At 37.9% G+C, this 105,586-nt stretch overlaps 1 protein-coding gene across 9 annotated transcripts; it reads right to left on the minus strand.

The window, feature by feature from the left end:
* Positions 1-16,589: 16,589 nt before the first annotated feature.
* On the minus strand, positions 16,590-103,971 carry NUBPL (nucleotide binding protein like). Of its 9 annotated transcripts, XM_030043998.2 has the most exons (11): positions 103,843-103,971; positions 102,663-102,810; positions 97,617-97,651; positions 86,056-86,146; positions 72,291-72,330; positions 72,110-72,200; positions 49,629-49,722; positions 37,077-37,162; positions 31,142-31,262; positions 27,127-27,209; positions 16,590-17,517 (listed from the first exon to the last, which is right to left on the minus strand). In XM_030043998.2, exons 1-11 carry the CDS (start codon positions 103,969-103,971, stop codon positions 17,455-17,457), a joined length of 981 nt encoding a protein of 326 aa, XP_029899858.1. In that variant the 3' UTR covers positions 16,590-17,454. The 9 variants fall into 9 exon arrangements, with proteins under 9 accessions (XP_029899858.1, XP_029899866.1, XP_029851733.1 ...); XM_030044006.2 differs by lacking the exon at positions 27,127-27,209; XM_029995873.2 differs by lacking the exons at positions 97,617-97,651; positions 103,843-103,971.
* Positions 103,972-105,586: the final 1,615 nt, after the last annotated feature.

A 105,586-nucleotide genomic window follows, 5' to 3' on the forward strand; every position in this document is an offset into this window, starting at 1 on the left:
TTAAAGGACACAGTGAAGACATGATTCCCTCCATCACTGCTTCTCTTTCCACCACCATTGGGAGCATCACGACCCAGTCTCACAACACCCACTTGAGCCCCAAAGTGGTTAACAGCAGTGCCTTCTTTCTCCTCGCTCCGCGCAGCTCTGGGTCACTGCTTTTAGCAGTCTGAAAACACCGCAGGCCTATTATCCCAGATGCAACCTGGGAGGGAGCTGAGGAGGGGAGCAGCACTGCTCCTCAGAGGCATGGAGCAAGTGGTGCTTTGAGCTCCCCAAACAACTTTTACTCACTGATCTGATCAGTATTTCAAATAGCCATTATCTCACAATTTATTAAATAGTTACAAAATCTCCAGAAACCCTGGGGATACCATGACTGAGGAGTACCCAGGGATTGGTGACACATAACAAGTATGGTCAAAACTAGGTGTACCAAAGCCTAATGGAAATGGAAACCGGCTAGACGTTTTAAAAACTAGTGCTTTTCTAGTCTGTGTGAACAGTCAGTCACCCCGGGCTCTGAGGGTGGAAGGGACATGTGACATACGTATGAACAGTACGGGAAGCCGGTGCTGAGCTCTAAGAACTGTCACTAGCCACAAGCAGCAATTTTCAGCCATACCTCTAAATTTATATAGAAAACACACTGACTCACTTGGCAACTGCCATCAAAGCATTTTACTTGGCCAGAAACACCAACCTTTACATGTTTAGTAGACACCAGTTATTAATGCTCATGCTGTGAATATGCTTCCTTGTGTGGCCTTCTTTTCATCTCTCTCTCTATCCTGGATGGAAACATCTCACCTCTTTGCCCTTCACCACACACAAAGGCTGTTGTTACTGAGGAGCTCTTTGTGCTGGCGCTCTTTCATCAGACCAAGGAAAAAGAAAGCAAGAGGAAGTACAAATAGGAAAGCATTACGTATGAAGAAAAACCCTGAACAAAAACTCAAAAAAGTAAATTCATATGGATCAGTCACCCCTTCACCTCTCCAGTTGCTTGTGCATATTTGAGACAATGCCTGAATCTGAGGGCAGTAGGAGCACTGTCAAGATGAAGGATTCCAAGAGAAGGTAAAAAGCTCAGAATTTAATAATATATAATCAAATTTAATTTTTTTAAATTTAAAATATTTAGAAGCCCAGCAGAAGCAGGGCCCAGGACTGGAGAAACAAAGGCAGAGAGCCTGTTTGTAGATATTTTCAATTAGAACAAAAAAAGTTTAATTACATGGACAAAAAAGGTAGACATAGAGGTTGTGTGTAAGCCACATAAAGTCACTCCTAGGTCTCAGGGTAGGTTTTCCTTCCTGGGTCTCTGAACACCTGATGTCAGTGTAGCAAGAAGCAAAACTTGGACTAAGAGATGCTATAGGCACAGGAAGACTGCAGTACTGGTAACGGGAGGAACAAAAGGGATAAGAGGGTAGGAAGGAGGGGAGGATAGGAGCTGGAGAGAGAGAAGGAAGAGAAATGGAAATTAACATGTGAAGATTTGGTTTTATTCAGTCACCACTTACTGATGAAACACTATTTTTCCAGAAGGTTCCCAACCAGCTGACCTGGGGTCTTATGCCTCAGGGATGCAGCTTATTTCAGTCTCAATGTCATATGTAGCGATTTGCTTGGTACAAAAGAGCAGAAATCAGAGCAATTAGGTTATTGCATAGAGTCCTCACTAGCCATTTCATTCGAGGGTCGGTAGGAAGTTAGACGCAGCGCTGGGAACAGCCACCCACCCAGCATCCTGCCCCTGCCTGGTCCTCCTGCAGCACCCATGCCGGTTTGGGCCTCCTGCAAAAGTAAATACACAGCTTGCGGTAAGGGGTGGTACTCCAGGAGGGCAATTTTCTGTGTTTGTCTGATGTCAGATTGGAGGAGGATGTTTGCATGCAGCAAAGTCCCTCATTTTTTCACTCTGGTCCATCTAATTCTGGAGACAGGCGAGCTCCTTCCAAGAGTCATTCTGTCTGAGATCTTCATTCACTTAGTATTTATAGTTTGTCACATTGCAGCCACTGTCTGCTGCCGCAGGATTTCCTCTTTCACAGATTAGCCCTATTTACAACCTTACTCATCCAATGGCCAGAGCAGCTGCACTAAAATAGGGCTACAGAAAGCTATTCTCTTCTGTCAGTATCTAAGCAATAATTTAACAGCAATGGGGTTTTGCCCTGTATCTCCGCAACCTGCAATTTTACCAACTTTCACAATTTCATTAAAATACTCCTAATTTTTTTCCCCTTATATTGCAGCTCTGGGAGTTCATTATGTTGACTTCCATTAACACAAAATAGTAAGGTTCTAGTCTCCACAGTTGCAGAAACCTGTGAATACAGTGTCAAATAGAGTCTCAAAAACCGCAGGCAAGTCAAAAGGTTTTTTGGTTGGTTGATTGGCTGGCTGGTGTTTTAGTTCTCCCTAAGCAGATCATGAGTTTTATGCAGCCTGATGGTTTGCAAATTCAGTTTTGGCAGTACTGAACCTGAGATCACTCCGAGTCAATTTTAGCTCTTGACTTTCTGTTCTCACCTTCATTTTTGTTTGCCTAGAACCGGAGGTCACATCAAGGAATATAAAACGCACGTTCTAAAGTATTAACTTTTTTGAGACCTTATACTGACTTCATTTTAGCCACTCCGACCTCTTTCTCCCCTGGACGTAAAGCCAGAAAAGGCCAGCGATGACTGAATTCTCTCTTCACAGCATCAGCTGGTGCCAGCTGAAGTCTGCGAGGGCTGTTTGAAAGCTGCCACAGGAAAGGAACCTTTTGGTGTCTGAAGTCATCTGGTTTCAAGTTAGATAAAACAGTGTTTTGCACTTCCCTGCCATTTCTCATTTCTTGCTTAGCTTTAATTGTCCCAACTTGTGCAAATACACCAAGCACTCACACAGTCGGCTCCTTCATCAATCACTCAGATCCCTATTTTGATAATGCTCCCTCTACAATGCTGTTTAAAGCAGTAAGTCAGAGAAGAGACTTCAGGATTTGAAATTTTCCATTAATTCACATCCTGCAGAAAAATCAATACTCGGCAATTGTCCAGATGCCCTGACAGGCCATATACAGACTGTGTCAGCTTGATAATTATAATTTCTTTAGTAGGTATGCCATGCATATAAGGAGGTATATCATGCATAAAAGCATACTGGAAACAGAGAGGTTATACCTAGTGCATCAAAGCCCCAAGCCACAGGGAAGTAACCTTGAAACACAAATCCAAGTGGTAAAAATGTAAGCTCTAACCAACCACATCTTGGTATGGAAAAAGAAAAAAAAAATCAGTAACAGCCATCAGAAAAAATCTGGATGACTGGACTGTTGCAGGCTAAGGCCATCATTCCAATGCAAAATCATAAAGCAAAACTGAGTACCGGTTTTGCTTCCTGAAATTATTCACAGTCAACAGTGACCTTCCAGGGTTGTGTTCCCTGTTCAGCATTTCACCGTCTCACTGTATTGAAAAGATGTTTTCCTTGACCTTTGCAGTTTCCCCTTTTGTCCGCTACCTGGTATCTTGATAGAAAATATAGGTATCTACAGCAGATACGAAGAGAAAGAAAAAAAAAAAAAAAAAGAATCAAACTCCAGACTATTTTCTCACTTCTCTAAAAAGAAAAAAAAAAAAAAAATCTCAAACATAAATTCTTAATGCTTTTTACAAAAAATAATAATTTATTAAACAGCATGTGCTTATTAATAAATTACAAGGCAACCAGATGTAGAAGTCACTTTCAATGTCTTGTTGAAGGTGTTTATGCTAATGAGCATAAGCAGAAGCATTTTTAGACGTTTATTTGCATGGGGAAAATACTAGAATAAGGCCGTGCCAAGCAATTTTGAAATAGAAGGGATGGATAGTTACCTATTGTTCTTAAAGAATGTCTGGCAGTATTTGTTCATACACACTCAAGATGACCTTTCCTCTTTAGAAGTGTTTTCCACTCACCATTTTCCAAACCAATTGTTTGGCAGCCCCCTATTCTATAAAAATGCATTTCCATCCTTACATGAGTCACATCTAGACAGCTGAATCGATATAAATAATACCATTTTAATAGAAAAAGTATTTTAATTGTTCTGTGAAAGCAATATTAAATCACAAACTTTTTTCTTCTTCTACTATCTCTGGCATAACAGAAAGAGTTATGGTGGTGAGGAGAAAGAAAAGTGCTCCCATCTAAAGGAATAGGAAAATTGAATTCTTCAAAAATGTTGAGGTAGGGCCTTCATTTGGTTATTGTAGCGTAAGAGCTGAAGAAGGTATCTCTTCTATTACAGCTCTTTCGGAAGTACATTTTGGTCCCCAAAACACACTCAGGGTTACCACAGAGGAGCGCGAGGGACAGCAGGAACTTCCACGGCACGCAGGTGCAGGCAGTGACACCAGCAATGCCTAAGTGCAGGCATTTAGCACGGATGTTTACAGTCAGGCCTATATGCAAAGTAAATATGAAAGCATATAGGTTTTAGGTGGAGTATTATTAGGCACAATACATAAATAAAGGTACCAAGTATCGTGTCCTTACATAAAAGTAGCTACACAAATGCCTTACTGTTGTACGAATGCTGCAATTATAGGCACAGAGGAATCTGGACTGAAAAAGCTTCCAAATAGTTTTGGTAGCGTGGTTTGCATCCCTTCCTAGAGACGGGTTTACATCTCTTCACAGGCATTCAGTTAGTTCAGACCTGTTTGCTCCCTGGAGCTGAGATTCTTTTGTATGCCAAATTTGAGTACGTGGGTACTTTCTGTAGAAATATTATACCTTCTAGGTATGCAGGCATCAAGTATTCAAGATGCAAATGAAAATGATATCTTTGTACAAACTGTATTTAAGGTAGTTGTATCAGAGACTGCGATAATTCAATTCCTTCTGTGTATTTTTCTAACATTACAAAATTGGGCTAAAGCCCAATTTTCCTCCTGGTGACAGCTACTTAATCCAAGCTGTGATCTATGCCATCTCCTTGTATTTTATTTCAGCAATATAACAGAGCGGATTTCTCATATGACACATCTACCAAGTTTCCTTGCCTCTGCTGCTAACATTTGTGACAAATCTATTTGTTTTGTAGATCTCGGGGGAAGACTCCAGGGGCATCTGATCAAACCATTGCAAAACTAGACAAAGAAACCCAGAGGTTGCAAGGCAAAACTCTTCTTCAGTACATACTGTGGTACTTTACCAAGCCACGCCAACTGTGCTTTGAAATGGGGGTGGAGAATCGCTCCCTTTTCTTTTCTGAAATCTCAATATTAGCATAAGCTGGGTCAAAATAATGTTGTTATAAATGTAATTTGCAGCATATCCTAAAACGTAAATTGTATGCTTTTAGAAGAGAACATTACAAAAACACAGTCACAATCAATTAGTTGGATTTAGAAGCAATTATATGTGGTATATATCCTATCATTATATATTTAGCAAAAGATCTGAAGCAACTGTATACCTATTTATTTTTGTCAAAGCCTTTCAAATTCATGCACATAATAGGAACTGCAGAAATAATTTTAACAATGACCCCGTATACAACATACTAAAATTTGGAATAAAAAACCTGAGAAAATAAGCTGCAATTCATTCCAATTTGAAAACCAAAGCCTTAATATTACTTATTCTGTTTTGAAAAGGTAAAGAAAAATGTATACATATTTTAGAATAATAAATAAATGTCTTTAAAAAAGCTTCTTTTAAGATATTGTATGGGTGAGCATTAAATATGAAATTATCAAGGAACATAAGGTTCTTTCTGTCATGAAGATAAAGCCAAGAAAAAAGGGTGTTTTCTGGTGAAGAACTAAATTAATGGAACCTACCTCAAATGACTGTACTGCTTGGATTGGTGCATTCTGAAAGTCTTCACCCAAATGTTGCTGCCGGCTCCAAAGCCTCCTGCTGTTTAGGACGTATACCTAAGACCTAGCTCAATGTTCTCCACTGAATAACTTAGTCATTTAAAGAAAGCAGAAAAAGGTAGGAACCAGGGAGGTTTGGGTTTTGGGGGGACTTTAAATAATGAAAGGCAAAAGGAAAGTCAATGAAAAGAAAGTCACTGACTTTCGGAGGAGAAAATTTTTTATGAAAAAAACCTTGTTGATGGAGCACAAGGACTAGGCAACGGTAGCCATCCTACTGAAAAATTGTGCGGAGCTGCTGAAGAGTTTAGTGCTGTGACTTTACTCTGACGTTAAATAGGTGACTCTGCATGACACAACAGCTAAACGTATCTGTGATTTGTAAGCTGCTTGCAATGTACAATGAGCCTTAGGGGTAAAAAACCTGCCCCCAAGCCACTTCCTTTCTCTTAGATTAGTAAAGGCTGTTATTTCATCCCCGGACGGAATAGCGAGATTAAAGTTACGAAAGGAAACATTCCCTTGTTTTGGGAAGTTATGGCAGGAAGGGTGATTCTCACAGTCACTGTGAGAAAAAAATGTGATCTTTCTCTTTGGAAGAGAGGACGTGGGTCAAATTTCTGAATTGGATAATTATTGCATTAGTTACATGTGTGAGAGCTTCTCTATACAACCACAGCTCTACGCTTCTGCTCTCCCTCTTCCTTGCCTCCTAGTGAAAACCACACTTCCACGGGACATCTTTCTTTAAACAATGCCCGCGGTTAGTTTGCAAACACACGCAGACTTACGTGTATCTCTGTATTCCCACGCAGTCCCAGTACTCGCCTCTGCATACGGAGCTTCGTCCCTTGTTGAAAACTGTCACCGCCCTCCCCTTCCATCGGTGTGGTACCCGAGCAGATCACACCGGGCACACGCATCTCTCAGCAACCCCGAGGAACGGGCAGGCAGTGCCGGGCAGGGTGTAAAAGGGATCTGTAATGCCTGGACTTGATTTACAACCTACGGAGAATTAAAGCGTGAATTAAGGGGGCTGGTTTTCCCCCTTCCAGAGAGAATTAGTGCTTTGAGCCCCCGTAACGCGAGGACGGGGGCTGGTCCAGGGTGCATATTACAAACGCCAACACGGGCACAACGTTTTGCGGTCCGTATGAGCGCCGCTTTAGCAGGGCCTTCGGAACCACGCTGGCCCAGACTGCGATGAGCCAGCGTGCTGCTGGGGACCCACCGCAGAGCAGCGTTAGGCCGCGCTTGCTTTGCATGAAGCGGGGCGAGTCAATAGCACCGTGCAAGTGGAACGACAGCGTCGGTACCACAGCAAACAGCGCCGTTGGGCTGAAATCTGGATCGGTTTGCAGAATGGGCGTCCCCCACGAAGAGATGCTAGTCTGCAGATGATTGCTGACTGCTAGAAATGCACTTAAACTGCATCTAACCCTCTGAAAGCAGTGTGATTTCTGCTGTTGTCAGATCACTTGACATTGCTTACACCAAAACAACAGCTGAAGAAAACATAATGACAAACACTGGTAATGAGCAGTTAATACAAGCTCCAGGATGAATTAGCTTTGACAGGATTTCTGCTCTTGTGGAATCGCTGCTTCACAAGAGTATCTTCCAACGTAGCTCATTAAAAGAGCATGAATGCTCAAAACTCCCTTAGGGGAAGTAAGGCTCAAAGTGAGCCAGGCAGAGGTTTCCTGGGAGGGGCGATGAATCGGGGCAACTTCTGCAATGCGTGCCACCCCCACGCATAAGCAGAGCTGTGCACCTCAGAGTGGAGGTCAGTCGATGATTTTTGGACCACCTGGCAAATTAAAGTCTCAGATGTCTCGTGGGACAAAATCCCGGAGGTCAACATTCTGCAAGTTCAAGGGTTGAATCAAACTGTTTGTGTACAGTAACGCAAATATATTGATCTTAATCAAAATGCAATAATCCTCTTGAAGAGTGAGGCTTTCATTGCTAGGAAACTTCACTGCTGCCAGTCTCGTCAAGCTGTTAACTGGCCTCCTACAGAGAGACAGCGATCCGGTTCTCCACAACACATCACAGGAGTGAAATGAATTCTTTTTTACAACTAGGGATTAGAAGTCATAATATTTCTAATTTGCAGAGAGATCACTACTCTTAGAGCTTGGCTTTGAGATGCAGGCAACTTCTTACCTTCTCTATGCTGAAATGCAAACGACAAATCATCCCCTTTGCATTTTATGCTGACCACTTCTTCTCCATGCATGTCAGGCTCTATTATTTTATATCTTAGTGGCACTAAGCTACAGAGCAGAGGTTATAGAAAATACGCATTTCATATGTCCCATCAGAAACTATAAAACTGTATCATAAACAGTTTTTTGAGTTTTGTTTCTTAGTTGAACATATTAAACACAGCCGCTTCTTAAAAGAAAACAGTTCTTTTTAAAGTTTATGAATAACACACTTTCAAAAGAACTTGGAAAACAATAAAGCATTAGTTAGAAACGTCTTCACATTTTGCTCTAAGTATTGCTTGACAAGCACACATTAGAATAGTAAAGGTTTTTTCAAAACATACAATTACTTAAACAGAAACCAATCACGTGTATTCCTTCTCCTGTTTTTGCAGTTGAGCCCCAGTGGAAATCAGGAGGGGTATTGCATGCAATGCATGAAAGCACAATTGGGCATTTTCATTATACATATAGGGAGAAAATAATTTTTTATTTTACAAAGTGATGCAGTAAAACATAGGTACTGATGAAATGTGCACAGAAAGCCCACATACCTTTTAAGGTTACAGTAATACAAATAGTAAAAATACAGTTTATCAAAGCCATGTGACTTAAAACTGCTAATTTACAGTGCTGCAAAAGAGGGGTCTTCCTTGTGAAAAGGCCAGAAAAACAGCAGAGAGGTTCCAGCTTTCCTCCAAGTTTCCTCCCTTACTAGTTTCATGTTCAAACATAACGTGGAAGGCTATTTCCTCATACCACTTTATTGACCCTCAATTATCTCTGTGTCCCAACAGGCCCAAAGAAGTCCTTCACGGCAAAGAGAAGAGTGGACGGCTCTGCCACACTCTCCCAATGCCCACGCAGAACTCTTCCCACATAGTGAAGGTACAAGGGTAAGATGTCATTGCTAGAGGGTCATTCTCGGTGCGGGATTTTATCTTGGGAATGGAAACACTTTAGAATTGCAGGGCTACACATTGCCTACAAATAACGCAGCATTACTCAGACGGAAAGTAAATCAAAGCAACCATCATAGCCCATAACAACTGCTAGGTGCAGCAATGTAAGAATGTGGTTCCCAAGTACTACACACAGCTACTGTCCTTCTACAAACAGAATACCAGCTACCAACAAATATTGACCAGCCCCAGCAGGGATATTGTACAGTCTGATAAGCAGCACTGATACATTGCGGAGTAAACAGATCCCTGTTTTTCCGGGAAGAGTAGATCGCAATGTGAAGAATAAACATTTTGGTGAGTCACTTCCCATGTTCGGGACGTGCGAACATACAGTATAAAGGTTCAACGCTGACACGGTTTAGGGTGTGACATTTCTCAATAGCAAATCACAGCATGAGTTTGGAGCTCACCTAGGAGGTGAAAACTTCCATGGCCCTGTTTGAATGCTGCTGGCTCCTCCAGTGTCAGCGCATGCACATGCTGCATCAGAAATCTGGGTTCAACAGGTATGTTTTCATGATCCTTAACCGTGACAATTAATTCACATGCTTCTCAAACGTCCTTTGCATTTTATCTGCCACAGTTATTGATCCCATGCCAATGCAGATACGGTGAAATACAGACATTCATATACAAAAAAAACAGAGCTTCATGATGATTCCGCGTTTGTATTCTCAAGATATGATTAGCACCTGGTTAGAAGAGTCCCAATTTGACTATCCAAAATTATGACCAACTGGTATCTTATCTTATGGTGACTGTAGTTCCTGAAAACTAAACAGAAGATAAAGAACAACCCTATCATTCACCATTTTGTTTTAAAGAAAGTTACAGAATCTCACTTCAAAGCATGAAATTCCCTCTAGGAGCCCCCGTACATAAATCTTTTTATCTTTATCTGACCAACTGACAGTAGTAAATTGCTGGAAAAGGCAATGTGAAACACTTTGTAAAGAAAAAAATCACTGGAATAGGATGAAACTTCAGGTTACTGTATGTTAAGCTCTGGTACAGTAATTCAGTGAGGTACTCAAATTTACTCCTTGCTTGTTGGTATCACCCAAGTGCCAGGAAAAGTACCTTGCAGTGATTATGTATCTTTCTATTGTATTCAACTTCAGCTCCTGTGGTAAAGACAGCTAAAATGCTAAGTTTAATAAACAACCACCCTGGGATGGCACGTTACCTGATATAAAACAGACTGACCAAGAACTAAGACATCCTGTTTCTCAAGTAACTTTCTGTGGCAACTGTTTTCAACTATTCGCTTGTAAACGTATTTTTCAATAGCTTCCCTAACATGCAGAAATTGTGTCACAAATGAGGACTCCAGATAATCTGCAGAGATCTGGTGATTCTGTCCTGACACCTTTCTGAACCACCAGGATCAACACGTCCCCGGGGTGCCAGGCACCCCAGGTGACATATTCGCCAACTGTACATTTCTGGCAGAAGCGGGACAGATACGTTCCCAGTTTTATTTCTGACAGTATAAAAGTTTTATTTCCTTTCGTATGGCTGTCACATTTACAAACCAATAAGACATCCCCTGCTTTGCCCTGACCCATCTGCTTTCCCTAAAAATGTAATTCTGCTTGTATTTTTGCTATGCCAAACAAATTGCTATTGCCTCCTGGCATGAGGTCATTCTAGGCAAATACTGGTACATCATCCCTCTTCCCTCCTGTCACCTGCTACTGCAGATTCATATACAGGATCCTGTGCACAGGCACTGATGTTGAATAATACTTGTCTGAGTCACATTTGTTGTGAAAATGGCAGACCTTTTCAGCCAGTGGAAAGCAATGCATTTCAACAGCAGAGAGTTTGTCCAAATGTCTTTATTGCTCCTACTTTCTTAAAAACCATACTTAAAAAGTGTAAAAATAGGAATATCTTAAATAAATTACCTTAGCGTGTACTGTTTTCAATGTTCATGAGCTACAAGCTCTTAATAACTAAAAGGCATTTTATCAGCTGTTTCATTTTGTATTAGTGAAGATATATTTCCCATCAGGGTAACAAAACCAACAACATTCACCGAGACAGCAACTACAATTTCCTATATTAACCCAACAGGGAAGAAGGCATTCAGCATCAAACAGCCCTGTCATTTCTTTCTCTAGAGGAATAACTTTGTAGATGCATTACCAACAGTCACGGAAAACTGCTTTACAAAAAGAGTTTTATTTACACTATAGAGGAATTAAGCTGAAAGTGAAGTAGCAGTGTCTGTGTTAGTAAGAAATGCATCTGTAAAACACGCATTTATAAAAACGTGCAAACAAGCAACAAATTCACAGGCTTTCTAAAAGCTTAGGATATTAAGGCATTACAAAAGAGATGCCAGTAGTGCTGGCATTCACGAATAAATGTGGGTTTATTAGACTAAGTTTTCAAAGCCTAGATGCTTACAAGGCACATTTTCCCAGCCTTTTAACACTTGTTTTAAAAAGTAACTCTCCAAAACAGCCATTGGGTCCTATTATCCTGCAGGAGGAAGTGGGGAGTGTGAACTCAAACCCTCCCGACTCCATCTGAAATGTAATTAATTAGAGGCCTCAAGGTATCACAGACAAAAGCCCGTTTATATGGAAATTCCTCCTCTAAAAAGAGACATGTAGAAACTTCCTGATTCAGCAGATAAAACAACACGTAAACTCATCCTGGCCTGTCTGACCAGCCTACAGACAGATCTCACGCCACCCTCACAGTGCTTACTGCAGAGCAGGGAAGTGTTCAGGCTCCTGAACTTCTGTTCATTTTAACAGTTTCCCTTAATGAGATGTAAAAATATTTGAAACATTTACACACTGGAGGAACACTCCAAAATTAAATCTAGAGAATATGGGCTTGGCTTAATAAGATAGTTTCTCACCCTGTTCATTTCTCCCAGATATGCAGCCAAACTGAGCTTTAAAAATACATTATAGTATTTCTTCAAGCTTAATTTGAAAAAATAAAAAATAAAAAAAAATCCCTGAAAGTAAAAAAAGTACTCCTAAGTACCATTAGAAAGTCATTACAAGTAAGCTAACACTTTTCAGAAAAAGTAACCAGAAGTTTGTATTCTTAAAACAGACCTCACTTAGTAACAGGAAGCATACATAAAGGAGGCAAGTGTGGGGAGTCTCCTGCCTCTCTCTCATAGAAAAGACAAAACCTCTGGACCACTGGAAATAACACAACTTTTAGAAAATCCCAGTGGTGTGAGTGAAAACACTTCAAATAAATCTGTAAGCCCTCAAAACGATGTTGAAGGACAACAGATGTTCTTCCCCCCACTAGCTCATTTGAAGACTCACGTACTCCCTAGGAGAAGTCATTTATTTGCATTGATTAAAGTCAGTATTCAGATCCAGACTCATGCAAATGGAGAAACTGAGAGGAATAGGTGCATAAGGAATGACAAGCTGTGCCTGTCCTCTTGTTGCCGGGGGAAAAAAAAAAAAAGCCTCCCTGAATATGTGAAGATAATGGAAAAATACAGACCTTTGAATATACCTTTTCTTCAGATTTAATATCTGTATAATGTAAAAGAATGCACAAAAAAAAGGTAAGTCTTAAATTTAGTCTGAAAACTACTTTCAGAATGAATTTTTTCTTTTGCTGTGTTTTTGTGATATGTGGATGACATACCGGTGCCTTGGCTGATATGCTGCCAAAATAAAATATAATCATCATTATAACTGCCATTATAAATCAATTCTGAAATTAAATCAGCAATTTAGATCCATCTTATTGTCAAGCATCCTTAAGCAGGAGCCTTTCCACCTAACCATCTCTGCTAGGAAGCATTCCTGTTAAGTAAGAATGATGACAGCAATATAGGCCCAGATCCGGCCATGAGAAACTAAAATAATACACGGGTATCAAAATCCAACTGCAGAACCTCGCAGCCTTTTCTCAAGGCTGCAAGCAGCTACAATGCCAGACATTACCCTAAGAATTGATCATTTTATTCACTGACTCGTTAGGTAAAAAATCTTCAATAAAGCTGGGAGCAAGGATCAAAGTCCAGCCCACGTCAGTAGGCTAAAAAACAATTAGCTGTGATTACCACAATGTTCCTTATTTCCTCCACAAGCGATACAGTACCACAATGTTCCTTATTTCTTCCACAAGCAACACAGCTTTATCAGAAGAAGCGATGAATGCTCTTTGACGGTCCTTAGCAAAGACTAAGCCGGGGGCTGAGGACCTCTCCTAAGTTTAGGAGCTATGGATTTGAATCTTCTCAGCCAATGCCAGGCGTAGAACAAGTCTCTTGCACCTTGCGCAAATACTGCAAACTTTGTGGAAAAGTAAGCATGGAGATCCTACCCCCACCAATGACATCTGGAAGGACAGGAGCAGTGCCTGCAGCTTGGGTACTCGGGTACAGAACTCGTGTGCCAGTCTCAGGGTTGGGGATGCTCTGATAGAAGCTTTGCACAGCTGGAGTAAGTACCAAAATCCCCTTTATATTGTCACACAGCATCTTTGGTGCCTTAGCATCTGCCAATCAGTTCTGTAGCCCACAGAGCCTCTCACAGCTCTTTAATCTTTCACCTAATCGACAGAAGTGTTTTCCTTTCTTGTTGTTCTCCTGCTTTTATTCTCCCACATATATTCTTGTACCTGCAAACCCAGTACTATTACAGCAGTGTCTCTGGGAACCTGGAGATATTCCTACTGGCATGAGATTCACCCCTTCTTTGCTCCCTTTTTTCCCCTCCTTGATTGCAGCCTTTGGTTTATATTAGGGGGCCCAATAATAGCCTGAACAAAGTTTACCAACAAGCCAGCATGCAGCACCTGCCTCGGATCAAAGCCTGCTCTAATCGGCACTAACCGCACCACAAGCGGGAAAAACCCAACAGGGAGTTTGAGTAGGTCCAGGGGGAAACCATATTCTTACTAGGGGAAAGATATTATGGGGGGGGTTCATGTGCTGTGTTGGACCCAACAGGGGGGGTCTGTTAATATATTGAAGATGACCTGCTTCTGCCATTTCTTCTCTGCATTAACGTTATTTCATCACCATGATCACCAATCAGAGCAACTAAAATGGGCTGTAGCTTAAACTCAAATTGAATTGGTAGAGAAAAACTGATTTGCAAACTACTTTCCTCTCATCGCTACAAATAATTAAAAATTTTGCTGCTGCTGTGAGAAATTTAACATCTGAAGGATTGCACAAACCATAGTCTCAAAGGCTGAACAGTTCACAATGACCTGAACGTAGCAGTAAAAATTTTATAGCAAAATACTTCACTGCCACAAACAATTCTATACCCTCTTTCAGCTTCGTTTTCAACAAAACCAAAACTTGTGAAAGCCAGGAAATGCACTGTGTTAAGACACAGCCCATATGCTCCTCACCCAAGAAACAACAGGAACTACCTGCAAACCCAAGAACTGTGGTCACTATACAAAGGGCTGTATCGTGAAAGCCAAAATAACTCTTAACAGCGATGCAAGGCGATCTTGGGAATCTTGCTCTTAACCTACACAGGAGGGAACCTGGGACTGACATTTGCCTCTGTACCTGCTACTGCCTGCTTGGCTCTGTGCCTTCCCAGCCTTCCTCCTTCTCTTCCTCTGTAGGATTTTGCAGCATGTATCTGCAGCTTACACTGCTACAAACTTTAATAATTCTGTGCCGGTAACCCACGATCACAGTAATTTTGCAGTAAGTCTCCATTGCTCCTGAGCAAAGAGCATCTACCCATACAGCTCGGGAAGCCAGGTCCTATTGTTAGGATTAGCATTTTTAGAAAAAACATACTAGTACACTAGGAAATATCACAGAGATGAAAGTAAAATACTGGAGCTGAAAAGAGCAAACAACCCTGTGTGTCAAGTCTATAATCTGTATTTATAAACTATGGTTAAATGCCACTGTCTCCTGCTCAACCTCTGACTGATCCAACCACCACCACCCCCAGTCCAATAACTTTTATCAGGGATTTTATGAACTACGATTTCAAATCTAGTATGTTGACTAGAATTCATAAATATGTATTTAACAGTGTACTGTAGAATAAAAAAAAAATATGAGTATGTGTTTCTACAACATTAAGTAGCAATAACACTATGTCAGTGCCCTTCACTTCCTTTGCAGGAGAAGGGCTGGGAAGCAGATACTTTTTCACTCATGAGAATGAGGAAAGTAAAGCAACTACCTTCTCATTTTAAATTTGGCTTGACCATTGCTGTCCTTAAATGCAGAAAAGTCCTTCCTACTCTGTACAATTACATATATTTTTTTTTTTAAATGACTGACAATTTTTAATCAATAAATCAGGTGTCACCTACTACATTGCGTAATCCTTCCACAAAAATGTTAATAAAGTATGAATTTTCAGATTGGCTTAGAAACTATACTTAATCATTATAACCAGCTTCTTGATAAAGGCATTCAAAAATAGTTCTGCAGGTGAAAGATTCAACAGAGCAAAACCGCAGTACTTAATTAAAAGGAAAAAAATATGTAAAAAGGAGTAAAAATAAAAGGACATTTGAAAGCAAATTTCATCCCTCAACTAACCCAAGAAATAATGAGAAAGAAAAGGAACAGAAAACATCCAACCTTATATCTGTGTACTGACTGTTCACCCAGTCTCAACATGAACTGGGTGTCAGGTACATTCTTTTTGACAGAATGAAAATAATAAATACCAAAATTCAGAAAGCATCGCAGTCTTTTGCTAAAAAAGTCAGAAATCCCAGTTTTTCCTATGAAATTTATGATTATACTATGCCAAAATAACCACAGGATTACTTACAGACATACATATCAATGATTACAGTATGTAAAGCAGAAGTTAATAAATAATATGTGTAGAGATAAAACTCACATACTCACATAAAAAAACCATACATTATCAATACAATAAGAAAGGGCAGAACACTAAGCCAGCTTTCATTTTTGTAAAATGTATTAGACAACTGAAAGGAAGTGAATATTTGTGGCAATTCTACAGGCCTGGGATAATATGCTACTGAAAAAGCTGAACAATGATATGAGGTCTCATGGGGGAGGGTGCAGGCGAGGAGGTTTGGAGATTGACTTGAAGCAAAAAATCAACAGTTTTGGACTATATAATTTACATGTTTACAAAATCACCTAAGCTTGAAATTCAACCCATAATTTGTGTCTAGCTTTCCCATATAAATTCTGGATACATATTACTTAAATATAAAATATAAATATGCAAATATATACCAACTTTTTATGTTGTATCACTTCAATACGAAAAGCCAATAACATCCAAAATTATGAATAATTATTTGGACTACAGGGAAAATCTTGTCCCACAGAGGTCAACAGCAGAAGTCTCTGGTATGGTTAAATTCCCAATATAGTATGGTTAAGATGTACATTTAAGATAGCCATACTTGATTGTGTAAATGAAAAAGCCTAAATGTCAACTCAAACATCTAATTGTTAATGGAAACTCATTCCCTGAAGGCATATTATTCCACTTCCACACACCAACACAAAAATAAAGATCACAAAAATGTAAGGCAATGAAAAAACAAACCAGAAGGCCACGCAGTTTGAAGACCAAATTTTTCTTTACTTCAAAAATACATCTTTATATTCAAATTCCAAGTTGCTGCACTGTAATAGGAATATACAATCATAAATTTAATTTATCTTGATCATTTGCATCCCCTGGCAAACTGAGATCAGGCACACCATGTGGTTTTCAGTGAAGACCTTGGTTACCTAGTCTTCTGTCTGCGTCCATTATAATGCAAAGCAGTCAAGAAATAAGCCTCAGGGTCACGTAATCCATTCTCCATTAAACTGTGAATCGTCTCATGATCAAACATTATCCAATAATGAATGAATTTGCTCATGATCCATCACAAGAACTCTTCAGAGTATATGTGGAATTTTTTTTATTTTAAGATGAACCCACAAAAGTATTGCAGTTACATAACTGAATTTGCTTCTTAAAATTTTGCAGCACTAAGGTGAGCTTGGTAGTTAACCAAGTAAAAAGTTGAACCAAAATTGACAGAAATTAGAGTATGGCAAATGTCATTTTTTTAAGGAGGACTTATGCCTTGGCATCCCTCTCATCATTCTGCTTGGCTGGGGCAGCTGTTTATCTTGACCTTAAAACAGGACACATGCAAAAAAAAATATACTTCATCTCTTCTTGCTTGATGATGTTACAATCCAGCAGTTAAATACCGTCTGTCATCTTTTGCATACTTCAATCCATTTGGAGATGGCCAAACAATGATTTGAAAAACAGTAAATATCACAATCATAATTTAACCTCTGGTAAATTAACTCTTAAAAAAGTTCTTAGAACTAAAATATGGCATCCACATAATTAGGTAGCAGGACTCTTCTGCATTGGTCACATCAAAAAATTGCTTTTTTGGTAAGTTTCAGTGATAAACACTTCAAGCGGGAGGTACTGGCAGTCGTCTTACTATTTCCATAGCTATCTTTAGATAGGCTTTAGCCTGTAAAAACAGAAACATATATTTAGCACCTTTCATTTTCTATAAAAAGGAGTATTTCACATCTCATTAGGTATATGTTCTTTCACACACCTTCAAAGAAAAAGAAAAATGTTACAATAAATGGGTTCGATTTAGCCAGTTTTGTGTTCAGGAAAAATGATGCGTTAATACATAAAATAAGTACAAGCATTATTTAAAATATTGGGAGGAAGGACATGTAAAATTTAACTTTGGTATTATTCCAAGAATAGAACTTGACTGAACAAGCTGTCTTAAACAGCAAACAAAATCAACATTCTGGAGGAGAAGTGTTGAGAAGGAAGGAGACTCTTTAAGTCCCAAAGATACTATCAGTTATAAACTTTCCTCACCCTGAAGACTGAGATGCACTGTGTTGAGATAGAGAATCAGAGAAAACAATGACATTAAAAAAAAAATTTATTTTTTTTATAATTAATTCATTATGGACTAGACTACACTACAGAATTTCCTATACAGACATTAAAAATTAAAGAAATTCAAGTATTTTCAAAAAAAACCATCTTTCCAAAAGACTGAAGTGGGTATTGGAAAGAACTAATTCTGCAACACTAGAATCCATACAGCAAAACCTGCCTCTCACACCAACCCGTGGCATCTGGTCAGATACCGTCAACTGGAGGGCAGAAGAGCACAGAACTGTACAGACTATTGGGAGTGACCCAAATAAGCATACTTCTTCTAACATCTCCAAAAACATGACAGAGCTAGGACCGTGATCAGTCTAACATCAAGTATTCATAAATTTAATGTCAAGAGACATGTATAAAAACACTGCCTAAATCCAACACAGAAAAAAAAACACAAAATGAGACCAAATAATTCCTGTACCAAGCCCAACAATTTGTAGTCAAAATGGAACATGCCTTTTAGAAAGGTCTCCAATCTTGATATAAAGATTTTCAACTAAAAGAGTATCTTTGTGCATGTGTATATTTATATGTCTTGTATGTTGTTCCAGAGGTTAATTCCATTGTTAAAAATGTACACCTTATCTATAATTTGAATGTCATTCTTCAATTTCCAGCTGGTGCATCATGTTCTGTGTTTGTCTAGTACAAGAGAAAACTCCCCTGCTATTCAGCTTGCTTCTGCTTTTGTTTGAAGCTGCTACTTCATCTTCTCAAATAAGTCTGCATATGGAGCCGACGTTGACAACCATCCCTGTTTTACTAGAAGCAATCACCACAGTGTTCCTTCCCTATCACACCGATCTCTCCTGCCTCCTGCAGCACTCTTGGATGGCTCTAGCCTCGAGTTAGACCTTGTTTATCCTGATGAGATAGCGAAGGAACTGACAAGCGCCTGAGGCCAGAGCTTGAGGGGCAGGAAGAGAAGGTCTGTCTCTCACTTGGCCCACTTGCACAAACTGCCACTGGTCTGAACCAGGTGCCAGCCTTTTGCAGGGCCAGGCAGCCCAAACATGTCTCCTCTCTTCTAGGGTTCGCTTCTGACTTGTAGGGTTTTCTTTTCTGGCACTCCCAGCCTCAGTGCTCACATCACCTTAAAACTAATGTCACAATTTTCTGAGTTTGTAATGAACGCAGACACCAAGCTAGAATTGTGTTCTCCCACATGCGTGACACTGTGGCAAGAACTACAGAACTTATGTCACAAGCATGAAATTCAAACTTCTCCTATGGGTATAACTGCAGTGCAGTTGGGTAGCACAGCTGTGCCCGTCTGCAACGCCCACCACGCTAGCTATTAATTCCCTGGGTAGTCTAGCTACTCCCCAGCTAGCCACCTGCCTAGATGAGATAATGGACCAACTTGAATAAGGTGATTGACTTAAGTCAAGCTGCCTTTGCAGTTAAATATTTGACTAATTGCTGTAGGAGCGCTCCAGGTAGGAATTTTGGACTGTCTTGAAGAGTCCCACAGGCAGCTCCCACTTTGTGTAGATCAATTCATGTGTTTTAAGGAGTCAATTAAAAACCTGCATAGAAAATCTGGCCCCTTCTAGCGATTGCCCAGGCTGTTTCTGCTCCAGAATTGACCAAATTGTACACAGAATTTGTACACAAATACACCGTAGAAATTGTTCCTGTAGGTGCAGAAATACTAACACAGGACAGTGGTTTTGTATATAGTTAAGATGGGAGATGTTCTATACACAAATCAAGATAATCAGCAGCAAGGGATCATGCATATGCTGAAGCAGTCATATAGGACCATGGACTAGCTGCATTGTTAAAACTGAGCTATACAGCAGTTCAGGGACTCTCATTTGATCCAGCCATAGACACCACTGGCAAGGGTCCTTGGAACACAGACTTCCGTAACCATCTAGACAGCAATGAGATATCCTGCTTGGAAGACTTGACTGCTTGTGTGTTACCCTGTGTCAAAATCCCAATAAACTACATTTCCCCCCCCGCCCCAAAACACTGCTAATGAGTATCTGGGCAACAATTTTGCAATGTACACTGACTCTCATTTGCCAAGTAGCTGATCCGTCGCTTCGTAACAGGAGGTTCCTGGTGCAACTCTTTGTAACCAGCATGCTAGTAGTACCTAGCCCTAGCGTTATCAGCAATTGGTATTACCTGCTAAGCATCCTGGTTTTTGTTTTCCTAGACCACTACTTTATATGTTGAACAGACCAGTATCCCATACATGTCCTTACAGAACTCTACCAGTAACCTGTGTTTGACAAAATCAACTCTTTCGAGCCGTAGTTTCCTATCTTTGAACAAATCATTCAGCTATGAGTGAGGACCTGTCTCTCAATCAACATATGTGAAAGGTCTAAATGGAATGTCAGTGACTGTCAATACGCCTTTCATCACGTGAAAACAACCCTACATGTATTGAATGGTTTCTCCTACTCATGTCTTTTCAATGGGGCATCTGTAGACGGGAAGCACAGCTCAGTTCAGCTGTTTACTCCATCATTACTAAGCAAAAGAAAATGGATTGCAACTGAAAACGGAGAGGGTTTTTTACTTCCTTTTTGGGTGGAAAGCTAGAGGAGAAAAAGTAAAGGATGAGTTCTTCATCACTCAACCATTTTCATTTTAATAGGATAAAAGTATGCTTTACAGATCAGTATTTCCCTTTATGGTTTGGAAGCTCTAAAGGAACGGTTTATAGACAATCTTTCTGAAAGCATTTTTTTTGCAGATGGACAACTTTATATTTAACAGTAACATATCAGTTAGCTGGAAGCCAAACATTCCCCCTGTTTCGAGAGGATGAAGGAGAAGCGCACAGGAAGACAGAATGCCCTAAAACCAGACCAGGCTTGTTCATTATGAACGCTGCCTAGATGGGGTCCGAGAGCAGCACTGGGGAGGGCAGAGGTAGAGGTGGAAGGTGATGTTCAGAGTCAAAAGAGATGAATAATGGCCACACGAGAGACTGCTTACCTCTCAAACACCGGTACAAAGACTGCCAGAAGAGCACAGCATTTTTTAAATCATAAACCTCCTTAGGACTGAGAGGGCATGGTAGATGATGAAGTGACTAATGACAGCATAGATCATGGACTAGGAAATGGAGAACTTGTAATGAAGTTCATCAGGGAAAGGACTAAAAAGTCCTACTTAGCCTAAATAATCAGAACATCCTGATTCATTACTCTGTCATGGCATAATAGACATGGGGTAGATTTAAACTGCAAGTCTTTTTATTAGCTCATCTAATTAAGCCCTACAGTAATCCTAGAGAAATGTGGGCCCTTCAGTTATGGCATTTCATTCTCCCTAAAAATCTTACCCATGAGGGAAGTATGCATCACTGCTAAGATTATTGCAAACTGACCGTACAGGTCATAGCTGACTCTGCCCTGTTCTCATGGATTGGATTGGCTTGGCTTGACCTGCTAGTTTGCCTTTCACTAAAGTGCAGATCTTAGCCTGCAAACAGCTCACTGCAGTGGCTTCCACTGTCTGGTGCAATGACCACACAAATACAGAATACAATTTACCCATCAACAAAGGCAAAACAGGTATGAGCTGATACCACATTCGCCTTCACCCAAACCACTGCATACAAACAGCTTCAGAACAGCAACTCAGAAAAAGTATACTGATCCCACCACTTGGTTGTGGGCCAAGTATACCACAGAGTATAAATCCCAGTACTGACATGGTTTCTAGCTTCTACTTGCGATAAAAGACTTCAAGACTATTAAGATGCTTTATCCAGCCCAGCAATCCAAGGGAGAATCTATGCAAGTCCCAACCATCTGGAATATCAAATGCTGTGGATGCTACTATACCTGTAAAGAGGATAAGGTATTTAAATCTGCTCAACTGAGCTGTTAGGGGCTTATACTTTATTCATTGCTAAAGGGAACTAGCAACCATATGCAACTAATCAAATAGTGACTATCTCAAGGACAAATACTAGACTCAGCTACCATCTGCATGAAAATAATGATAGGTGATAGCTCTTGTTCTTATTAGCACTCTCTTTGCTCAACCACAGTCCATTTGTCCATTTTCCAGTTCAATCAGATTGTTAAATAGCTTTAATTTCCATGGAAATTGCTTGTTACTTTGACACAACTCCAACCTTCAGTGCATGACTGGAGCTGCCCTACGATGTCTGTATTTTACTGTGGTCAACTCAGAAGGCACTAAAAGCATGATGATAAACACAGCTTTAAATGAGCTTCCGCTGCAGATAAAAGCTTCACGTCACCCAGAGAAATTCCTGATAGCTGCAAGAGGCCCAGAGCCTTTCCCACTCTGTCCTCCTCCGGGCAGTTCTACCATAAGATTCTTCTTTGCATGTATTGGCAACTCCTCCCAAGCTGCAATGAAGTCTCAGCCCAGAAAGGGGACTTAATGAAACAATAAAAGTCAATCCATAAATTACAACATGAAATGGAGGAGATGGGTAAGTAAACTGGATGCTTCCTGAATCTAATCCCTCAAAAAAAAAATCCTCAGTGCTCACGGGAAATTTCCTGTTAATCCTATATATCAGCAGTTACAAAGCCAAGCTGTCCTCTGAGGGAGCCTCAGCTGGGAAACGCTGCTAGCCCCAAGGTGCCATTATGCACGTACATCACTCAGGTGCCATTACGTACATTAGAAAAGACATCCTGCCCAGAAAACAGTTAAGTAGAACACTGCAATTCAAATGCAATACAGTAGCATCATTCAAATAGACTATCCTACCACTCAGCATTTTCTTCAGCAGAGTGAAGCATAAATGAGGGTCTGATGATGCATTGTACTATCTACACCCTGAATGAAGGATTCGAACCTACACATACCAAATGTTACTGTGATCATTCAAAGGAAGCCTTGATGATAAGGCATATTGTAAATCATATCATGCAGCCTTCTTGAGGGTTTGCTTTTCTTTTAAAGATATCAGACCCTGGAGAGACCACTCTTTAAATGGAATTATTGATGACAGCTAAACAACAGCAAACATTATTTGCTACCACTTCCTCAATTTTTCTCCAACTATTTCTTGCAAGCTTTAAAAGGTTGTACATTTTTACCCTACTTACACATCACCCTTCCATAGAGTTCTGCAAAAAAAGTCCTTCTGAATACAAATTCCACCTGTCTCTTCAGATAATACCACAGCAAGGTCTGTAACATTTCTAACTTAATTGAAAAGGGATTTTTAACCAGACTTAACTTTCCTCTGTTACGTCAGACTGCTGATGCCTTGTGCCTCTGCTTTCCACCTGACTGGGCTTTTTCTCTCCCCTTATAGATCTGTGTGCAATTTACTGGCCTCAAAATCCTTCACCAATATATATGAGTATATGAAATCTGCAAGAGGGCTGAATACATTTCGCATTGTTAAATGTGAACTAGACAGTAACAGAACATCCCCCCAAAAGTATGTGGCGTTTGTATCATACACTGGTCTTTATCGCAAGCTGGACAGGATGACATTAAGCATGTTTTCCAGCCACAGGTCCTGGTTTCCTGGCTCCAGGACAAGTTTGGCTCTTCTCCTACCCAAGTCATAAATTCCTGACCCCACTGCATGTAAGTTTGTGCATACCTGCAAAAGGCTGTGTGATCTGGGGATCCAACCCTCTAAGCTATATATGATTCATTGGGTTTGCTCCCTTTCATCTTCCCCTGCTTTCCCCATATACTCCACTCAATTTTTATGGAACAAGAGGGTAAACTCAAAGTATTTTTCCTTAATAGATTCAAAAGGTTTTCCATAACAATATGTGGCAAGAAAACACTAAGGAACTAACTGACCTTTATGTGTTTCCTTGAATTTGTTTTGTTTTTTTTTCCAAAAGCAATCATCCTCTTTATACTTTCTGCCATGAGGGCTCACTATCTCTTTAATAATGGAGAGGGGGAAGAAGGCGAAATCTAAACTTCATTCTTTCACGACTTCTCTGCTGCCTTGAATACATTATCCCTGCTAAACCTTAGAGGTGTATCATCTCTCCTCCCCAATTCTTTTTTTTTTTTTTTTTTTATCACCCCATTCCCAAGACAAGAAGATCAGAGATACCACCTACTGCTTGCCTCAGCCTCCAGCATGTCTCCTCCCTGAGATGTCTATCCCAACAAGACTCCCTAGCTTTTAGAAGGTAAATGGACAGACTGGTACAGCTAATGTATTTTGTACTTGCTTGAGCTGCTTCTTTCATCTTGAGACAGACGGGAGTTTGGTGCTCAAAGGTCACAGCTAGCCTGCCTGTTCTAGCAAGGTATTAACAAATCCACTGTGCCATCAAGGCTGTGATACACCCGAAAGTTTCTAGCAGGAAGTCCTCATAAGATAACCACCAACTGTCTCATACCGCTCTGGGTTTTGTGCTCACAGATGGAAGAGCTCTTAGGAACCTCTACTTACCTTTTCCCCCAGTGTTAACGGAGAGTTCACTGGGCATTTAAACAACTAATTTGGTGGAAGAATGACTCCACTGCAATTAATCACGTTCTATATTTCTTGCTGTGTTTCTAGCCCTTTAGGCTAACATGCGAGTACAGCAATATTCCATTGCTACAGCACGTAACAAAGTTTTGTCAGTGAACTCTATTAAAAAAAAAAGGCCACAATTTAAACAACTAAGCTGACAGAAACATTAACATAAACAATGTTATACCAAAAGCAAAATCATTTTACCAACACTGTTTATTTCTTCATGGGGACTGTCTCAAGCTTCACCAGAAGAGAACTCTGGCCATTAAACCTTCACATCCTTTAGCAGAGTCTTATGTATTCTGTGCCTTTGCTGAGGATGAACTTTCTAAGTTCACACATGCACAATTCTACAATTAATTTTCTTTTTTCTGGAAGGGTTGTTTTAGTTGTTAGTCATTTCCTTGCCAGTTGTGAAAAGGAAACTTCCCTTTTTACCAACTACATCTAACCTTTAAAATAACAAATTTAGACAAGTTTGCTTACACATTTTAAAATTCTAGTGTAGAGTGAGAGCTATACTTTTATATATCAGCAAGGCAAGTTGAACCCCCTGGCAGGTGTGTAAGCAAAAAAAGTATTAGCTAACATATTTTAGAAACACCATTTATTCTAGTCTTGACAGAGCTTAGAAGGTGTGACAGCTTGCTGGGTTTCTGAGAAGTCAATCACCATCCTTATTCCCCACTGCTTGAACATGCTAGCTATTATTTCAGTTCCATGATTCTGTATTTGATTTGTAAGTGTGTTCTAACAAAAACAGCACAGATTTTTGCATTTAAAAACCCCTGTAAATTTAAGGGACAAGAGCAGAGATAATTTCAGCAGCTCTGAGCACATTGTTCTCTATCTGAAAAATTGCAATTGTTCATGCATGAATAGCCACAATTTTAGTTTATTTGAAAAACATGGCAATGGGTGTCATGTATTAAAGATTAGAATCGGACCTTATATGACCTCTCCCCCCTTCAGTTATGTGCTAAGAATTTAATTTTTCTTTTAAAATATAAGAGAACAACAATAATTTTCTCTGTCTTTAAAATAAGAAGCAAACCACAGATAAAGGGAAATTCTTTTTCATTCTGTAGAGATTAGTGACATCTAAAAAAACCTCATTCTTTGAGGAGAATGATTATCTCACAGACGCAATGGCAGAGAAGAATATTAAAAGTTTTCCCCAGAGTCACACATATTTGTCAATCTTTATTCCTCTTCATATTTAACTTAATTGCCACAAATGGTGCTTATAACCCCTCCTTTCGTTACCAGGAACATAGTCCAACGAGGAACAGATGGCAACACAACAGACTTCCTTGTCTTTTTTAATTTTCAGAATGCTATCCTACATGTCTGAATTTTTAGATTGATAGTCCTGCAGGCTACAGACTCTTGGTTATTATAGATTTCAGATACAGTGAGCTGTGAGCCTTCCATCTTAGTTTGCTCAGCTGTTTTGTGTCAACTTTGACCTAAGCCATGCATCTATTCAAACCTTTGCACTGCTGATCAAACTTCCCAGATAGAAACTACCGTATTGATTAGAATGATTCCTTTTCGCAAGGATCTAGACTCAAGATCACGACATTATTCCACAGAGGATCAGCATGGGCTTTGCCCAAGCCTAGCAAAAATACTGCATTAAATTAGAAATCAACATGCCATAGTGCTGCTGCTTCTCTTTCAAAACAAAATGGTGTATTACAATTTTAAGACTGTCACTGTTCCTCCGGAATCCTGATCAGTATGTTAATAACACTAGATTAACAGTGTTAATCACACAACCCCCTTTTTTTTTTTCTCTTTTAAAAGAGTGAGAAGGAAAAAAATATTTCAGCATGTGCCTAGCAATCATGGTATCAGAAGGTTACTGATACTAGAATGTGCTGTAAGTACATTCTACCTTACCTCTAATTGATTCTACCATCTATTATCAGCATTAATCACTTTTTTTTTTACAGTAACATCTAAGCAGCAGTCAAGAGTGAGGCTGCATGATGCCATATACCGTGCAAACACAATGTGGCAGACAATACCCTGCCCTACAGAACCCAGCAGACACTCCAGCAAAGGAGAAAGAAAATACTAGACAGGAAAATCTTACTCTATCATTGTTAATGAAGCTTTATATGTGCAACTGCTTTTCTTTACAGACTTGCATTTTTGACTCCCACCACCTCAACAACTCATATTTTCCTTTGGCAATAAAATGTTATGATAAATGCACTGAAAAATCCATTTCCTGTTGTGCGTAAATTGCTCCACTTCCTGCTGAAAACAACCCAGGTACTGACGATACACAGGTTTTGCTCCAAACGTCTTTGGATAGGACCCTTTGACAGTTTCCAGGCTCAACTACCAAAGGCTCAACTGACAGTTTTAGAGGACCTACATTAGCTGCAAGGTCTCATGAGGCTTGACACTGACCTTCCTCTTCTGGGCATGCCAGAACCTGGATCAAATCTTTGCTATTCTGAATGATTCAGACTAATTAAAAAAACCAAACCCACAGAAGCAGAACGGATGACCAGCATTCCAAAATGAAGGGCCTGAGTTACTTGATGATACTACCCTCTTTTACTTTATTTCCCTAAATCACATTCAGATACACATTTCTTTCCAAACAGCAATAACAAGAAGCACTCTCCATTCGCTTTTGGAGGAGGGCTTTTTGTTGTTTTAAGTGCAGTGCACCAAACTTACTGCATCACTCTGAGGCTGCGAGATCACAACAGGCTGTCCTGAATCACATGTCTCCCGTATATTAACATGCAGTGGAATGTCTCCTGCATCAAAAATACCAAGACACAGATATGTGAAGACCTAATATTTCTTAAATGTTTTGTTAAAATAGCCCTAAAGCAGCTTGAAATCAAATTCCAGTTTGGTATATTCTTTGAATTACTTAATCTCAAAAAATTAGCAGTTAAAATGAAAATTGGCTACAGTACAGTTTCTGTACATCCATAATGATTAATGCCAAACATATTTTAGATTTTTCATTCCCTGAAGAGGAAGGACTATGCTTTGCAGTCATTTATTAGAGACGGCAGTTTGCTTTTTTGCCTCAAATACACAGAAAAACACAGGCTGAGATACAAATTATTTTGCGTACATAAAAAAATTGCTTGAGTGTTAGGCAAATGCTCATCGTGCAACTTACTATTCAGCCTGTCTCCTCATTGTATATTCCTTCCAGTGCTGTTTTAAGATTTTAATCACTGTTCAAAGACTTCTTTGAATACTTAATTTCCAAACAATAGTATTTGTTATTGTCCTTATTAGGCCTTGGATCCAATTAAAAGGTAGACAACTATTCTGTTCATTCTTCTTTCCAATAGAAATCTTCTTTATATTCTGCTTTTATAATGAGCAGGGAACAGTCAGAGAGGAAAGGAACGCTCTAAGGGAGCATTAGCAGCCCTATCAATTAGCAGCCCTATTCCATTCTGAAACACACTTTCTGAAATAGTTTTTCAGCACTAAAGAACACTGGAAGTTCCCATGTTTAGTTCATTGCTACATAGATAATTATGAAGTGAACTGAAGACCAACTTTCTTTTAATGGAAGATACAGCTACATTTTACATCATGGATGGACACAGAACAGCCTACCTTAGTTCAATCTTGACTGGTCTTAGAAACTATATCAGTTTAATTCATACACTTTAGCAACATTTATTTAACCCAAACCAAGGCCAGTGCAAATTACTGAAGTTCAATGTAACCAGGATAAGAGATGTTAAAAAAACTGTATGAAAATTGACACAGCTTAAGAGATAAAAAAGCAGAATGGAAAGCAAGCAGGAATACAAAGAAAAACCCAAACAAATAGCAAACACAAAAGCTGTGGCTCCATGACTAGTGAGCTGAATCTTTGAAGAACTTCAACTTGTTATTTATGATGATTACAGTCCATTTCCTTCAAATTTAATTATTTCTTGTTTCAGTCATGAATAAATTTATTTAGGCATATAAGTCTGTTCATTTATTCATTTAAAAAAAATATTGAGGGGATCCTTTGAAAGGCTTTTCTTAACCTTAAATGTTCTTAATAAAATAACAATAGCTTCATAAATCTCCCAGAAGTTAGTTCCCACCATTATTTTATGCAGAGACTAATCTTCACTTTTTTCCCCAAAGATGTTTTGTTAATGAAAAAATACTTCTTCACTGTCAGCTTAGTAACAATCTCAGAGAACTACAAAAAGAACTGCCCCTACTACAAAGTGGTAGCCTCTCTCTTTTCTTCCTCATACTTACAAAGATGTGCTGGTACTACAGGAGCACAACAGGACTTGTATGAGCAGAAGTGCAAGTCAGAAGACAAAGCAAAATGCAATCTTAATTTAAAAAAAAAATCAAAACCTTATAAATTAAGCAGAAGCATAAAGACATCAAAAGCATCTGCACAGCTGTTTGGGTGATAAGGGTTTGAGAAAGATGAAGTTTTTGCACTATTCTTCACTACAGAATGTGATGGGAACTTACCATCGTACATTTTTCTGATACTAACAATTATTGCTGACTGCAAAGAAAGGGTAAGCGCTGAGAATAATTTGAATTTATTGTAGGAAGTAAAAACAAAAAGAATTTTAAAAATCTGAGAGTCATTGTTGCTAGTTCTATTAGCAGATACAGTTTAAAAAGTTAGGAAGTGCAAAGGTCAGGATGGAGTGTACAGAAAATATCTTAGTATTACGTATATCGATGGTCACAGCTTTCTGGTCACAGTTATGGTCATCAAACTTCAGAAAAAAGAAAGCAAAATAGGGGTATTTCAGAGACAGGGAGAGAAACAGTCAGCAGGACAAAGTCTCTCTCACAAACTTTGGCACACTTTCCTTTAGGGAACAATAAAAAGACGAGACAATCAAAAGTATATGAAATAATAAACTACACTCCAAGGTATACTGGCAACTACTAATTGTCTTCTGTCATAAACAAAAATAAAGGAGGTATTCAGTAATATTAAAGGCAGCCAGTCCTGAGCAAATAAAAGGAAGATACTTTCCTATCCTGCACATTGTTAGCATGCAGAATTTGTCAGATGTTATCATGGCAACTAAAACCTAGTCAGGTTTCACAAGAGGCCTAAGTGCTTAGTTGAACAAACAGAAAAGCCATAGGTGTTGCAAAATGTAAGGAAAATAAATTTAGAAATACTAATTTCAAGTATATACATTTTTTACATATATATATATATAAAAGTTCTCAAGGCTTTGGGACAGAATTCAAATAACATTGGGATAAAACTTCCATTTGGGATAGATTAATGTAAAATCTGTAAGCAGTAATTCTTATAATACCATATGGTATTATTATATAATGGTCATCCCTGGAAGGAGGAGCATACTAATCAGATCAAGTGCTGTGATTCTAAATTTAACCCTTGGGCACTGTTCTTAATCTTAGCCTGGTCTTTCACTGACAGTTTGAAGGTAAACTTCACTCTGTTTTTCTTCATACATCTCATCCATACCCTGCTAAACCTGTAGATCTCTCACATTACTCCTAATTAAGTACAATCACAATCAGTTCTGCCCTCTTAGGGAATAACAAAAACCATCTATGGGACCAATAGCATAGCATATCATTTGTGCCGGTGTATCTAAATGCATGTTTGATTCAACTGCTTGCAGAAGATTTGCATCCATCCACATAACCCAAGGCTGTAGAAGTCCCCTTGAGCTCTGATCACAACTCATTATATATTCAGTAAACTAAAAGATAGCCCAAAAGCATGCCTTTAATTATGTGTTGCCTTCCTATCTTAAGTTTATGTCAGACCTTGATGTTTCTGTGTTGATCTTTCTAAGTGAGCTTCCTGGTTCTTTTTAATGAATTAGCTATGGAAAATCATTGAGATAATTATAGTAATACATGGAAACACATCATTAGCACATGCAATTATCCCATTTACCGACTTAATTACGCTGTGTTATATTCTGTAATTTTTTTTTACTGACAGCACAGGTTGAAATATGCCTTTTTAAAATAGCAACGTATATTTTAAAGATCAATGTATATTTTAGCTTATAGGCATGCAAAATTGTATAATCATGGCTAATTTTTGTTTTCAATAAAGATAAATTTTCTTTTGAAACAACATTTTGCAAATCAGCCTATTCTTTTAATCTCAACACTTACACACAATTATTACAGTCTGCTTGCTTCCATACAAGAATTGAGGTATCTTCATATGGGCATAAAAACAACTGCTTTAAGGGACTGCGTTTGAAATTACTGTATTTATTTTAGTATGTAAGAACTCATGTCATTTAAATGAAATAAATGAGAAAACTTCTATTGACATTAATGGACAGAGTTCAGGTTTGCTTTATAAGACCAAATAGAATTCTTGGTTATTTGTAAAAAATGTTGTATGATCAATAAGATAATGAATTTCAGGTAATATAGCACATCGATATCAAAACAATTTATGTTCTGGATTGTTTATAAATTCAAAGACATTTAAGATGCAATTCAAGAATTTTCATATCCAGTCCACATCCTGTTTACAAGAATGATCCTGATAAGGAACAGAGCATAAAAAAATCGTGACATTCAACTGCTTAAGTTATTATTTCTATTATACCCGAACACTGCCTGAATATAGAGTAATCTAGGATTATGCAGTTTCATACTTCAGTCAATGCTTCCTTCACGCACGCCATTAAATTTTTCTTCAAAAATAAAACTATTTATGCATTCTTACCTAAAATATCCAATCCAAGGGTTTTTGCTAGATCTCTTACACCATCAGCTCCGAAAATGTGTGTCTCATGCTTACATTTGGGACACTGGAAAACACTCATATTTTGAACCAGTCCTAAAACCTGTTAAAGTAAAAGAAAGGAATGTTCAAACCTGGGATTCAAGCGTCGGTATTTCTATTATTCATCTCTGACAATAAAGAAGAGATTATCAACAAAGAATTGACAAAGAGTACTCATTTATAATGGGAAGTAGCAGTAATATCAGACTCATTAACATCATTATCAACTCTTATTAGTCCTCTCAGTTGCACTATCATTTGTGCATTATTTCAAGTTTTTCACATTTATAGCTCTCAAAGATTAACAAACTTATTTGTTACAAAAAGCATCTCTTGTACAGGCCTACCTTTCCAAGAACTCTCCGTGCCAGTATTTCATTTTCAAACTATGAATACTGGAAGAATTTTCAGGTTGTGTTTTATAGCTTTGTAATTTGCAATTTCAGGAAACACAAAATAAAAACATACCATTACAAGAAATGACATAATCAGACATGCTTTTAAGATATTTTTTTTGTAAGTTATCCTGTAGGGAAATGTTTTCAAAAAGAACCAGATTTGCTATTCTTCTGAAGAGCAGAAGCACATTTTAAAGATCAAACAAAGGAAATAATTATGTGAAACTAAGTGGCAAAAACCACAGCATAAAAATCTAATACACACATATCAGGTACCTTTCTGTTGATGCCAGGTGTTCAACATCATCCTTTCAAAATAAGTCAAATGAAAATTTGCCAAATCATGCACACAAAAATCTCCTTTCACAATATATAATAACGCTAATGATAGCATTGATCTCATTTTATCCACTTAGTAAACAAAACTATTCACTGAGGCAGAGCAGAATTTCTCAAAACTGATGAAAACAGCATTCAAACACTACAGGGTGAAAGCTTCTACCCATCTGCTAATCAACAGAAGACCTGCAGTAAGAGGTTCCATGTTACAATATTTCACTTTAAGATTTACATGTTATCTAGATACGTCACCTACACTAGAGCTAAGTTTTAAAAAATATGAATATATATTTTCAAGTACAAAAAGCTGTTATTTACTTTGTAGCGTTTTGTACTTTTAAATTTCCCCAGGCATTCTAGTTTTGTGCTTGAACAAGCTGGCCTAGTTATTAGAGGAGTAACATATCCACTATGCTAACAAAGTATATCTGAAAGGATATACCAGTGTTCAATGCAAACAACAAATATTATTTAATTAAAAATCAATGTAGAACTTTTGGCACCAAAATTGAAAATAAAAAAGCATGTTATTTACAGTATCTTAATAAAAATTTCCTTATATCTAAGCTAAAAAAGATCAAAAGATGATCACCTGTTTTTTCTATACCACCGTAATATGTTTCACACTATTTTCTAAGTAGTCTTTCTTTACTTATGTAAAGCTTTCAGAGGGTTTAAAGCAAGGAACATTTTAAGAAACAGTAATAACAACAACAAAAACCAAAACCAACCAAACAAAAAAGATTACCTACTTTCAATTTAACACCACAAATTTTTCCCATTTTCTACTCTCTCCCAGGGACTGCCAGAGGAGCAAGAGGAACAAGTTTCTGTTTACTGGCACATTACTACAGGTAATTTTCTCATCCAGTTCTTAAACTGAGACAGACATGAAATACTATGTGTCAAAGGGTACAAGGTGCAGGGATGGTAAAAAGGGCCCTCTACAGCCAATCTTCTACCGATGACCTCTGAGCAGGCATTCATCCTGCTCTTCTCTAAATTAAAGTCATGGAATTTTCACTGTGTTGATAAACTGGAGAACACTGGAAGGAGTATTATTTGACAAAAGAAAAATAGTATTTTAACTAGGATACAGGGAAACCATTTTCTGCAGCACAGGAAAAAAAAAAGAGAACTTGACATTTATACTTTAAATGCATTAATTCACCTTCAGGTATCTTGTGGTTTGAACTTTCTGTTCTCCTCAAAGTAGTCATACAACATTTATGATTCAGCAAATTCATAATCAAAGAAAAAGTAGTCTACTATTGTTTTGTGAATAGTTAAGGACTATTACAGCAGTTTTGTTAATTCTTTGATAACCTAATAACTAAGAAGTCTTTCTGCCACAGTTAACGCAAATGCTGAGATACAGCTGTATCCTCAATGCTACAGCAGTTTTAGAGGGCTTATTCACTGTCCTTTTTTGTTTCCATTTCAGCAAATCTTAGTAAAAGCAAATGACATTTCAGCATTACACAATCATTTTTATTTTTTCAGTGTTGTTCCTATCTGTCAGCCAATGAGTACTGCATATTTATTAATATATAAATTATTATTTTGGAATATGAAGAGATTTTTTGGAATATTAAGTTGCCGATTATAAACACCCAGTTTAATATAGAATCTGTGCAAACATACACAACGTTAGTGCTGAGGCGTATTTTTAACATGCATACTTCAGCAGATATAATTACAGAAGGAAGAGAGTTCACTAGGATCCTCAGAGCTTTTAAATCTACAGACAAAGTAATAGGTCTTCCTAATGAAGTAAGTAATAACTCTCATTTCCCTGCTCAAATAATAGATCTGGAATAGCTTCAAAGCAGCAGTTACTGTCTACACAAACTATCCCGTAAGTATGCGTGAATCCTATTCTAGTCCTTAGTAAGCTCCTCTCCCTGTGCATTTCTCAGCAAGTTTGGCTCAGTAATGACATGAAAATGAGCATGATGAGATGCACCACAATACAGGAGCTGACCTATGGTAGTGGAGGAGAGGATAGTTATAATGCACAGAACTGAATTCCATTTAGTCAAATCATTATCTTAAACGGTGAACAGACATCTATCAAGAAATAACAGGAAATGAAGAAACTGTTCATTATGAATTATCTCCATACAGACTGTTTCTGAATGTGTACATATTTCTTATGCTCAATTAACCTTTTGGTTCCGTAACAAATCATGCCAAAATCCAAATATACTACCTTCTAAGTTAAATAAAATACAGTGAGAAAATTAAAACCCTCTGTCTTTACACAAGGAGACAATTCCTGAGAAACCCACTGAAGTTGTTCACTGTACTACAGGATGGATGGTGCTGAGGTCCAACTCCAGTCTGATGGGGACTGAAGTGATCAGGGTTACAGTTCCACAGTCTGCCATCAACCTCCTGTGTAACCGTCAGTCAGTCACTTGACGTTTTATTGCTTCAAGAAAACATGCACACTAGTATTTCTGTCTTCCTACCTTTCATCTTATAACGAGCAATTTTTGGCTCTAACATCCACTCCCAATATGAAGCCATAATCTTGGCTGGGTACTCTGGACGCTACAGAAATACCAGTAAGTACATAGCCAATTAAACAATTTAGACAATAAAAATCTTAGAAGGAAATACATAGCTGAGTTTACATAAGCAGTTTTTTGAAAACTGTGAAATCCACAACATAACCTTCCAATTTAATGAAACTACCAGGAAAGTTACAGGTTTAACTTAAACCCTCTCTTTTTCTTTCAAGGATGTGATTGAAAATATAAACCATACTGAACTGAACTCAATTTCAGCAGTTGAAAACAGGCAATTTTTTCCTAAACACTAAAAGTTATTCACCTTTTTTTTGTCACCTGCCCAGAGGAAGCCTCTGGGATGCATGAAAACGATGGCCAAACTCGCATAATGGGCAAGAATCTCGAAACTTGTGATAGGAGTCAGCATCCCTTTGCAAACTCCTTCCTTACCAGGTGTGCTCCACTGCACAAGAGATGGCACTCCTCTTCTAATGACTGTGTCCTAAGACTGGAAATAAGACTTTTGCATTGTAATCCCAGTTCTAACACTGACTCTTATTGCTAGCTTTTCATCAGTTCCTTCAGCCATTCCACTCTAATTTCAATGCAGTAAAGGACAAACAAACAACCTTAATGACACTGTGACTTTGCTGTGGTAATACTACACGCGTCATTTGAGTCTTTGGTAACTAATGACTGTGGGGGTAAGGGGAAGGTGACGCAGCTATGCCTATACGTACAAGGGAGAGACTCCAGTTCATTAAATATAAGCAAGCATACTCAAAGACTCAGAGCTGAGCAAACTATAGACTCTCTGCTTCTTTGAAAAGTAGACTCTTTGCAAGCACTTTTTTAAAGATTAGATTAAAGATTTTAAAGATTAGATTTTTAAAGATCAGTCAATTATATAATCAGGATATGCAATTTTAGCACAGTCCCACAGATTCCACCTCTTTGATGTAAACCTCAGGTTTGAAGTTGTCCATCAAAAATTATGTAACTAAACTTTCTTTAGATCCTCAGATTTAGTTGACGCTTAGAAATGTAATACATAGGCAGGAGGAGCTGCTCTAATGCTGAAGTAAATGACACGTCTGTACTGATGTATATACAAGGTTAGAATAAAATGAAGCAGCGCCATGAAAAAGGTAAGACCTGATGACTGGTGCAAGCACATTCAAACTCAGCATCTGGCGCAACAGCTTCGCTGTGCCTTTTCATTTGATTTAGAAAGATCTGAAAATTCCAACAAATCAAAATAGATCATATTTAATATCTTATCTACCACTAGTCAAATTAATAGCAGCCAAGCCTATCCTAGAATGCATGATTTTCTTAGAGGCCATTCTCTTCAAAGAACATTGAAAAAAACAGACTTAAAAAGAAGTCTTGGTAATTTCTCATTAAATCAAAAGGAAAATTCAGCAAAGTACTAACTTGAACACAATTTCATTTGAAGAAAATAATTTTGCATAATTTTAGCAAACCCATACATAAAATCAAAACATAACATTCCGTGTGTTATTCTTCTGTTATATATATTTGTTTTTCTTCTAGTAGCAAATGATAAATGCTACTATACTTTCATTTTGGTGCAAATATGCTTAAGGAATAGTTAACAATAAGGAATTTATCAATGTATTTCTTTTGTTAAACTATTCTGTAAATTAAAACAAAAGGGGAAAGCAGTCACTTCAAGGTTTCTGTTGCATTTTTTGAATTAACAAAGCACTAGCTATGAAAGAAATTTCCTTTCTTAATTAAGAGTTGAAGTAACCTTCACACAGGTAAGCAAGAAAACGTCATTTTTAAAGTATAGTAAATGGCTTTTTTCCTTTACTGTTTAAGATAAGGAAGCATTTCAGTTTATATTTTCTCATCAACTGCACATTTCAAATGAAAAATGAATCTCTTCATGAACACTCTAGAGTATAACATTCAGTTACTTAGCAACTTGTAGCACACAGAAAGTATCGAGTCAAAGATGTCACCCTGTTTAATATTTTCTCCCAATCCATATCAATATTGTTGGTATTTTTAAATTTTGCATTTCCCAAACAAGCGAGCTACCATATAAGCTATAAACCTCATGAAAAACAAAGTGATATAGACAGCCTTCTACTTGTCGTGACAGTCACAGAGCCTGTCAATGGCAAAGTGACAATTAGGTATGCACTTATCTCCCCCAAAACTTACATTTCCTTCTTAAAATGAACCAATATATGATTTTTCCACATTTCAAGAATTTTAGATTTTAAGCTCCAGCACAGATAGTGCTGAAGAGGACACATAATGAGGATATAATAAGACAGTATAATTGGAAAGCACACATTACTTTGTAAGATACTCTGTTTAGCAGTCTGATCCATTCCAGGTGATTAAACAAACCTATTTAAAAGAAATTAAGTACTATTTTGACCTCGGCCTGAGAAAATTCTTTCCTTTCTGCTAAAGCAAGCTCCTGATACAGATATAAGACGGATTCTAATCCTTTTTTTTGAACAAGAATTTATGAAATTCAAGTGATTCCTGAATGGTTCGTTCACCTATTGTTGCAGTATATGGAATTTTTTTTGCATTTTGGAAAAACAATCTACTGGTATTATTGATGTAGAGGCTTACAGGTACATGGACTTTTCTAAACATTTCAGCTCCTTTGCGTGCATCCAGTAAAGCCACATCTTGCGGAGTGGAGATGATCACAGCTCCTGGGAAAGGAAAACATGAAATACCATTAAAATGTCTATTATTAATTCTACTGTTAAATATTTTGACTATTTAATACATGACTATTTAAATTCAAAGTAGTCACACATTTATATGCTTTTTTTTTTTTTTTTTTAAATTTAAGGAGGAAAATGATGCTAGTTTTTTTATTATGTGATGACCAAAATCACTGAGATATGATATGGAGTGATAGAAATAATTTAGATATTTTCATCATGTTTTTCTACGTAGAAACAATTTATATTTTCTAAATGAGAAAATTGATCTAGCTGTCATATGACCATGGCTAGAAGACAACATGGTCCACATGCTGACAGGTTGCAGAGGTGGTACTCTGGGAATATCTACACAGTAACTGTCCCATGCCATAATTACATTTGAAAGCTTTTGATTTAACAAGCCTTGTTCTAAAATCAAGAGGCAGCTGCCTGTAATCAGACTGTTGCTTTCTGAACCTGCTACACTTGCTGATACAAGCATTGACAGGCACAGTCTTGAAACATGTTACACTAGATGCAACACCAGCGCAATTGTATGAACTATACCACAAAATAAGAGGCCAACTCATGCACACTTGCACTAGGTTTGAAAAATAGTATTGCTTACTGTTCAGACACGGCTCCAGGCTACCTGATAATTAGTACTCCCAGGAGTTATTAAGCATATAAAACAGGTAGAGCTCTTTGTCAAAGGTTAGATTCTAAAGTAAGCCTACAGCTTACTATCCCACACTATCCTGTATTACTTCTTGATTAATATAGCCTGCAAAAAATAGACATTATAATATTCCACATTGCTTCACAAAGAGCATCTTTTTGCATATGCTCAGGGGTTTCAAATATTATTTCTTCGAAATTTGCATCAAGAATCTGCTCATGCTTGTCCCTCTTTTAGAAAAATGCAATCTAAAAGAGGACATTATCGGTCAATTGATTAGCTCCGGTTTCACCGTGACCATCCAGTCTCCAAAGCATCTGTTATAAAACGTCTCTGCAGAGCCAAGTCAAGCCAACCTCGCACAAGAAATTTATGCCAAACTTCACACTAATAGCGACTACAGCAGACAATTTTAGATGGACGGGACAGAGTTTCCTACCGGGCCTGCAGCTCCCAACCCTTGATGTACACGGCAAAGGAAGAGGCAGGTAGATTCCCAGAGGCACACAATACTGGCATCGCTGGCACTGGCCGGAGCACCGCCAGCCCGGGCATCCCAAGAGCCCTCCCGGCGCTGGCAGCACTGGGACAGGCAGCCCTGCCCCTCACACCAGCCCCACGCCGTCCACCGGCTGCCGGGTGGCATCGTGCCTGCCTGACAGCCAGACGTTTCCAAACACCGCCTGACAGCACGTTTGAATGTTTTCAACCAGCGTTCTTAACCTCTAATTTGTGAAAGAAAAATACAATCTGGCACCTCGCTCCTGAAAAGCTTCCAATCTCTGCCTTACATAATATTAAACACAAGTCCAAAAAACTGAACGGCATATGTAACGTACTAAGCAAACGCAATTTCCCTATTGTTCGCTAAAACTCTGGCATGCAAGTAATTTGCTGTTTTACCCAAGCCAACTTGTTTCCAATGGCATCAGAAAGAATAAAGTGGAAGCCTTTCAGTTACATCCAAGTCACCTTAGCTCCTCGTTTCACTAAGTGTAGGGTTATGCTTTACAGCCGACATTGAAATGCAGCGCTAATTCCACAAAATGAATGCACCCTTCCCTAAAAGCACAGTCCAGAAGTAAGTAATTTAGACTCAACATCCTCAAGTTTTCTGCATATTTGTAAAACAAAGATCTTTCAATACTTGGACAAAATGCTTATTACTGCTTTCTTTTCAGACAAAAATGGACATTTGTGTCTTATGTGTATACACTCATGTTAGTTGTTTTACACTTTTGTTCACACTCTTCTATGAAGCTGCTGGCTCAGCATTCCCTGGATCTTCAGGCAGAAGCTAATATGCAGTCAACAAAACTGAAGTTTACATTTGCTGGTCCATTATCATTTTTTTTTAAGAATCCAATAATTGGCATGGCATGAAGGACAGAGACCATGCACAATGAAAACACCCACTAGAACCACAAGCAACTTATCCGAGAGATATTTTTTACTAACAAATTCTCATCCAAAGGGAAAAAGACCCAACAGCACATTGCAGAGTTTAGGCTGCCACAAACACCAACTCCCTGTGCAAAAAACTCTGTCTTCTGAAATACATGAGTTAAAATTAGGCTCATGGACAACTTGCATGGCTCCTTCCACAGAATAAAAGCCAACATGCTCAAAAAGCTGCTGCTGAGGGTGTAACAGATGTGTGTCTCTTTCCTTTTCACTCTGAGCTGGGTTACAGACAAAATTTATTCACAGCAGCTTGTACTGACTTACACCAACGCCCTTTAAAATAAGTATCTTTTCTTTTTCTTGGGTACAACTGCTAGTCCAGCAAACCCAACCTGAAGTTCAAGAATTCAAATTATTAGCAGCAATATTCCCTTCACTAGCAACTGAATATGGCAAATGAGACTTTTCACAGTGCTCCCCTCCCCAAATAAGTTTGCATATGTTTATTTTTGAAAGTGATTGAAATGACAAGAAAGAACACATCCCACACTTTCTTTGCTATCTTGGCGTTACATGGTTAACAGGAATATCAAACAGTAAAGAGTTATTTTGATCAAGAAAGTAATGAAATATGACTGAATTCATGCACACAGCACGTCTCTTGAAGTGCATTACGTGCAATGTTTACACAAGCCTCTGTCTGGATGAGGCAAACTAAGGCTGACAAATTGAACAGAGAAGTTGCAGAAACTGTAATGCTATCACATAGCACATTAAAACATACTACAAACTCTATGTTTGCAGTTTTGTGCAGAAGAATAATTTCTGTGCCTTGAGCATACTAAGGATATCTAAGTTGAGCACATTTAGGTTTAACTGACATATCTACTTATTCATGCATTCCATTTATTTTTGTAACTTCACCGTATTTCAGTTGACAAAAAGCCGATGCACATTGCATTAGTAAAAACTATGCTAACTATATTTTTAATCCTTAGCATACATAATATAGAGAGACAAAACTGATGTTTGGCTTAATCCCAGGTCCTTAACCCTCAGTAAAAGAAAGGTGTGCCTACACAGCACATTGGTACTCACCATTCTGGTGGACTGCTGTTCAGGAAATTTTAAGAGCTGAAACAGCCTATAATTTCTGTGTATAGAAAATATCACCTACATTCACTGCATCGTTAAGGTTTGCATCAGATGCTCTGGGTTACAAGGCATAAGGTGGAATCTCTCCAAGCCTTAGCTATAGTCAATTTGTACCCAAGCAAAAAACAGGCAGGTCTAAAAAGCAGCTGATAAGCAGCAGTTTAGAAGGATGGAAAGGATCCCTCTAACATATTCTTTTCTTCCCTCTAGTGTCTTCAAAGACAGACTTCAGAACCAGGCTACGTGCATCTCATCCAGACAGATGATTAAGGACCCCTCCACACACAAGTATTAGACTGTGTCTTACATAACCCTGATTCTTATTAACTTAGCAAATAATGCCACCCCAAAACCAGTGAAGTGTAACTGACCAGAAAGACTGATAAATAAGAGTTCTGGAGGATAAAGACACAGAAAGATATACTGCATTTTTCTAATAATTGCATCTGCTGACTGACAGGCACTGAACGTTCTTGCAAGGAACCACATTCAGACTTCAGTGCAGCTGTGGATGGCCTGATCCAACCACACCACCGATGCACCTTTTGTAGCTTTTGCTACTTTTTCCACTGCATCAATTTCAAACTTCTAGGCAAGACTTTCAAGTTATAAATAGCCTGGTGAATCTGAATCTTCTCTACTGTGGATGTCTTCAGAGTTCCTCTCACCTTCTGTTAAATTTCTTGTTACTTCACAGGTAAAATGTGCCTGCAATTATGGATACAGTTTGCACTTGAAGATGCAGAACAAGATCTTGCAAGAACAGAGACTTCTGTCTTTGCTGAAATTTCAGCTGGTGATGATTACAGATACATTAACATTAAAAAATTGTCCATCTCCTTGGATAAACCTTGTAAAGAATGTCCTTTAACTTTTATGTGTGACATCTCATCACAGCTAGCAACTTAAAAGAATCAGCAGTGTGATTTTCCCTTAAGGGATCCTTACTTGAGACTCATAAGATAGCTCAGAACTGTCCCAAAGGATGGATCCTGGCTGCATCGCACCTCCAGCCTGCTTGCTACCTTCTTCTTGGAGAAGTCTTTGAACAACTGCTCAGAGAGTGTATGTTTCCAACAGCCACACATCCTCTTCCGCCCAGGAACTAGTGGGTAATTAGAGATTGGGACACTACCACCTTGCCCACATGAAGAGAGGACATAAATCTTAGACCAAGCTTCTCCCTCCTGGCAGGAGGAACTGTCAGTGATGAAACCATTGAGCAGAGGAATATCACAAGCTGGATAAAGCTGTCACCCTGAAGTTAAACTGCCCTCATCTAACTGATCAATAAGTATTGTAACACCCATTTCACACTAGACCATGTGGAGAAAGATGTGGAAACCAACACTTGCTGTGTTAAAATGTTTGGTTTTGGTCATGGCAAAACTGATTATGTGTCACACTAAAGCAATTAACGATGCAATATTTATTTAGCAAAGTGAAAACACTGAAAACATTTGTAATAACATCTGTGAATAAGCATTATTTGCAAAGTATAGGCATAAAATAAAAAGCTACTCTCTCACAGACACTCTGCCACTTTCCACCTTTCCTTAGCTATCTGAATTAGCATTTTTCTGCTCTGCCCCATTTCACCTCCTGCTTTCAAGAGCATTTGCCAATCATGTCCAGATAATAATGACCATTGTACTACACAAGAGCAAAGTCCAAATAGTCTCTTTTGACAAATGAATATGATTTTTTTAAATGAGATGTCCTAATCCAAAGAGGAGAACTGGGTAAAAGATTGATTCTACTACAGAAAAAAGACAACACTGAGACTAGTTCCATCACCTCCAAAAGCATTCTGTGTTTCACTTTTTTCCCCCAGAGGTGGGGGTGGTAAGGGGCAGATTTAAACATTTATTTTTTTCATAAGAAATAGCTAGAGGAGAGAATGCAATACCACTATTCACATGGATTTCTCTCATCTTGTGCAACTGTCAGCTGAACACTATGCTCGTTTATTCTTCCTGTTCAGAATAATTGGTCTAAAAAAACCGAGGCAATTGCAGCTAATCTAGTACTTAACATACACTTAGCCACTGTTGCCAGACCTCAGAGAACCTCAGTTTTCAAAGCCTCTATACTTAACAGCTTTTTTCCCCCTCAATACCTGGAAACTATTTTTCAGGAATGATAAAATTTAAAGAAATTGCACCGAATATCCTATCACTTCAGCCTGGACAGGCAATGTGTGTTAAATCTATCTCCATGAGCCAAGAGTTAAATTTAAACTTATATTGAAAGAGTGCAAGGCATTAACGTGTAAACTCATACTGTATTTTGGTCTCTAAATTAAGTTTACAGACTCTCCTGAGTCTGAGACTTCATAATGAAGTACCAGGAGTGTCCAAAGCTAAGATAACCCTGATGATAATTTGCATTTGTCAACTACATTTTTTCTGACAACAAAGCAAACTATTTCAGCATACAAATTATATTTGGATGAATACAAAGAACTATTTTAAAATCCCCACCAGTGTGACTAAGGGTTTTTTGTTTTTCAATCTATCCTAAACCTATGTGCCTTTCCTTTCCTACAGTTATTTCAAATATCAAAATACAGCATGAAAGAAAGAGTAAATCCACATAAAAATCTGGTATTAAAAATATTTGACATTCAAAAATAGATCAAGTAAAATTTACTATTACCCAGATGGCTTTCATAAAATATCTTCAAAAATTTACTGTACAAACTAATGATGTACCTCCTCCATGCAAGAAGAAAGCAAGCTCAGAAATGGAGAAAAACATTGTGTGTTATTGTTAAACTAAAAGGAAAGAAGATCAGATGCCTTGCAACTGTGATTTGCATCAAAGTAAGAGATATTCAACAAGGGGCAAACAGACACTTACACAAAGAGCAATGACAGAATACAGATACACCTCTAATCTTAAACTGTATGCTACATGCAACTTGTACTGCAGCATTGGGGGTTTTTTGATCACTTCTCTTCAGAAAAGACAAGAGAACAGCACCATACCTACTCAGCTTGCAATTTTGGTTAATTTTAAAAGACACCTTTATCTCACAAATCACAATTCTTTTTCATGCTAATTCATGCATAGTTTTATAAAAGATCATCAGTATTTTCTTTTTAAAAATCTGATTTGTAATTCTCTTTTTCTGTTTTTAATGCTCATTTCTGAACAGGCAGTCTACTCATCACCTGGAACTTCCTGTTCTTGTACATTATTATATGTTGAGGCAGGATCCAGTTCTCCTAAGTCCCACACATAGCTATAAAACACTTGTGTACAAGGCTACACCCTGGTCTGTGTGACACTGACATAAATATGAGGAAATAGTTTGGTTCACCAGTTTGGTATGTCACATTCCATTCAGAATTTAGAAATGCCAAGTGTCTTCAAGTTGGTGGCATCCCTCTACACTTTCTTCTTCAATGTACATATCTGAATAGAAATAAGACTATTAACACTTAATCAGTAAAGACAGAAACATGCTTTTTTTTTTTTTATTTAAACCTATCTATCAAAATGCTGCCATCAAAAGAAACTCTACTAATTAAAATGCTTTGAAAATTTGTATTTGAAGTAACAAAAATTCCTTTGGTAAATATTTCAGCCTTACATGCCAAAGGCATTCAGGATATAATTAAAAGCTACGTATTGCTGAAAGATGCAATCATAAGGAAAAAATCACACCATTTATAGGACAGGGCAATAAAAAGATGGTAGGAACTCTGTCCTATGTTGATTTGAAATCTAAAAGGTGACAAAAGTCACTCCCTGTATGACTAGCAATGGCGATGCTTCTGCTTTTATACAACTTGAGAAAAAACATAAAATAGCATTCACATTGCTTTCACTTCACTTATCTTGACTAATTGTCTTTCCTGATTCTTATTAACAGCCTTTTTAGATCTTATTATTATAAGATTATAATAATATATGCTTTATGCAAAAAAACCCCAAAATACATTACTTCCGAAAGGTGGGAAAATTAAGAGCACTGAAATAAAAACACGAAGCCTTTTACCTTTAGGTGTCCTGTATAAACAGTTCAGTCCAATGCTCACTACTGTAACTATTAAAAGATTGTTCAGTAAGATGTGAAATTATTTGGTTGTCTCAGTCAGCTTCCCACTAGACAGGTGCATATTTCTAATGGTTTTCACTGCCATGGCATCACGATATCCAAAGAAAAGAGCGACATGACAAAGTTTAGCAAATGAAACAATTCCAGTATTAACCTGGAGTCCATTCGGTCAATTGAGGCAGAGTGCCAGTCTCTAGAGCTGTCAAGCTGTCACACTTTACTAATGCAGACTTCACTTTAACATTAATAAAGAAAGGGCAGTAGACAGCCTAATTTATTTAACGGTCAGCCTCCATGAGGAAGAAACACTTGTGCAGGACTCTGGGACTGCCTCTCTAACAGAGATGCCCTTGCTAATGCCCACGCAGCCTTCACACTCTAAAGGGAGAGAATGATAAACTTCTCCCCCAGCCTTTAGGGAGGCTAATCCTCCATCTCCAATAATATTTATAAATTTGATTTATGGCTCCTTTACCTAAATAATCAAAAAAAATACACACACTTAGACTTCTCAATTTAGCAACTACATAATGCAAAGGAATCACAAGCCTTATTCTTCATAATATCATTAATTTACACTATATCTTGATATCAAACATCATAATGTCATCTGAAACCCTCTATGTTTTAAAAGCTGGAAAACATGTAAGGACGCTTCAAACTTTCCCAAGCACACATGATCAATACATGATAAAGAACCCACTTCTGGGTATCCCATGCAAACGATGAAACAGAAGAACAAAGTAGAAGCAGCAGAACCAAATACAAATTAAGAGACAACAGACCATAAACAAAGCCTTTTTCTCCAGACTGACCCTGGATTTCTATTTGGAAAGCAGACTTGAATCTGAAGAAAGAAGTGGTGGTTGAGCAGAAATATATATCACATTTTCAAACTACCATATCATTTCTCGCCTACTAGTTTTTGAAGAATGACTCCAACATGAGAAAAGTTACGGATGATTAAAGAATAATATGCTAAATAACATGCATCTCCTTGTAAGGTGACTAAGAATAATAAAATAAAAAACAGGAGTCACCGTAGTTTCCTTTTTCATCTTTTAAAGAAGGAAAAGTACCCACACAAAACTGTCACTCCAGCTGAAGTTGTGTGAGGCTGATACTCTCTTTAATGACAACCAGGATTATAAGACATATTTTGTTGTTTTGCTTTTACGCATTAGGTATTGCTCTAATCTCTTTTTGACTCAAGAAAATTATGGTACCTGTGATGCAGAATAAAAAAAAGTCTTCTAAAATTAAAACCCAATACCATTTCACACATCTGATTAGTCCCTCTCTTATTGTCAGATGTTCCAATGCTACAGTTTTTCATGACCCATCTGAGCAAACCTGTCCCAAACAAAACACCTTTACCAGTGCTCTTTCTGACACTCACAGAAAAATCTGTAAATGGCTGGCAAAAATATGAATGCAGGCTTGTAAATTTATTTAGAGACAGAGTAGAAATTTTCTACGCTGTCTATCCCTAGGAAGCCACAGATAAATAATGAAGAAACCGTAAGGCAAATACTGTATCTCACATATGCATGCATGCAAATCAAAGTACAACTTTCATGCAAACTAGATAATGCACTTCTAAATGTACTTAACGAAGATATATATGCTGTCTCTGAGGAAAAAAATGAAATTATGCCACTAATACCATGACTGTCCAAGACATCCTCAAAGGATAAAGAAAGAACAAGAAAACTGGAGAGGGAACAGAATGGCACAACACCAAATACTCTGTAAAAAAATAAAAGACAACACACAGCTTAGAAATGTGAACTGCAAATGAAGACGGAGCCCACAAAGCCAGCAGAATTCTGTAGACTCCTCCAAAGACATCATCATTGATATTTGTAACACTATATTCCGTACCCTTAAAAGGAACAAGGTTGAAAAAAATAAAAGCATGTTAAACAAGGCTATGGACTGTCAAAGAGACAGAAACCAAGTAACAAGAGTAAAAGAAGAAAGTACAGTTCAAGATGTAATACACAAAAAGAAGCCCTTCCAATGAGAATGAAAAATACCCACAATACACAACAGAAAAAATTCTTTACAAAAATTCACTGAGCCCGTTAAGAACACTGGGAATTACAAATCTTATCACTCCTTGTCTGCTGTGCTTGTCCTCATCAAAAGCACAATACACTTATTTTTTTAAACCACAGGAGTAGACCTCAACATGCTCAACACCACCAGCTAATAAGAAGGACAAATGTCAAGTGATGCTATCACTCCTAATTTTATGGAGTTAGGATTGACGAAGAAATAAACTGAACTGAGCAACTGTGGTAACAACGTGAAGCCATTTCAGAATTCAAATCAAAATGCTGTCTTCAGTTAGGAACTTGTAAAAGCCCATACTTGTACAACTTACCAAAAAAACCAAACCAAAACAAAAAAAAGCCAGAAAGCCATAGCAAAGAGTTTAAGGAAAGACATGGGCAAGAATTTATCCCTTTTTATGGCATATCAAGAAAATCTACATTGCTTGTTGTTGTTTTAAGCCTGTTTTCCTTTTTTTAAATCAACATCTTGTCTACTTTGACTTGCCTCAAAACCTGATTCAACAGGTATGAGAACAACAGGTTTCTGACAAGCATATGGAAAACTAATGAAAATACTGAATAAAAATTATTTACTCTTAATTCTTCACTTTGTTATAACTACACAAGAATGAGGACATTGCTGTCCTTAGCAAAAAAATCCAGCTTTTTTTTTTAAACTTCCTTTGCTTTTGTTAACATGTATTAGATTCTAAGAAAATGTAATTATTATGAAAAAAACTATCTAAATTAAGGTTTCCATTTACTGATGTAGTGTACCAGTTAGAAAGATCTTGTGACCTTCCACAAACAGATCTCAGCAAAACTTAGAAGAAATACAGGATTGAAGTACTTTTGTCCATCACCTCTCTGTCCCAGAGGACCCAGTGCACCAATACCACAACCACTCACACTTCTGAAGAGAGTGTAGAATTCCGTGGGAAAAGGGCACAATAATCCCTTGAAGATCAAGAGTCTAATGACCTTTTCTATGTTAAATTAGGACATTTAGGTGCACTGTAGTGGATAGCAATTATCAATACCCACCATACTTTAAAAAAAAACATAATCCACTAAGATAAAGCCACATCTCTTTAATTTCATAATTTTATTGCCCTTACATACAAGATTTAATGTGAAATTCTACTTTACCAAAAACTTCCATACCACTGTCATGCTTCACCTCATTGCTTAAAACCCTAGGAGTAAAAGGCCCTCCTGCTTTGCTACTCACACATGCAACCTACTAAGCACTGCATTTAAGAAAATGGGTATGAATCATGGTTTGCTTTTCATCATATGCTCCAGGTCACAGAGAAGCCATGGCACTAGAAGCCTCCTCTTCTACTTCTTATGGGAAAAATTCATTAAATCCTTCATCACAACTCTATTGATTTGCTCCCTTCCACCACTCAACACAATCACAGACAGCAGAGGGAACCTCCTGTGGTTATTAACAATCTGGGGGTGATAGCGTTATGGCTGACTTAGCATGTGCCTTAACATTTGAGTTTTTATGTCAAAAGATTTAATTTTTTCTGAACTTGGCATCATGGAAGATCATGAGATACCACCATGCAGCCTTAACACTAAATCTAACTATTTGTCAAAAATTTTGGCTTGTAGATATATGAGTAACTGTGGTTATCATGTATGATTGCAGCTGAGACATGACTGTGTTACAGAAAAAGTACAAGGTGCTGCCTGGTTGTTGAAGGGTTCCTTTTGTTCCTGCAGACTTCACTGTGCTGTAACAGTGGTGATGGTTTTGCTGTGAAACCAGGATGTATGTCCCAAAATCCATTAGCTCTAGCGCCTTTATAAATGGGCATGTCTGTAATGCCCACCAGTCTTTCTACCTATACCTGTAGCTAACTCTTTTATCCTAGCCTATGAACTTTTACAGATACACAATTCTTTAGTAATTAAACTTGTCAGGCAGCCTGGTAAGAGTTCTACATGCAAAGTGAAATAGTTCTACAAATTTAATATTTCGTTGTTTCACTTCAGTGCGTTACTGCCACCAAAGTGCAGAGAGAAAGGAGTGCTGGAGGGAACCAGGGCCTCCCCGTGCACGTGAGCCAGTCTGCACTCAGGAAGGAATGAGAGCAGTAAAAGATGCTACCATTTTGGGTTCATATCAACATATTTATCTGGTATCACGAAAAAGTGGAGCAAGCAGTCCCACTGATTCCTTAATAACTCAGAATCACAGAATTTCTGGTTGGAAAAGGTCTCTGGAGGTCATCTGCTAGCAACACTAGGTAGGGCCAGCTAGGGCTTTGTCTAGTACAACCTGGACAACTGCCAAGGATGGAGATACCATGGACTCGTTGGGTAACGTGTTCCAGCACTGCACTACCCTCCTGGTGAAAAGCAATTACTAAATTATTTCTGGAACTGTAAGGATTGCTTTGTCTCTTACCACTGAGTTCCTAACATTGATTATGTTGGCCATTCACAACTGCTTCTGTTGAAGTATGTCAGACAGGTAATAAACAGTCTATCAGGTCTTGTGAGATGCTCAGCTTGCTTTCAAAAGCAGTATTTCTAACTCCTGCTGAAACCAATGAGATTAGAAGGCAGCCTGCATATCTCAAGATTGATTTGTTGAAGTTTAAATCCCCTACAAAAAGTCAAATTCATAACACTAGAGAAAAAAGAATGCATTAGTGTATTACAGCGCTGCATAGTTTATTTGAATAAATGTTGTGCATTAACAGTGTTGCCAGCTTCTAACTAGAAAGCAATCATGAAGACAAACTATTTTATTTTATTAGCTTTACTGTGCAGTAGGTACAGACAAAGCAAATATTTTCTACTACTAACCTTACCAATTTTTGGCATGACTGCCTTTTTCAAGAGTACTGCTATACTAGACTTCTCAATCTGTTTGAAACTTAGCTTAAAAGAAAGTAACACAATCATCATGCTAACATGTTAAAAATCACTGATAGTGTTTTTCATCACCACACGACTGACAGGACAGTTTCTTAGTGTGTTAGAAAGACAAAAGAATTTTTGACTAGCATTTTAAAACAAGATTTTTCTAAAGCTACCAGACTTAACTAACTTCAAATCTCTGAGGCAGCCAAGTAATACACATACCTGCAATTGGAATATTCTGTGAGACTGACAACTGTACATCTCCAGTCCCAGGTGGCATGTCAATTACTAAATAGTCCAGTTGACCCCAGTCAACCTAGAAGACAACAGTAAAAATGTATGTTGGAGGTCTGAAGTGGTTTTATTTAAGGCACTTTGTGTTTTATGGCAGTCCTTGTTTCCTATAATGTAAAACAAGTGAACCAAGGACACCTCAAAAGACTGCTACTGAGATGCTTTTTAGTCACACTTTCAGTACAGGATCAAGCCATTATTTTTCTAAGAGATGCAATCTTTGCTGATCACTCAAACTATGAGCACAACTTTATTATTAACTTCATGAACATAAACCTTATTGAATTCTTCCCCCCCAAAAAGCAGCAACAACTTAAGACTTTTACTTTGCAGCTGCTTAATAGCAGGCTAGAAGCAAATGTTAGGTAAAATTCAGGTTAAAATTCCACATTTCAAATACAGCTTAGTAATTGTTTCCATTCATTTAAAACCAATTTTGCTTGCTTCTTATCACTTGTTTGAAACTACATATAAATCTTTAGCAATTTTTTTCTGGTTTGTTGCTGCAAAGTTCGAGCTATCACTACTGAATTTTTTTCTAGGAAAAAGAACTGTTGGGAGAAAAAACAAACAAACAAACAAACAACAGATTTGTTAAATGAAAATCACCCAGTATAATTATACAAACTTACAACGTACATAAGACATCACACAATTTTAAAAGTTTACTGGTTGCTGGGCATCAAATAAGAGTGACCATTAAAGATACTAGGCTCAAGTATGAGAATGCTGGAATGCTGTGATTATTTACATTCTTTACTAGGACAGATTTCCAGGAGAGCCAAATAACTCTCTCCAGAGCACCGTGTACTGCAATAAATGCTCTCTTCCTGAGAACAGAAATGGTCCTGGGCCTACTCTATATAATGTAAAGCCAAGCTATACTTCGCATAACCATTTCCCAACAGTTTAACTAGGCTTCGGGAAATCCTCGATTCAATTCTGACATGGTGCAGGTTAGTACCAGCATGCTCTTACTAGCCAGCAGTAATGTGTAAGGTCTTCTGTCTCTGCAGTACAGAAGCTTTAGAAATCATAACCACGTTAAAAATAAAGACCCACAAATGCCTCCCCCTCACTTTTCTCTCCACACAGACATAATGCAATTACATGGTATGTTTCTGATTCATACAAAATATGTAAGATACAACAGTATGAGCTGCTTTAATAGAGGAAAATACCAAACAAGAGCAGGATTTTACTTTCTCTTATTTTACGCATTCCCTCAGTGTCACTTTAACAGCAAAAACAACTAACATTTTGCCAGTCCCCCAGCTACTGTCCTGGAATGTTAGACCCTGTCAGGAGAACACTCATTCATTTTCACCCAGTTCTTGTAGGGATGATGATGTTCTGGGGAAGCACAAGCGATGTGAAATCCAGACGACTAACCCAATGTAGCACTCCAGTGAGAAATGGAATTTGGCACACCTCCCTTTCCTCACTTTCTATACAAAGGCTGCAGGAGCACTAAATGGTGCCAAAGAAAGCCTAGCTAAATAGGAAATGCTACTTATGTTAACCACAGCAAACACTGCACTTTTTTCACATTTAATATTGATCTGTATTGTCTATAATATCTGCATTATTTTATAATATCTATATTTTGTCAACAAAAATTACATATACCTAGCAGATTTCTGAAAGTAATTATCATTCATAATCATACTGAGACTATACGACCCCAAAGAAAAATTACATATATGTGCAAAAATGTATGTACAGAAACATAAGCATGGGATAGAGAAGCCAGTTTATCTTAAAAAAAAAAATCTGCTTTTTACTTTGTTTTTCTTAACTCATCTTGCTTAGTTATAGAGCAAGATAAATGCCTGTGCTGATGAATGCCTCCTTTTCCAATGAAAATTACTTTGCTTACTTGAAGGCATGAACTTTACATTTCTATGTTTCTTAATTAAAAATTAACCATTATAAAGGTGACAAATTGAAATTACATAGATGTTAAAAAGTAGCAGTAGTTTACAACATGAATAAAGTCAAGTTCCTTAAAGATTCGCAACTAAACACACCGATCCTCTATAAATAGTAAAGTGTGTAAATCTTAATATGCAAAAACGAATCTTTCATAACAATCACAACCATTTTGAAACACTAAGGTATACATAGTTCTACTTTTTAAAATGGATTAACTCAAAATACCTTTTTTTCCCCCAATGTCTTCATAAAGGCTGATCTTGGCATCTTTTGTTAAGTCCAAATTTACGAGTTCAGTAATCATATCCTCCTTCCTTAAATACTTTTACAGCAACTATGAATAAACTGGTTTTTCTACTTTCTGCATTGCAGCAAGACGCAGTCCAGAAACACATCTGAGTGCCATTGCACTACTATCATTCTGATATAGTTTCCAATCACTTTGTCTGCTAAAAACACTTTGTTCTTGAAGAAACTTGAATACGAGTAGTTTTCAGCCCTTTTCTCCATGAGCTCAAAGTCAAGTCCTTTTAGGTACAGCACTGCCTCATGGAGTAGTACAAGACAATCCAAACTGCACCCTTATCAGAGGTAACTGGTTTTTGCTTTCCCATAGCTAAAAGATGTCTGGTTTTGCATATACTTGCTGTCCCTAACTTTAAACTAGCTCTTATGGAACAAGGCAACTTTCCGGGTTTGACCTATAGCTTTACTTTTCACTCTTACCAGAGGTTCTGCTCCTCCAACCTCTTCAAGCACTAGTCTCTTTCATGAAGCTCCATGTGATCCTCCTACCTAGCAAACATTACAGTTCCCCAAAGAAAAGGTCTAGACCTACTCCACTACTATGTGGAACACTAACGGAGAAGACCTCAAACACCAGTGCTCAAACCCTTTCCTAGGCTTTCAGTTTTGTGGGGAAGCACAAAGCAGTTGCTGCTCTTCTAAGCAGAGGTAGCTGCCTTGGTAAAAACGTCTCCATGTAGAACCTTTAAAGTAAAAGAACAGTTTTATAAATAGCTTACTGCTTCAAAAACACACAAAACAATTGTTGCTTGAGAAGTTAGTTTCAAAATTTACCACATATAGTAGCATGGGAGAACAGGTACAGAAATCAGAGGGCACCAGAGCTTTCTGCCTCAAGCTTCCTTAGTAAGTGACTCCGTAACAACAAAAAGAACTTCCAACATGCACTTTCTGGATTGTCCTATGAGTAATCATTTTTATTAAAGTTATAAACCTCTGAAAACAGAAGTTAATAATGGAATCTTAAGCACATGGTGAATCTCATGGTTAATCTCATTGCTAGGCAACAGGAAAAAATACTCTGTTAATACATGGTGCAATTAAATTATAACAATTTACGGCACTGAAACCACCTCATTTCATGTATTTTCTTTAAATTTATGGATTGAAAAAAAGAAATTAGCTGTCTTTATCAAATGAATTGTGCTCCATTATAATACTAATAAATCTGAGCACAGAAAAATGGAGAAGGTAGACCATCCCAGCAGCAGTGGAGAGGATCTGTTGCTGCTGTGCAGAGTAGGAGGAAGACAGGCTTTTGTCACACCAGTTCAGAAGAAGCAACAGTGAAGATGTCCATATGTGAGAACTACCCTGCACACACCTCTCAGTTATGCCACTGCTGTGGCGCTGAACTGGAGAAAGTCAGATGGCAAACTAGATTGGAAAACCGCTCCTCATTAAAATTAACCTTGTTTATTTTGGATGTAGTCAAATAGTTATCCTCACAATTTTATTCTCTTCTTTTTCATTTGTAATTCGGGGTCAGAATGGAGAGCTGCACCACAATGACATAGCTATAGTCGCTGAAAAGAATTGAGCTAGTGTTTTTACCCAATAGTGAGCAGTGTCCTCTAGACACATGGATTTGCTCAGACTTGGGGTGGGGAACTCTGCAACTTATTCCATATCGTTCGGTAGACTCCCTCTTACTCTCTTCTACTCTGCAAGAAGTAGATGATGAACACCGTGGAGTTCAGTTGGTCCTCCATTACCCTCCCACAGGAACACAAAAGCAATATGACAGTCTTTTATTAAACAAATTATTGAATGTAATTTGGAAGGTATAACAATTTGTTATAGAAGTCTACATATTATTTAATGGGAGAAGAAATTCCACGTCTGTTACTAAATTTCAGCAAAGGAGGAAAAAAAGGGGGGAAAGACTTTTTAAATTAAATTTAGAACTGGAACATACAATCAGAGGAGTGGCTTTCTGAAATCTACTATTGCTATTCATTCAACATTATTAAAATGGGACGTATAATCAGGCTGTGATATAAAACACTAATTTGAATGCAAATCCTGTTTATATGCAACAATTTACCAAATCAGGACCACTAGTCCTCATGTTCTCAATCAGTTCTGAGAGTGTGTCTGTATGCAAATATGGCTGCATACAAGTAAATGAGCTCAGATTAACAGTACATTACAGTAAACGAGTTCCCTTTGCAAGCAATAAGCGGACAGCAGTTACAAAAGCCTGCCTTGTAGCATCTGAAATCTGTCAGCACCTCTGCATGTACAGAAGTGTTAATACCTTTGCCCCTCTAATATATACAGTGTGTAAAACATTTCAAACCATAGAAATGTAATTGCACTTTCCTTAAGTATAGCATTCATCTTTTTTTGAAAAGGTTTAACTTGACATTTATTGTTAAGCAATGTAATTAAGTGCCATGTGCTTCTGTGTATTTTCGCTTGCTCAAACACCACGAATGCTTCTATGTAAATTACTTTAATCAATCACTCTGTTTATGTGACAATTCATAATCAAAATACCAGATACACATTTTGAGTAAGGGTTCCAAATAGCAAGTTAAACCCAAGGTAGAACATAGAGATACAGATGGCATTTCTGCTGAGGAATGAAGCCTGAGCATCCTCTGTGCACAAGGCAGAAATGACAGAATATTAGCACAGAAGGATTGCTACTTGTGGTTTTGAAGTAATCCTGGTGTTTGGTAAATAACAGGAGATATTATTTATTTCTTCTTATTAAGAAGAATACATGCAGAGTTTCAATCAAGCAGCACTGCAGGTGCAGACTTGGCAGCAGCCAACCAAACTCTGAACACCAGTATCAGAGAAGTACCAAGAGCTACATTGCAGGCAGCTTAAGGTCTATTCCTGCCAGGTCCCCCCTCCTCCTAACTACTTTGTTGTGTATATAAATGATTTAACACAGGCAAACAGCTGAACAAAATAAAGGTAAGAAATGCTGTTGTTCAATGAATATTTATATGTATATAACTGTTCACATATATTTACATCTTTTCGTGCAAGATAAACAAATATTTAAAAAGATTTCCTTGAAAAGTTACTTAAAGATTCTGCTTAAACATACATAGACATTGGGAACAAATAAGTAGTTTCATGATGTAAGAAAACAGATAATTTAGGAATAGTATAATGAAACGTGGCATTTTAATTTAAAAAAAAATTATTTATTTTCACAAATATTTGATAAAGAAAGGAGACATTCCCCAGACATAAACCAGAAAATTTTTAGTCCCTATGGAAACTTGCTCTCTGGTAGTGAAGTAACTACTTATACCATAGCAGGATATTCCATAGTGCTTAATACAACTTGACACTTTCTGAACAAAGACAACTGCCCCTTTGACTTGTTCTCTGATGCTTAACCAATCTCAAAGCCTTGCAATCTAACACCATAAAAAACAGATGCACTGCAATGGTTCAAACTCCCTCTAAAGTATTTCTGAGCAGCCTGTTCTGCAAAGTTCAGAGCAAAATTGAGGTGAAGCATAAGAACAGTTTGCTCCAAAGATTTCCACAAAAAGAAGGAAATTCTCCTATTCTTTCTCAATATAGACTAAAAGTAACTTTTAGAAATAAGTGCCTAGGAAGAAAGCTAGGGTCCTGTTCAATTCAACAACCAAAACAGAAACTGGCCTCCTCCTCCCTGGTGGCTTTTAATAATGTTAAGAACTGAAGGCAAATGTAGTAGCCTGAAGTTTCTCTCACCTTTATTTATATAACCTACAAAGCTAAACAACTCCCAGAAGACTACAATAAAGAGGTTATTCTCTATGGGGGTGTTCTAGGAGACAGAGGGAAAGCACTCAAGACTGGGCTCCTACTCACCTTCAGAAAGCCCAGTCAACATCATGTCAGCCTGAAGGGAAGACAGCAGACAGCTGTGGGGCACATCCACAAGACTCTGGGGACAATCTCTGGGGATGACCGAAAAAGAATATTTCTGTGCATTCCCAGCACAACTGATGGAGACTGTATCAGCACTACCATGTCTAAAAGACTCTTCCACTAGGTTCAAGTTGTTACTACAAAGAGTTTTCGTGAGCTGAGATTCCCATTTCTCAGGGATTCAAAGCACTTACTCTCTAAAAGACAACAGTTTGAGAAGCAAACTTTTATTATGCAGTCAGTCTTGAGATTGATCGTTGATCTGCTGCTCTCTACCCTTGACCCACAAACAGTCTGCAATACATAATTTGCAGAAACTTTTCTTCAAAACACACCATCCTTTTTTTCTTGTTCTATAATACAGAACTGTCTGTAGTTCAGCTGCTGAATAATGACATCTGGAAAAGAAATACAGAACGATGCAACTTTCTATTCCTATGTCTTTTAACAATAAAAGTAAGCACAAAAATAAAGTAATATAAAGGTAAACAAATCAGAATAAAGTGGGCTAGCATCACATCATCTAATTAAACTAATCACCAGGTTGATGCAGCTATGTTAAGCACATCATCTAAACTATAAATTCTCTTTGAGCTCTCCCTACTAATACACAAAGGCAAAAGCATTATTTAGCTATCAAACCCAAAGCCAACAACACATTTTTAAGGCAGTATTATCAGGACCCAATTTAAGCTCATACAATTTATATATGCTGCCTGATTCAGATTTTCCCTACAATAATAACAGAACGAAACATTACAAGTGTTGATGACAAATATCAAAAGGGAGAAGCTTATTAAGCCCACTCCCCATATGTATTTTAGCCTATATTTTTGTCATGATGTTAAAAGCTGATATATAGTTTAAGACTGAATGCTGAAACTATGCAACGGAAAGCAATGTTCCTAATTCTCTTCACAAGTTATTTAACTTCCTTAAGCTTCAGTTCATATTCTGGTACAATAAGAAAATTAATCAATTCCTTACTGGGGTACCAACAGACTAATATATGCATCATTTCACGCCCATCATCAAGACACTGATTTTAAATTAGCGCTTAAACTAAAAATCATTAGATTAAAAAGGTCAGAAAATTCAGTTTTTTAAGTACAACATATAACGCTTTTTTGTACAGAAAAGGGAACTTCTACAGAGGCCAGTCTAAGGCCTTCAGAAAAAGGATTACAGAAAAAAGTAACATGACAGATGTTATCCAAGTCACTTAAAATGTTGCTGAAGAAAGCCCTCCAATATTACCATAAATTGTGCAATATAAAAACTGGAATAGAATCAATTAGATGCAGACCACTGAACTGAGGCCAAAAGACAGTAAATCTCAATATAGGACTTGGGTTTTTGCCTGGTGAGATGTTATCAGATTTCAGAGTAAGTACCCTTTGGGTGAAACATTAAATTTCAATATTAAAATGTTATTTTATTTTTTTTAAATAACCTGTTTTTCACACATATGGACAATAATACACCCTCCAAACTTTCCATACTTAAAATTCACAAGCACATCCTCTCCAGTCACTGAATTCAAAATAGTCTACCCTTGCTAATGAAACCAGCATTGGAGAGTCTGCTTGAATTACCTCAGAGCACAACAATCAATACTCCCAACAAGAAGTCGCAACAAGGCTGCACAGAATACAGAACCTTTCAACTCCACAGGAAGAGTCCAGAGGACGAGAGAGTGTGAAAGAAGAATGTAAGCTAGAGCATGTGCAAGAGCCAGCAAAGCAGATCAGTGACTTGCTGGGATTCTTCACCATGGGACTGTGAGGTTGGTATACGTTCTCTGTTAAAAGAGCCGCCTTTAGGTCAGAAAGGAGAAAGAACAACTGCATATAGGTTGTCCTTATGAAGAGTGCAACACAGAAAGTTCATTAAAGACAGACAAGAAGCAGAAATGAAAATAAATACGATTTTAATATTGTACACATTTTGCAGTTGCACACGTAACATTCCCACAGTTTAAAGATGTGCTGAATGTCTTATTCCTAGAGTAGTAAAAGCATTTACTATGAATTAGGCAACAGATAATCTGTGAAAGCATCGCATATAGATTGCCAAAATAATTGCTGTGCCCACAGAACCATGCTTTTGCATTGACCAGTGCCCTCAGCTATGAATCTACAACAATAAATTAAAAGTGTTACTTGTACTCTAAACCTAATTAAAATAATTTGCTGAAGGTGCCGATACCATGAGTTTCAGGGACATTCATCAGTGATTACTGCCAAGCAAGGAACAGTCTTCACATTTTCATTTGCTTCCCAGATTTTTGTTTAGCTCCAATTCTTAGTTAATGGTTTTTATACAGAAGAAACTGTTTATATCTAGCAGAAAAAGTACTTAAAATGGGCACCCACTTTAGTTGCATAACAAAAAAGCTGTATTCTAAAGGCATCATTCTGCTGGGAGAACATATTCCTTCTTTTAAAAGATACTGTTGATGGAGCAAAACACTGTTAAGAGGAGAAACATCTAAAACATCTACCGCAGCTTCATAAATAGTACAGAAAAGTGGGGTTTTCTTGGGGGGTGGGAGCAGGACACGACACACAGACACTAATTTCTGGTACCTTAAGCACAATTACTTTACATTTGTGTCAATCACTTGGTATGTAAGAAATAATCACTTCCTACAAAGAATACTGGTACAAAAACTGCTGCTGTTCTTGGATATTTGCAGTTATTTTCTGGGAGCAAAAGAGATATGGGAGGTTGGTGTGAGTGAAAGATCAGCCTGTCAGCTTCCAACGGTCAGAATGCAAGCTGGATTATTAAAAAAAAAAAAACAACACCAAATCTGTGCAATCTGTTTAACATCTATTAATTTAATAATAATTTTAAAAAGCTTTTTATATAGTTATATTCATAGTTTATTTACTAAGTAAAATTAGTGTGTAATGCTAAACAATGTATCAATGTTCAGGGTGGGGAGGTTCCAATTTTGTTTTGATCAAAAAGATGAAAAAGAAATGCTGAAAAATGGAAAAAAACATGCCTAAAAAAGCAGCTTTGGTGAGCTCCACCTACGCATTCAGAAGCATCCCTAAAAATTCCCTCAAAGATCTTGACTACTCAGGAAGGGAACTACCAAAATCTCCATTGAGCACCAAGTTTCAACCAGAAGCCCATTTAGGATCCATTAATTATACACACATTTGTGAGAAAGGAGCAAGTCTTACAGGCCCAATGCTCTAAATGCATCTGCCAGTGATAACACTGAATCCAACACAAAGCTGAGCACTTGCAGCCATTAAAAAAAAACAACAAAAAAACCCCTAAACCAACCAAAGCCTGTGGTTCTGCTGTTATAATTGTGGCTGTTTAATATCATAATTAGACATATGACAGAACCTATCTATGAACTGGAAGATGTAAGTTTCAATTTCTCAGGCAGGTGGCATCTACCTGGGCCACTGTACAACCAAGAATGCAAAAGCCATAGAAGCAACCAGGACCCTATATAAGGCCAGTAGATGAGGTATTCACCTGGAAAGCTGAAACTTCGGATTAACTGAATTTGCTGCATAGCACTGGTCACACTCCCTGCTCACACGTCTAGTCCTGGCCCCAGGAATCTTGCATCCCTAGCTGTAGAGCAGAAGGTTTTGACTGCTGTATGTGATTTCGGAGCACTCCCCTGGGTAGCAGGAAAAATGGGCTTAAATGCTAAACTAAGAAAGTAACTGAACTTGTAGCTCCCATGTCCTGGCTGAATAGTTAAGGAAACTTCCCAGGCTGTTATTATGAACAGAGAATAAGTTTGTCAAGCTAAACCAAAAGAAAGGTCTTGGCACCTAACAGAAGATACTCGATTTTGGCTCTAAATCTCTGCTCCACAGAGCTGTCCGATAACAGGCTACAATTAGGTGCTGAAATCCAGGACAGAGACAGAAAGTGACACTCATCCCATAGGCTTTTTCCTAATAGCCTTCTTGCTCAACACCTTCAGTATTGTTCATTTCCAGCCAGTGAACCTATGACTTACACCATTAATTTCCACTTACTCCACACCAAGCTCTTAACTTCAGCACTCCAAGATACTGCACCTATTCTGCTAAGGCACTGCCAAAGAGTATGAAGGTAAATCCAGGAGGGGAAAGTAACCCCTCAGATAGTACCACTGGGAATGCCAAGTGATGTATTACCACCCTCCCAGGTATGCAGTGGCTTCAGCCTAGGCTTTAGTTTAACTTTCCATTCCTGCAGGCAGGGCACCTACCTCTTAGGCACTGAAACATTCAGCACAGCAATACCCATGTCCCTTTTTGCATCTAACCTACAGCAGCTAGAAAGAAAGATGCTCTTATTAGTGGAGAAGAATAGAGAAAGTAGAAGAGTGGCATTAGGTGTCTACTATTTTTTGAAAAGTCTCATGTAAATAATGGAAACTTCATTTAGAAAACAAATAGTGCCATCTCCTTTCCTACTTCCTCTACCACCAGTATTCCTGTTTAGCAAACACTTAAGAACATGCTTAAATCACCACCTCTTTCCAAGAATGAAGCTGCATGCCATTTAGGCGCAAAGTTCTGAACTTTGTTGCAGAGAAACCTTAAACGTCAGCACAGTTTCCTTTAAAAGCTCAAGGGGAAAAAAAGGAAAAAAAAAAAGGGGGGGGGGGGGGAATCAGTTCTAGCCCCAGTGCAGCCATTTTGAAACACCATCAGCTCTCTGCCATTGCCTCCTGTCTAGTCAACAAACCCGGCAAAGCAGCTGCATGCTTTGCATTTGTTTTGTTTTATGCAAAGGAGAGCAGACACATGCATACCTGTGTAATCTGGGCGAGAGATGAGACTACTGGAAGCAGAGCAAAGAAAACACACAGCCTGTTCCCACAGCAGCAGTAGCTGCACAGTCATAACCATGACAGCTGAGGAACCAGGCCAAGAAATGTTTGCTGTAAATACATTCTCACTATGCTGTTAGGCTTTTTTTTTTTTTTTCCTTTTTTTTTAATCCTCAAAGACAGTTAAAATACATTTACTGCAAATGCTTCCAGTTCAGCAGTAAGTTGCCGGCTAATGTTTTTGTTTTCTTTTGGCTTTCCTAACACTTCTTTCTATGATTGTCAATTCCTTTCAGAGACTATAATCCCTTTTCGTATCAGCTGCTAACACCAGCCAATAAAGCAACAGGGATCCATATAGATCCTGCTTCCTTCATTAAGGGAAGAAAGGCAACAGAACAGGTTTTGTAGCTGCAGCCAGAAACGAAAAGAAAGAATCAAGCTCATAATTGTTCAATCATACCCATCCCAAAACATACAGGAGCACTCGAGTCAAAGGGTTATGGCAGGAATACTCTAACTCCATAAGGAGTTAAGCTGGCAGGCAGAGGGATGGAAAGAAGGAGCTTTCTGTCATCTCCCACACTTTTGGCTGCTACATCTCTGAATCTATGTTTAGTTTCTAATCTGCAGGAAGTACAATCATTTCCTTTAAATATGTACATAATGATTGGGACCGGTTAAGGCAGTTCTCTCTGGACAGACAGGACCTTTCAAGGTGATTATTAGCATTTAAGCAAATCAGTGATGATTATAAGAATTCCTCTAAGAGGCTTTTCTAAACTTCAACATCACGACTAACGTATGGTGTAGAAGTTAGTGTCAAGATTTCCATTGATTTCAGTGGGCTCTGGATGAGAAGAAATTAGTTTATTTGTCCCTTTGTCTTAGCAAAATAAATGTAACAAAAAAAAAGTATAAGCATTTTTTAAAACAAGTTCTTTTATAAGGTATGAGTGGGTCATCCGTTTATCTTGCCCTTGAAACAGTTTCCTGAATTTCAGCAATAAAATGAGAGATGCTAATTGACCCTCCTTGCTTTAAATGAAAGCTTATTAAAGATTTAAGAAAAAAAAAAATCTCACAAGCATTCAGTTATTGTTTACTGCCTGCCAGCTGTAGACATAGTCTTAGTAGCATATCAAAGTGCAGTCTTAGCACTGCAAAGTTTGTCCACTATTTATTATTGAGTGTTGCTCCTCTTTTCAAAATATCTCAATAGCTGATCTTGACCTTTCTAAATAGAACAAATACATAATATCAATGATCTTATGTGTAGGGATGAAATGTCTGGATCTTTTCATTTTCGTACTTTGGATCACAAAAAGAAAAATAGAAAAGGATCCCAACTCCCTGAAGATGGAACTGCTCTTACTGTTCTGAAGAACACTGATGTCTCAACTTTCTTTTTTTTTTTCCAAACTGGAAAGTAGCAGACTTTAGCATGAACTAGCAACCTCTATGCCCATCTCAGGCTAAGATAACTCAAAACAGAAAAATAAAACAGAAGAAATATTTTTGTAATTGCTGAAATGCTGGCAAATTTTTCACTGTAGTGACACCTGGTGAGACTACTGTATTTTAGAATTATGCACTGCAAAGTATAAACACATCTTTGTAGTTTATAATATAAGCACAGCTTTGTTTAGCTCTATGAAACATAAACTGTAAATATCCTGCTACAGACTATCTGCCTCAATTCCTCAATTACTTACAGACTGGATAAATACATGAATACTGTGAAATACAAGTCAATTTTGATATTAGCAAAAATTCTCAAATGGAATATGTTGCCAAAACACAAAACATAGAAAGAGGAAAACAATATTAATATGCATTTAGCACATACACTTTAGCTACATCTACTCTGTTGATAAACAGACAAGTGTGCACAGACTCTTAAATGTGTATTAAAAAGCAAAAAGATTATAAAAGTTTGAAAAAAAAAATACTAAGAGCTATTCATGTTTCTGACCATCTTTGCTACAATTTCCCATTGCAGCATCTCACTCTTTTCCAGTCTTGAAAATTTACTGCCATAATGCGAGTTAAATGCCTTCAATGGTAATCTCTTGATAGAGTGCCCTTCCTAAACCAAAAAGCGTTAAAAATAAAATCTACACTCAAAAAAAAAAAAAATCTTCTGGCTTCACTGCAGTGCTTTTTCTTCACTTGCTCTTTACATTTACAATAAGAATAATTTTCATCATTGACTCACTATTACTATTCTGGGGATCCTTTCAATGCATTCAAAATATAGTTGAAAAAAAATCAGAACCATCAACTTGTTATTGTCGTCTTCCTCCTGACCCAATACGTGTCATTCTCTGCTAAATCCCATTTCACTGCTCCCTCTCATCCACCAATACACTCTCTCACTAATTTTATACTGATGAGACACAGGTTTTTGCCCACACTAATAATAAGTTCATCTTTGAGCAAGCCCCCTATGACATTTACCATGTAAGTGATGAAACACAGCAAAACTGGAACTACACCAATTTGCTTAAGCGATGGATCCAAAGGATAAGAAGTTTTTACTACCCTTAAAATCCAAGGCTTGCACCTATTCTCCTAAGACAGTGCGAAAGAGTATGAAGGTAAATCCAGGAAGGGGAAAGTAACCCCTCAGACAGTACCACTGGGAATGCCAAGTGATGTATTACCACCCTCCCAGGTATGCAGTGGCTCCAGCCTAGGCTTTAGTTTAACTTTCCATTCCTGCAGGCAGGGCACCTACCTCTTAGGCACTGAAACATTCAGCACAGCAATACCCATGTCCCTTTTTGCATCTAACCTACAGCAGCTAAAAAGAAAGATGCTCTTATTAGTGGAGAAGAATAGAGAGAGTAGAAGAGTGGCATTAGGTATCTACCGTAGTCTGTATTTTGAAATTTTTCACGTAAGTAAGTACCACCAGTATTCCTGTTAGCAAACACTTAAAAACATGCTAGCCTTCAAATCTGCGTCTCCAGAGTCCATTCCTGAACTCATTCCTGAATGCCTTTCTTCAACCTTTCTTCTAAAAAATTTGGACATAAAAGATATATTCTACATGTGTAACTTATTTTAAGATGTCTTTTGCTGTGATTTTTTAATTTTTCTTTGTCCAATTTATACTGTAAAATACTCAAGGCCAAGACTGATAGCAGGATTTAAAAAAAAAAAAAAAAAAAAAAATCAACCTATGGTTCTCCATGCACTACAGAGGGCCAGATGCCTTAGACCGAGTTTCATAAAGGTCTGCATCCTAGGCAGTAAGCTACTAAAGCTAAAGCAAAAAATTGCCATAAGTCTCCAGCACAACCTTCTTTATGGCATTGCTACTCAATTCTAAGATGCCTGAGAGCACATCAATGCACACAAGCCTAGAATCACCATTTTTAAACCTCCCAAGATCAAGGTACTTCTATCAAAACAAGAGGTATGACAGGAAAAAAAAAATTATTTCATAGTTCATATTAGGAATGCTCATTCAAGAGATAAGGCTTATTCGAGTTCAACATCTATGTCTGCCTACAGGGATCTGATCAGCATCTCTAAAGTCTAAAAAGGCTGGCCAAATGACTGGAAATGCTAGTGAGGAAAGGATGCTCTCAGTCATTACGTTGAAACTTGCTCATTTGATTGCAAGACTTAATTGTATATTAATTTGAGCAAGAGAGATGAGCTAGCATGACTGTCTAGCTTGGTGATTAGGGCACTCATATTAGAGAGACACATGCATTTCAGTTTAGGTTTTGACTGAGTGCTCTAAGCAGTGATCTCTGTGAAAAGCAGAATCATTCTCTCTGACCTGTAGGCTTTAATGGAGTTATATACCAACAGTCAAATAGGCCAATTTTAGAACTAATCCCAGATTCACAGAACTACTTAGGTTTGAAGGGGCCTCAGGAGGTTATCTGTCTGGTCCATCTTGTTGCTCAAAGCAGGACCAACTTAGAGCAGGTTACTCAGCAAGTCTTGCCCAGTTGAGTTCCAAATATCTTCCAAAAGAGAGATCCTAGAATCTCTCCAGGCAACCTGTAACGATTCGTGATTGCTTTCACTGTAAACAAACAAACCAACTAACCTGGTTTCAGCTGGGATAGTGTTGTCTTCCTAGTAGCTGGTACAGTGCTATGTTTTGAGTTCAGTATGAGAAGAACATTGGTAACACACTGATGTTTTCAGTTGTTGCTCAGTAGTGTTTAGACCAAGTCAAGGATTTTTCAGCTTCTCATGCCCAGCCAGCAAGAAGGCTGGAGGGGCACAAGAAGCTGGGAGGGGACACAGCCAAGACAGCTGACCCAAAATGGCCAAAGGGGTATTCCATACCATGTGACATCATGTCTACTATATAAACTGGGGGGAGTGGGGCTGGGGGGAATCACTGCTTGGGGACTAACTGGGCGTCAGTTGGTGGGTGGTGAGCAATTGCACTGCGCATCATTTGTACATTCCAATCCTTTTATTATTACTGTTGTCATTTTATTAGTGTTATCATTATCGTTATTAGTTTCTTCTTCTCTGTTCTATTAAACTGTTCTTATCTCAACCCAGGAGTTTTACTTCTTTTCCTGATTTTCTCCCCCATCCCACTGGGTGGGGGGAGAGTGAGTGAGCGGCTGCGTGGTGCTTAGTTGCTGGCTGGGGTTAAACCACGACACCAACCAACCAATCCCCCCCACCCCCTCACATTTCTTATTACTGCAACTTGCATTCATTACCTCTTGTGCTATCGCTGCACATCCAGGAGGCATCTACCTTCATCTTCTCTGTACATATCCATCAGGTAGTTCAAGACAGCAGTTCATCTCCCTTTAACCTTCTCAAAGCCAAAAAAAACCCCAGTTCTCTCAGTGTCTCTTCACATATTACATGCTCCATCCCCTTTATCACCTGGATGGCTCTTTGCTGGAGAATATATACGCAAGGTAGCATGTACCATCAGAAGTTAAGCAATTGTGCATATGTCTGCAAAAGACATTTAGGTTCTGATGAATACCAGTTGTGGTGAATGCCACTGACACATTTACATTCACGTTAGGCATTCTTAACAGATTTTATATCATTGATACACACACATACTTTGGGAACCTAAAACTCAAAATATATTGTGCTCAATAGAAAAAAAATGTATAATAAATTTATTTTATAAATATGAAAAAAGTATCAAAGGAAGAAGTTTAGATTTACTTGGAAGTTGTAGATACTAGTCTTTATTTCTGTGCATCTCTTCAGAAGTGATAACTCACTTCAGTGCTGAACATGGTATATAAACAGAATGAAATTTGCATGGTTCCAAAAATGTAAGGCAAAAGAGAGTATGTAGACACAAACAGAAGCTGAAGGACAACTCTTAGTAAACTACACTAATCAATCAGGCAGACAGCTTAGCATGTGGTACCTAACTACCTTACTGACAATGTTCTTGTCATATATTGCTTCCAAATCAAATGCACATCATTCCTTCTAATTTGGAACGGTTTCCCCTAATTTCTCCATTGTTCCATTTTTAAGAAATCTATTTATACACACAGGCAAACTAGATGGTACAAAACTGTGAAAATTTATATGCTGAAGAATTTATGTGATTTAACACAGTGTGTTATAAACACACATGATAAATGACACTGGACTGATGTGTACAGATAACAGATACAGAACATTCTGCTGCGTTGAGCATGCACAGTAAAACAGTCAATGTCAGCATGGTAGCTATTTTACCAGGTATAAATACCTGCTATTTGCCCTCAATACCTTATCTATTTTTCTGGTCTTTCCAAGTGTAGCATTAATGTATACCTAAAATAAACCACATTTAAAGAAAAATTGTCCCCGAATCCACATATGCAACCTCTCTAATTTAAATGATGGAAAGGAGAATACCAATAACTACATACACACTTCTCAAACAGTAGCAATTGCACATAATAATTTACTAACTAATGTATGTCAAACAAAAATAGTATTGAACATTTATATTCTCCTCTATAGAGATGGGCCACTTCAGGCAATGATCAAAAACCCACAACAATATAGCCTCCATAGTCTCTGCTCTCCAAGAATTAAATACTACTACTGTTTCCAAGTTAATCTAATCCCAAAGCTTTAAACATAATTTTTTACTGTTCCATTCACTCCACTGATGCTTTTATGGCAGCTTTTTCACAGAGGCTCTTGAAATATCCCAGACCTCACAACCCACAGTCTGCTCAACATTTCAAAGACAATTTATCCATCTGTCTGCATCTTCCCTATTCCCAATAACATATGATACTCTACAACTACTTATGTATGATAACTAAGCATCAGAGAATTATGCTACAAAAAAGGTTTGAGTACATATACGTATACTCACATATACACACTAATACACACACACACACACACACACACTATCACCATTACCTCTGACAAGTGCTGGTTTTGAAGCAGTTCTCTTAGTAGAGGACAGCTTCAGAAGGAAAGCAGCACACAAAATCTCCATCTCTAGCTAAACTTTCAAAATTACATACAATTGTAATAATTGCATAAACCGAGTTAAAGTTTTTTTAAAGGACAAGACTGGATCTTCAGACTACAGCCCTATTCAACTTTGGGTTGAGCTAATAAAATAATTTTGATCATTCTTCTGCTGAATTTATGGTTTTCAACATGAATCTACAGGGGATAAAGCCTGTCCTGCTTCAAAGTGCAAGGTCCCATTTCCTTTTGCTCACATGCAACTGCTCTGCATTGCAAGTTTTATGAAATCTGCTTCCTGCTAATTTCCCTGTATTCTTTCAATTCCAATTATATCCCTCCCAGTGAAACTTTGGTTTATTTTAATTTTCTTTCAATACATACCTTTTATAAAACAGAGGCACTAAAGTTGTTCTAAAAGAAGGAGCAAGGAAGAGATGGAAGAATTACAATTAGATAATAATAAGAGTGGTTTAGGTACTCATTAGAATTGAGCCACATGAGGAAAAGCTTCATCGTCTTTCTGGGAAAATGTATTCATCCTTATCAGGATCATCTAAGGTACCTTTAGAGCTCACAGTACATTTAACAGCACTGAGGCTCTACTTTATAGCCATACTATACCAAGGATGCTGCCAATGCACAAAATGCTCTTGATACTCTAGAGGAGCATGATAAGGAAGAAATACAAGAGTCTTGCCATGTAAGGTCCAACTAGCCTGCAAAAACGTAGGTTAAAGTGTCGTGTCAGTGTAAGAAATCCTGTTAAGGATGTTAACCAACCACAGATCCCCACCTTGAAAAGAGAGCAGATTTTGGGGCTAGTTCCAAGGCGACTGTTTGCACTTAACAGAATTGCTGACTTCTATAATCCATGTTGTATAGGTAACGCTTGCTTCTAATAGTAATACAACTTTATCTATTGATATGACAAAGACACCAGGGGAACATTACATGCTGAAATATGCACTCATATTTTACCTGTAGTCCCATTTTTTAATTTTTTTTTTTTTTTTAATAGAAAAGCTGACATGTCCGTGACATATCGAACTTTTTTCCTTCTCTGCGGGTATTTCAACTTGATAACACATGTAAAGTAAGATAGAGCGTTCAAGATCAGAGAAACCAACACTTACTATCCTTCATATTAAAAGTTTTACTGATTACTGCCTAAACAAGAAACCCCCTCCATTCGTATTGCTGCTATGACTATAGCAGCTATTAAATTGGCAACCAACACCGTGCCATTTCCTCTCCCCCAACCTTTTGGCAGAAAAATTGCCACATTATACTCCAGGACATACAGCAGCCAGTCATGCTGCTCCTGGATCAGTTCAGAATTGTGCCTGCACCCTTCTAATTGCTCCTTTGCCACTGAACTGTCAAGATGTCCTCAGACAAAAATGAGAATGGTGCTAGAAAACTTAGCATGCAGACTGTATGGGACAGTGGTGATGACCATTTAAAATCCTTGTTGAAAAAGCAGTTTAAACCAGCAAACAAGTTTTGCTTGCCTGGTTTTTTTTTGGTTTTTTTTAATAATCTTTCTATTTCTAAGGTTCTTAGCTGTCTACTTGATACTTATTTCAACAGAGCTTCTCAGACACATTACTGTTCAAGTACTGGCTTTAGGTAACTCAAAAAAATTTTTATCTTTACTGTACTTAGCCTAAAGGTTAATCAGAAGTCACTCCCACAACAAATACACCAAGACGATGCATTCTGAGGTAGCTTGTTTACTCTAAACCAAGTACCATAGCACTGAGTCAAGACACACACAGTAAAGGAACAAGTGCTGAATGGGACTGTACAAAAGAGTAGGCAGCTTCTGAAGTGTATGTTAAGTGAAAACTGAATAGAAAAGGCTAGTGCTACAGATAACACTGGAGAACTATCAAAACTTCCCTACCTGGGCTTTAACAATATCTTCAGAGAAAAGAACTATCTTTTAAAAAACTGAAGTAAACAAAAAAATACTCTCTTCTATCTCACCTACAGGCAAGCAAGATTCAAAGGAAGTGTTAACAGAGGTGAAAGAATTTTTACATGAAGGTAACTATGGCAGGGACATGGGAAGAGTTAAAACCCAGATAAGAGAAAAAAAAAAAAATCACCCTGCAGGATGAACAGGCCTACAGTACATCTAACAATGTGAACAAAGAAGTTGTACAGTATACTAAACCGTTAACTCTATTTTGTATTGTAAGGCACATTTCCTTCAAACTCTGTTTAAGGAAAATGATATGATGTGTTCCAGAAAACTGTCTTTGCTCATGAGATATGGATTACCAGACAAACAGCAAGCACTAATTTTAGTCTTCAATATTATTGCCTGTTATCTACCAGTCTGACACCATACAACACACAAGAACAAAGGTAGCTTGTCAGACTAGCCATGTGGCAAAAGGAGAGCCTGGATTTAAAAGGTGGTGTTACATCTGAAAAGTGATGTACATCCTGGCCATATGCAAGTAGAAGTGGAGAGAGACAAAAATGAGGATGGAATCTGGACTGTGCTGAAAAGCCATTCATCTGCCAAAGAAGTGAAACTAGAGAAGGACAAATATACACATATTACAAAGAGTGAGGTTACATGCAGTAAGTATATAAGAAAGCACATAATGTATATATTTAACAAATATATTTTCCAACGTAAGAATTCCAGAAATTTAATTAAGTTGCAAGTGTAAGAGAAGCATTTAAATACTCATTACAGGCACAGACCAATTATGAGTTAACAAGTTAATGAGTTAACAAGTCCCCATTAATGAATTTGGAAGCTAGGCCCTTCAGTGCTTTATTGGAGTACCTGAAGCATGATAAACTCTGGAAAAGAGATTTGTTCATACGGAAAAAAACCAAACAAGCATCCACAGTTATTTACAGAGTGAACACATAGTCTTGATGATCTTAAACAAAAAAACCCTCCACCATCTAACAATAAACACCATTATAAAATACCACCAGAGTTTTTGATGCAAAAGTCTGGGAACCTCTGTGTTTTCTATTTGGTTGACTTAATTATTTTAAGAACTTAATATTTTATCAGCTTGTCTGAATGCACACAAGCTCCTTACATTATACTATAAATCTAAATTAGGGAGCTAATTTAAGTGGTTTATATGTAGCTATAGAGGTAAAGCAGCTATTTCTTAAGAACATGGTTTTAGAAAGTTAAATACAAGCAGAAGTATTTTACTCTTGCAAGCAACTTTATCCTGTCAAACAAAAGGTAATAGCTAAGATCAACCAGAACAGATAAAGAGAAAATAAGAAAAAATTTCAAAGCTCCCAACAGATCACAAAACTATTTCTAATATAAAATGGAATGCCAGTATCTTTAAAAACATCATTGCATGCTGTGGTCATCTCTTGTTTAGGTGTCCAAGGCTATAACACTATTGGTTCTACAGTTAACCCCTTCCTGAGACTGACTAGTAACTATGTCAGAAGGGAGATTATAGTTTTTAAAGCAAAAGTAGCATGCGTTAGGCTGGAAAATTTACCAGTTATTTTCTAAAAACCACATTACATGTGGTATATGTACATTAGATAGAACCTGCTGTTTCTCCGTGTGACCTGTGAGCTTCTTTCTTCGAAGGAGGAGATACAAACAACTTTTTCCAGCACAGATTTAAGACTACCGTGGTCATCATGCAGAAGCAAAATGCTTGTGGGGAGAAGAAATTTAGCTGTAAAGCCTTCATCTTTCAGAATTCAGGTTCCACTCTCAGGGAAATCACTGATGCCCCGAGTATTAATGGACTCTGTCTCGTTCTACAGCACGATCAGCCAGCACGTTACTGCTTCATCGGTTGCTAGGGAGCAACGAGCTCATTACACGGCATCATCCACACCCTCCACAAGGATACTGGCACATGCTTCCCATCTGGGGATACTACTGATTGAAGTAATGGCACTGGAGTGCCTGCCAGTCTTCAGTCTCCCAGGATGGAGTATGCCAATACAGCAGGTGCTAACTTTAGCTCTACCTTCAAGGTTTTAGGCTCTAGTCTTGTGAGCCTGGCCAATGCAATGCAACACACAAAGAGGTCAGAACAGCCTTCCACAGCTATTGGCATGGACACCCCTTACATTTAAAGGCCAGATCTAGACAAAGATGTTCTTCCTGAAATTTTGGCAGATACATGGCTTTGTTGACTAGGGCAATGATTGCCACTATTCTAATGCCTGTGTTAGAGGAGAATTCAGTAAAAATGGAAAAAGGCTGGGGGGGGGGGGGGGGGGGGGGGGGGGGTGGAATCTTTTCAGTCATTAAGGGAGCACAAGATTTGGAGGCATTCACAAAAGACATACAGAAATGTAGTGATCTCCAAGCTGTATACATTAAAACGTTGGAATGGATGTCAGTCGTGAACAATCTGGGTCACTTCAAAGTCAAAACATGCAAACCGAATGCATTTTTTCAGCTGTTTGTCTCATTAGCACTTCACAGATTTATTCACAATAAGAGGGAAAAAAAAAATCTGTCAAGAAATAAAAAAAGCCACCCTGCTTCCATATGCCAGGAAATTTATTAACTAACAATCTATCTGCATTACACAGAGATGGTATCTAACGATTTTCATGTACCTGTCATATGTTAAATGCCATCCAAGAATTCTTAGTGCTGGTGAATTAACAAGCACATAAAGGAATACAGCGGTCAATATGCATAGACAGCTATACATTCAAATCCTTAGACAACTTCAAAATGCCTTTTTTTTTTTTTTTAACAATGGCAAAAAGAAACAGAGAAAGGAATGAGAAGGAAGGCAAATTGGGGTGATTCACTCATCAAATGCATGGAATAACAGCTTTATTTGAAGGGGACAGGTAAATGCAAAAAGCGTCAACTTTCCCTCTTACCTGAAGGTAAGATTAAATTCTTAAGAATATATGACCACCAAGATACAAAAATGCTCACCACTAATAAATGAAATAATGTCACAGACACTAACATTATCACTTAAATGCATTTTAAAATAACCGATTAGTTTGAAACACAAATACGTACCTAAGTCCTTACCTGTCTCAACAATTTCTCAACAGCTGACATTACCATGAGCCCTCTCCACACAACAGGGGCAGTCTCTTCTATCAAGAAACCCATAGACATGCTGAAACAACAAAGCAAAAACTTAAGCTTTCCAGCACAATACCAAGTACACCTTTAAAGAAGCCTGATTTAAATTAAAACATATGCTTACCATGCGATTCCATAGTTCTTAAGGGGCCTCATTAGATTTTCTAAAACAGAAGGAAACAATGGGTTTTTTGAGGGGGGGGGGGGAATTGGTTTTAGTTTGGTTTTAGATTTTCTTTTTTTTTTTTTAAGAAATAAGCTTACACATTTTTTTTTCCTCTTAAGAGCAGTTTTCTCGCTCTGTTAAAAGCATTTGTCTATTTTTTCCCCCCTCATACCTTCAATATACATATAACATTTATCTATTCTACCCAAGAACCTGGCCTCACTTTTTCTTAGGTTGTTACATTTTACTGATACCGTTCATCATCTGCCAGAATAACAATGCATTTGCCCATAATATAATGTCACTTTGTGCTCTTGAAACAGACCTTATCTATTTGTATGAAATCCCCATGCTGAGAGGCATAAATCCCCTATCAGAGAGCCCTCTACCTTTGGAATACTTTGCTAAATGCTGATTCATTGATAACAGAACAAAAATCAAAGTCCTACAACACAATGGGATTTTAATTTTTTTTTTTTTTAAACTATGCTGTCACTAATCTCATGAATCAGAGGATGGTTCCCATTAACACACCTGCGTTTTGGGGAATTCTTCTTGTATTAAGTCTGCTTTGGAACCCCAGAGGAAAGGTACCAAATAAAGCCACCCCTAAACTACATGCTGTCAACAGGTCCGAGTAAGAACTCCTGGATTTCTTCAGACTGGCAGGAGTCTGCAGGACTTCTAAAATTTCTGTAGGAGCAAAAGATGCTTATTTGAACATTGCAGAGGTAATGTCCTTGTGATGCTCCATAAACCTATCTTTCCAGTGTCAAGAAAAAAAAGCGGGGGGAGAAATATTGTAATTGTTCTGCTGGCAAAGGGGCAAGCAAGCAGAAAGTAAACAACAACAAAAAAAGAGTGCATTCAAAACAAAACCTTGCAAAAGCCAAAAACTCCACTTTATAGTCTCTGCCATCTAAATCCACACTTCATCTCAAAATGGCGCACACACACACAAAACAACAACAGGAATTTTATTTGGTCTAGCCGGTTTAATTTTAATAGCATGCACAGGCAGGAACCAGCAGAAAACAAAAAGAATACTTTAAGCAATAAAAAATATATTATAATATGTATTTTGACAGAAACTTTTGATGCACCCAAAGTAAAATATATATAGATAGTAAAATAAAAACAACATGAATATAATGCAGTGCATTCAAAGTTGAACTCCAAATTCAGACAAAATAACACCCAAGAGCACGCAAATTAAACAGTTAAACTCTACAGATGAAAGCTTTCAAGCAATCAAGTAAGCCAGCATTCAAGCCATGTAATTTTGTAGAAATATGGCTGAAAATAAATTGGATGTTTTGGTTTACAAATCAAAAAGAACAAAATAGGAAGCTAAGTAAATCACTTGCATGACTATTGCGTTCAGGAATGAGTATAGAACTACTACTGGAAAAGAGATGGCCTTGGACTGATGCACTGCACCAGTACAATGCAATTCTTCTCTACTTGTGCAGCTCTTTTCAGTGTTTAGTTAGGGCTTATTTTGGTGGCATTATACTGTCTAACAGCATTTCTAGGAATCACAGTCTTACTTCTCCCCCCCGCAGTAAGATAGTTTTGTTATGAAGAGGTTGATGACATCTGAGCTTCAGCCTAGAGCCATCTCTAGTCACTGCTTTGGTGTCCTTGTAAACAACATATGTACCACCACAAGTTATAATACTGTTAGAAGTCTTGAGGAAAATGACTACGTATTTACCTATGAGAGGGTTTTAAAAAAAGAAACAGGAAAAAAAGTATCTGCAACAGCATGTATCACTGCAGATTCACAGTCTGCTTCATTTTTACCATGAAATAGTAAAGATTTTAAGAAAAAAAACCAAAAGAAAACAAAAAGGTGAGGCCAATCCTTGACTGCTCAGCACATGAGGACCAGGAACTGGAAGGCAAGAAGAATGAAAAAGATGCATATATTCTGAGGAAGTTCACCAAAATATTATGCCACTTCTCAGTCCAATCCAAGTGCTCTACAGTATGTCAGTCAAATATCCAGAGGCTAACATCTCAACATCCACTACCTGCATGGACAGTTTCTTCTGTATAGAGCCCAGGAAGACATACTAATCTTACAGAACAGACACACCTTCAGAGATCTCCCGCTCCCCCTCAGTGGGTAAAATAGAAAAGTTGCTGTGAGTACACATACACCGACCTAGAGAGTAGCCAAAGGGGCCTCTCTGTTGTTAAAACATGTGCGCTGTTTATTTCTCAACAGTAGAGTTTCATTTTATGAAAACTGGATCTTATTTTCTTTGGTTAACAACAAGGACTATAAACTGCTCCGAGCAGCAAGATTTAATCAAATTTATACAATGCACAACAACAACTCACAACCTGCTGTATATTCTGGCTATAATGTTCTGCATATTCTCAAAGTAATACAAAATACTGCAGAGCACCCCACTGTTTGCCTACTGCTAAAAAGCCTTCTTAAGACTATCTCAAATCTAAAGTGCTTCAGTGGGCTCTGGTAATCACCCTTGTCTCATCAAAAGCAACAGGCATTCCTCCTCCTTCGCCCTGGGTCTCATGAAGATTTTCTAAAACATAACATGTAAAGAAGATTTAGCTTAATGAGATCTCAGTAACATCTCTAATTTCCATTGCTTTCAGAGTACAGTTAACACTTTCTTCTCTGTTATCAGATGCCTACCATACAGCTCCAAAAATCCAACACACAGCAAAACAGATTTCTTAAAATTGCAACACACAGAAATACTATGCCACCTACACTAAGACACCAACAAAATATCCCTGATTACAACTTCTCAGTAAGCTTGATGGCCCTAAACAAAAGGGTGCTGTATTTTCTCTGAACATACAAAATCAGACCAGTAAGATCAACAGAGCACCAATGACATGTCAATCAAATGCCTTTTTTGGTAGGATACAAGGAGGGCACTGGAAAAGGCAGGCACATGCAAATTCATGACTGCATTACAGCAGATTGCTGATTAAAAGAGTTCTAGGACTGGTCTGAAGGCTGGACTGCTACTCACACGGGGAAGAACGATGTTGAAGTCATTAGTATGGATCTTCTGCAATTTGTAATTTTTTTTTTTTAAACTTTTTTCCCTCCAGAAAAATCAAGCCTTGCAGACTATCCTGACAAGGTGAGTTACTCCATTCTTTTTCTCTAGAAAGCCTAACATAGCCCATTCAATGGTGGCCATAGGTTAGTGCAGCACAGAAAGTATGTAGAGGGCTATATATATGGTTTTGGCTGGGATAGGGTTCAATTTCTTCATAGTAGCTTGCATGGTGCTATGTTTTGGATTTGTGGTGAACACAGTGACAATAACACAGAGATATTTTCGTTGTTGCTGAGCAGTGCTTACCCAGCGCCAAGGCCTTTTCTGCTCCTCACCCCACCCCACCAGCGAGCAGGCTGGGGGTGCACAAGGAGTTGGGAGGGGACACAGCTGGGACAGCTGACCCCAACTGACCCAAGGGGTATTCCAGACCATATGACATCATGTTCAGCATCTAAAGCTGGGGGAAGAAGGAAGAAGGGGGGGATGTTCGGAGTGATGGCATTTGTCTTACCAAGTAACCCTTACGCGTGATGGAGCCCTGCTTTCCTGGAGATGGCTGAACACCTGCCTGCCCACGGGAAGTGGTGAATGAATTCCTTGTTTTGCTTTGCTTGTGTGCACAGCTTCTGCTTTACCTATTAAACTGCCTTTATCTCAACCCATGAGGTTTTTGCACTTTTACCCTTCTGATTCTCTCCCCATCCCATAGGGGGTGAGTGAGCGAGCAGCTGTAGGGTGCTCAGTTGCCCATTGGGGTTAAGCCACAAAGAGACAATTTCAATTCTTGGCTTACTTTTCAGAAGAAGTCTGCTGACTGATACATTATAACAAGTAAAGGCTTACATTTAGTCTCATCTCATCAGGTAAGTAAAGATCATTATTCCAGGAGATTGTGATGTTACACTACACCTCCTTAGGAGGCATCATGCTGTTGAGGAAAAGCAAAGGTAGCTTATAATTATTAAATATGAGTATAGTGGATCATGCAACACCCTAGCAAATCTATTTTGAGCTCACTGACTGAGTGAGCACTAATGCAGAGGAGTTGCTCAGAGTTTTCAAGTATCTCAGATAAGGGGTATGTTGGGGGTTTTTTACCATTTCAAAGGCAAAACAAATACCCAAACATGAGATGAGAACACTAAAAGCTCAGATTTTTCTCCTTGTTAAAGATTTCCTATTGTACTCAGCTATTTTTGGAACTTGCCAATATAATGGAAGATCAGAGACTTCCTAGAACTACAACTAATTATTTTAATGTTTATCTTCAATAAATCTTAATAGTCAAGTCACCTGTATATCCTAACTGGACTTTGGTCATCAAGCAGTAAAGTGGCAATTTTAAGTTTTTCTAAGATGGGACATCAATAGCTAAATCTAGCAAAAAGTAGAACAATTGTATGATTTTCCAGTTAAAAACATCCTACTGACCTTTCCATGCAGATTTCCAAGTGTTTCCAAAGAGACTACCAATGCAGAAGTGTTTGCCAGCACAGATGCCACTGCGAGCTCTGGGCTATGCTCTGAATGTGTCTGTTTCCCGATTCTTAATTTTTATACAAGCCCCATTTCCATAACACCCAGGCACCCAAAATGAACATTTTTACCTAACAACATGCTTCTGAGGTGGGGAATTATTATCTCATGTTACAGATGAGGGAATCAAGACCTGGACTGTGAAACTTGCTCTAGATTATTCAAGAATCCTGTGGATTTGGAGACCTATGCCGTGTTCCCCCAAGGTTTGATGCTCTAACAGAGCCATGGCTCCACTTACAGCATCTGCAAGTTGGAAAGCATGTAATGCACAACTGATAAACATCTAGGAGATCTAAACAGTTTAGGTGCATTGCTGAAGTTATGTATTTTCCCTTGAAATTCCCAAATATGTCTAAAAGAATTAAAATTTTAAAAAGCAAACTGAGGCACAAACAGTGTACAACAGAAAAAGCTGTAGAAAGTTACACTACATATTGTCTGTAAAACCTGGGTCTCTGAATAACATTTTACCATCTCACATTTAAGCATTAAAGCAGCAGCTTTAAAAGTGTGTTTCTGAATAGCACATAAGTTTAAGTATTCCTTCATCTTTCATAGTGTGTTATTTACATAAAACCCATACTGTAATTCCCCTGCATACATTTATCAAAATTTGAGCAAGTCGATACTTCTTCATAGTTTATACAAAAGCTAAAGGTTCTGCTGCTGTTTGCACAGCTCAGCTCATCATTGGCTGAGGTTTTCATGACAAATAGCTATTTTCCACCTCCTCACATCTCAGTGGCATCTCACTGCCTGAAACACAGATGTACAGCACAACAAAACACACAGTCACCATGCTAGTCAGAGAGACACTGCAGAATAGTCTGTGGATTCCAGTACATTAAACAAGATTATCTGAGACAAACTCAATTAATGTGCCATACATACAGGCAAGCTGAAACAGATTTTCAGCATGGTCACTTGTAAAATCTCAAAAATTTTTGCGTCATCTGATTTTTAATTGTGTAGAATTTCATGCTGCAGAGACTACAGAATACTCTATCACAATGTAAGTTAGGACTCCAACGTACACAGCACCTTCTGTTAATCACAGTAAACACTAATTCTCATTGGCTGTCATTATGTAGAAGTATAAGGAACTTACTTGCTCTTTATTTTGGAAGTCACCTCCCAAGTTCAATGTTCTGTAATGGGGGGATCCAGGTTCCAGTCAAGGACACAAAGGCTTCAGACTATACAGGGTTTCCAGCAACAGGAAGGGGAGAGAAGGACGGGGAGAGAAGGACGGGGAGAGTAGCAAAAAGTTTGGGCTTTACTTGTATAAATATAGATGTCTCCTGCCACTCTGGATGCCTTAGGGTGCTGAGATTTGTACAGGGTTAGCAGATTTGACAGAGGACATAGGGGAGAGCCACACCTTCTGAAGGGGCTGCTAGATGCAGGCACCATACTCCAGCGTGTTTAAAGTAGTACTAGTTTCCTAAGCAAAGGCAAGTGAATTCCACTGACAGGGCAGCAAAGGGAAAAGAAATGCGGTAGAGGGGAGCGGGACAAATAGCAACAGGGCCCCAGGATATCCCACAATAAAACACAGAGACACCAACCTACATCAGAGAGGAAAGGATGCTGTCACCAAAAGGAGGTTCGTCAGTCACAAATTTTAAATCATTGTTTTAACTGCTTATGCCAGAAGCCCAGAATATTCTATGGCAAGTGACAGACTAATTGAGACTTCAAGCTTGATTTCACACCTTGTTATAAGTTTATTTGCAGGATTGCCCCAGAAATACTGCAATCTGTATTTTAAGCTTGAAGAGCTCTACACAAGGAAGGCTGTGATTTTCCATTACACCCTGCACTAACAATGTTATCTAACCAGGAACACATCACAAGTAACTTAAACCAAAGCAAACTAGCAATGAGACTCAAAGAGCATTATTCAATGCTCACAGTTCAACTTTAAGAAACAAATGCATAAAGAAATGCAGCTTTTCCCAAAAGATTTGCTTCTCATATTCAGTCAGTCTACCAATCCCATTACCTCAGTAGGTTTTCCACTTTTTTTTCCTCCTGATACACTGCAGAGGAAACAAAGCTCTGTAAAAGCTTTTTCATTAATGGAACTGTTTTGCAGATATGACTTCATCAGTCCTACCTAAAAGCAAAAGAACTAATTGCTTGCTGGAAGACTATACTTCAAAAGCAAGTCCAGCACAAGTGAACAGCACAGTGATCTAGTCATATCTTTGTTACATTTTAAAGCATTGGTGACTTGTTAGGTTTAGAATAGTAACACACGACTAGTTTTAAGTATCTTGCCGTTACCTTCCACCACAAATGTTTTCCTTACAATCGTTAAAATAACCTGCATTTTGAAAAGCCCTCAGACCCCCATGGAACCAAAAAACTTTATTTATAGTGGATCAAAAGCTTTATTAGACTAATTTGGGTGGGAATGAAATAGACCAATAAAACATCCAGTTCAAGGCTTCTGTCCTGACACACAAAACCTCTGGGAAGGCTCATGTTATCTGAAGCACTGACTTGGTTCTATAAGAGGGGGACTGCCCAGGTCAGTCACGTAACAATGTGACAGACAACAGTAAAGCAGAACAGTGAGAAGCAGGAACCTGAGGAGCAGACATTCCCTACGCATTACCTTCAATTCAAGATCTAACTTAAAAAAACATTCCAGTTAACTAAGGACTTCCATTGCTTTCAGAGCAAAACTATGGAACTCAATACATTTGAGTCAATTCAGCCTTTTTAGGTTCAATATTGTAATCAAGACCCAAAAAAGAGATGTAGGTGAAAAAACATGGAAGAAAACACTGTTCAAAGGATTATGTGTAATTTCAAAAAAAAAAAAAAAAAAGGCACCTGGACACTGATGACATAGATGAACACTACAGTCAACTTGTTGATTGTCCGCTTAAAGTGTTTCTGTGTATATTAAATACTCCCTTTTGCATTTCACATGAATCCTGTCATACATCCTTCTGTGATTTTTTTATTGTAACTTCATCACTTGTAAAATGAAGTTCTATACACTTTGCAAGATTGCGACCATCAACTAAAGCAAAGAGATTCTAGCTTTTAAACTCTTACTACTGTCACTTTTAACCTCTGGTCACTATAGGGAAAGGATTAAAGTACATTTTTTCTATTTTTGATGTATTCCGCTTCATTTCTTTATTCTGAAAAGCCACTCCATTGTACTGTAGAGAAGGGGAAGGAAAAAGTGAAAATACAGCAAGAAACCCACAGAGAAAAATACACAAAAGTGAAATTGCAAGGTAAAAATATTGACAAAATTCAGAATTATTTACAATTCTTTAATTTTACTTCTAGCAGAAAAGAGGGATGGAAACACTTATTCCTCTGAAATAAGCAAAAAGGTAAATGTGTTCAGTGTACAAACAAAAAAATGAATAATTTCTTTTGTTTATGTATGTACAATGAAATGCGTAACTATCATGTTACTATAACAAAACCATTTTGCAATTTAATTCCAATTTGTATAAAAGTTGAACCAGACAAACCACTTTTATCTCTAAGAGTAAACTTCATAACATAACGAATATTTGCTAGCCATAATCCATAGCAAAACATTTATAATTACAGCACTGCAGGATTAACATGAAGAGTAATACACTTCCGCTTTAAAGTACTTGAAATGTATTTTTTTCAGGCTACAGTGTTTCAGTAATTTATATTGCAATAGTATTTAGTAAAATTTGATTTGCCACTTATCCAAAAAAGATTGCTCTCAGTAAGAGGCTTTAATTACTACATTACATTTCTCATTTTATACTTTTTTGCCTTACTTTTTTTGTAATTTTAAGTATGAATTTATGTATAACAAGGAATAAAATTTTAATAAACTAACCATCTAGAGGTTTTTTATTTTTTAAACAGCAGCTAACAACTGCATGGCTATAAATAATTCCTCACAGAGTTGGGTATCTTCCACCTCCTTTCCCTTCCAAGTAAAGGTCATCAATTTTTTCCACAAGTGAACTCAACAATAGCTGAATTAATCCAGTTTGAGGTTAATTGTTACAGGCTTGAGGGCAATAGTCAATGTCCAGAAAAAAAAATATTTAACACTTGAGTGTTCTTCTCATTTTCAACTACCTCATCACATATGAAAGAGCCTCCAAAATACAAACCACAACTAGTGACAAAATAATAATTCAGAATGTTGTAACACGTAAGGTGTATGGGACTACTCTACCTCAGCCATCCAGATAAACTGGGTAAGACATCACGAAAAGTAAACCACAGGGTTTCAGTTCAGACTTCTTTCAAAACAGAATCGTAAAGCGTATCATCAGACTATACACAATCTCAGAATCACTTGTTCACAAATCAAGAGGTAATGGCAGTAGCTAATACGACTTTTTTGAAAGAATCAAATTTATTTTTTATTTAAATTAATGGTGATGCAGTTCCACTGGCAACGCATGATGAAGACAACTTTGAGAAAACAAGCTGTATCTTTAAAATTAAACTCTTATGTAAGATCAAGAAACTTCTTCATGGTTACCTCAATAACTACTCTACCTATGTAACATTTTCTCTATTTAACTAGTTCACTCCAAATTTTCTATTTATAACCTTCAAGTGGATGCACCACAATCCCTTGATATGGCTATTTCCAGCAGACATCTTTAAGCAGTCACAACAGATTCTATTTTAAATTATCACTTTGTTACAAAATTCTGCTATCACAGTCTACAGAATAGCAGACATGTAAGTGTGTCCCAGTAAAAAAATGCAAGTGTCCATTTCTGACTTTAGAATTTTATCAGTAATTTGATTTCCATAGCTCCTGCAATATTGACTCAATGGGGCCAGCCACAACTACTGCTAGCATTCTCTCAGAAATAACTTCTTATTCCAGATTTTGAAGACAGATGCCCACTACTGATCTTTTGAATTTACTATTTTATTAAGAAATAAAAAAGACACTGAGGATATCATAAAATAGCAACAAAGCTTTGAAACATTGAGAGCACTCAACTGTCAAAGAAAAAAAGCCCACAAAAAACTTCATAATCATTTAAATTAAGTGAAGAAACGTTATCTTTATCTGGCAAAATGGCAGTATCTTTTTGGTAATATAATAGCTTTTACTTTCTACCAACTAGTTTCAATGGTAGATTTTTAAAAAAAGGAAAACAATGAAATTATGCAGTTCACTAAGCCAGAAAACGGCTTTTATAGTAAATTATTTGGGCAAAGAATAGAAGTAATGCTTTTGTTACTTGTGTTATAAGCGTTGCCCTGTGTATATATTGTAGTTGATGTTAATATTTATTCCATAGTTAGATAATCCTCTATTAACTAATTAAATTCAGTTTTGAACTTATTAACCAATATTTCCCTGACCATTTAAAGTATTTTGAATGACACCCCATTAAATGTTAGCAGACTTTCCAATGTACTACAGTTTGCAAAATTAAATTAATAGAGTATCTTCCATTTATACAGACTCTCTCCTCACTAAGAACTCCTAATTAATTTTGAAAACTTAAATTATAGCATAACTATAATAATTTCTATTCAGAATTAATAATTGCTGCACAGATTTATTCTGTATGGTACCAGGCATCCCTAATCCCTTTTCAACTGCTACGTGCGAGAAAAGAAATAGAAATCAAAGAGTGCAAGAGTGCTCAGAACCTCCTAGGATGACTCTACAGATTCATTTTCAAATCCAGGCCTCCCACTGAAGACTTTAAACATAATTTTTGATTGCTATGCTATTAAAAAAATGTTTTTAATTGACTTACTGTTATGAATACCTTGTTAATGCACATCTCTAACACAGAACTGCCTGGGTTTGCTCAATTACTGTACAAAACAATATTTGTTCAGAGTTTATGTTTTACTCTTGAAAATGTAGCAAGAAATCAAAACACAACACTAAACCTCATTATACCAAAATACAAGGGTCACACATATTTTTATATCTATACCTGCATATGTAAACCTATATATCCACACCACATACATACACCTTTGATGGATCACTTCCTTGCAAGCTTATCTTATCTGTCACTCATTAAAGGAATACCTGAAGTTTACAACTAAAGCTTCCTTGGCCTTCCAAATTCCTATTTTCACAATGAAATTATCTTAATATCAGCTACTTTGCCAACAGTTTCATTGTTGTTACCCTACAGCTTCATCAACTCAAGAGTTAAAAGTGCACAGAGAAGTGAACAGAATTCCTGAATACAAACTCTGTCCTGTTATCATTCATACTGAATTACTACATGAGTTTCTCAGCAGACTTGTGTAATGTGCCAAGCTTTTGAAATACGCAAATTTATTTTCTGTCAGTTAAAAAATAAGGTATCTTCTTAAATCCTAATAATATTTGCTTGTACGTTCCACACAAGTAGAAAGAATACATTTTAGCGATCAAAATGTAGTGCTTACAAGTCAACAGCAGCCATTTCAATTGAGGGAAATCCTCCAATTTCTATTACATTGAATTCCTTATTTTTAACAACACTCAAAACGTGTTAAGACAAAAAACTTAGTGTGAATTCTCAGCTGTACACCCAAAATACCTACAGTCACTGAAACTTGTATACAAACAAAACTGAGCTGCCCTAATATCTGACTGAATATAATCCTAAGTTCTTGCATTCCTAGCAAGCTAATTTTTATGACCATACGAAATAGACTGGGCAACTTGCTTCTTATTTGTGGCTCATGACATGGATTTAAATTTGGTATGAATTGATAAAATACATAGCAAAATGTAGAAGAAGTTCAAAGTTATCTAATCAATTTTTCAGACAGTGAGAAAAAAGAAAAAAGGAGAATCAAATTTTTACCCAATCTCCTTTAGAAAGGAAAAAGTCAACATCACATAAAAAGGAAAAGACAAGATATGAAGAACTCCACAACATAGTCCCTTTTGTGTTCATATTGCATAATGCACTTCAAATGCAAAATTGATAGCAAAAAATCTGTTATGGGAAAACACAGCCTGTATGACATATACCCTCAACAGGGTCCAAAATACAAGAGAATGCGAGAATACTTCAATCTGTAACAGGAAGTCAAACTCTACTGATGATACATGAAAGGGTTCAGTTATTTATTTATTACATAACAGAATTATCCTTTGACTTCAAAAAATAAAACAGAAACCCAACAAATCAAACCAAGTACTCTCCTTCTCTCTTAGAAATTAATCTAAATAAAGTCTGTATTTGTAAGCTATGTACTTAAATGTACAGAGTACTCGACAGTCACCTGTATAAGCACATGCAGTGCATCCATATATGAAAATACATTACTTTATCCAGAGTAGAGGGTATAAGCATAAGGAGACAGAATTTTAATTATATAAGAAATCCTAAGTTTGCCACTTAAAAATTTTTCAGAGGGTAACGTTGAAAGCTCAATAGCTACCCCTTAAATGTATTGGCGCTGCTTCATTCTGCATGCTTTATACCAAGTGAGAACGTATAGGACAACCACCACCACAACACCCATACATGTGCACAAATTAATATCAGTTACAAATGGACATTCTACAACTATAGCACAGTAGATGTAGAGGGATGGAGCACCTCTCCTCTGAGGAAAGGCTGAGAGAGTTTGGTTTGTTCAGCCTGGAGAAGAGAAGGGAGACATTATTGCGGCCTTTCAGTACTTAAAGGGGGCTTATAAGAAAGATGGGTACAGACTTTTTAGCAGGGCCTGTTGCGATAGGACAAGGGGTAATGGTTTTAAACTAAACGAGGGTAGACTTAGACTAGATATAAGGAAGAAATTTTTTACAATGAGGGTGGTGAAACACTGGAACAAGTTGCCCAGAGAGGTTCTAAATGCCCCATCCCTGGAAACATTCAAGGTCAGGCTGGACAGGGCTCTGAGGAACCTGACCTAGTTGAAGATGTCTTGGTCATTGCAGGGGGGTTGGACTCAGTGACCTTTAAGGGTCCCTTCCAACCCAAACTTATTCTATGATTCTATGATAAATAAAGATCATGGCACGAAAGGAAGTGGAAGGAATATTTAAGTTCCATTTTACCCAGCAATTACCGCCCACAAACATTAATGGGTATTTACAGTTGATTATTTCACTCAAGCCCTTTTATGTCTTATTTGAACTGGTACACGTTCTTGATCCCTCCCTGTCAACAAGTATTGCCAGCTTGTACTTTCTTCAGTAGGATCCTAGTACTTCTCAATGTGTAGGCCAAGTGTTACAGTGTGAGACTGGTTTTGTCTGTGATTACATGTTTTCAGTTTTTATAATTATATGCACTTTATCACAGGACAGGCAAAACAAAGCATTAAACAAATCCTATCACCTCAGTGTCCCTACCACCCCCAAAAAAAGCACACTCGCTTACACTCAAGAATCCCATGAACAGGGTATCAGGATAAAGCCATTCTTCACTTTCACACTTGGCTGGCCCGAGTGGAAGTTAAATTTCTGAAAGGTAAACAGACTTGATGCAACCTTTCTACCTTAGGTCTTCCTTATTTCTCTCCAAACTCTCCTACCTGAATTTGCTTTCCCCCAGACCAGAATCCTTCCTACCAAAAGGAAAATTAGGAGTTTTCTCTCCTGTCTTTACCTTCTAGTAGTGAAGTCACCACCACTGCATTCCTAAACACACAACTTCAAATAAAAATGAATCAAGTGGCCTGGCATGTTTGGCTGAAGAAAGAGAGATCAAACACAATCAATTCAATGACATCTTATACAAGCTACTGTAATGACCCTTCTCTTATTTCCTAGAATAGTCTTTTTTTTTTCCTAGACTAGTGTTTTTTGTTTTTTAATTTGGAGGTCTTCTATGGTGGGATCTTGTATAGCAAGTTTAAAACTACTGACAATAACCTTCCTTTCCTAGCTACCCTTTCCAGTGTCTGTAGTAATAATCCATGAAACTCCCAAAGTCTGTGGACCAACATAGAAAGAAAGAAGACCCTGAATATGCTCCTAGATGTACAAGCTAGCTTTGAAAGCAACCTCATTATTAAAAATAAAAAGTTTAAAAAAAAAAAAAAATACTAAGTCTTCATCTTCTGTTTGCATCCCTTCTGTGCCACACCAACAAAGCACCAATGAGTGGTCCATGCTCATCCCTGTACAAAGATGACAGAAAAAAATCACTTCCACTTACTTCTTGTTAATTCTGGGTTTCCTTTTAAGTTCATCATCTTTGGAATTGAAGGTCCATATATGTCTGCATCAAGTAAACCGACTTCTTTTGTCTGTGTAAGGAATCAAAAAAAAAAGTATTTGTCAAAATGTCTGTCTTCCTTTATGAATTATTAGTTGAGCAAAATTTCAAAACTGCCTATAGAAATAAAAACATGGTCTTGATTTTAGACATAAGTTATCAGTTCCCTTTTCCTTGCTCTCTAAATTGCAATTGAAGCATGAAATATAACAATGTCTCCATAAGTTGAGCCAGATGTCTTCACAAAAATCTAGATTTTCAACACAGAATCCTCACTTGCACATTTTCTTACATATAATGTAGACCACAGACTTTATATTAACAAACATTATAAGCAATGTTCTCTCTACTCCATGTACATTTATGCAGAAATAATATTTAACTTTTTTTAAAAGGTATCGAATTTTATTGTTAGAAAAAACAAGCAATGTTTGTAAATCTATTCACATTAATGCTGTTTGAATTATACTAGCAACTACAAGGAATGTGAAAAACATAAAAAACATATTTTTATCTTTCATTTAAGTGGCCAGAATAAACTTTTGCAGACATTTTGATAAAACTGAAACGCAAGTCTCTGAAGCCAATTAAGCAGGCATAACATTTTAATCAAATGCATTTACACAAAAGAAAGCTAAAAAATGGGTTTATTCAACTACACATGGTACATTAGGCAATAAACTTTAAATAAAAATTATTTCAACTATGTAGTCTAGACTTGTAAGATTAATTTCTATATGCTTTTTATAGACATACATACACATTTTGTAGAAATAAAACTATTTTTCCTACAGATGGTAAGACACACTACTAATTACCAAGTTCTGCAAATTAAGTAGTAAAGAGCAAGCCCTTTAAAGTGCTGAATGTCGAGCTTCTCTAATATAAAAAGCTAACTGTAGTCAACATTTTGCAAAATTGCAAGCAAGTATGTTTAAGGGCTTGTTTGAAGGGTTAAGGCAGCAATGGGAGCTTTTCCAACAATACCGAATCAGACTTTCACTGTTAGCATTTCAAAATGTGTGCTTCATTTTTTGGATGATGCTTTTGTAATTTGATATCAAATATTAAGCCATTTTGTTATCACAGTTTTGATGGGAAAGATGGAGAGAAAGATAAAGGCTCAGTGATAGCTATCAAGTTTCTGGTTAGAAGAAGAGCGTAACAAGGCTTTTAATGCAAGTATACAGCATCTCTACCCTTGAAAAGGATTTCTAAACATGAAGTACATTCTGTGGCATCACAATCTGTTTGTTTGTTTTAAACCAGAAATGCACCTGGATTAAAAACCTAGGTATTCAGGTCACTACTTCTAAATAAATCTGAATTTCAATTAAGATAAAGAAACTAACAGAAGCTTAGACACCTGAGAAGCAAGACTGACCCTTTTCATAACATACATAATAATTTGAGTTTGGGGTTTGTTTTTCTGTGGGGGTTGCTTTCTTTTTTTTCTTCTTCTCTTTAAGCTGTTGATGTTGAACCCTGCAGACACCCTTAACAGCTGAACAATTTAGAGTGTTAAATTTACCTAATATAAACCAAATGCATCTTAAATTTTACAACTGAGAAGTAAAATATGCATTACCATACATGATCTACTATGTACTTTGAAAAATAAGTTTTTACTACAAAAAACAACCAAATTTGGCTTCAGTCATTCAATGTACTTTTTTATTAAACAGAGCAAAGCATATGTAATTACATGGATTATTTAATTTAGTTTTTTTTAAACATTTCTTTCTTTATAACATCTTGTGAAAGCTATTACAAAAAAGTTCAGGAGTTACTCTGACAAATTATTCTACTTCTTGCCTACTATATGAAAGCTGTAATTTCAAAAAGATTGAAAAGACCCACTTTTATGTTAGATTTCAAAGACATCAACAGCAGTATTAGAGTTTCTTTGTTCTCGTACAAAATGCATATTTTAACAGATTAGAAAGATTCATGACTCCGTCCCTTTATCTGTGTCAGCAGCTAATCAAACCCATCAAAACATCATCTAAGGGCTGTGCCATCTAATTCCTTCTCCAATGAAAGTAAATATTTGCAGAAAAACCTACATAGTGTTTTAAACCTGACTGACATCCTTTCCCTCAACTTTTTGAGGGTTTTTGCCCCGACAAGGATTGTGACTATCCACTGACTGAGTAACTACAATAATCTTACAACTCAGTTTCGTTTTCAGCCTAAAGGGACTGAAGATTTAGGATGATCTAAATTAATTAGATTGATTTTATGACCTCCTGGGCATAGTCAGATCTTCACCACAGGCCACTTATTCCTAGGAGTCAGCAGGAATGTATCTACAAGTGTACCAAATTTCCTCAAATGAAGAATAAATACATGCACACTGGGCAAAAATATCCCTCTATTACCTAGGAGGACTTTGCAAATTCAGCTGCTACTCCAAATTACAAAGCTCATCTTTGTTTCAAGCTAATACAATAAACCTGACAGTTTCTCAAAAAAATTTACCCACTTCCTCAAAAGTAAGAAAGATGCCTGTTTCCAAGATGTACTGCTTTTCTTCGTGGATATGGTTCAATAAAACGGTTGTCTTCAAACAGAAAAATAATTAACAGATTCTCCAGTTTCTACAACTCATGTTAATGAAAGCACAAGTGTTCCTGTAAGCGTGGTGCTTTCTACAGGATTATAGGAGAAAGGTCTTTTGGAAAATCTTTAAATAACTGGCAGAACCTCACTGAAGATAGCCTAAGGTAGGTTTTTTCCTTCACCAAGCAATTCAATATGTTGGGTAGAAAGAGTTCATACTGCCTAAAAGTAGCAGCTTATAAAGCATTGGCCCAGTAAAATAAGGTTTTGACTTTTGTTTCTCCCAACTAGCCCTGCATTTGCAGTATGTAAGCATCCCTTGAATACTAATAATAATCCTTTACTCAAGGTTTAATTATCTTGGAAAAGCATTATGGCAGCTACCAAGGGATCTTTTAAGACAGGCACAGCACAGTCCAGATCATCTCTTCCTGCATTTACAATGTTTTAAATCCCCAAGAGATGAAATAATTTGCACACGCCTGGATGCTACCACATGAAACTGTTAATCAGTATTACCAGCACCAGATACTTCTCATGCCAGGTGAAGTTTAATCCAGATGCATGAGTTACAATAATTTAAAAAAATTAAATTTTAATAAATTGTGTTTTCACCCATATAACCCACACCTCATATAAATCAGCACAGGAGATTACAAGGAGGACCAAGAAGGCAACTTAAAAAAAAAAAAAGAAGAAAGGAAAAAAAAAAGCTCCAGGATTCCTCTAATGTCCTCTGACATTATTTTCATACACATATACATCTCATGTCAATGCTGAATCATTTTTTTTCTTAAATAATACTAGCGTTACGCAGACAGAAATGCAGCACTCAAAGCACATCCAAGCATGTCAAAGTCCCCCTGGTTCTAAGTGTCTTCAGAGCACAGCATACACCACAGCTACAGCCACTCTGGGCACACTGCAGGAAAAGGATTCAGGTCATACAACTCCATCATCTTCTTATGGCTGCATTCTCTCCTTATAAAAATATTTCTATTCTGTGCTATTAAACAAACAGGATTCCATCTCTCCAGCTGGCATAGCAATAACCAAGTTCAAAACAGCTGTTCTCAAGTTAACATTTGTCCTTTTCCTTCCACCTGCCCAGCTGTGGAAGAAAGTTTGAATCAATCTTCAACTTTACTACACTTGGAAAATATTTTCTAGAGACCTGTATTTTCTTTGTTGCCTTACTGCAAGTTCTGAACAGCTTAAACTCTTAAGATATAACTGACAATATAACCATTCCCGTATGATTTAATCATGTACTTCCACGTCACTGGAAGCTACTTTGAAAAAAAATATACTAAACTAACACATGCAGAATTATCGACCTTTTCATACAGAGTAAGATCCTTACCAATATTCCATCAGGCAGAGAGAACACAAAAGTAGAAATCTATATATTGTCAGCACATGAAAACACAGAAGTGCTCTCTTGGTGTATTCAGCAAAAAGTATACTTAAACACTTACAGATGTTCAAATTTACCTTCTTACCAATGCTTTTAAGGTTTTCCCCACCCCCTCTAGCTAAATGCTCTCTAGCATAGGCTAACTACTGCTAGGATTTGCTCTTGCTGCAGTACTGGTGCCAGCTGTCATGGTCTCATCCAATCATTGCTGAGCTCAAGACCACCAAAAAAAAAAAAATTTACAGGATAAAGGACTGTGGTAAAGAACTATAACTCCTCTTCACCATCTGCATTTACATCAGTGACTACATCATCCTTTTTACTTTACTACCATTAATCTTCTCAACAAAATATTAATTTGCCCAATCAGACCTCTCTAAAGATTTCTGACAAATATTCTGCATAAGGTACATCCATATAATCACTGCATCTCTTACCCCAGTACAAATAGGGTAAAGTTTTCATTCCAATTTAGAACCTTCTCTCATCTACACTAAGAAATGAAAACAAGTTTTCACAGTGACCAGGTATAGATTCTGTATTTACAAGAAAACCAAACGCTACATCAATAGATAAAGAAGATATTCTTGCATATATCCTTGAAAGATGAGAATTCTACAGCTTCACTTTGTGCAGTGTACAAGTTACAGGCAAAGACAACCTCACTAAAAAGATCCTTTCCTTTAATTTCTCTGGCAAGATTCTCAACGTAATTAAAGTTCAGTTTAGCCTTTTAACTTGGGCACTGCCTTGTGAGCAATAGAGATATGCAAGATAGCTGTATTCTGAATTAATGATTTTCAAGTTCTAAACTTAGTTGTAATAAATCCTTTTGGGGGAAAAAATTAAAATAAAATTGTTGAAGGCCATATTAGACACAGTCCCTCTTTATACTGGCAGAGAGAGGTCTTGTAAAAAAACAGTAAATTTTGCTTCCTTTGCTTTTCCTTACACAAATTCAAAATTATTCAGTTGCTACTATGTTTGTTCTCTTAGGCAGGTGAGTTTTACTATACGTGGTCCTTGTACAGTTGATATAGGTCCATGCTAATGACAAAATGATCCATATCTTTCCTTGTCCTGTTAACTATTTTAGTAAACACTTCAGAGTTGTTTAGTCTCTCCAATACACTTTCTTTATGTAGGTTCCCTTTTTTGTCTTTCAGGTAATATTAACTATGAAATCAATTACATTTTCAAGTAACGGATTTTTTAACCAAATGCAACCAGTTTCATTCATATACCACAGAGGACCCCTGCACACACAATTCTGTGTTCAGTGGACAATCTACTGATATTCACTGATTTCTTCCAAGTTGCCAAATGCTTTATTGAGGAACAAGCCTGATAAAAGACTTCATGCCAACAGAGAGAAAGAAGAAAAAAAAAAAGAAAAAAATCAGCTCACAAAAAGCTGCTATAAATAGTTGTTAATCAACATAGCCTACATTACCACTAAACATCCAGAGACTCTTTGACAGCATTAATTTCATTTTTGCTCATCTTTTCTGAGACTTTATTTCATACTTGGTAAGACATATGTATCCCCACTGGCCATTAGCGGATGATATTTTACTTTGAAGTTAACTCTGCAGACCACCACAATTCCCTGGTGTTCAGCCTGGGAGGGATGGAGGCACAGGTTAATGAGCTGTTGTTGTTCTATATGGTGAAGGATTCCCTACATTAGAAGCGCTCCCAATATTCAGCAGCTGCAGCCCATTCCGAAGACAGAAATTCCAGCATTGCTAAGTGAAGATGCCAGTTATTTTTAAAGCTGGTGCTCTTACTCTACCACCAGGACTCTCAATTTACCCTTTTAATGTCATTATAGACTTAGAGCTAATCCCAAACTGCAAGCAGCAACACATAGGACAAAAGGGAACTTAAAATCAGGATAGGCTCTGGATTCCTCATTTGACATACTGACACACTGAATAGCCATCTTTTAATCCCTAATTCTCTAACTCTTTCAGCTGCACACTATTTAAGTGCCTAGCTGTAAATTGGATTAAAGCCAAAAATGTACCACTGCAGTCTTCTCACTCTCTATCCTAGAAATGCAGACTTTTTAAACACTCACTCTTCTACTGGTTTAAAAGCCTTTTTCCGTCATATGAAGATCTTCTAATTTTCAGTCAGCTACAGAACTTTTCTGGCAATTTTTTCCACAACAGTCTGCAGTAGCTCCTAGTCAGATTTCTAAATAATTGGATATCAGTAATTCAACCTTGTTTGTCCTTCTTCAACATTACGTATCCTACTGAAAAAAAATTCAATACAGCACCATTTTAAAAATAAATTACCAAAATCCAAAACAGAATCCCAAACATTACTACATCTCTACAAGATGTCTCACTGCTTTCACAGTACGCCAAATTATTATAAACCTGCTCCACCTTTCACATAAGTCTCTCTGACATCTGCACTAGGCTTTCAATGACTTGAAGACTAAGGATGAAAGTAATTAACTCTACATGCAATGTTTAAAAAAAAAAAAAGTAAATATTTTCATTTTCCTCAAATTAAGCATATAGTCATTTGATTAAAATAAAACATTTTACATGGCCTATGTTTAAAAATATTTTTAATTTCACTCATTTTTTACTTGAAAAACAGTGATTATTTTTAAAGCTTTATTCTCTCATTTTCTCAGCTGGTCTAGAAGCTGAGCTGCAACTGCAAGATAACCCAAATCAATCCTAACTGGCATCTCCAGCTTTATTGACACTTTTCAGCATTAAGAAACAAGCATGAACACCTTATCTATAGCAATTAAAGTCTTCTGATTCTCTAAACAACAAAGGTAAAGATGCATAGAAATCAAACCCTAATAATTAGGAAAGCTGCATAGGAGGGGGACAAAACAGGTCAAAACTTTCCTTCACACTATAATTATTCAGTGAAGGAGCCCATTACTGTCTAAATTTTTCTAGATTTGTTTGTTCCCCCCACATGGAATTTTCTCCTTACCAGAAAGAAATGTATATACATTGTGAAGTCATCTATTAATGCAGCAGTCAAATATTATCCTGCAGACAAATAGCTTAATTACAGGAGCCAAATATTTGAGGAAAAAAAAAAAAGCTGGAATGTAAAGAAAATAGGCTGGGTAGATTTTGGGTAGTTTTAAAATGAATGTGTGTTGTTTGATTAAATACACATTTTGAAATAAATAAAACTAATTTTATTATCACAACAATGAATGTACATGAAGACTCTGCTCACAACTACATAGTTCCTATGCTATAACTTACTATATAGTTGTCAGAGACGTCCTACTTGCCTATGTGTATATAAAATCTGCGTTGTGACATTTTGACTACGATATTGTTTGAATAAGTGTTTTGTCCTTTAGCTAATCATCAACTTTCCCCAGCTTTGTTTACATTACAAGACAAGGTGTTTGGCCTTTTCCTGCCTGAGGTTAGCTGCAATACAAGGCGGGGGAGGGGCCGCAGCGCTCTGCTCGCCCCCCAGCGCTCCCTCTGCCGGCCGGCTCTCGCCCTCCGTACGCAAACACTGACGGTCTTCTACTTAAAATAATACGTTGCTCAGCAACCAGCGGGTTTGCTTGATGTATTTCAAATTTTGGTCCTGGTCTGCTTGACCCAATAATCCCCTGACACAGAGTTAGGCTAGAATAGTTAAAACCGATGCCTTTAATCACGTGCCCCCACTACCGCAGGCAGAAGCCAACTGCTTATGCTTACATGCTAATTTGTTCCATACGGTTTTACTTCTTGCTCCTCTGTCCTTCGCAACATAAAAACCATTTCGTCCTATAGTGAAAAATGTAAATCTTCCTGAAAAGAAAAGAAGAGTCAAAGGAAATCTGACTGGGGAGTTTGCCTCATAGTGACAGCACAAGCATGCAGCCTCCCAACTGGATTTGTGCCATCCTTAGTCATGCACAGCTGGTGTTTGCTCACTAAAATACTCTGTTCATAAACAAGCAATCTCTATCCTATTATTGCTGCCATCTATTAATTCAACTTGTTTCTACTATAATAAATCGTCTCTGGCCAGGCAGCTTTCATAAATAGTCATTCTAGTCTGAATATGAATCGTCCTGGCAAGAAACCCAAAAATTCTTCCCAAGTGCTCCGAGGGGAGCACAACTGACTGCTGGTACATCAAAAGAACGAAAGAATCAGCTGTCAAACTAAGCAAGCAATTAAAAATAGGACACAAGGGTGAAACTTTAAGTTATTTCTTAGCACAAAAAGAACACTGTATAGATTTATAGGTCTTGGTACAGGCGCAAGAGCTTATACAATTCTTAACAAATCCATCTACAACAGGTAACGCAGGGGTACCAAAAGCCTAATATTTCAGAAAGGGATAAGAGGCTGCCCTGCTTGTTTCCCTGGCTTTGCATCAAAAAAACCCAAAACAAAACAAAACTCAAAAAAACCCTACTCTGTCTTGGACGTGGTATCTAGGCATCTAAATTAAATCCTGTCCCGAATTATTTACTCTGTAACCATGAGGTAAAAATATGCCAAACAGACTGAGCACCAGCATGCAAGACTTGAACTCCTGAATTCTAATCCCAGCTCTGCCAACAACACTGTGCGCCAATGACAATGTCCAAGGCTCTGTCGATGCCTTAATACTTCAGACAATCACTATAACCAAAAAAGCTACCACATTTTAAAAAAAAATATATATATATCTATCTATAGAAACAGCAGGGGTTTGGTTTGGTTTTTTAACTATAGAAAGTAGACTTTTAAGAAAAGATGGAAGGAAGCTTTCTTTTATCAAGAGGACAAAAAAATTCCTTTATGCTTTGACTGTTAATCTTCTTCCAGCTTATGACACTATCAAACAACAGTAAGATGTCACAGCTGTTACTGAAAGCAGCAAGAATCTACCCTAATCCAATCTCTTCTGAAAGCATCTTCCACTGATCTCCCTCACCAGAAAACAGTTGCTCTCAACAGCCTGTGACCTGTATAATCTTAGAAAAAGAACACTTGAAAGATCAGAAGAAAACATTATTTTTAAAGTCATTTAGCTCCAGTATACTACTTGCTTTGAAAATCTAGTTACAAACATTGAACATGTAACAGATACAGACCGTATCTAATGAACGAAGCACAGACCTTTATTGTTATGGTGATCTATCTTACTTCACGAGTCCTTTCTTTCCTCCTTTAAACAGTACATGAAGTTCAAGCATCAGTTTCTATAAATCTGTATTTTGCTTATAAGAGACATAAGGACTGTAATGAAGTTGCAGGAGGCTGCTGAATCTCTGATCTACTAACAGAATCATTACTGCCTCCTCAGAAAGAGATGAACTTACAATAGCAATGAAGGGAAGGGAAACCATGGGAAGGTGATGCATAATCAGTAGTTATTAAAAGTAAAATGAAGAGGTCCATTGCTGCACATGGGGGGTCAAAGAAATTCAGTATAAACTTCAGCAGGAGGCACCAATGGACTCTGGAAAACGACCTTTATTTCACCATAACAAAACTGAACATTGCAATGATCGCTACAATTCAGAGCACTGGACAATCCCAGCCTGGATCAAGGTCCCAGGGATACTAATTTCATAACCTTGACTCACAAAACTAGTCAACTGAAATCAATGGGAGTACACAAACGAACACACCAGCAAATTCAAGCCCAAAGGTTAAACATGAACATGACATATGCCATCATTATCTTAAAAAAAAAATGAATTAATGCATGAACAAATAACATAGAGTTGAGTTTATTCAATCCACCTTAATTTCCTATTTTCTAACCTGTAACTGTATCAATCCGCAATTTCACCATGGCAGCAGCTTGCTAAATTGTGACCATCAGTTCATGCAAGTCACAGCTATTTCATGAGTTTCAGCTGCTCTTCATTGATTAACATCCACCAGATGCTGGCCTCCAATTTTACACTACCACATAATCGTAGCATTAGAAATTACTAGCACATTCTATGTTTACTTAACTTTCTTGGCTCAATTTAATTTAAAATTATTTCTCTGTCCCTGATTTTCCAAATAATTCCAGCAACAAGCTCTTCAATCACTCTAGACTATGGTCTCTCTTATTTGTGTGCTTTACAAGTGTTTTAATGGGCTACTGAAGTGGTGTATCACATTATTATGTTTAAAGCCAGACGTTTAACTCCTAAAAAAGGGCATAATCCCAAAACTTGTCTACGTCAGAATTACTAAGAGATGCTTTATCTAAATATAAATGTAAATAATGCACAAAACTGTATGTTTGAGAAGTATCAGGCACAATCCTAAAAACACTTAAGCTGATACAGAAAGTTATGTGCAATTAGTTGACATGGTTTCCATGGAGCTACTCAATGACCATGCCACAACACAGATCACATTGCAGGATCACATTCGTTTTGGAGAAGTATTACAGCAAATGCCATGTTTTAAAGTTAATTAGAAGGAACCATTCAAGCAGTTTTGCTTTTCAAGATGACAGATTTTTCTCTGAAATCAAATTACTCCAGCAACCTATTTAAAACACAGAATTAAAACCTGTGAAATATCAAGATCAGATGCCATTACAAACAGTACATATTTCATATAATAGCTTTAAACACTCTCTTCTTATCAAGCATGACTGAGTTGATGGAAATTTTTTTAATCTTTCACAAAATTCCTACTGGAAGCGTGCAGATTGCATGTAAACCTCGCTCCTTCTACCTGTTGTTTTATTTTACTCACCTTTTACAACACGAAAAAGATACTGCATTCACCAGATTAAAGTACATGTGGACACTTTGTATTAAATTAATGCTTTAGGAGTACAAAACCTGCATTATACACCCTTACACAGGAAGCGAAGCTTGCTTCTGAGTTTACCTCTGTGGCAATAAACATGCACAATGGAACTACTCCCAGTTTACAGCAGCAGGTGGACATAACGAAGACCTGTTGTTTTTACACTTGAATGGTTCTCACTGTCTATTTATAGTCCAAGTAACAGTTTGAGCAATACCAAACTGGGCAATGATATTTTGTCACTCAAAAAATGTATTTCCATGCTTTAGGGAAGATATGTGGCTCCTTTGTTTCCTCAGCTGTTTATATATAAAGAATTTTTACATATTAATTTCTCTAGAAAAAGTAAATCTTTAGAGCTATAAAAAAAATGTTTTGGACACCATAAAGCACTTACTCTTATTTTTTCCAAGTCAGTGCTCTGAAGTGATAGACTTTAATTATTTATGTGTCTTCAACCTGCACAAACATCCTCTACTATGTCTACACATCCTTGCAGAATTGCATTTGCACTCAAGGGACACACAAGGAAAAGGACACAGCCAAACCCAGATGAAGGATGAGAGCTACTAAGTCATTCATGGTACTGATAAAATATAAACAAATTAATATAAACTCAAAAGTCCATGAAAAACAAATAAAGAAATTAACTGTCACAGTAAATACTTAGATTTAATGTATGTGACTGCCCCTGGCAGTAACCATTTTATTTATGACACACATGCTTGTTTCACATTAAGGCTGATAATTAGATGTTCACCTACCGAATCATTTGCTGCTAAGGCGAGGGCTATATTCACTGCAAGAAAGAGGAAGAAAAAAAAAAAGATTAGGAAATAAGTTTTCTTGCACTTAAATATTGATAATTTTATCATTACTTACAAGAAAAAATATAATATAAATACATCACACTTACTTAATAATTGCATTCATTATCTTGGTTCTTAGCTTCTTGCACCTCTACAACATTACCAGCTTAAGTGACAGCAGCACCCACATTTCAGTCCATCTTTGCTAACAGGCTAACAAACTCAAGCTAATCTGCAAAAACTTGCAAACTCTAACTTTCTAGAGGACACTGCAAAATAAAAATACAATCTAAGTATTTTGTCAAAGGATAACATTAAGAAAAGAATTTTGACTTTTGAAAAGTGGACACTGTACTATAAAACTAAAATAACCCTCCCATCGGTAAGCTTCACCACAGTCTCTAGTGAATTTTCTTAAAGCTAGAGAGTAGGTAAGTATTGACCTAAACTATTAAAGTACAGTGACCAGAAAGATGATCATACTCCTTTTTTTGATTTCTTGTGATATATTAAATGTGGATATTTTCTGGAAGAAGGTGGAATGCATGCTCTTCACTTGATTTTTACGTCAGAAAACAAAGTCTCATCTACCCTGAAAGCATCTGTAACAACTAAAGAAACAGAAAAACAGGATGAAGCAATTAAAAAGACTGTGAGTTTGTTTACAGCTTTTACATTTCCATCAATACTTAACTCCCATAACTAAAAAGCACATGCAAGAAATGGTATCTTTTAATGGCTCACCAGCTTCAATTCTGTTGGGAAACCTCCTAGAAGCTTCAGTATAACCAAACAGTAATTGTTATAATACAAGCAGTAACATGTTTTAAAAGAAAAAAAAAAAAAACAAACCACACAGGAAAAAACCCACCACACACATAACTCTTTCTTGGGCAACATCTCTTGCTTTCTTTACGCATTGCTGTATGTCAGTCCACAGAGCCTTTTAAAAAAAAAATAAGCTGTGGTCAGCCTTGTTCTACAGGAAAAGTATGAAGGTACTGAGAACAAGCTGGGGAGCCAGATTCCTAGCTTAAAGAACTTAGTGTTGAGAAAGGTTAGTTCCTTTAAATAAAATGGTGAGGAGGTTAACAAGGAAAATTGTACAGCTCTCCCTAAGAAGCACACAGCCTTTGTTTACTCCTAAGCTGATACAGCATATAGATTTTATTTTTCAGTTTGCTATTTAAACAGATGCTTGATTAACCATTCCCTGAATCAATCGGAGGAAAATTCATCCTCTGAAACTTGGAAACTAATCTACAAATCACAGATAAGGAGAAAAAACAAGCAAACCAATAATAAAGAAAAAAAAAAAAAAAACAACTGCATCTCATGTCTGAAGAGGCACAAAGAAGCAGCAAGTTACTCCACACACTGTCTTAAAACCACTTTATACATCTATCTTCTTCCTATACAACTACCATATGTGAAAATTAAGGTATGATCCACAATGCTTCTTCAATAAAGGCTACTTGACTATTGAAGGGAAAAAAGGGAGACAGTAGGAATAATACAGTGGGAAAACCTGAGTTTTTTAGCTGGATATCTAGTTGGACACCTCATGTTTTCTGTTGAATCCCAGCTGATTATTCTTGCATTCCATTGTCTTTGTATTATTCGTCAGTTCCAAGAGGGTGTAGAGATGCAGCGTAGGACCTAACCTGACCCCTAAGCATTCATGTTGGCCCTAACTAGTAAGTTCCCATAACGCAAGAGAGCAGGACAGATACATTCCAGAAGTTCAATACAACTTTTTTTTATTATTATTATTATTCTTTAGAACTTCACAGCAGGCTCCAAGAAAAGTCACCATGGTATCTCCACCAATGCTAAACCAGCCAACTAGCATCAAGCACAATGTACAAGGAGATCTGAGTTAGTCTTCTTGAAATCAGTAGAAGTCTGGGAAGGTTTATTAGTTTGGACTTCGTAACTTCCAAATCCAAACTGGCCCTAGGAATAGCACAGTTGAATTCTCAGAACACTGAGCTAACAATACAAATAAAACTTCTGGGCCCAAAGTACAGAGCCAGATGAGTGTGTCTGTATCTGTGACATGGTTAATATCTGTATGTATTTTATTGATGATATATAACTAAGATGAACTCTCTCTGAAGATAACTTTCAATAATTACATCTGAATGTAAGTGGCATTTAAAAATAGAATAACCAGTTTATGACTATTTATCAGAATATTTTAACATGTAGAGACAGCCCAGAATCAAAAACCATGACACTGATCCTGGAAAAGAACCATGAACAAACATTATTACCGTCTTTGCCAAAGCCCAGACCTGTGTCCGGGTTGGTCAGGCAAATAGATGGATTTTGGCCTCTACCTTGAAAGGGTGAGTTTCAATAATAGTACATCTTACATGCAGAATAGAAGCATGCAAGAGGGAAAAAAAAAATTAAAACACAGTTAATATAACTGAGATAAAGTTGACACATAGTCAAATGTATCAGCTCTCCTGAACAATAACGAAAAATTTCAGTCCTTTAGTCTTCGCTAAAAATGTCTGAAGGCCAAGGTAGTTGGTCGTATCAGTAGTTTTATTTTCCTCAAAATGCAGGATTAACAAAATGTGAGCAAGAACACCAGCCACAAATTTTACTCCACTTTCACAGCTGAAAACAATAAGAGTTTCAATAAACTAGAAACTTCTCTTCTTTAAAGACCACACTTTGAACTCTTCTCATGCCAGGATCAATTTTCTGCAGTACTCTGATCTTCAGGGTAATGCAAAAGAGGGGACAGAAGAGACAAACAAAAAAAAAAAAAAAAAAAAAAAAAAAAAACGAACCCAAAGAAACAAATAAAACCCAACCACCCCTTTGGCCAGATAGAGTAAATACAGCAGAACACTGGTAAAAGACAGAAACTTGACAGGAAAGAGATAGGAGACATGGGAAGCAAACAAACAAACCAACAAACCAACACTTACACACTTACACTAGGCAAACAAAAACAACAAAACCAAAAAACAACCAAAGTATTTAAACATGCATTGAAAGATATTTTTCCTATCTCACAATTTCTTCTTGTAATGATTGACTACACTGATTTCAGAAGACCAAAAAGTGCTAGAAGCAACAGAGAGTACCATATGAAAGCTATATGCAACAAACAGAAAGAGTTATTCAACAGGTTAAGGAATGGTCCTGACAAACTTGCCCAGAATGCATATCCACTTGTCCTGAAATGGACATCCAGAGCAACTGAAACATAAACACAATGGGGGAAAGAATACGAAGAGCCTTAAGAGTCCTTGAAAGAGATGCAGACAATAAGACTGATGATATTTTCTGTGGTGCTTTAGGAATTAGAGGTACGTACTATCCTCCTTCCTTTTCAACTCGTGCTCTCAAAATGAGTCAGCAGAGTTGTCACCAAACATGTTCCGCACAAACCTCCATTACAAAGAACATCATTTTAAGGACATAATTCAGCAATGACGCCATGCAATATTTTGATCAGAGTTACCTTATCTTCAATTGTTCATCTGAACCATGATATTTATTCTCATTTTAATAAACAAGAACCTAGAATCCTTTCTCTTCTCAATATTATAAATGAATAAATTCATTTAAAAAAGGCTGTCCAATACACCAGTATTTGAATGGTTCCTTTACATTTCAACTCTCTTATTTAATGCTTGTTGAACCCTGATTTTTTATTTTTAAATGCACGGGTATGAACTCCCAGCTCTAAACATTATTTATTTATGTGTCATACTTCATGTACAGATTACATAGATGTGTACAAATTACATACAGACACCAGTTAGCAGAACTTAAATTAGCACATTTGTTTGCAGACATGAGGAGGATAATCTGAATTTACTATTCAAATTATGTTCATTTTGTAAATTGTTGATTTACAGATATTTGGTATTTTCAGTAACCTAAAACAACCAGCCTATGAATTATAACCATCAACCAAAAGCTACATCACCTTACGAAATGCAGTGTTGATTGTTTTGCATGTCTTTGTACAGGAACGTGTGTCCTATCTATAGAATAGTATATATGCATATCATATGTACAGAAAAAAATACTTTCAAATATTTATTTTTTATGTACAGTTATTCTTACTATCATGTTTGCATATTCTAGTATTTATTAGACAGTCAGTCCTTTTCAAGCATGGCTGAAATACACACCACAAAATGAGAAATTAAGAGCTACATCAGTGTGTTATTCACAGCAAATGAACAGTAGACAACATTCAACTAAAGGATGACTCTTTTCCAATCTAGATGCTAAGGAAGAGATCCTTAAACAAATTTCTAACACTTTACAGAGATCTTCTGAAAGAGGTTTACCTTCAGTGTCATCTTTGTTTAAGTTCAAGCGAATTTCTGCAGTACAGGTAACCCATGTACTATCTTGTTCTACCACTTAGGAACTGCACAGTTAGAGAAAAATTAATTCAAAACCTAATGGTGGGCCTGAGAGAAGAGTTCAAGGTGCTTCACAAGGCTCTGGTCAGTTTGTGTGGTTCATAACTACTGTTTCACCTTTTGTTTATGAAATGCCTACATGAGTAGTTGAGAAAATTAGGCAGAGACCTGATTTTGAAACCTTCTAAATATTACTGTCCTCTACAGAGCACATGACTATGCCAACATAGCACAGAGGAGCACTGTACAAGCACACCTACACTGCTAGTGAAGGAGGAACAGTATCGCTGCACTGGCACATAATCCTTCCCACCTCAGCTTACATCACCTCTTAAGAAAGCAGACTGTCCCAGGACAACATGGCACTATTACAAAGATACTATTTCAAAGCTGTCTGCTCAATTTGCACCTCATTTAAAGCCAAGACCTCTGTACCCACATAGATTCTCAATGGCTGCAATGGGATTGACAGAGGTGAAGAGCTGTGTCAGTGGGACTCACTTACAAGGTAATGACACAAGTGCCCAAATATTCCTTACAAAGTATTATAAAATGTGCAAAGTAAACAATAAAAATAATTTTTAAAAAATCTTACCTGCTGTTGTTGATTTTCCAACTCCCCCTTTTCCAGAAGCCAAGACCACCACCTGCTTAACTCCTTCTATGGGCTTCTGTTTCGGCAGCCCGCGTGTCAGGATCCGGACACGTTTGTCCCTTAAAGCCTCATCCCTGGAGCTTGAGGACTAACAAAAACAGAAAGCAAGCAAATGCGTATGCAACAACCTGCAGTTTTTGCAGAGAAAGCTGACAGGGATGAACCCACCCGCACGCCGAGAAATTTTCACTACTGGTCCAAAAAAACATTTTGTACGCAGGCTCTACCAAAGGGAGCCTGCCTCACGGGCAGGCAGGCTGGCAGGAACGGGGCCTACTTAAAAATAACCCCAGTAGGCATTTTGTTTAGACAAACAGTTAAATATGATCGATCTTAACACGTAAGAGAAAAAAAGAATGAGGGCTTGCGTTAAAGTAGACCAAAACACCGCTTTCAAAGTTGGGAACTTTAACAAATAGGCTAGACCTAGTGGTCCTTTACGTTACAGTCGCTTCGAGCACAACAAATACAGCTAAGAGCGAAGGAAGCGAAACCCGAGGTGCTGAGGCGCCGGAGAAGCACCGGCAGCTGCCCAGAGGGCTGGCCCGCCCGCGCCGGGGCCGTCTCAGAGGTACCCGCACAAGTGCGGCTGGCTGGAGCCGGGGTACTTCAGAACAAGAGGTAGGCGACGGCTCTTCTGCACCCTGCGGGCCCTCCGCAGCAGGACAGATGCACTGCCAGGCAGGAGCCTGCATCGCCACAGGCAGCGTCCCACCTACTGCCCGGTGGCCCGATTTTAACACCACGGGCGCCGAGCGACCGCGCGCTCCTTCCACAGAACTGACTCGGCTCCAGCCAAACACCGGGCAGAGACTCACCTTCCTCTGCTCCGCCCGCCCGCCGCCACGGACCGCCCCGCGCCGCTAACGCCCTGCTGCGACCGCGTCCCCACACCGCACAGCAAGGGCTGGACCGGCTGCGCCAGGACACAGCCCGCCAAAACACCGAGCGCGTCTAGGCCACGGCGGCCCTCCTGCCTCCCACCCCCCCGCTGCTCCCCCCCCAAGCGCACAGACAGACAGACAGACAGACCCTCCGCGGCCGGCGGGCGCGGCCGTCCCGCTCCCCTCCCGCCCCGGGGCGGACCGGCCGCACGGCGGAGAGCTCACGCTTCACTCACCGCGGAGTCGGCAAAGGGAGCGGCGGGACCGCAGCCCGGGCGGCGCCGCGGCGCCGTTGGAGCCCTCCCGCCGCCGCCGACGGGGAGGCGGGCGGCGCGCAGCGCCCAACGCCAGGCGAGAGCCCCCATGCCCGCCGCCTCCCCCGCCCCGGGCGCGCTGAGATGGCGCCGTCTCGCCGCGCCTCGGCCCGCCCCCTGCGCCGCCCCGGGCCGGGCCGCGCCTCTCGCCGCTCGGTCGGGGTCGGGGCCCAGGCCCCGGCGCAGCCCGGAAGGACCGGAGCTCCGGCGGCGGGACCGGGGCCGGGACCCGGCGGCCCCAGCAGGCCCGGGGAGAGCTTGCTGGAGAAGGAAGATTTTGTACTGAGAGAACTGCTGCGGCCGCGGACCTTGGCGGAACAGACCGAGGCCCTCCCGGATAAAGTGCCGAGCGGTGGCACCGTGAAGCAGCAGCAGCAGCACAAAAAAGCAGCTCCTTGCCGCTGTCTGCGAGAAAACTGAGCCCAAGGGGAAACTACCGAGTGACCATGTGCATTACAAATCGGTTTGGGGTTATTCCTCACAGTGCTGTACTTGTCCCTGCCGAACCTCGTCCTGGTTTTCTCTGCGGCACTCCTTCGGCTTGTCGGTGCCTTCCGAATTGCTCATCTTGGCCTGCAGAACGGTTGGCCAAGAGCTTGGTCCCTCCTTCGCTTGTGTCCTCTGCAAATATAAGATATTCCATTTCATCGTTTGGGTCATTAACTAAAAGAACAAAGAGACCTGTTGCCAGGACAGGTGCCACCTGGTTTGGGGTTTTTTTTAATACTCCTAATATTGAAGCACTGATAAATGTTCTGGTTATAGACTTGGTTTTCCAGCCAGTTTACACCCAGTCTGTAGAATATTCATCAAAACCACGTTTTTGTTCCTTATGTCATCTGAGATTTGTTTAAAGATCTAAGATACATATCATCTACTGCTGCTCTCCCACCTACAAGGCTTGTAACCACGTTGTGGAAGGAAATGAGATTGGTTTGACATGATTTGCTCTTGACAATTCCATGAATAGTCCTTATTCATCTAAGTGGTATTATACAAGTAATTCAGATCTTGGCAGTTTCAGGCCATTAGTTTTCAAAGATAAAATGCAGTGTAGATAGTGTTCTTTGTCGGTATCTGTTGCAATATGTAATGGATCAGAGGATTTTATGTCAGTTTAAAGGGTTATTATAATAAACATTTCCTCTCTTTCACAGTGAGCAGAATTTTCACCACTGTTTTAAATGTTATTTTTTGACTTGTATTATTAAAAGTGCTAACGAAGCATTCTGCTAAACCCCACCATTTTCAAAGGTTTATTCCAGTGCTCAGCTACCACATACAAATTACAATGATAAAATTTTTTGCTATCCTTTAAGTGATTCTCATTCAACCTCTCATTTTTGTTGTATCCACAGGAGCGTATTTTGCATAGTTAGCACAGACACTTGAAGAGGTCAGTTTCCCAATAATTTACCCTACCGCCAAACCAAAATGCAAAAGAATACTGAAAACCAATGAGCCACTTCATTTTGAAACTATAATATAGATCTGCCTCAAGAGCCTTTTTATCACTGCCTCAGGAAACCATGTTACCTTTTGCCTTGCAATAAATTTGCATAATTGGTTTTCCTACCTTGAGCAGATGGAGGCAGTGTTCAAGCGCAAAATATTATGCATCTCACAGAATTGAAATCGGTACGGCAGGATCAGTGGTAGGCATACA

This window comes from Aquila chrysaetos, chromosome 2 (genome assembly GCF_900496995.4).
Source record: "Aquila chrysaetos chrysaetos chromosome 2, bAquChr1.4, whole genome shotgun sequence".
Lineage (NCBI taxonomy): Eukaryota > Metazoa > Chordata > Aves > Accipitriformes > Accipitridae > Aquila > Aquila chrysaetos.

Coding starts and splice junctions, on each gene's coding strand:
- NUBPL (XM_030043998.2), bottom strand. CDS start 103,971: ATGGGGGCTCTCGCCTGGCGTTGGGCGCTGCGCGCCGCCCGCCTCCCC. Junction 86,147..97,616: donor CCTTAGCAGCAAATGATTCG/GTAGGTGAACAT, acceptor TTCCTTACACAG/ACAAAAGAAGTCGGTTTACT. Junction 72,201..72,290: donor AAGAACTATGGAATCGCATG/GTAAGCATATGT, acceptor TTGTTGTTTCAG/CATGTCTATGGGTTTCTTGA.